Source organism: Chiloscyllium punctatum, chromosome 7, assembly GCF_047496795.1.
Source record: "Chiloscyllium punctatum isolate Juve2018m chromosome 7, sChiPun1.3, whole genome shotgun sequence".
In the NCBI taxonomy this organism is placed as follows: Eukaryota; Metazoa; Chordata; class Chondrichthyes; order Orectolobiformes; family Hemiscylliidae; genus Chiloscyllium; species Chiloscyllium punctatum.
Window position 1 is genome coordinate 90347783 of NC_092745.1, and position 117731 is coordinate 90465513.

Sequence of the window (117731 nt, forward strand, 5' to 3'; positions counted from 1 at the left end):
TAAATGAATACTTTGCTACGGTATTCAACCAGAAGAAGGATATGGAGGATAGTGAGATTAGTGTGGTGCATGCTAATATGCTAGGGCATTTTGGAATCAAGAAAGAAGTGGTGTTGGGTCTCTTGAAGAGCATTAAGGTGGATAAGTCCCCAGTGCCTGATGGTGTCTATCCCTGATTGTTGAGAGAGTCAAGAGAGATTACTGGGGCCTTGACCAAGATCTTTGTATTCTCACTAGCCACTGGAGAGGTGTTGGAGGACTGGCATGTAGCTAATATTGTTCCTTTGCCCATGAAGGGAAATAGGGATAATCCTGTAAACTACAGACTGGTGATTGGGAAACTATTGGAAAGAATTCTTGGGGATAGGAATCGCACACATTTGGAAATGCCTGGCCTATCTTGGGACAGTCAGCATTACTTTGTGTGGGGAGGGTCATGCTTTATTAACTTGACTGAATTTTTTGAGAAGTTGATCGATGAGGATAGTGCAGTAGACATTGTCTACGTGGATTTTAGTAAAGCTTTTGACAAGGTCCCTCATGGTAGGCTTATCCAGAAGATTCAAATGCATGGTGACTTGGCTGCTTGGATTCCAAATTGGTATGCCCATTGAAGGCAGAGGGTAAGCAGTGGGAGGGTTTTTTTTCTGGCTGGAGATCCATGATTAGTGATGTTCCACAGAGATCTGTATTGGGATCTGTTGTTTGTGTTATATGTAAATGATTTGGATGAAAATGTAGATGTGTGGGTTAGTAAATTTGCAGACAATACAATCATTGGAGTTGTGGAGAGTTTAGAAGGTTGTTAAAGGATACAGCAGGATATTGATCAGTTGCAGAAATGGCAGAGTTTAATTTGGACAAGTGAGGTGCTGCACTTTAGGAGATCAAATATTAAGGAAAAGTATACAGTTAATGGCAGTACTTTGAACAGCATGGATGTACAGAAGAATCTTGGGGTTCAAGACCACAGCTTACTGAAAGCGGCCACACAAGTAGATAGTGTGGTAAAGAAGTTGTATGGCATGCTTGCATGGAATTGGTCAGGGAATTGAGTACATGAGTAGGATGTCTTGTAACTTTCATAAGGTTTTGGTTAGGCCACATGTAAAGTATTTTGTTCCATCCTGATCGTCACGTTACAAGAAGGATGCAGAGGCTTTGGAGAGGGTGCAGAAGATATTTGCCAGGATGCTGCCTGGATTAAAGGCTATGGAGAGGCTAGAAGAACTCTGGTTGTTTTGTCTGGAGCAGCGGAGGACGAGGGGAGACTTAATGGAAATCTGTAAAATTTGAAATGCGTAGATAGGTTTGACAGAATCTTTTTCCCCCAGAGTTGCAATGTCTAATAATAGGGGGCATGCATTTAAGGTTAGAGGGGGAAAGTTCAAAGGCGACGGTGAGAGGCAAGTATTTTTAACAGTGGTAAGAGTCTGGAATGCAATGCCAGGTGTGCTAGTGGAGGTAGATCATTTTTAAGGGATTTTTATATAAGCACATGAATATGCAAGGAATGGAGAGATATGGACTGAGGGCAGGCAGAAGTTTAATTTGGTGTCCTGCTCAGCACAACATCATGGGCTGTACTGTTTTAAATATGTAAAAAGGAAATGTTTTTAGTGACAATAAATATTAGTCTGAAAAAGTAATAAAGGAGAACAGTGAAATGCAAGAGCAATTGACCAACTGTTTTAGTTTAATCTTCTCAGAAGACTGGAAGCTTTCCACAGTCAGGAAGGCAAGATCCTATCCAGAGTGTGACACAGTTCAAGTGAGTATATAGTTTGTGGAATTTGGTGCAAAGGGGTACTTTTTACTGGCTTAGTTTGTAGGGTATTTTTAACAACATAAATTGAAACCCAGAACCAGGATCCTAGCTCAAGAGTCACGTCACATGTCAACTGTGAGCTCATTGGTGATAGCTATTAATTTAACTATCTCTGTAGATTACTTTCAGATTGCAGGGTAAATATTTACAGGTTACCAAAAAAAGCCAGAATGAAACTTTTAAAAATCAAATTAACAACTAAGTTATTTAAATAGAGGTGCCAGTCCAAGTGATGTGTTGTATCTGCATGATGTGGGAGTTGGTGGACCCAATGTGAGCTTAGTGACCACATCTGTACTTGGTTGCTTGAGGAGCTCTGGTTCAGTTGCTGAGCTGGAATCTGAGCTTTGTACACTGAGATACATCAGAGATACCTCATGCGCCTCAAAGTCACGACCTCAAACTCATTCGTAGACGGGAGGGTGAGACTACAAATGAGCAGGTAAAGGGATCCAAAAGGTAGTGCTGAAGGAACATCAGGCCTTTAGTTTGTGTAACAGATTTGAGATTCTTGCTACCTGTGTGGATTACAGCAGGGGCTGTAGGGATGAGCAAACTGGGCATTGCACCTTGGAACAGAGATCTGTTCAAGAAAGGGAGTGAAGAGAAATGTAGTTGTAATCATGGGTGTTACAATCCGGTGTTCGCTGTGGCCAGGATCCAGAGTCCTGAAGGGTGTGTTGCCTGCCCGGATCTGGGTTCAGAATACATATGAGCTACAGAGGAACTTGAATGTGAGAGGAGAAAGATCCTATTGTCATGGTGCAAGTTGGTACCGATGATATATGTGGGAAGAGGAAAGCTGTTCTACTGAGGGTTTAAGAGCAGTTAGGGCTCAATTAAAAAGCAGAACCAAAAAGGTGATGGTCTGTGATCACAAGCTAATTGGCACAGGGTCAACAAGATTAAAGAGATAAACATGTATGGGAGACACTGGTTTGAATTTATAGGGAATTGGTACCAGTACTGAGGAAGAAGAAAGCTGTTCAGTGGGATGGGCTCCATCTGAACCCGGCGGGGACCAGAGACCTGGCAAACCGCATAACCAGGACTGTGAACAGGGTTTGAAACTAAGTGGGAGTGGTGTTCAGTTGCATGTAAAATGATAGGTAAAATTAAAGAGGGAATGTTCTGGAAACTTTTTAATAACCTCTCCTGAGCAAGTAATAGGACAGAGTATGGAAAGAGGTCAGGAATCTAACTTCAGACACCAGCAGATGATGACTATGAGAAGGAGGGTAGACCATTTTAGACTGAAGGTGTTTCAATTGAATGAATGCGGTACACGAAACAAGGTAAATGTGTTTGTAGTGCAGATTTAAATTGGCAGATATGATATTGTGGGTATCACAGAGACATGGTTGCAAGGGGGTCAGGGCTGGAAACTAAATATCCAAGGATGTGTATCCCATCAAAGGACAGACAGGTGGGCAGAGGGGTAGGTTTGCCTTTATAGTAAAAAATGAAATGAAATCAACAGCACAAAATGATAGCTGGAAGGCATAGCATGTGTGTGTGTAGAGTTGAGGAACTGCAAAAGAAAAAGAACTCTGATGGGAGCTGTATACAGGCCTCCAAGAAGTAATCAGGATGTGAGGAAGAAAATAGAAAAGGCATGTAAAGCAGAACCAGAAAGGTGGTGGTCTCAGATCATGACCTGAGCCACAACCCACTTGGCACAGGGTCAGCAAGATTAAATAGGTAAACGTGTATGGGCGAAACTGGTTTTAATTCATGGGGCATTGGCGCAGTAGTGAGGAAGGAGGGACCTGTTCCAGTGGAATGGGCTCCATCTAAATCATCTTCTACAATAATCATGGGAACTTCAATATGCCAGTGGACTGGGATGATGACGTTGGTAGCTGATCTCAAGCCAAGGAGTTTGCGGAATGTCTTCAAGATGGTTTGTTTGCAGCAGCTTGTCATAGACCCTGCTAGGGAACCGGGAATTCTCGATTTAGTAATGTGTAATGGAGTAGACTTAATTAGGGAGTTTAAGGTGAAGGAACCTCTTGGGGACAGTGACCCTATGATGGAATGCATCCTGCAGTTTGGGAGGGATAAGCTGGTATCAGATGTAAAAATAATACAGTTGAATAAAGGTAACTACAAAACATGAGGCAGGAGCTGGCCACAGTTGATTGGGGGGATCAGGGGGTGGATGGAAGCAAGGAAGTCAGTGGAGCAGCAAAGACAGGGGTTTCTGGGGGGATTATTTGGGAGGCCCAGCAGAAATTCATCCCAAGGAAGAAATATACAAAGAGAAGGAAGGATGAGGCAACCATAGCAAAATGAGAATCGGAGACAGCACAAAATCAAAAGCAAAAACATACAATGTGGTGAAGGTTAGTGAGAAGACAGAGGATTGGGAAGCCTCTTAAAAGCTAGCAGAGGATTTTTTTTTTTTTAGAAGTTATGGGGAGAAATGAAATATAGGAGTAAGCTATCTAGTAATATAAAACAACATTGCAAGATGTTTTTAGATATCTAAAAGTAAGAGAGGCAGCGTGGATGTTGGACCGCTGGGAAGAGAGGCTTGAGTAGTAGTACTGGGGAACAAAGTAATGGTGGAGGAACTGAAGAGCTACTTTGCATCAGTGTTGACAGTAAAGACACTAGAACTTCAAGGGGTCAGAGGTGAGTGCAGTGGCCATCTTTAAGAAGAAAGTGCTGGGAAGCTGAAAAGGTGGATTAAAAAAAAACAGAGCAGATACTCCTCAGGGTTCAGAAGGAGATAAGTAGGCAAATTGTGGAGGTGCTGGTGGTGATCTTTCAGATATCACTGGAGTCAGCGTGGGTTTCACAGAACTGGGAAATGGCTAATGTAATATCTCTTTTTAAGAAGGGAGGGAGGCAGAAGACTGGAAGCTGTAGGTCAGTTAGCCTGACTAGAGTCACTGGTAAGATTTTTAGAGTCTATTATTGAGAATGAGATTGTGGAAGACTTGGAAGTGCATGGTAAAATAGGGCTGAAAAATGTGTTGCTGGAAAAGCGCAGCAAGTCAGGCAGCATCCAAGGAGCAGGAGAATCGACATTTCTGGCATAAGCCCTTCTTCCTGAAGAAGGGCTTATGCCTGAAACGTCGATTCTCCTGCTCCTTGGATGCTGCCTGACCTGCTGCACTTTTCCAGCAACACATTTTTCAGCTCTGATCTCCAGCATCTGCAGTCCTCACTTTCTGCATGGTAAAATAGGGCTGAGTGAGCACAACTTCATCAAAGGGAGATGAAACCTGACAAGTCTATTAGTATTGTTTGAGGAGGTAACAAGCAAGTTAGACAAAGAAGAACCAGTGGATGTAATCTGTTTGGATTTCCAGAAAGCCTTTGACAAGGTGCTGCACAGGGACCTGCTAAATAAGCTAAGAGCCTGTGGTACTGGCATGATAGAGGATTGTCTGATTAGCAGAAAGAGAATAGAGATACAGAGGCCTTTTCAGGATGGCAGCTGCTGACTAGTGTAATTCTACAAAGGTTCTCTTGGCTCCATGACTATTTACATTATATTGATGATCTGGATGAAGGAACTGAGAGAATTGTTGCTAAGTTTGCAGCTGACGTGTGGATCGGTTGAGGGATAGGCAATGTTGAGGCAGTGTGGCTGCAGAAGCACTTGGAGAGGCTAGGAGGTTGGCTTGAGAAGTAGCAGATGGAGTACAATGCAGTAAAGTGTGGGGATATGCACTTTGAGAGGCAGAATAGAGGCATTGACTATTTTCGAAGTGGGGAAAGGCTTTGAAAATCTGAAGTGCAAAAGGACTTGGGAGTCCTAGTTCAGAATACTCTTAAGGTTAGCATGCTTGAAAGTTAGGAAGATAAATGCAATGTTGGCATTCATTTCATGAGGGCTATAATACAAGAGCAGAGATGTACTGCAAAGTCCGCATAAGGCTCTGGTCAGACAGCGTTTGGAATATTGTGAGCAGTTTTGGGCCCCTCACCTGAGGAAGGACGTGCTGGCATTGGAGTGAGTCAAGAGGAGATTTACAAGCCTGATCCCGGGATGAAAGGCCTGTCAAACGAAGAGAGGTTGTGGACTCTGGGTTTGTACTTGGAGATTAGAAGGATGAGAGCAGGGATCTGATTGAAACTTACAGACTTCTAAGAGGCCTGAATAGAGCGGATGTAGAGAATATGCTCTCACTAATTGGCGAGAGTAGGACCCGAGGACATACTTTCGGAGTGAAAGGATGGTCCTTTAGAACTGAGATGAGAAGTCATTTCTTCAATAAGAGTGTTCAGTAGAATTCATTGTCACAGAAAGCTGTGGAGGCCAAGTCCTTGAGTGTGTTTTAAAACAGAGAGAGATGGATTCTTGATTGGTAAGAGGATCAAAGGTTATGGGGAGAAGGCAGAAGAATTGGGTTAAGAAACATCAGCCAAGATTGAATGGTGGAGCAGACTCAACGAGCCAAATGGCCTAATTCTGCTCCTATGTGCTGTGGTCTTATCATCTTAAGGCACAAATAACTTCGTAGAAATGATAGGGCAGCAGGGTCTTTTGCAAAGGAGGAATTGAAATTCATACTTTTTCTAAAAAAAATGTCAGCATGGACCTGTCAAAAATAAAATCATATTTGACAAATGTACTAGAGCTTTTGCGAGCATAACTATTAGAATTGATAAAGAAGACCATATGGATGTGGTGTATTTGCATTTTCGGAAGTTTTTTGATGTCTCATATTTGCATTTATTATGTATTTATGGTATTATAATGGCATGAACTGAAAATTAGGAAATGGAGAATACGAATAAATGGTTATGTTGTTTTCAGTGGAAGGTGGTGACTGAACTGCTACAGGGATCAGTGCTTTGATAATGTTGCAAATAGTTGTGTTCCATGATTTAGATGAGAATTAAACAATATTTTCAAAGTGGCTGCCTATACAAAGCAATGAGAAATTGAATGGCAAGGAGGTAAGTATATGGCAGAATGTGAATATGTCTGAAGTTATCCACTTCAGTAGGAAATACAAAAAGAAAGAGTATTTAAATGGTAGTTAATTAGGGACTGTTAATGTATGAAAGGTTCAGTGCTCTTGTACACAAATAAGTTCTGAAGAAAAGTTGTAAATTGGCTGTCTTTGCAAGGACATTTGAGTACATAGGCAAAAACATGTGAAACCATACTTGGGTGGTGGAACCAAAAGTGCACATAATATCCAAGAGAAGACCTGTTTCATCAGAGATGTTACCAAATGTTCAGCAGGCTGATTCCTGGTTTGGTAGATTTATCATATGGAGATTGGGTCAACTGAAATTTAGAAGAATGAGAGGGATCTAATTGAGAAGTCTAAAATTCCAAAAGGGCTGAACAGACTGTTGGATGATGCTACTTTCTGGTGAACCACTATGCACCTCCTCGCTAAAATTCCATTTTCCATGTAATAGCGGTTGCAATTAACTGATGCTTTGCATTGTTTTGAGATAATTGTGATACTTCAGTCAGGAGTGCTTTGCTTTGCCGAATTTCAATCAGATCTATTAAGTATTTCCTTTCAATAATCCAAATATCCCAAGCAGGTATCCAGCATGGCTGTCAATTTGATCACCTGCAAGAGTACTCATTTAGTTTTTGCTCAGGTCACTATAAAAGAAAAAAATCTTCAGTCACTATTGTGTCACTTTGACCTAACTTAGCCCTTCCATGACTACTGGAGAATCTACAAATACTGTTTGTGCCAAAACATTCCCTAGAAATACCTCAATGCTGTCTACAGATAAACTATGGGTAGCCCTTACAGTTACCATTCCAGACATTCGATCACACTTCAGGTACAGCCAGTATAAAGGTACAGGTGTATGCTTCCTGCCAGTACCATTTACTAAAATCTTGGAATCCAGTGTGTGCTCTTATGGAGTCATTATGCAATTCCCAGCAAAACACTTTGGTGATTTATAAGTTTATGTATTATTTGAGGAATGAAGATTAACTTTTCCTTTTGAAAAGAATTTGTTATAACTGTATCAAATTTGTGGGTAGCATGATGGCTCAGTAGTTAGCACTGCTGGCTCAGTGCCAGGAACTTGGGTTCGATTCCAGCCTCAGGCAACTGTATAGAGTTTGCATATTCTCCCTGTGTCTGCGTAGGTTTCCTCCCACAGTCTAAAGGTGTACAGGTTAGGTAGATTGGCCATGCTAAATTGCACATAATGTCGAGGGATGTGTAGGTTAGGTAGAGTATCTTGGGAAATGCAGGGTTACAGGGATATGATGGGTCTGGGTGGGATGCTCTTTGGAGGGTCGATGTGGACTCAATGGGCCAAATGGTCTGCTTCTGCACTGTATGGATTCTACAATATGAAGTCTTGTTTACCACCTCGTACACTCAGCAGTTATTGTACTTGACTTCTCAGCTGTAGTTAAATGCTACAGCTTGGTATGTTGTATGGTGTCAGGGCTTAATTTCTTTGCAACAATTTTGTATATCCTGATCCAGTCCCATGAATTTATCCTGTAGCTTTCAGAAACCTGCGTAAACATGTCCCATTTTGTGACAACTGAAACACTTAGGCCTTTTAATATTATTTCCACCTTCAAATATTATTTTCTCAACTGCCTGTTCTTCAGGTGCAGCTTTCTGGTTTTTTATGGGAGTCCTTACTCCTGAAGGAGTGAACTTTTAAATTCTTTCTTTCACTAATGGTTTCACATGTGATCTCCACCTTTTTTTGAATCTCAAATCCAGTGGACAAATTATTTTTTCGATAAAAGTCTGCTTCTGGATATTCCAATATTTTTGCCTGTTAAGCTTTGAGGACAATTCACTTGGGCGAGTGAGGAAAAAAAACATTCAATAGGGTGGTTGTGGAAAAGCTGTATTCAGTTGTCAACAAGATGTGTGTTTATGATGACCTATTCCCGATAGGTGCACAGTATTCAGAATCACCCATTCTCAACATGGTGGGTAGAAGAAAACTGCTCCCTGCCACATTTCCAAGGTCAGTTAGGGGTGGGCTACAAATGTTGTCTTAACCACATCCCACTAAAAGAACTTCGAAAACTTTTTCATTCTCTTCACACTTCTTGTCATCTTTTAGTGTAATTTACTTCAGTGGAAACGTTTATCCAAAATCATTGCATTTGACAGAGTACTGAGGTCCAAATATGAATATTTGTTATACACAATTTGTCACAACTTACCAAACAGTGTTTTTAATCTGCACTCTCTCTCATGGACTACTAAATCGGTTAGAATACAAAGTCATAGGGAGCAGGATTTGAGTACAAGAAATAATTTGCAATGCTATATAGCATTGGGCTGTGCAAGGGAAGTTAGGTGATGAGTAGGTTAGTAGGAGTAGAAATACCGGAGTGGTTGACATTAACCAGTCTGTTCATGTAAATCATTCTTACTGTAATTGTATTCATATCCATTTTCTTTGGCTGAGGGGACAAAAAGAGGTCATAACAGTACAAAAGACTACTAATCCAAGATGGTGACAGAATAGGAGGGGCTGTGTCCTGGCTCATGCCTGGGCGTCACCCGTTCCTGTCTGTTTTCTTTGTTTTTACTTTTACTTTTGGTGGGCTGGTCAGCACGGCAGCAAGCGCAGGCTGTGTGGGGAATGGCAGCAGCTTCCTGGTGGTTGGAGGAGGCCCCTCCTGACAATTGGAGGCAGCAGCAAGGATGTCTTGAGTTTGGGACCAGCGACCACCAGCATTCAGAGGCAGTGATGGAAACTCAACATATTGGAGGAGAGTAGCTGGAGCGAGACTATTAGTATGATGGCCTGGCAGCAGAGCCAGGGACTCTTGATTTTGGTGAGGCTGTTGCAGCGTGGTATGCCCAGGGCAGGGACTCCTGGTGGAGGGGTGAGTGCGCGTTCAGCCTTGGACATTGGACTTAGTGTTCTCGAGGTGGGCCAATGGCAAAGTGTTGCTGGTGAGTCAACTCAGGACTCATGTAGGCAGTGGAAAGAAGCTTGACTCTTTTTCAAGTTTTTTTTAAACGCTTAATTTGGTGCCAATTTGATTGGTTTATGGTGACAATTAAAGCTATTCACTATAAAGTGCAAGTGACAAATCAATCATTCAAATTCAGAAGACAATAAAATGTATGTGAGGCAGTGGGGGATGAAAAGAGCATCCATGATGGAGGTTGAACAGTGAAGAAGCTGCATCTCAGGGATTGGAGGGCCAAAGGCTATGCAGTTTGAAAATGTGTTAAAATAACAAGGTTGAGAAAGTTTATTTTCAGACTTTTTAAGGTGAAATTAAAGGGGTCATGTAACCTGTCTGAAGTCTGCCTAATGATTGGCCTGAGTGGCATGGCTACTAAAGATTAAAAGGAAGCCTTAGCAGCAATCTGTTTACGGTGGTTTTAGACTGCAAGTCTCCATCCCAGAAGATGTTGAGGATGTTTTATAAACAGTTTATGCTTTAAACAATGTTACTTCCAAGAAAAAAAACTTTGTCCAAAACCACAAATTCGACTGGGACAACACATCTATCCTGGGATAGGCTAAGCAAAGACATGCCAGAGAATTCCTAGAGGCCTGGCACTCCAACCACAACGCCATAAACAAATACACAGATCTAGATACCATCTATCAACCCCTCAGAAAATGAACAGGAAATGACATCACCACAAACCCCAGGAACCCCATCCAGGACAAACATATAAATAGAAAGCAGGAGACAACAGCTTCGCTTCACCTGGCGAGCAAAGCTACACCCCGGAAACAGCATTTTTACCTGGTGCCAGGTTCTTGCAATTAATGTTGCCATGCAGGTGAGCTTTGAGAAGGAAAAGGTTTTGAAGGTATTCATGCAATTCTGATATAGGAAGGATATTAGAATCTGAGAGACGGAGAGCAGCATTAACTAGTCTCCATGTAGAAATGTTTGTCAACTGTGCTTTGCACACTCTAGAGCTTAAAGCAATCAATCTTGTCTCTATGAATTTGATAATGAATGTGAATTTAAGTGGACTGAAAAAAGCAATTTCTTTTTTCTGCTCAGGAGGGCAGAATGCAATGGAATTTGAAGATCGTGAGGTTAATTGGAATTTATAGACCAGAAACTTGCCTTTTGACCTAACTGTTTGATGTTGGTGCTTCTGTTCCACCCAAATCCCCTCCCACCCGATTTCATCTAGCCCTATTAGCACCTTTCTCAGCACATTTTAAAATAATGATAAAGAGAGAGTGTTCTTATTTATATTCAAGACTATGCTATTCACATGGCTTCTTTATTTTCAAAGTTGATGGTGACCATGACACGCAGTTGTACGAACAACGGATAAGCTGCTTGCACACACGAGTGCATATTTTTATATTTTGAGGATGAGAAGTTGCAGTATGCAAAGAGAAAGGTATGATTTAGAATAGAAGTAGATTATTCAATCCCATTGAGCCATTTCTTTTGCCAGTGAGACTGTCAGTTGCTACCTTAAGTCGATTCAACTTCCATGGCACCTTCTGCTTGGCAGGCAAACACTGAACAATTTCAGATTCAAAATGAATGGAGATAATATCTAATGCTTTCATCTAACTTGATATGAAATTTTGACAAAGAACCCTAAATATTGTATTTTTTGCCTCATCCCCGATGTCTGTTTGTATCTTGTCCTTTTTTTCTGAATTCACCCTTGCTAGTTAAAAGGATGGATCAAAAATGGCTTCTTTCCAGTAACAGAGTGATTGTCATAGAGCCATAAATCCAACTCCGATCTTATACATTCTCAGCAAATCATTTTCTTCATCCTACCTGTGCCCTTTGTACCTGTGTGATAACTGAGTCATCTCCTAGGCAAAGTTCTCTTCGGTCCCAGATGTCCTTAACCCTGACACTAGACAGTCAACACAGCTTTCGGGGTGTATGATCTTCTGGCAGCAAACAATATCCATTTCTGTAACTTCTTTGCTCCCCACAACTTGAATAGCCACATTGTTGTCCACCAGCTCCCACATGCTGCAACTCAAACATGTGGCTTACCCTAACACCGCTATTATAATGTGTTTAAATAACTTTGCAAGAGGACACTTTGGGATTTGAGGTCGCGTACTATTCATGATAGCATGTGACTGGCTGTAGAATCACCATTCCATAAAAAGCAAAGTTACCCATGTCCAGTTTTGGGATCGTGAGACCAGTATTGCATTTATGCTGTTCAGTGATAAACAGTGTAGATGCAGAAGGGCTTGTCGATTTTAAGTTCATATAAAAGGAGCTCCATAATGCCTACTTGCAGGGAGTGATCTCCCTCGGGCAAGATATGATGACAACTTTGCGCAAAGTCAACTTGTGGAAATATTCATGTCTTCATGGCTTCCAGACTCCCTTAATCTAGTGCTCTCTGGTCTAGAGAGATGATGCAAATTTGCTGCCTGTTTTCTTTACCAATGCCTATTCACCCATCATCATTGTTATTGCTAAGTTACATTGGATGCTGGTCCACCACCTGAGTTTTAAAAATGTGCCTTTCCTTTGGATAATTTTGCTCTAATTAAAGGTGTTATAATAATATAAATATTTCTAACAAAAACTGACAAATAATGACTTAAAAGAAAAATCAGGAAAAACATAGCTATACATCTAATTCTTAAACATTTTATCATTAAACAATATGGAAAGAGTCTTCATTTACTTAGTTCTGAATCCAGCAGAACATCAGCGTCAGAATTCAAATAAACATGTTACAGCAAAATACAATGATCATTTCTGAGATGAACTCAAATTTCAGACTAAAATGCTTTTGTGTTCTAAATTAGCTGTACAAATTGGAGGATAAGATTTAAAAAAATAAATATAATGAACTGCAAAAATATTACACAAGAACAGGAAAATGTGACCAATTGAAAATTGAGACAATAAATGGAATATTTCAATTGATATTGTTAACTGTTTTCTCATTGCAGCAATGTGTAGCTATTGTTACCTTTGACCAGATTACAAAAGCAAGCATTTATTTCATAAAATCTTAACGTAAATCTTTGTAAATGATTTTCATTTACATTTTTGTAAATTAAAGGCCTCTTGAGGCTATGTATCATGCAGTTAATAGCAGTCATCAGTTAACAGCGTAAAGCCAACTAGCCTTGTCTTTGAAATCAGGGCTATTACCAATAATGCAACTAAAAATTTAAACAGTTGCCAATCCCGTCCCACAAAGGTCCTACAGTTCTTAGGGACACTTCTGTAAGGAATGCAGAAGAAAACTTTTTAATTAGGCTTTCTTTGAAAGAAAGGTTCTTAAATTTGTAAACATTCTTGTACAAATATTGGTAATGGGGCAACTGGAATTGTGTGTTATATGATGTTTTCTTTTTTTTTTGTGTGGGATGTGGCCATTGCTGGTAAGGTCAGTATTTCCTGCCCATGCCTAATTGCCTTTGAACGGAGTGACTTGCTAGACCATTTCAGAGGACAATTTAAGAGTTACATCTGTCACATAAGCCAGACCAAATAGCAGTGTCAGATTTCCTTCCTTAATGAAAGTCATTTCTTCTTATAATAATTGGTGATTGTTGTCATTGTCATCATTTTAAGTGAATTGACCGTGGTGGGATTTAAACCGCTTCCCCAGAGTTTTGGCCCGGTCCTCTAAAATACTAGACCCCACTGGCTGAGATCACCATTAAGGTGCTACTTTCTCAATCTCACCCTTTGCTTCAGGTATAGTGACCCTCGGGTGAAACTCGCCATCAGTTGTTTCGCTTGGAGAGCAATGTTGAACTATGGTGATTACTACTACGGCTAGTCCAGTAATATTGCCACAATGCAACAAGTTTTCCTTCACTTATTATGTAATCGTTAAGAATATAACTCAACCAGTCTTTTCCACATCAGGGTTTTGCGGGATCAACAAACTCTCAATAAAGTGACAGTCTCATTCAGAGAACATTGAATATGGTGTACAAGAATTGAGGGAAGAAAAAATTAGCTGTTGTGACAGACATTTCTCACTTTGATAAATGCAAAATTGCATACTCCCAATTGTATTAATTATCAACTGTTCCCTATAGATATGTTCCCATTTTGAAATTAGAATGAGCCTTAGAACGTTCGGTATGCACACCCAATTCTTCAGGATCACTTACATTCGATTAGCATAGGCTTATGAGAATTAGATATTGAAATGACAAGGCTGGATTGTGTGATGCTTCATAGATTATTTAAGTCTGAGAGCTTGGAGAAAAGGAGTAGCATGCATTTAAGTTGCGCAGAAGTAGGATTAGGCTGGATATTAAACATCAGTTCTTTTCCCATAGACTGTTGAATCTTTGGACAATTATGTCAACTGGTACAGTGTGCACTGATGCTCATGTAACTAATGAGAGATAACTGTCCAGTTCATGACTGGGGTAGAGTTCAATCATATAAAAATAGATTCACAATTTATGTAAGAATAGTGGAATTTTCTAAAATTTTGTAATTTTCTACGTCTCATGGCATATTGTAGATTTTGAAAATGAGAAAACGTAACTTATTCCTTGGATAATTGGTAACATAAATATTTACTTAACTGCAAAACTTCATATAAGTATTTTAAGCCATGGAGAAAAGTAACATTTTACTGCAATGCCACCACTCATTCATAGTACTGCAATGAAAGCATTTGATGTAGGAATTTTGAGTGCTTTACTTGTTAATATCCCCTATTTTAAGAGCATGTAATTCTGAGTATGAAAATGATTGATATGGACTTTGATAATCACTGCTGAACATCTTAGTCCTGCTTCCACCAAATGAACAGGAGCATGACCTTTCTGAATCCAATTTCCACCAGTTAGTGGCCACATTGATACTAACTTGATTTACCTGCTGTAAGTGTTGGATGGTTTAATATATTTACATTGATCATGCAGAATAGAAGTAATTTGTGAATTCATTATAAATTGTGATAAAGTGAACTTTTGACAAAAATATGAAAGACTAAATGCAAAACAGTGCAGACGCTGGAAATCTGAACAGCACAATGTTGGAGAAACTCAACAGGTCTGGCATTTAAAAGTATCCTTTTAGCAAATTATTATTTTAAGGAAAACTGAACCTATGTATGTATTTATGTTCACAACTTCAAATGCCTTAAGTACAATTTAAAGAGGATTAAGTTATAATAGGTAATTGTATTATAAACTAGACATGAACTGCTTTTAACACTTGCTTTTGTGGTGAAACAGGCTTCCTGTGTTGCAACCAATATCTTTGTGATTGATAATAATGGAACTGTTTTGCACTGTTTTCCCAATTTAAGTACTGAATTAGTTTTAAATAAACTAAAGAAAAAAATGGATGCTGGAAATTTGAAAGGAAAACGAAGTGCTGAAGAAATTATTTCCCTACAGATCAAACAGTTAACATTTCAAGTGCAAACTTACTCTAGTACAGAATCTTTTTCCTCTTTGGATTGTATTAATGAGTAGCTTTGTTAAGAACTTTTGTAGACTTTGGTGTTGATTGATACACAAATTTGGAGAGATGGGGTATTAAAATGTATCTGTGGTTGTGGCTTCCATGGATCCATGTTTTGTGGAAATGTAGTTCCAAACAGAATTCTACATATAAATACTTACCTGTATAAAAATGTAAATGATTGTGATGTAGATCACCAAAACAATAATTACATGTCCTTCAGAGAAAGTGAGTGTGCACGTAACCCATGTGAACCTGATTATTGTGACTCTGTACTATAGTAAGTTGCAACAGATTACCATTAGAAATACATAGCAGGTCTGGCAGCAACTGTGGAGAGAGGAGAAGAGTAAATGCTTCAAGTCAAATATGACTCTTCAGAACTGGAGTTTTTCCAGTACTTTGTTTTATTTCAGATTTCTAGAATCTGTTGTGTTTTGCTCCTATTTTAGATTTATCAGTGGATGTAGCTTTTATGTACAAAGAGGGAAACATTTGCTTGTCTTTTGTAGTTCTCCTGTATCAATAATTTAAGCAGTTTTAAGGTGTAGAAGGTAATGATTGCTTTCCATTGTGTGTACGAGATTTTGCTTTGAGAAGAGCAGCCTGAATTCGAAAATGCGTTCTTGACTCCATTGAATAATTCTTGTAGTTTTGCCTGGAAAAGAAAATTTCAGAACAATTCACTACAGGTTGTTCTGCTATAATGCAAATTCACTGTAACATTATAATTACATCACCAACATTTTAAGCACTGTTTCTAAAGTGTGATTTTTTTCTATGAATGTGAGGTTGCACAAGAACGCAACCATTGCATTATAGAAGGACTATTTGTATTTGAAAATATTTATCCAGAGGTTAACAATTTAAAACAATGTGGCAAATATGCAGAAATCATATTATGACTTAATACACTTTGGAAAGATAAAATGTTTCTTTACACTGCCTCCACTTTACTTACTTCTTTGGAACATCACTTCTCATTGCTCTATATTATGCTTTTAAACCACTAAAATAACCAAACTTCTGAGATTGGCAGTGCTAGCTGAATAGATCTGACTGCACTAACAACCAATTGGTGGTAACTGATCAAACTTATAACATTTCTGTTGCTTTCTCTACGGCAACTTCTCAACAAATCGAGGCAACTTGCAAACCAATCACCCTATTTTTCCTGTTTTAAAATGATTTTAGAAATTTGACATTCTTACAGTTATCTTGATGAGTACAAGATTAAAAGCTTTGGCAGTACGTCTCTTTTTAGCAATAAATTGGATTACCTTTGTATGGTTCTACTATTCACCAGTAGGGTATAACACTATGAAAATCAACTCCTTACAACAAACTGAGATCTTTTTAAATTGAAATGGTGGCAGATGAGTTAATTCCAACTTCAGAAAATTTCAACTGACTATAACCTGTAGACGATCTTTTTTTCTTCTGCAGATATCTAAACGTGTTTACTAATCACACCAAGTCCTTTGTAATATATATTACATAAGGTTATGCCTATAGAGTGAGAAGAGACTTGCATAAATTTTTATTCATTTCATGGAGAAATGTCTATCCTAAATTTATATTAACTTGAATACCCCTGTCATTTTCCATTGAATTTAAAGAACTTTGCATTGAAGACATTTTTAATACTCTCATGAGACATAGACTATGCTACCTCTCCAACATTTATTGCCCATTGCTACTTCACCTTAAGAAAGAGGCTGCTGAGCTGCTTTCTTGAACCACTACAGTCCGTATGCTGTAGGTAGATGGACAATATTGTTAGTGAGGGAGTTCTTGGAATTTGACCCAGTGACAGTGAAGGAATGGGGATATATTTTTAAATCAGAATTGAGAGTGGCGTAGAGGGTAACTTCCAGGTGGTATTGTTCCTAAATATCTACTGCCCTTGCCCTTTTAGATGGAAGTGGTATAGGTTTGGAAGGTGCTGACTACCTTCTCCCCAGCAACCCCCCCGCGCCCCCCCCCCCCCCCCCCATTTATCTCTCCACCCTGGAGGTTCCCTGCCTCCATTCTTGATGAAGCGCTTTTGCCCGAAATGTAGATTTTCCTGCTCCTCGGATGCTGCCTGACCTGCTGTGCTTTTCCAGCACCACTCTGATCTAAACTCTGGTTTCCAGCATCTGCAGTCCTCACTTTTGCCCACATGGGACTATGATGTTATTTATGGTCATTGCAGAGACTTAGTTGAGAGAGGGACGAGATTGGCTGCTCAACGTTGCAGGGTTTTGTTGTTTTAGATGAGATAGAGAGGAGGATAAGAAGTGGAGGAGTTGCATTATTAATCAGGGAGAATGTTACATCTACACTTAGAGAGGATTTGCTGAAGGGCTCATCCACTGAGTCAATATAAGTGGAGCTCAAAAATAAGTTGGGTGCAGAAACTCTGATAGGATTATACTATAGACCCCCCCGTCAGCTACCAAGACATTTATAAACAAATATCTAGGTGATGATGGGAAGGTGCAATAAAAACAGCGTTACCTTCCTCAGTATTGACCCTTAGAGCAAGAAATCTTAGGGCGGAATTTAAGTGCATCCAAGAGGGTTTCTTGAAATAGTATGCCAATAGTCCAACTAGAGGAGGAGCCATACTGGATGTTGTAATAGCTAATGAACTTTGGCCAGGTAACTGACCTTTCGGTGGGAGAGCAGTTTGGAAACAGTGATCATAACCCCTTAAGTTTTAAGATGGCTATGAACAAGGATAAGTCAGGACCTTGTGGGAGGTTCTAAACTGGGGAAAACAAACTAAGTCAGTATTTGGGAGGAGCTGTTATCAGGCAAGTCCACATTTGACATTTAGGAACTGTTTAAAATTAGCATGTTCCCATAAGGGTGAAAGACAAGGACGGCAAGTTATGGGACCTTGGATAATGAGGGAAGTTTTGAATTTGGTCAAAACTTAAAAAAAATAAGCATATGTAAAGTTTGGAAAGCTAAAATCAGATAGGGCTCGTGAAGAATATAAGGAAAACGGGAAAGTACTCAAGCAGAGAATTAAAAGAGCAAGAAGGGGTCCTGAAATGACCTTGGCAAGTAGAGTTCAAGAGAATCCCAAGGCGTTCTATAAATTCTTGTTTTTAAAATGTATGATAAATAGGAAGAAGGTAGGACCACTCAAGGATAAAGGAGAGAACTTGAGCTTGGAGGCAGAGAATGTGGGTGAGATCCTAAAGGAGTACTTTGCATTGGTATTCACCCAGGAAAAGGATAGGGAGGATTGAGAAATTAGTGTGGAGCATGCTAATGTGCTAAGACATTTTGAGATCAAGAAAGAAGTGGTGTTGCATCTCTTCAAGATCATTTAAGGTGGATAAGACCCCAGGGTTGATGGTATCTACCTCAGGTTACTGAGAGACGCAAGAGGGGAGATTGCTTGTGCCTTGACCAAGATCAATGTGTCCTCTCAAGCCATTGGAGAGATTCTGGAGAACTGGCGAGTAGCTAATGTTGCTCCCCTGTTCAAGAGGGGAAACAGAGAGAATCCAGGAAACGACAGACTGGTGAGTCTCACATTAGTTGGGAAGCTATTGGAGAGAATTCTTAGAGATAGGATTCTCATACCCATTTGGCGAAGCATGGCCTAATTAGGGACAGTCAGCATGTCTTTGCGCAGGGCCGGTTATTTCTTACTAACTTGATTTAAGTTTTTGAGATAACAACAAAGGTGATTGAGGGTAGAGTAGTGGACATTGTCTACATGGATTTTAGTAAGGCTTTTGACAAGGTCCCTCATGATAGGCTCATCCAGAAGATTCAGAGGTATGGTGACTTGGCCATGTATATTCCGAATTGGCATCCCATAGAAGGCAGAAGAGTGGTGGAAGGGTACGTTGCAGACTGGAGTTCCATGACCAGCTGTGTTCTGCAGAGATCTGTATTGGGACCTCATAAATGACTGAGATGAAAATGTAGATGGGTGTGTTGGTAAGTAAGTTTGCAGACAATACAAAGATCAGTGAAGTTGTGGATAGTGTAGATGGTTGTCAAAGGATACAGCGGGATATAGATCAGTTGCAGATATGAGTGGAGCACTAACAAATAGAATTAATCCAGAAAAGTGAGAGGTGCTGCACTTTGGGAGATCAAACGATAAAGAAAAGTACATAGTTCATGGCAGGATTTTGAATAACATTGATGAAAGAAGGATCTTGAAAGTGGCCATGTAAGTAAACAGAATGGTAAAGGAGGTGTATGGCATGCTTTCCTTTATTGGTTGAGGAATTGAGTACATGAGTCAGGATGTCATGTTACAGCTTTGTAGGACTTTAGTTAGGCCACACGTGGAGTATTGTGTTAAATTCAATTTTGAGGTATTTTAGGTATTGTAGGTGATTTCCTCAAATTCCAGGAACAGCAATTACTGTTTTATATGCTGTTGCATTGTTTTGGAACTTTGGGGAAAAAAAAGTCAAAACAGCAGCAGTTTTAAAAGGGAGAAGAGCAGACAAAGGAAGCACATGGTGAGGACAGTGCAGGAGAGAGAGAGAGAGAGAGAGAACGAACGAACAAATGAGAACCTGCACAGTTGCTACCTTTGCTGTTTGAATTAGTGTATCGCTGGACATCGGAGTGCATCTGGGAATATTAACAAAGTGAAATTCACAACTAATATTGAAGGAACTGTTGGGTGAAGTTCACAGCACAGAAGTTAATTGTTTTAAGTCTGTCCAAGAGAGAGGCTGCAGTAGTGATTATAGTGGATTCTTTCTTGATTATGTTTTTTGGAGATAAGTCTCTTGATTAAACTTAAAATATCAGCCATAGCTATTAATTTAAGCTAAAGCAATGTTTGTAGAGAAATAAGAAGGTGTTATTTTCTGGGTCTGTAGATTGTGAAGGAGAAAAAGTGGCCTTTGCAGTGATATGTACTACTTGTCAGATTTGGGAGTTTAAAGAGAGTTTAAGGGTTACTGCGGATTATATCTGCCATAAATGCTGTTGGATGCGAACCTTATCAGATCGAGTGGATCGGTTGGAGAGACAGATAGAAGCGATGAGGAATTTGCAACAGCAACAGTATGTGATGGATGGCAGTTATAGGAAGGGGGGAAAGTCTCAGATACAGTCACATAGATGGGTTAACTCCAGGAAGGGTGAAAGAAGTCAGCACCTAGGGCAGGAGTCTTTTGTGGATATACCCATTTCAAACGGGTATGCTGTTTTGGAAAATGTAGGGGTTAATGGGATTCTCAGGGGAGCGTAGCACGAACAGCCAAATTTCTGGTATTGAGACTGGCTCTAATACAACGAGGGGTACGTCGGCTTCCAAGAGATCAATTGAGTTCGGGGATTCTGCAGTCAGAGGTACAGACAGACATTTCTGTGGCCAGCAGCAAAAAAGCAGAATGGTGTGTTGTTTCCCTGGTGCCAGGATCAAGGATGTCTCAGAGAGGGTGCAGAAGCAGGAGGTCATTGTCCACATTGGAACCAACAATATTGGAAGGGAAAAGGTTGAGACTCTGAAGGGAGATTACAGAGAGTTAGGCAGAAATTTAAAAAGGAGGTCCTCAAGGGTAGTAATATCTGGATTACTCCCAGTGCTACGAGCTAGTGAGGGCAGGAATAGGAGGATAGAGCAGATGAATGAATGGCTGAAGAACTGGTGTATGGGAGAAGGATTCACATTTTTGGATCATTGGAATCTCTTTTGGGGTAAAAGTGACCTGTACAAGGACGGATTGCACCTAAATTGTAAGGGGACTAATATACTCGCAGGGAAATTTGCTAGAACTGCTTGGGAGGATTTAAACTAGTAAGGCGGGGGGGTTGGGACAAAGGGAGATAGTGAGGAAAGAGATCAAACTGAGATGGGTACAGCTGAGAACAGAAGTGAGTCAGTCAGGGCAGGCAGGGACAAGGTAGGACTAATAAATTAAACTGCATTTATTTCAATGCAAGGGGCCTAACAGGGAAAGCAGATGAACTCAGGTCATGGTTAGGAACATGGGACTGAGATATCATAGCAATTACGGAAACATGACTCAGGGATGGGTGGGACTGGCAGCTTAATGTTCCAGGATACAAATGCTACAGGAAGGATAGAAAGGGAGGCAAGAGAGGAGGGGGAGTGGCCTTTTTTAAAAGGGATAGCATTACAGCTGTGCTGAGGGAGGATATTCCCGGAAATACATCCAGAGAAGTTATTTGGGTGGAACTGAGAAATAAGAAAGGGATGATCACCTTATTGGGATTGTATTATAGACACCCCCCCCCCCCCCAATAGTCAGAGGGAAATTAAGAAACAAACTTGTAAGGAGATCTCAGCTATCTGTAAGAATAATAGGATAGTTATGGTAGGGGATTTTAACTTTCCAAACATCGACTGGCACTGCCATAGTGTTAAAGGTTTAGATGGAGAGGAATTTCTTAACTGTGTACAAGACAATTTTCTGATTCAATATGTGGATGTACATACAATAGAAGGTGTAAAACTTGACCTACTCTTGGGAAATAAGGCAGGGCAGGTGACTGAGGTGTCAGTGGGGGAGCACTTTGGGGCCAGCGACCATAATTCTATTCGTTTTAAAATAGTGATGGAAAAGGATAGACCAGATCTAAAAGTTGAAGTTCTAAATTGGAGAAAGGCCAATTTTGACGGTATTAGGCAAGAATGTTCAAAAGCTGATTGGAGGCAGATGTTCACAGGTAAAGGAAAATGGGAAGCCTTCAGAAATGAGATAACAAGAATCCAGAGAAAGTATATTCCTGTCAGGGTGAAAGGGAAGGCTGGTAGGTATAGGGAATGCTGGATGACTAAAGAAATTGAGGGTTTGGTTAAGAAAAAGAAGGGAGCATATGTCAGGTATAGACAGGATAGATCAAGTGAATCCTTAGAATATAAAGAAAGTAGGAATATACTTAAGAAGGAAATCAGGAGGGCAAAACGGGGCCATGAGATAGCTTTGGCAAATAGAATTAAGGAGAATTGAAAGGGTTTTTACAAATATATTAAGGACAAAGGGTAACTAGGGAGAGAATAGGGCCCCTCAAAGATCAGCAAGGCGGCCTTCGTGTGGAGCCACAGAAAATGGAGGAGATACTAAATGAATATTTTGCATCAGTATTTACTGTGGAAAAGGATTTGGAAGATATAGACTGTAGGGAAATAGATGGTGACAACTTGCAAAATGTCCAGATTACAAAGGAGGAAGTGCTGGATGTCTTGAAGCGGTTAAAAGTGGATAAATCCCCAGGATCTGATCGGGTCTACCCGAGAACTCTGTGGGAAGCGAGAGAAGTGATTGCTGGGCCTCTTGCTGAGATATTTGTATCATCAATATTCACAGGTGAGGTGCCGGAAGATTGGAGGTTGGCAAACATGGTGCCACTGTTTAAGAAGGGTGGTAAAGACAAGCCAGGGAACTGTAGACTGGTGAGCCTGACCTCGGTGGTGGGCAAGTTGTTGGAGGGAATCCTGAGGGACAGGATGTACATGTATTTGGAAAGGTAAGGACTGATTAGGGATAGTCAACATGGCTTTGTGTGTGGGAAATCATGTCTCACAAACTTGATTTGAGTTTTTTGAAGAAGTAACAAAGAAGATTGATAAGGGCAGAGCGGTAGATGTGATCTATATGGACTTCAGTAAGGAGTTCGACAAGGTTCCCCATGGGAGACTGATAAGCAAGGTTAGATCTCATGGAATACAGGGAGAACTAGCCATTTGGATACAGCACTGGCTCAAAGGTAAAAGATAAAGGGTGGTGGTGGAGGGTTGTTTTCAGTGGAGTGCCACAAGGATTGGTACTGGGCCCTCCATTTTTTGTCATTTACATAAATGATTTGGATGTGAGCATAAGGGGTACAGTTAGAAAGTTTGCAGATAACACCAAAATTGGAGGTGTAGTGGACAGCGAAGAAGGTTACCTCAGATTACAACCGGATCTGGATCAGATGGGTGAATGGGCTGAGAAGTGGCAGATGGAGTTTAATTCTGATAAATGCGAGGTGCTGCATTTTGGGAAAGCAAATCTTAGCAGGACTTATCCACTTAATGGTAAGGTCCTAGGGAGTGTTGCTGAACAAACAGACCTTGGAGTGCAGGTTCATAGCTCTTTGAAAGTGGAGTTGCAGGTAGATAGGATAGTGAAGACGACATTTGGATTGCTTTCCTTTATTGGTCAGAGTATTGAGTACAGGAGTTGGGAGGTCATGTTGTGGCTGTACAGGACATTGGTTAGGCCAAAGTTGGAATATTGCGTGCAATTCCGGTCTCCTTCCTATCGGAAATATGTTGTGAAACCTGAAAGGGTTCGGAAAAGATTTACAACGATGTTGCCAGGGTTGGAAGATCTGAGCTACAGGGAGAGGCTGAACAGGCTGGTGCTGTTTTCCCTGGAGTGTCAGAGACTGAGGGCTGTCCTTTATAGAGGCTTACAAAATTGAGGGGCATGGATAGGGTAATTAGGCAGTCTTTTCCCTGGGGTCGGGAGTCCAGAACTAAACGGCATAGGTTTAGGGTGAGAGGGGAAAGATATATAAGAGACACAAGAGGCAAATTTTTCACGTAGAGGGTGGTACATGTATGGAATGAGCTGCCAGAGGAAGTGGTGGAGGCTGGTACAATTGCAACATTTAAGAGGCATTTGGATGGGTATATGAATAGGAAGGGTTTGGAGGGATATGGGCCGGGTGCTGGCAGGTGGGACTAGATTGGATTGGGCTATCTGGTCTGCGTGGATGGGTTGGACCAAGAATCATAGAAACATCGATGATTCTACATTACAGGAATGATTTAGAAGCTTTTGAGAGGTTTACCAAGATGCTGGCTGGATTAGAGGGAATGAGATCGAAGGACAGGCTAGAAAAGCTTGAGTTATTTTCTCTTGAGTGGCAGAGGCTGAGGGGAGACTTGATAGAAGTGTATAAAATTAAGAGATATGTAGATAGGGTTGACATTTTTAATATTTTTACCCAGAGTTCAAATGTCTGATACTCAGGAGGAAAAGGAAGCACTTTTAAGGTTAGAGGGGAAGTTGAAAGGACATGTGAGGGGCAGGTTTTGTTTTCTAACACAGCAGTAGGAGTCTAAATGCTCTGCTGGTTGGGGGGGTGCGGTGGTGATGGAGGATACAATAAAGCCATTTAAGGGACTTTTAACTAAACACTGTGGTATGCTAATGAAGGTGGGATCAATTAACTAGGCTGCTGTATGGTGGGCAGGCATTTGGGGTTGAAGAAGGTCAGTGATTTGCCATTCAAGCTTCTGATCTGCTGCCATTAGCTCAGTATTGGACTCTGGCTGGTCTAGTTCAAGTTCCACACCACTCATGCTTTGGTCACGGGCTAAGGATACAGGGTAGGCAATTTAGGACCAAAATGAGGAGAGATTTCTTTGGCCAGAATGGCAAGTCTGTGAAGTTCTCTGCCACGGAGTTGTTGGGGCCAAAAATATTGAATGCATTCAAGAAGGAGTTACATACAGTTCTTGGGGTTAAAGGAATCAAAGGATATGGGGAAAGACCAGGAACAGGGTACAGAGTTGGATGCTCAGCCATGATCATACTGGATGGCAGAGCAAGCTCAAAGGGCTGAATGGCGGGTAAGAAATTTAACGGCTTTCCAATCGAGCTTCTGATTTTTTTCTCCTTACTCCAACTCAAGACACAAAACTAAACTTTCATAATGATGATTTCAAATGCAGCCAGCCTTTATTTGACTCATTCAATTTATAGCAATCCAGATGCTGTAGGTAGATCCACAATATTGTTGGGAGGGAGTTCCAGGCTTCTGACCCATTGACAGCCCTTTCATATACCCAAGCCAGAAGGGGGAGTGGTGTTCAAGGGGTTTTGCTGATAGTCATGTTCCCATATTATCTGCTGCCCTTGTCTTTCGAGATAGCTGCAATGTATCTTGTAGATAGCAGCACTACTGTCTACTGAGCGTTGGTCATTGAGGGAGAGAGTGAATGCTTGTGGATCTGGTGCCACTCAAACAGGTTGCTTTGTCCTGGATGGCGTCAAGCTTCTTGAGTGTTTTTGGAGCTGCAAGTAGAGAGTATTCCAACACACTCCCAACTTGGGCCATTTAGATGGTCAACAGGCTTTGGGAAGTCAGGAGATACAGTATTCCTAGCCTAACCTGCTCTTGTAGCCACTGTATTTATTTGGTGAGCCCAGTTCAGTTTCTGGTTAATGGTGGTCAAAAATCCTACAGCTCCCTTCCTCTCAGCATTAGGCTGTAGTTATTCAAGAAGGTATCTAAAATTACCTTCAAGGCCATTTGAGATGGCAAATGGTGGACAGAGATGCCCAAACGCTATGAATGAGTAGATACGACAATGGTAGAAGGGTCCTTAAGTGTGAGGCCTTGGGATTAGGGATGTATATATTACCAAATTGTTTCTTTTTTTTTGAAGTGAGTGAATATTTTTTTGTTCAGGGCACGTGAACATCACTAGGCCAGCATATATTGCAGGGTCTAGATTAGAATGGTGCTGGAAAAGCACAACAGGTCAGGCAGCATCCGAGGAGTAGGAAAATCAACATTTCGGGCAAAAGCCCTTCATCAGGGATAGGCTTTGCTTTTCTAACACCACTCTAATCTAGGCTCTGGTTTCCAGAATCTGCAGTCCTTGTTTTTACCCAGCATATATTGCACCAGAGAAGGTGATGGCAATAATCCATTTGCAATGATTTTGGTGCCAGGCAAAGTTTTGGGGATATCTGTAAAGTCTAAGCAGGTAGGGATGTGAAAGAGTCTTCACTGCTGGTACCGAGTGTTCCCTTTACAGCAATATATATCAACATTTGCTTACTGCCTCCAGACTAGACATCGCTGAATTCTTACGCTTACTATGCTTATCTGTTCCGTTAAAACTATACAGTAGCTTTTTACCAGTGAGTTTGTGAACACAAGTTCAGTTTAGTACATTATAGTATCTTCTCTCTGTGGTCACAAAAGTCAGCAGTGTTATTGTTCACACTGTTTACCCAAACTTGATATTTCTGGAGTCAAAACAGATCAAGTTCCTTGAACTTACTTTTGACATTTGAGGTTCACTGCTTATATGCTGTATTATAACAATTTGTGGTCCCCTCTACTGGGTGTAAGATTTAAACAACAACCACTAAGACCATAAGACATGTGAGCAAAAGTCAGGCCATTTATCCCATCCAGTCTGCTCCACCATTTAATCATGGCTGATCAGTTTCTCTAGGAGAAAGTGAGGACTGCAGATGCTGGCGATCAGAGCTGAAAATGTGTTGCTGGAAAAGCACAGCAGGTCAGGCAGCATCCAAGGAACAGGAGAATTGATGTTTCGGGCATGAGCCCTTCCTGCTTACTGAAGAAGGGCTCATGCCCGAAATGTCGACTCTCCTGTTCCTTGGATGCTGCCTGACCTGCTGTGCTTTTCCAGCAACATATTTTCAGCTCTGATAAGTTTCTCTACCCCATCCTCTCACTCTCTTCCCGTAATTCTTGATCCCATTGACAATCAAGAACCTATCTATTTCTTGCTTAAATATGCTCAATGACCTGGCCTCCATTGATGGTGAATTCCATAGATTCACCACTCTCTGGCTGAAGGAAGGTTCTCCTTATCTCTGTTCTAAAAAGGTCTTCCTTTTACTCTAAGGCTGTGCCCTTGAATTCAAGTCTCTCCTGCCAATGGAAATATCTTCCCAACATCCACTCTGTCCAGGCCATTTAGTATTCTGTAAGTTTCAATTAGATCTGCCCTCATCCTTCTAAACTCCATCAAGCATAGACCCAGAATCCTCAAAACATTCCTCATAAAGCTTTTCATTCCTGGGACCATTCTTGTGAATCTCCTCTGAACACACTCCAGGGCTAGTACATCTTTCCTGAAATATGGGGCTCAAAACTGCACACAATACTCAGAAATACATCCCTGCTTTTATATTCCAGTCCTGTCAAAATAAATACCATCAATGCATTTACCACCTTAACTACTATTACAACCTGGAAGGTTATGTGAGAGAATCCTGGACTAGACCTCCCAAGTCTCTTTGCACTTCAGACTTCTGAATTTTCTCCCCATTTAGAAAATGGTCCATGCCTCTACTCTTACCACCAAAATACATGACCTCATACTTTCCCACATTGTATTCTATCTGTCACTTCTTTGCCCACTCTCCTAACCTGTCCAAAACCTTCTGCAGCCTCCCTGCTGCCTGTTCCTCTACCTATCTTTGTATAATCTGCAAACTTAGCCAGAATGCGCTCAGTTCTTTCATCTGGATTGTTAATGTATAAAGTGAAAAGTTGTGGTCCGAACACAGACTTGTGGAACACCACTTCTCACTGCCTACGACCCTGAGAAGGACCCTTTTTATCCCCACTCTCTGCTTTCTGCCAGACAGCCAAGCTTCTATCCATTCTCACACCATAGGCCCTTATCTTACTCAGTAGCCTCCTGTGTGGCACCTTGTCAAAGGCCTTCTTGAAGTGCAGGTAGATGACATCCATTGGCTCTCCTTGATCTAACTTGCTTGTTATTCCCTCGAAGAATTCTAGCAGATTTGTCAGGCATGACCGACCCTTGATGTGACCATGCTGACTCTGCCCTATTTTATCATACACTTCCAAGTATTCAGAAATGTCATCCTTCACGCTGGATTAGAGGATCCAACCCACGACCGAGGTTAGCTTTATGGGTCTGTAATTTTCCACCTTCTGCCTTTTTAAAAATGGTTGTTACATTAGTGATTTTCTAGTCCTCTGGGACCCTCCTGGATTCTAGTGATTCCTAAAAGATCACTAACACCTCCACTATCTCTTCCGCTATCTCCCTTAGAACTCTGAGGTGTAGTCCATCTGGTCCAGGTGATTTATCCACCTTAAGGCCATTCAGTTTTTATAGCACCTTCTTCTTGTTGGTGGCCACCTTACTCAGCTCTGCCCCCTCTTGAATTTTTGGGAAATTTCTCATGTCTTCCACTGTGAAGACTGACGTGAAGTAATTTAGCCATTGCTTTGTTCCCCAAATTTTCCAGCAGCCCAATATCCATTTTTGCCTCTTTTGCCCTGTAGATCTCGAAAGAAACTTGTACAATCTTCCTTTATATTACTGGCTAGCTCACCCTCATGTTTAATCTTTGGGTTCATTCCTCAAAGCAATATCATGACCAATTTCAGTCAATCTGCTTCAACAAAGCTGGTCAGTTAACTGCCAGTCATAATCTAACTGCTGCATTCTCTGTAGCTACTTTTCCACTCTGTCCACTTTCAAAACCATCAGTGCCCTGATCAGTATAAAATGTTAGTATTTTTTCCTAAACGTCTCACCTTTATGACACTATTTTCAACAATACTCAAAAACAAATTGTTCTTAATTTAAGTAAGTTGGCTGACTTGTTTTCAATACTCAACTGTATGCAATCTGACATAGATTGAACCTGTCCATGTTGACCAGACATCCCAACCCAATCTAGACCCACCTGCCAGCACCTGACCCCTATCCCTCCAAACCCTTCCTATTCATATACCCATCCAAATGCCTCTTAAATGTTGCATTTGTATCAGCCTCCACCACTTCCTCTGGCAGCTCATTCCATACACGTACCACCCTCTGTGTGAAAAGGTTGCCCTTTAGGTCTCTCTTACATCTTTCCTCTCTCACCCTAAACCTATTCCCTCTAGTTCTGGACTCCCCAACCACAGGGAAGAGACTTTGTCTATTTATCCTATCCATGCCCCTCATAATTTTGTAAAATTCTAAGGTCACCCCTCAGCCTCCGAAACTCCAGGGAAAACAGCCACAGCCTGTTAAGCCTTTCTCTATAGCTCAAATCCTCCAACCCTGGCAACATCGTTGTAAATCTTTTCTGAACCCTTTCAAGTTTTACAACATCTTTCCGATAGGAAGGAGACCAGAATTGCATGCAATATTCCAACAATGGCCTAACCAATGTCCTGTACAGCCACAACATGACCTCCCAACTCCTGTACTCAATACTCTGACCAATAAAGGAAAGCATACCAAACGCCACCTTCACAATCCTAAATACCTACGACTCCACTTTCAAGGAGCTATGAACCTGCACTCCAAGGTCTCTTTGTTCAGCAACACTCCCTAGGACCTTACCATTAAGTGGATAAGTCCTGCTAAGATTTGCTTTCCCAAAATGCAGCACCTCGCATTTATCTGAATTAAACTCCATCTGCCACTTCTCAGCCCATTGGCCCCTTTAGTCCAGATCCTGTTGTAATCTGAGGTAACTTTCTTCGCTGTCCACTACATCTCCAATTTTGGTATCATCTGCAAACTTACTAACTGTACCTCTTATGCTCACATCCAAATCATTTATGTAAATGACAAAAAGTAGAGAACCCAGCACCAATCCTTGTGGCACTCCACTGGTCACAGGCCTCCAGTCTGAAAAACAACCCTCCACCAACATCCTCTATCTTCTACCTTTGAGCCAGTTCTGTATCCAAATGGTGAGTTCTCTCTGTATTCCATGAGATCTAACCTTGCTTATCAGTCTCCCATGGGGAACCTTGTCGACTGCTTTACTGAAGTCCATATAGATCACATCTACTGTTCTGCCCTCATCAATCCTTTTTGTTACTTCCTCAAAAAAACTCAATCAAGTTTGTGAGACATGATTTCTCATGTACAAAGCCATGTTGACTATCCCTAATCAGTCCTTGCCTTTCCAAATACATGTACATCCCGTCCCTCAGGATTCCCTCCAACAATTTGCCCATCACCGATGTCAGGGTCACTAGTCTGTAGTTCCCTGGCTTGTCCTTACCACCAATCTTAAACAGTGGCACCATGTTAGCCAACCTCCAGTCTTCCAGCACCTCATCTGTGAGTATCGATGATACAAATATCTCAATAAGAGGCCAAGCAATCACTTCTCTAGCTTCCCACAAAGTTCTCGGTTACACCTGATCAGGTCCTGGGGATTTATCCAGCTTTACCCGTTTCAAGACATCGAGCATTTCCTCCACTGTAATCTGGACATTTTGCAAGATGTCACCATCTATTTCCCTACAATCTGTATCTTCCATATCCTTTTCCACAGTAAATACTGATGCAAAATACTTACTTGTAGCTCCCCCCATTTTCTGCGGCTCCATACAAAGGCTGCCTTGCTCAGCTTCCTTTTAAATCCAAACTCTGTTGTCACCAGTAGAAGAGTGACATAGTGAAAGGTATCAACCCTTTCTAATTTGTTTGTAACAAATATTCATTTACTTTCCCTAAAACATATTGAATTAGGCTGTACTACTTCATCCACTCAACATATTTTAGAAGTATGGCTGGCCTTTCGGCAATATTGTCTCAACAAAGGTCGAGATTTTTAATTCTTAAATTTTCTTACTTTGCACTTTCCAGAATTTTTATTGCCTCATCATTTCTTCCTGTCTGCATGCAAATGAGACCATGTTCAAGTAATGCATTTGGAATCAAGTAATGATCATATTTGATCATCTGCTCTCTGAAACAAAGGGACAACAAATATCAGTTAATTTTAAATCAGCAAACATATTTAAGATCCACTATAACTATAATCAACTACCTAAACTCCATACAAATTCATCACCCTCAACAATCCTCTTTGTTGCCTCATCAAAACATTCATTCATGTTAATCAGATATAATCTTCTCTTAACAAATATGTTAAATATGGCTTTGATTAGCCCATTTTAAGGGTTCAAGTATTTTTCCTTTTTGTGACTTTCAGCTGTAATGGAAATTGGACTTCTATACCAACACTTTACTGACAAAACTCTATCATCATTGTTGAAATCAAAAGGAATTTTTAGAGATAATTTAACTCACCCTTGAGTTTATGGATTGCTTGGAATTTTGTTTCTCCATCTACACTATTTTGTCTGTCTTAATAGTGAATGAGTGTATATATTTTGGGGTTGCAAAAGGGGTATTTAAGTTGCATAGCAGTGGATTTTAATTCCTTTTTTTCTGCCATTTGTTCAAGTTAATTGATAAAATAAATAGCATTTTGGGATAAGTACATTTTGCGTTGGCTTGTTGAATTCTTGGGCCAACCTTCTCAGTTAAGTTGTGATACCATGCTTTCTGAATGAAAATTTATCGTGTCCCTCAGAATTTCTTCCAACAGTTTTCCTGTGGCTAATGTTAGGCTCACTAGGCTAAAATTACTGTCTACTCTTTTCTAGAAAATGGCACAATGATAACTTTCCTCCCGTACGCTATTTGAGGCCAGAGAGGATTAGAAAACTACTTTCTCTGCTGCTATTTCTTTTCCTTTAATGTAAGATACATTTCATTCAGGACTTTCAGTCAAATATGTCAAATGTGACTTTTAATTTCAGCTAATATTTCACATTCTTCCTCCGTTGAAATGTCTGTATGGTCATTTTCTTCTATTAAAACAAATACAAAAAATATCCATTAAGAATTTTCCCTCATTTGCTGAAGATACCTTCTTGCTCATTGAAAGGCCCAACTCGTTCATTTATCTATTTATAAAATATCTTAAGATTTTTCTTGTCAATACATTTCATACCTTCTCTTTGCTTCCTAATTTTGTCTTATATTTCACCTCTCCACTTAGTATATAAAGTTTTTCTTTCAACTGTATTGTGTCTTAGGTTTCCCCATTGAATTTGGAGAAAATACGCAGACTCTAAATTAGACTGTCAGTTTTACTTACTTTGTGTGAATCCAATGGAAGTATTGCTCTGCTTCTGAAAGTTTATCCAAGTGCTTCAGACAAAGACCTTTGAGTAGCTTCACCAAACACTGGTCATCTATGAGAAACTCCGTTACTGCAAATGAAAAGTTTTTTTTAAAACCTTTTGTGAAATAGATGCAAATTGTTTCATTTTTATTCTGATAATTTATTAATATTAAATAAAGAGAATGTTACGTTGCACAGAAAGTAGTACTTCACCCTTGTATCCTAAAGACACTGTTTATTTACATAGGACATTTAGCATCCTTACAATGCCCTTTAGTGCTTCATAGCTATTGAAGTGCAGTTGCTGTTGAAGTGAGGAAAAATTTGGGATCCAGTTTGTGCATGAAAAGGCCTGCGAGTCGTTCTGTAGTGTATTTCTGACGGTATGTTGCTTCAACTACCCCTGTATCTTCCAATTAGAAGATCTGGGCCAACATTCCTTAAGTCAGATCAGATGAGGGAAAGATTTTTTGTTTGAGAGTTTATAACCATATGATAATTTTCTAGTCACCTTTGTTGTTGTGATCTGGTTTATTTAAGAATTTGAATCTAGCTTTTAAAAATTCTTAAACTACCATGTGGGATTTGAACTTGCATTATTAGTCTAACCCTCTGGTTAGTCCAGTAGTATAACTATTATAATAGTGGAAAATGAAATTCCACAACATGAGTAGATTTCATATCACTCCCAAAGTTGAAAGCAGTGTGCCAGTCTCTGAAGAACAAAATTTTCTTTCACCATTGTGTATTATTAAAACCAATAGAAGCTCAAGATGTAAATATATATTTGCTCAAGGAATATCTGAAATCTTCAGATTTAAGTCATATGGCAGTTCCCTACTACTTTTCCATAATTATACAGGATTCTTACTGCTTTAATATAAGTTTAATTGGAGTTTCAGATTCTTCAGTTTGAACTTACCTGGGCCATTTTCAAGTGTTCTCTCGGCTTCATCAAGTGTCTCAAGCATACCTTCAGTCAGATCTTGATGTTTCCCAATCACTGTATAACCGTTCCAAATATACATCATTTCCTGAAATTATATTAACCAAATTACCTTTTGTATATTTTTACACACTAAATGCAGGTGATTCTTATAAAGTATTTTAACCAGAAATAAATTTCTAGTGGTTATCAAACTAGTTGCTGATCATTTGCATCTGTCATAGGGGGAATGATAAAACCTATTACTAAATAAGTTACAGCAAGGCACTTAACCTTGAATTTATCTATCAGGTAGCGTCAAGCTTGGTTTGTGAAAAAAAGTTTGACCGATCCATTGGAGTTCTTTGAGGAGGTAATATGCTTTGAATAAAGGGGAAACCAATGGATATATTGTACTTGGATTCCCAGAAGGCATTTGATAAAGAGCCACAAAGATTATTGTGGAAAGTAAAAGCTGATGGTGATGAGGTTTATATATTATCATTGATCAAAGATCGACTGGTTAACTGAAAGCAGTGTGTAGACCGAAATGGATCTTTGCAGGTTGGCAAAAATGTAACAAATGGTCCAACAAGTAACGATCCCAGCTGATGAAACTACTGGACAAGTCAGATCACAATTAAATCTATCTTTGCAGGTTTTATTTTTATTTAACTTTTGTTGATTTGTGGCCAGTTACTGAAACAAGGCTGCAGAATAAAAACAAACATTTTGAAACCTTTTAAAGCACATAGCACAACAAAATAATCCTATTACCAAAAGAGAAAATGCTGGAAAATCTCAGCTTTGACAAAGGGTCAGTTAGTCTTGAAACGCCAGCTCTTTTCTCTCCTTACAGATGCTGCCAGACCTGCTGAGATTTTCCAGCATTTTCTCTTTTGGTTTCAGATTCCAGCATCCGCAGTAATTTGCTTTTAAATAATCCTATTTCTTGTCACTGTTACAGAGACTCATCCAGAGAAATTACCTGTGTATCAGATTGTTCATTTAAACCAATTTTCCCCAGTTCTTCTTGTGAACTATGAATTCTGCTGGCGTGAATACTTTAAAAAACTGACAGCTTAGATTTTCTCAGCTTTTAACAACCTGCGGATTTCCAACCAAACTGCATTTTCCCTGAACTATCCCATATGCCTTTCTCGGACGTTATTTGTTTTCAACCCAAGTGAGGACCCCTCTGAACTACCCAAAGCTTTCCAATCCCTAGATTTCCTAAGTAACTGCTATATGACAAGCCTTATAAGGTCCTTAGAAAGACTACCCAACTATGTTTTTTTTTGATAAACTCTTCACAAAAGTAATCCAACCCTGTATGCCACAATTTTAAAATCCAAACTCTAAAAATGATCATTTTTATTTATAAATCAACCTATCTTATTGCAATAAGATAAAGGTATGGTTGCCAAATGTGCTGATGACACACATACGATATCAAATTGTGAAGTGGGCACAAGGTTGCTGCAGAAGGATACCAATAGGTTAACTGAACATCATTCATCAGATCTTTGCCCCCTCAATGCTGGAAAATGTGATATTTTGGCAAGGAAAAAATGTAGAATTTTGATTTATAGAGCGACCTGGCTTTTTTATATCATGAATCACAAAAGGTTAATGTGCAGGTATATCAAGAAATTAGGAAAGCTATTAAAAATGTTATCAGTTACTGCGATGGGGATCGAATATAAAAGTAGGGACACTGATGGGATCACATTATTGGCCACATTATTTATGTAAATGTGTTGAAGTGGTTAAAAGAACGTTTATCAGACTAATACCTGGAATGAGTGGGATGCCTTATACCTGCTGGAGTAGTAGGAGATGAATTTGATGGAGATATATTTGATCCTGAGGGGGTCTTGAGCCAAGGTGGACGTGGAGAGGATGTTTCCTCTTATGGAACTAAGCATTCTTGTTTAAAAATCAGGGCTTTCCCATTTGAAAAAGGAGATGATTTTTTTTCTGTGCACATAACTTTATACTTTATTATATTGATCACTGTAGAGTACAAGCAACATGAACTGAATTGGAGAAAATAAAGTGAGGAAAAGAACAGGAAAGAAAGAGAACAATGGACCTCAGTGCAGCAACTCCAAGGCAATAAAGGATGTGCGACAAATGTTCTCCTTGTCCATGACACCAACACCCGATTAAATATTACAGAAACAAAAGGAGGGGAGGAAGGGAGAGAATCAATTACAACAGATTTACACAATAATGAGAGTAGTTTTGTTCACAAAATTAATAAGAGGTGAAGCAAACAATAAATAGGCAAATTTCCTGAAGCCAAGCTATATTGTTGTATAATGTACTCACCAAAGCAGGTACTGGGAGTTTTATGGGATTCTGTGAAAGGTACCGTCGGGCCTTTCTGATTGCAAACTTTTCTGTTGGCAGAGACTTGCCAGCAATTTTCTGTTTCATGCTTGGCACTTTTCTGATGACAAAAATCATGTCAGGTATTGATGTATTACAATATTCTTCAATATTTTCCAAAATAGAGTTTATGCATTTGTTGTGTGAATACTCTTAAGTTCGAAAAGCAGAATAGCACATGATACCACTCTAGTATTCCATCACAGTAGTTCAATACAAGGATAAAAAGTATTCATTTATCATAGTAACCAAACCAGGATACGGTTTCAGGGATTTCAATCTCCTATAAGCAAACCTAGTTTTACCGCTGCTGTATGCTTTACTTTTCACCTTCCAAATCTAACTTGGCTGACCAGAAGAATAGTAAACCCATTGGGTCATGTCACAAACACACATTCCATGGCCAGATCCTCTAAGCTTACAGAACTATTTTCTCTCTTTAACAAAGAGGTTTAGAATCTTTAAAGCACAGAATATGCAGCTACTGCTGGAAACGTGTAGCATGGTTTGGTACCTATATGCTATACTGTACTGGAAGCGGCTACCTATTCAGGTAACCTGTGATTCTGAAGAGTAACTCATATAGTATCCTTATAAAGTAAAAGACAATACATGATTGAATTGAAATGAATTGCTGTGATAATGGTGTATTTCATTTGATAGTGATTGACACTACTTCAGAACGGAATATATTATGGAGTCATAGAGATATACAGCATGGAACCAGACCCTTCGGTCCAACTTATCCATGCCGATCAGATATCCCAACCCAATCTAATTCCACCTGTCAGCACCCAGCCCATATCCCTCCAAACCCTTCCTATTCATATGCCTATCCAGATGCCTTTTAAATGTTGCAATTGTATAAGCCTCCACCACTTCCTCCGGCAGCTCATTCTATACACGTATCACCGTCTGCGTGAAAACGTTGCCCCTTAGGTCTCTTTTATAACCTTACCCCTCTCAGAAACCCCAAGCTCTGGAGATGGGCAAGTCAAAAGGAATGAGTGGTAATCTGTGATTTTCACTACTCTGAAAAGTTGGCTCTTTGTTTTTCTAACATTATTAGGGAAATTCCTAATAACAGGTGTCTTCCAGGTTGGCTGCTCCCCCATTTCATTTAAATGATACACACACTGAAAAATATACCAAGGCTCAGCAGTAATACATGGGATGTGAATGCCATTGATATAGTCAACCTTAAACACAAATCCTAGCTGCCCAAGGACACTTTAAGAGTCAAGGCCAAATGAGATAAGGACGGTAGATTTTCTTCCCTAAAGGACATCCATGAACCAGATGTGTTTGTACCATAATCAACCAAGTGTTTGTTTGCCATTTGGCTAGATTTTAATTCCAGATTTTACTGAACTCAAGTTTCACCATTTCCTATGATTGAATTTAAATCCATGTTTAGGGTGTAGGTTTGCTCACTGAGCTGTAGGTTTGATATCCAGATGTTTCATTACCTGGCTAGGTAACATCATCAGTGACGACCTCCAAGTGAAGCGAAGCTGTTATGTCCTGCTTTCTATTTATATGTTTGTCCTGAATGGAGTTCCTGGGGTATGTGGTGATGTCATTTCCTGTTCACTTTCTGAGGGGTTGATAGATGGTATTTAGATCTGTGTATTTGTTTATGGCGTTGTGATTGGAGTGCCAGGCCTCTAGGAATTCTCTGGCATGTCTTTGCTTCGCCTGTCCCAGGATAGATGTGTTGTCCCAGTTGAAATGGTGTTTTTTTTCATCGATGTCTAGGGCTACGAGGGTCGTGTCTTTTTGTGGCTAGCTGGTGTTTGTGTATCCTGGTGGCTAACTTTCTTCGTTTGTGTGTGTTGGGATGGTTGCTGGTGTAGTTAAGTATTTGTACTTAAGTACAAAGACGTGCCAGAGAATTCCTAAGTACAAACACTTAACTACACCAGCAACCATCCCAACCCACACAAACGAAGCTGTATCAGAACACTATTCCAACGAGCCACCACACACTGCAGCACAGACAAACTACACAAAACAGAGGAGAACCACCTATACAACGTATTCAAGAAGAATGGATGCTCAAAAAAATACAGTCCGCAGATTCCTCAGGAACAAACCAAGACAAGCAGACCAAACACAGCCAGAAACCCTAACCACCTTACCATACATCAAAGAAGTCTCAGAAATGACAGCCAGACTACTAAGACCCCTCGGAATCCTAGTAACACATGAACCCACCAAACACTCTCAGACAAAAACTAACAAACTTAAAAGACCCAGTACAACCCATGGACAAAACCAACGTCATCTACAAAATTCCATGCAAGGACTGCCACAAACACTACGTAGGACAAACAGGAAGAAAGTTAGCCACCAGGATACACAAACACCAGCTAGCCACAAAAAGACATGACCCTCTCTCCCTTGTAGCCCTACACATTGATGAAAAAAAACACCATTTCAACTGGGACAACACATCTATCCTGGGACAGGCTAAGCAAAGACATGCCAGAGAATTCCTAGAGGCCTGGCACTCCAACCACAACGCCATAAACAAACACACAGATCTAAATACCATCTATCAACCCCTCAGAAAGTGAACAGGAAATGACATTACCGCAAACCCCAGGAACCCCATCCAGGACAAACATATAAATAGAAAGCAGGAGACAACAGCTTCGCTTCACTTGGAGGTCGCCACTGATGATGTTACCTAGCCAGGTAATGAAACATCTGCAGACCAAACCTACAGCTCAGCGAGCAAACCTACACCCTAAACCTCAACCTGAGCTACAATCCTTCACAAATCTTGCTTAAATCCATGTGTCTTGAACATTAAACTGGCATCCTGGATTACTACTACACAACTGCCTCCCAGTCTGGGAAAAATATGGGCTTAAATTTATAAATTAGCTGAAATATTAGTTGATTAAAACAAGACTCTTTTAAGTTGAAGATTGGATAATTTATTTAACTTTTTGTTGGGTTCTTCTTGATATTCCTTTAACTTTGTCCTATTATTGAAGGAATTATCCAAGCTTCTTTGATGTGCTAAAGTCCAAAGGGCTGCCACTAGGGGGAAGCACTCTACTGGAGGACTGTTACTCCTCAGTTTATAGCATAATTCTATTGAAACATGCAGAACTGATTCTGTTATCTGTCTAATTCAACACACCACCATGTACACCTTCCAGTGTTTCTGTTGCAGGCCTGCTACAGTGTTCCAGCAAGTTTCAGAACATGCTAGAAGAACATCTCATTTTCTCCCTCAGTCCCTGCAGTCTCTAAGACTCAAATCGATTTCAATAACATTAGAGCCTGATTCAATCCTTCCTTTTTTTTTAATCCATCTCACACCCAGTGCTGTTACAATATGAATTGCTTTTAGCACAGTTACCCTTTGTAACATACTTCTAGGCACATTATCATATTATATGGATTACAGCTCACCCAACCTCTCCCTTTCCCATCTTCCCTCTCACAAATTCACCTTCAGCATAAATACTTTTTTCCTAGCTGCTAACAAGTGCTTAAGAGGAGTCACTGGACTCAAAGTGTTAACTCTTTCTTCTCACAGATGTTACCAGAGCTGCTGAGTTTCCCATAATCTTTATGGATTTGCTTGCTAGAACCTGACTTTTGTTTGAAATCAACAGCATTTAAAACTGAAAGTTGGCTGGAAGTTTTAAAATAAGACACAGCTACAGAAGAATAGGAAAAACTGAGGTAAGTATCTTTGTAACACAATGGATCACATCTCGCATGGTGGTTTAATATTGGCAGTGGGCATACTGAAAGACTAAACCTGGACTAACCCTCTTAGGACATGCATCCTCACCACACAAAACAGGCTGAAGCCTCAAGGACAGATTCTTTACAACTGTTGAATGATTTGAACCTTGCTGAGTCAGTTGAGAAAATACGGTGCGATCAACAGAAATTAGATTCTCAATGTTCAGATGAAAAATTGTGATTCTCTAACCAAGTGGTGAACAGAGATGAGAATCTTGCTAGTGATCAATGAGCAGCCTAATTGCATCAATTTGAATGCACTGTACGCCATTATTACATAATCTTGACTCATTGATATTAGCTTCCTATTCTCCCATACACCGGATAGAAACTAATTGGCAAAAATTTCCAAAATGAAAGTCAGAACAGTTACTGGCAACTCCAGCTCACTCTTGTTCCCCTGTGTCTCCTTCTTGGATAGCAGTCCCAGTATCTGAGGCCACACTCTATGGGCCATGTCTGCTCATAATTCCTGTCCCTAGATATTGGCATCATCATACCCTCATGGCACATCATTGATCCGTTTATAATACAGCCTGACACTTCAATGCTGCACTTTGGAGCAAACTGACACCTTTCATTGAAATATCGCACTAGGACATAGGGACAGGCAAGCAACTCATCCATTGGATGAAGGAATATCTCAGCAATTGTCAGTTGTGCTCTTGATACTCACTTTGTGCCTACTTTGATGCTCAGAGGGTCTAAACCTTGCTGTGCCTATTTGCACTTTGCTTCTCTCTTGCCTTGCACAGAACAAAAGCTAAGTAGCTTGTTATAGTCATCAACAGTCATTAGTCAAAGGCTTTCTGGAAGGCACAGTGCTCTGTCAATTTCATACCACTGTCATGTGCCAGAAGCTTACACAGCAAGCACATTACATATGACTCAACTAAATGGCCATTTCTCAAAGACTAGTCTTCAGTCAAAGGAGACACCCTTCAGCCAGGGCTTCCTGGGAATGTAAGTCAAGGGCAGCCACTTGTTTAAGGATTTGAACACGGTCATGGGTTCAGCATCATTAAATCCAAAGAGTTGCAGCAAGTCAGTCAGGGAGCTGCACAGAAATCAGACAAGGGCCAAAACACTCACCAGTTGGTACTGCCCTTCCAAATTAGTTAAGGGGGTGGCCATTATCCGTTTTGGGGTTCTGTCCAATGGGGATTATAAGGGGTCACTGCTGTGGCAAGCTAGAATCTCAATTTAGGGATTGAAGGCTGCATGCTGGAATGCAAAGGATGTAATAGTTGTGAAGGGGGACAACTTAACATAGTTGTTACTTAACTCAACAAGGGGCAGTGGAGATAATAGAGCATGGAGGGAAATGGGATAACATGGAAAGTTGGTGGGAGGCATGTAATCAGCAGTTAGTATTGCCCAGGATTCAATGGGGAAGGTTGGGGGGGCAGATGAACAGTTAAAATAAATGGATTAATTGGGGATGCAGAGTAGATTTGGGAGTGACCTAGCCTGCAACTCATTCCAGCACGACTGCTGTTTCAGTCCATCATGATATAAATAACAAGTGCACAATGGGTAAGGGAGAGCTCTTTACTATTGCTACCACAGGTACATTTTCCTACTGTATGTGCACCAACTGGCTTGAGCAACAGACACCTGAATCAGGGCAATGATATGTAAAGTCACTCCAGATGCATCCCACTGACCTCCTTGTTCGGTACCTCCATGTTACAATACATGGAGGATACTGTTTTAATGCAATATGTGTTTGCTGCGATTGCTGAATGATCCCATTACCATCCTGTTTATTGCTTAGTTTCTGATGTCGCTCATTGAAACTAACCCCAATATGGATCTAGGCACAGCAGCTGTTGTGGTCCCCGTGGCCACTGCAATAAAAGCTGCAACACAAATGGATGAGGAACACCTGCATCCACAAGGACCTACAGCTGATGTGAAGCCACTGCTACTAAGGAGCTTGTAGTCATAGATGCCATCATGACATGGCAAAGATGCAAGCAAACCACAGTCACTCATCTTCCATACAATGCCACACAGTTGAAAGAGGGGCAATGGCACTGTACCCTGTCCAGGGTGCAGGTCAAAAGCCCAGGTCATGCTATCTCGCATTTCTGCAATGAACCATCTCCTTCTACTGGTCCATCAAGGGACATGGGATGGCTCCTCAACTTCACGTTTCCATGCAGATCACGTTATGTGGCTTAATAGTGGCACTGTCCAGGCTAAGGACATGACATGAACCTCTGTTCCAAAAACTAGGGGGCATATCAACACTGAGATGAACAACTGGGATCTGAGAGAGCTGGACCACTACAACAAGAACATTCTTTAAATGACATAACGTCTTCAGCATCCTAGAGTGTCAGCCAGAGGAACACAGACAGGACTCCACTGAACAACATTTACAATGTATCAGAATTGCGGAAGTCATTTTTATACTGACTGCAAATGTTGCGCTGTTACTGAGGTCTGCATCCCCTACGTAATCCAAACTGCAAGCGTAGTTTAAAGCTGCTTCCCTTGGGATTTGGACAGGCAACCCCAAGTGTGTTTGTGATTTAAGGGTCAAGACTTGCTAAGGGGGTTCTACCCAGAAGCAGATTCGCCCACCCACCTTGAACTCCCTCCCGCTCAAAAGTGGCAGGTATAGTGGTGGTGGACTGCCTGGTCACTTCTGGAGTATCCTGAAGAGAGACTTCTTGGGGGCCTACATGTGGTTTGTCCTCTGAGTGGGTGCATACTGACTGGCCTGTCTCCTTGCGGAGAAGGGGAATCCTCTGAGGCCAAGGTCCCCTCATCCTACTGTTGCCTCACCATTTATTGTTGAGCAATGAGACTCAGACTTCTGGACTCAACTCTCCACAGCAGCCACCTACCTGTCCACGTAAGCAGTCAGATACTTGTAGCAAGATGCAAATACAAAGTTGGTGGAGTTATTGAACTTTTGAGTCATTTTGTTTAGTACCTCTAACAAACCTAACATTGCTCCTGTATTTACTTGTGCATTTGCATGAAGTTGTTAATTGCTGACACCATGAGGTCCTCTCTTGCCTGAAGCCAGGTAGATTCCTGGTCTCTGGCAGTCGCCTGAGTGCCAGTGGCCTGGTACACTTCTTCCTCAACCATCTGTAGAGATGTGGCAATAATGTGCTCAATGGCAGGTACTCCCACCAAGGAGTCGTCAGTATCTGAGCTAGTGGAGGGGTGCAGGAGGTAGGCTTGCCAGTGCATCCTCTGAGCGATCTGCATCTTTTTCCTCAGAGGTACAGGAGCAGTGTCTTGTAGGGTCATTTCTCTTGTGGGACAGAGACTATGCACATTCTGTGGGAATGGCAAAAGTTCATTATAAAAAGAAAATAGCCTTCTGGAACTGACATTTTCAAATAAATATTAATGGATTTCAATTCCCCTGAACAGACACTGGTGTTGTCTATTTCCCAAATTTATTTGTTAATTGGGAACACTATAACAATTCAGAAAGTTCCTAAAGATGTACAGACATGTTGAATATGATTACCTACAATTACATCTAGAAATCATTTGAATCAGTGTATATATGCTGCAGGTAGTTTGCAGAAAGCCTAGGCTGGGCAAGTCCAAAACTAGAGGGTATAGTTTTATGGTGAGAGGGATAGATTTAAAAAGAACCTGAGGGGGTAACATTTTCATGCAGATGGTAGTACACGTATGGAATGAACTTCCAGAGGAAGTGAAAACATTTAAAAGGCATCTGGATAGGTACATGAATTGGAAGAGTTTAGAGGGATATGGGCCAAATGCTGGCAAATGGGACTGATTGGTCAAATTGGGATGTCTGGTCGGCATGGATGAGTTGGATTGAAGGGTCTGTTTCTGTGCTGTATGACTCTATAAACCATTCAGCAGATGGAGCAGCTCATTGTAACATGCAAGACCATAGTATTTCTGTTCTGCTCTAGGTTCCCTTTCCTTTCCAACATGGTTGCTTTTTTAAAACACGAAATTCAATCCGAAGCTTGATTGATCTAACATCTGGTAATACAGATCAAGAAACTAAAAGCATAAAATGTCAATATTTTGATTCTTGAAAAATATACTTTTATTAAATTTCAAATAAATGAAGACAAGAATATTAACTCATTAAACAACTGACCTGAATAGTTCAATTTCATCATCCCCAAAAGGTTTGTAGTCCTCATCCCCAAGCATACTGAGATAAGCTGCTTTCATGTACATATATGTTGACTGTTAAAGGGGGAAGGAAAATATTACAGTAACTTACCATTTCCTCAATTTTTCCTTCACATAACTATGACATATTATTTCTAGTAAGAGGAATTACCAACTTTATCAGAATTATCAGAGAACATAAACAAGTAGATAATTCATAACATTAATAATACAGATGGAAAGTAGTTTCCAACACAAAAGACATTTTCCAGTCAAAGCAGGGAGAATTTCATCCCATCTGTCCAAAAATTACGTTCAAATCTAACTATAGGAAGCAAAAAACATATTTTCACTGTAATCTCACCTTGTCTTTGAAATTATTAAATGCCAAATAAGGACATACAGATTGAACTGATGTTGCAGGTTCTGATCATCCTTAGATCAAGGCATTGACCATCCTGGTGGGTTTTTTTAAAAAGTTTGTAATTACTGGGTTCTCTTTTGATAGATTCTATTTACCATGTTGGTAACTTGGAAGCTACAATTTTTTAAAAATCTTCCCTGTCTCTTTCTTCTGTTGTTCAGTTACTAAACGCGAGAATTACATTTGCTTCTGGTTCATTTTCAAAGGGAAGGCAGCTTGTTTAAAACTATTCTTCCCACCCCTAACACCAACCAAACTACGAGTGCATCATTTTTAGCTGAAGATCAGAGACTTCTGGCTAGCCGTTGGGGGCGATATTAATCTGAAGAATGCTGCAGACATACTCAATACTCCAAGAAACAGGTGACCCAGTTTGCATGAAGTACTCAGACCAATTTTCAGGAATCTAGACCTAAACATCTTTTATCTCTACTTCAGTCTTGTTGTCAGGATTATAATGCTCCACAATTGGGCATATTACCAATAAATTTCACTCAGAATACAAACAAATGATAGAAGACAAAACGGCGATCTGCTGATTAATATAGAACAAACATTTTTTCAAGTGTGAGTAAAAGATCTTAAAATGAACTAGCTGCACAGTTACATTGAGTTAATTCATTAAGTGCTTATCTACAAGGTTGATTTAAGATCGGCAGATGCACTGGGGTTAACAGTATCTTTACTCCTCCCCCTTTTCCACTTCACATCAGGAGTCACTAAAAAGATTACATCAATAAATCCTTAGTTCAATGACAAAGAAACAAAATGTGCTCAGTACAAACCACAGAAAATATGGCTGGAGGCCATCTGACTTTGGTTTTTATTTCTAGCAGATATTTTTGTTACTTCCCAATAGATGCCAACACAGCGGGTTCAATTCCTGCACTAGCTGAGGTCACCATCAAGAGTTTTCCTTCTCAACCTTCCCCCTTGCTTGAGGCACAATAAGCCTCAGGTTAAACGACGATCACTCATCACTCTTGAGCAGAGCAGTCCTACGATGTGGGAGTAGGTAAAAATAATGACTGCAGATGCTGGAAACCATATTTTGGATTAGTGGTACTGGAAGAGCACAGAAGTTCAGGCAGCATCCGAGGAGCAGCAAAATCGACGTTTCGGGCAAAAGCCCTTCATCAGGAATGAAGGTAGAGAGCCTGAAGTGTGGAGTCAGACTCTACCTTTATTCCTGATGAAGGGCTTTTGCCCGAAACGTCGATTTTGCTGCTCCTACGACGTGGGAGGACTATGGAGACTTTACCTTTTTTTGTATTTACATAATTCATTGTAATTAGGTATTTAGTTTTTATTATCATTGTGTATGTAGAATACATACAAACAATTGCAATAACTAAGGACATCTTTATTCTATGAAGCATACATGCAATTACCAGAATCGCACAATTTTTAAAAATACACAATTCAGGAAATGTGACCTTTTCTGGAAAAGTACTTCTACATTTATCTCATGGTTCAGTAAATATCAGCAAACTGCATTAAAGAGTACTACCATATATCTCTAGCATCACACCTCAACTCCATTGCAATTCTTAATGATGCCAAAGTGGCTAATCCAGCATCACTACTGCCAGTTTTGCACATATTTTGAGAGCTCAAGGACATTGGGATTTCCACTGACTGCCTGAGTGGATTAAATTGAAAATAATATTCTTAGAATTGCTTTATTGAAAGGTTTCTTATATGCAATATGCTATTCAACTAGGGAATGCTTTAAAAAAAGGTTTTTGTTATTGAACAATCGTAGGAGTCAAAGAATCTTTACTTTAGTTGAACAATGTTTGAAGCCATATCGCAGACATGAGAAAAATATGCTGCAAACCTTATTCCAGCATTTCTTTAGAAATGTTTTTCTCAGACCAAGTGTCACAAGCAGAATTACTCTCACCTTGGACCACGAGTTCTCTTTACACAATAGATCTGCATAGAAATATGCCATTTTCCACTGACGTTTGAAAGTAAAACACCACATTAGCTCCCAGTAGCACATATGATGAAACTGTTTCCAGTGTTGCTGGGCCTCACAGCACTCCTCAAAGCGTAAAATAGCCTAGAGTATTGTTGAACAGAAGTGTATATAAAATGATCAAAATAAAGGTTCACTTGAAGGTAAGCATGTAATTCTTAAATTTTTTGATCAAAAATTCCTAGTTGCTCTTTCAAGAATATAGATATTAAGTACTTGTATTTTTTAAAAATTATTAAGCAAATTCAAATCCTTGAAACCAAGCTATAAGCTCTTCATTTGTTGAGTTTAAAGTGATTAGTCCACACTTGGTCTGTAGAGGGGACCTCCTCAGCAATGTAGAGCATCGTGTCTCTCTGCAATTGCATAAAGGGGTTGTACAGAGGCACCAATAGTGGAGCTCATTAGCAAAAGTCGAAAAAAATATTTTTCTTACAGTCATTGAATCTGGAATGCACAATCCAAGAATGTGGTCAAGGCAAATTTGAGTAGGTCTCTAAAATGAAATTGAGTAATTACCCAAAGTGGAAAGATTTGCAGGGATATGGAGTAGTGGGGGGGTCAGTGAGTTGATCTTGTAAATAATTAGCAGAAATATGATGAGCTGAATAGCCTGCTTGTATGTTGTAACCATTCTACAATTCTATTTAAAGATACTATTTTAACATCCCTCTCTTACTCACTAGACATAATGGGATAAGGCAGTTAAACTGGCTGGGGTGGGGTGAGAATAGAATGCAAGATGCCCATCACACATGTTTGTTTCCTTGTTATTTTAATTTATTTATTTTCATTAGGTCCCACAGCCAGAGGAACCTGGGCCTAATAAATGAAAATCACCCCCCAAAATTATGCTTTCAAAAAAAAAGATATTTCCTGAAATAATTCCAGACGCCCTTATCCTGCCACCAAGTCATCGTTTCTTTACATGTGGAGAGCCCTTGACACTGATGCAGCTCCTTAGAGCCAATTCTCAGAGCAATCTGACACTCCTATTTTGTCAGCCAGGGATCTCTGATTAACAGCCCCAGTTAGGGAAGTCAGAAAATTCTATTAAGTCCACCAGGCTGACCTTATTACAATTACGACAATTCCCTTTATTCTTTCATGTGTACATCACTTGGTGGGCCAGTATTTATTACCCACCCCTAGTTGACATTGAGATGATGATGGGATGTTGGCTTCTTGAACCACGGCAGACAACATGCTGTAGGTTTACCCACAATTCCATTAGGGAGGGAGTTCCAGGATTTTGACCCAACGACACTAAAAAAAAGTTCAATTTCTGGTCATGGGCAAGCCCAGGTAAGCGATGGATTCAGCAATGGTAACGTCATCACTGATGGTAATGTCAACAATGATGGTTAAATTCTCTCTTGTTGTAAACAGTCATGCCTGGCACACGTGTGTGTGTATATATGGGATGGGGGCGCAGGGGGTAAGTAACATTTGTCACTTTTCAGCTCAAGCCTTTATATTGTTCAGGTCTTGCTGCAGTTGGACATCGACTGCTTCAGTATTTGAGTCATGAATAGTGCTGAACATCTTGTAATCATCAGTGAACATCCCCACCTTACAACAGAGGAAAGGTCTTTGATGAAGCAGTTGAAGAAGGTTGAGCTTAGGATACTACTCTGAGGAAAAGTGCTCTTGTGGCACAGTGGTCATGTCTGAGCCAGGAGACCCACATTCATTTTCCACCTGCTCCAGAGATGTGTAATAACATTTCTGAACAGTGAATAGGTTGATTAAATAATATCTACCTAACAACATCTGCAAATATGTCCTGGTGCCGAAATGATTGATCCCCAACAATCATAACCACATCCCTTTGAGGAAGGTATGACTCCAATTAGCAGTGATTTCCACCCTCCACCCCCACGTACTCTAGTTTTGTCAGGGGTTCTCAATGCCACACACAAACAAATGCAACCTTGGTATCAAGAGCAGTCATTCTGGGTGGCACGGTGGCACAGTGGTTAGCACTGCTGCCTCACAGCGCCAGAGACCCGGGTTCAATTCCCGCCTCAGGCGACTCTCTGTGTGGAGTTTGCACGTTCTCCCCGTGTCTGCGTGGGTTTCCTCCGGGTGCTCCGGTTTCCTCCCACAGTCCAAAGATGTGCAGGTCAGGTGAATTGGCCATGCTAAATTGCCCATAGTGTTAGGTAAGGGGTAGATGTAGGGGTATGGGTGGGTTGCGCTTCGGCGGGGCGGTGTGGACTTGTTGGGCCGAAGGGCCTGTTTCCACACTGTAAGTAATCTAATCTAATCTAATCTAATTCTCACCTCACCTCTGGAATTTAATTGTTTTAGCCATATTTGAACCAAGGCTGTAACGAGGCCAGGAGCTGAGTGGCTCTGGTGGAACTCAAACTGAGCAAAGGTGAGCAAGTCATTGCTGATCAAGTTCTGCTCAATAGCACTATCAATGACACCTTCCATCACTTTACTGATGAATTCACGTCTTCAACTTTTTTTGCAATAGTAAAGACAAGAGAGGGCAAAACATCTTAATCTACTAAGCTTCATTTATCATGAGCTCTAACAGGGCATACATATTCAAAAGAAAAAGTAACATGAAGCCAAGTAGATGCTGCTTTAGGTCATTGTTGTCCCACTGCAGAGGAAGTTAAAGTATCCAATTAAAAATGCCAGAATTACACTTGTGGTGCTTTGGACAGAATGCTAATGAAAAGGTTGCAAACTTGAAACTCATCCCAGTTTTAATGATAACACAGTTGAATTTTACAAATTGGTCAGATAAAGATTGTTGCACTAAAATTGTATTGTTGAGACCATTACAATTCAATTTATCAAAAAGTAGTATTCTCTATGATCAAAGACAGACTGATGACAGTTACGCTTCTCTGAAGCGATTAGGAGTAAAATCTGTTGATTGTTTCAGTGTTATGGAAATGAAACAGTTCTGTAGCACACAGACAAACTATGTGTTCTGCCAGATTATCATCCATGTAATCAAAATGAAATACTGCTCATTTCATGCCCAAACTCTACTTACTGCATCTATGTTTCCTCTGATTTCTTCAATTCTTCCTGCAAAAAACAAGAAGATGGCACCCTGCAGGAACAGGGAGATATAACTTTAAATAGTAACAAATAGATTTTGATAGGATTGCAATGTTTTAAAATGAAACATTTATATCTCCCACAGAATACCTTTGGATACCGTTTGAGAAAGGGTAGTAGTAGTCGCTCTGCATCATCAACATCACCTTCGCCTGTCCCTGTTCAGAATTGCAAATTCAAGTCAGGATTTTAATATTGCAGAAGCTGTAACAATGGCAATATTTGTTAAAATGCATCAATTTTTAAAATTTGATATCTCAGCAGCACTAAAACACCACAGGTTAAACATGTCATTGTTTCAGTTGTTTTTTTTTTATTTTAAGAGCTCCCATTCTCTCCTACTATCTATCCACAATTCTTTAACTTTATTTTAACCATTAAGGGCTCCTGTGGAGGTCTAACTACTAAAATTGAAAATGCAACAAATTTGTCCTCAGAAAATATTATGCATAAAATAAAACATTTTTGCACAACTTACTAATTAATATTTTGTAAAAACAGTAGAATTCTATCCACAATGTGAAAACTAGGCTATATAGCTGCATAGATTTCACTCCCTTAGGTGTCTACAGCCAGTGCTATAGAAGTAGAAGCTGAAATAGCATGTAGGCTAAGCCCTGACTGCTAGAGTGCGAGGCATGGGCAATGCTGTGTGTGCACTAGAAGCATGCATTTTGGGTAAACTGTAATGCTAATCAAAATTTTAAAAAGTGTGGTGCTGGAAAAGCAAAGTGATCAGGCAGCATCTGAGGAGCAGGAGAATCAATGTTTTTGGCATAAGCCCTATATCAGGAAGGGCTTATACCTGAAATGTTGACTCTCCTGTTCCTTGGACCTGCTGTGCTTTTCCAGCGTCACACCTTTTGACTCTGACTCTCCAACATCTGCAGTCCTCACTTTCTCCTGTAATGCTAATCAGTCTTACTGGCTAATTTGATGCATATTCTGCCAATGTGGACCACATAGGTTGTTAACCCATTCTTAACTGCTCTGTTTGGCTGCATTATGGATGCATCTTCCTTGGCTTTCAAGTGTTGGAGTGAGACTTGACCCAGAACTGCTTTCTGAGGCAGAGATTCTACCACTGTATCAAAAGACCTTTTGATACTTAAACATGCATACTTAAACATGCCAAACTTAAAATTTACCCAAGATAAAAGATGAACTTATTTCTTAACATTTATTTAACCCACTGCCTTCACTTAGGGAAATTAAGACAATGATCATAAGCACCAACCAGTTACCCGTTATCCTATAATTTCAATTTGTGGTCGCTTCTGCATTGGAGAAACACTGACTTGGTGATCACTTTGCAACACCTACATTCTTTCTGCAAAAATGAACCTAAGCTTCCAAGTGCCTGCCACGTCAACACACCGTGCTCCCATGTCAACATGTCTGTTGCAGGTCTGCTGATTCCTGATGCAGGGCTTATGCCCGAAACGTCGATTCTCCTGCTCCTCAGATGCTGCCTGACCTGCTGTGATTTTCCAGCACCACACATTCGACGCTGTTGCAGGACTGCTTCAGTGCTCCAGCAAGAACATCTTATTTTCTACTTGGGGACCCTGTAACCTCTATGACTCAACACCAAGTTCAATAATTTTAGAGCCAGATTCCCTCCTTCCATGTTGTTTTATTTTACCCATTCCACGCCCAGTGCTGTTATGACATGGGTTGCGTTTTGCACAGACACCCATTCCCACATACTCCTAGGCCCATTATCATATTATATGGGTTGCTTTCAGTACAGCTTACCCATTTTCTCTCCTACTCTTCACTCTTATCATCACTTATTCAGCTTTCCTTCTGTCCTGGCCTGCTAACCACAATCTCCTTTATCCACCCCATACATCTCATCTGGGCTCCATCTCCATCTATTCAACTCTCTCATCCACCTCCATCCTCATCTTCAGCACAAATACCACATTTTCCTGGCTGCTAACAATTCTGAAGAAGAGTCACTGGATGTAAAATGTTTGCTCTGCTTTCTTCCCACAGATGCTGCCAGACTTGCTCAATTTCACCAGCAATAGCTGTTTTTGCTCCATATTGTAGTTTTCACTAGGTCCCCACCTCCTGCCCTATTTATTGCAGCTGCCACACAGGCCAATATTCCACCCATTTTCTAATCATCAGTTCTGTGAAACAGTCACTCGACCCAAAACATTAACTTGGATTTCTCTCCACAGATGTTGCCAGACATGCTGAGCTTTTCTAACAATTTCTGGGGTTTTTTTCTGATTTCCAGTATCTGCAGTTCTTTCGATTTTTATTTTCTAATCAGCCTGTACAATGATGCTATTTTATATTTCTGGAGCAGGTGGTACTTGAAGTCGAGCATCCTCGCTTAGAGGTGGGACTCTACCTCTACACCACAAGTGGCCTCGCGTCCATATTTCATAAAACCCTTTTTCACATATCTTGTAGGTGCCTTTCATTATCTCTACCACTTCATAGACTGCCACCTCAGTGGCTGCAGCTATCCGACACTTCAGACACCGAATAAGGTACCCCAAGTTACTCTAGTGTGAGAGGTGTTGGATGTTTGTCAGATAGTGCTTCCCCAGAGTGCTCCATGAAGCTCTCAACCTGTCATGGCTGCACAGTCCTTTAGAATCTAAAAGCATAAGGGAAAGTTGGTGGGGGAAAGGGGATATGAACGGAAAGCAAGATTTCCATGGTCACAGGATCTACATTTTAAGACCATAAGACATAGGAGTGGAAGTAAGGCCATTCGGCCCATCGAGTCCATTCAATCATGGCTGATGCGCATTTCAGCTCCACTTACCAGCGTTCTCCCCGTAGCCCTTAATTCCTCTAGACAACAAGAATCTATCAATCTCGGCCTTGAAGACATTTAGCGTCCCGGCTTCCACTGCACTCCATGGCAATGAATTCCACAGGCCCACCACTCTCTGGCTGAAGAAATGTCTCCGCATTTCTGTTCTGAAATGACCCCCTCTAATTCTAAGGCTGTGTCCACGGGTCCTAGTCTCCTCGTCTAACGGAAACAATTTCCTAGCATCCACCTTTCACCTCATGATGTGTGCAGATTCCAATAAAGAAGCAGCTGCCTCAAGACTTGTTAGCTAGCTGAAATGGATATTAGTTACTCACACTGCTTGGCTGCCTTTTGAACATGTATTCAGCCCAAGTGCTTTGTGCTGGGTTACACATTAATTGAAAAATATTACTCAGAGTCAGAGTCATATGGCATGAACCAGTCCCATTTGTCTGTGTTTGACCCAAATCCTTCTAAACCTTTCCAATTTCTGTACCTGTTCGAAGATCTTTTAAATGTTGTAACTGTACCTGCCTCTACCAGTTCATCTGGCAACTCATTCCATACAAGTGAGGAGGGATCATGAAGTTTGCCTGTTACCTGTCTAAATGGGGCCAGACATTGTCTAATTGCATCTAGTACCATCAAGTCCAGAAGCAGGAGATATCATGCGTTGTTTTTCCCTAATCTATTTATATAAGCATCTTTAACTGAAAAAAAAATCCAGGGGCTTCACATCATTTTTTTCCAAAGTGGACATTAAGCCAATCAGGACAAATTAGGAAAATTTGGTCAATGAGATGAGCTTTAAGAACACTTGCAAAGGAGGGAAAGTTCAGACAATGGGATTCAAAATAGTAAAGGATCTGCTGAATGAAATGCTCAGGTTAGAAGTTTGAAGGAGAAATAGGACTGAAGAGGAGTCCAAGGATATGGTTGAAATAGGCCATGAAAAAGAATTAAAGACAAAGACAATGACTTAAAATTTACAGGAGAATGGATACCATTCTCAAATAGTCATCATCAACATTAACTTCATTAGACAATGAGAATAAGATGGGCCAAGCCATACACTTCAAAGCTCTGGGAAGGTCAGAACCAAAGAAGGACAGGATATTAGACCATCAAGGAGATGAAAGTAGCTAGGTTTCGAGGAAGTTAAACTTTGTCTAAGTTTCAGTGACTAAGGGGCTAAGATATTGTCAAAGATGGACAACACTGCACAGGTGGAAATAAGTTTCCTTTGTACACTGTGAACTAATTCACAACCAAATAAAAAAAAGCCTCCAAAAATTATGGATCCTACTGATATTTTGCAATTTCTATTCTCTAATAGTTCTAGCGTACAGTCAGAAAATATATTTGAAGCAAAAGCATTATGAAAGAGACCACTGTGTTTGTGTTCATTTAATTATTTTGTTAGGATCATTGGAAACTCAGTCCTCTGAGACTGGAGTTACATTTGATATAATTTCAAGATAACTCCAATCTTTCCTTTGTAAGCACAAGGATCAGATTATGAATGACCAAATGTAGTATCTCAGCTGTCAATATCCCCATTGTATGATTCATAGTAACTTTATACCACAGTATTTTCAAGTTGGAGTATCAGAATTTTGTATGAAACATTTGGGAAAGCAGTCTAATTTTCTTTCTCCATAAACTGCTGCACTTCAGTCTGAAAAAGTCCAAATGAATTGAGAAAAATTGCAGCCAGGTAGTTGCAGCTCAGTGGTAGATTGCTTGCGTGAAGGTTGTTTAACTCCTGCTTCAGGACATTGCAACACTAAAGGCTGACATTACAATCCTAAAGAAGTACTTCACTGTCAAAAGGTATTGTGTCTCAGAGAAGATATAAAACTGATATTTTGTAGGTCTTCTCAGATGGATGTAAAAGATCCATTTTAAAAGATGTGAAATGAAACAAACAAAAGAGTAGAGGGAACAGCAGCACATTTGTTCATCAATAATTACAGAAACAGCTCAGTGGTGATTATCCTATTACTATTTGAAGGCTGTGTGCAATTTGGTTGTATCCAACACTTCAAACATACCCAACTATCTATGAAGTACTTCGTAACCTGCAATGGCCATGAAAATATTACACAAATGCAAATTTTTTAAGTCTCTTATTTGCAGGAGTGGAGAAGTTAACCGATTTTGCATCAACATTGTACTTTATCAATTCCTTTGGACACTTAATCAAGTGGTGATCACTGCCCACCATCACCCATCCTAGAAGTATAACAGTTGTAAGGCCACCCCTCTGCCAACCGAAGCCCTTAAATGGGCAATTAATGCCTAGCTAATGGCCTCATGCTCCCACCACTGATACTGAATGGTGGAATAGGCAATGGTGACTTGCATTTGTGTCCAGGCTCCTGAGTTTGAATGCGTGCACATGTGGTGGTGGTGGTGGTGGTGGTGGTGGTGGGGGAGGGGGCACCCTGGTTATAGGCAAAAGTGAGGACTGCAGATGCTGGAGATCAGAGTCTAGATTAGAGTGGTGCTGGAAAAGCACAGCAGGTTAGGCAGCATCCGAGGAGCAGGAAAATCGACGTTTCGGTCAAAAGTCTTTCATCAGGAAAATCGACGTTTCAGGCAAAAGCCCTTCATCAGGAATCTAATCTAGCACCCTGGTTATAAGCCACTTAGTCCCTGATGAGAGTCTTTGTATCAAGAAGTGACAGAACAGCTGTCAAAAGCAATACTCCTCCCCCCTCTACCAATATTGTCCTTCCTTGGAGACCTCCCCAACCACCACTACTATTCATTTGTGCTCAAATCCTTCCTGGATCTAAGGCGTAGTAAGGTGTAGTAGGAAGCAGCCTCCCCAGTTGCCGTGCTGATTACATAAGAGCTGCCAGCATTGAATTAAATGGCAGCTCTCAACAGGTATGACTTCAGCCCCATGGGAGGATTTTGATCCTAGGACAGGGCTTGCTTGCCCAGGCAACACAGGAATTTCATCAGCTTTCCAGATAACAGCCAACAACTCCATCACCTCCACAAGGTTCCATTCCATCATTAATAAAATTGAAAACTTGTATTAATTTTTGGAAACCAGCCCAAGACTGAGGAATGTATGCAGGTTTCAACAGTACTCACCTAATACAAAACTCATAAATGTGTGATAACAAAGCAGCAGCATGGTACACAGGAGAGCACGGAAGTTTTCTGTGGATGCTCCTTCCTGTAATTGTTCTAGACCATATTCCTAAAGACAAAGATTCATATCAAAAGAAGAGATTGCATTTTCAGCACATGATCATGTTTTTAGAATGTCAAAAAAATTCTTAATGGTTTTTCCTGATAAAAATATTTCTTATCCATTTTGCAGAATTTAATACTTATCATGCAACAGGTATGAACAGGTATGCAACAACAACTATACTTGAAATGCAATTCATTGATTGCAAACCATTTTGAGATGTCCTGGTGTCATTATAGGTAGCATTAAAATGTTACGCCTTTCTTGCTTGTTCAACAAATAAACAAACAAACAAACAAACATTAATTGTCAAATACAAATATCAAATACAGATAATCTGAAAATTGAGTAGCCTTAAAATTGACTTTTGAAAGGAATTTGACTGATACAAGGAGATGTCCTCTATTTGCAGCTTAAATCTCATGGTCTCTTTTACTCAAAAAGCATCTTTAGCAAGTTTAACAATCAAATATTACAAGGATAACCCTCCAATGAACACTGGTTGAAGTTAATTTGCAAACTGATACCCTTTCAATTTTCCCATAATACATGTTACAATGAATCTTTAGAATTAACAAGATAGAACTGTAGAACAATAGTGAGAAGATTAGATCAGAAGACATCAGAAAAAAATCAATGAAGCAGCTGACTACAAATAAACTGAAGGGACTCCATTTATGTGGCTTCTATTGAAGTTATTTTGAGCTAAGCAAAGCCTAGGGTTGAATCTTACATTTGTTTGGCAATGTCCAAGTCACGTTGAGTTTTTTGGAGGGATTTTTGCTGCAAGGCCTATGACTTCTCTCACCATTTCTTCCCAAACACAGCTCATCAATTATTTATCACATCCCAAAGCAAGTGCCACATCTAATTTCCATCCAAGCTTAACACACTATTCCTGAAACAATTCACCATTTGGAGGATATCATGGAAGCCTTGCACCATCTTTAAAAACCCATTTTATACCCAGCCAATCACTGTCACTCTGGAGCTGCATTACATGGTTGTTGATATTTACCCTGGACATGAAAATTGGGAATATTGATACCTTGCTTTGTGTGCAGAGCCCTGGAATCCCTGCTGGATGAGTGGTGCTGACACAAGATACCCTTCTGCCTCAGGGATCAGCCGTGGAGGACACAACCAGACGATGCCATCACTAGGTCAATGTCCTTTTCCAATTCTCCAGGGTAAGTTTCACCATCTTCTCTTCAATGCCAACCAAGGGTCAAGCTCTACTACTCTCACTATGTCCTGTAACATATTTTCTACATGCTCTAATCCATTGCAACCCTCAACACCTCTAACCTGTGCTACCAACTCAATTGCTTGGACACTTGAATCTCTTACGTAATGTAACACACCTATCTGAATTCTATATATTGGTATGAAAACACTTAATTTTAAAACTCATCCTTGTTTAATCAACACACAACAATTGTTATCTAGGGGTGTCCAAGATTACTTGCACGAGTTGCTTTATGTTTCAGGGTAGTTAGGAGTTGTTTTGAGATTGTCTAAACGATTATTCACTCTCAGATCATCTTTCTATCCAACTAATCTGAACTATTAAACAAAAGTTGACCAAGTATTTTCATGCTAATGATAGCTTACAGATTCCCGTTGTAAGTTATAAACAAACATTTCATTTTCTGGCACAAAGTATCAGAATTGGAAGACCAAATGGTGAGAATCAGCAAGTGAAAGGACACTAATGTGGTATTTTGAAATATGTGATCAAAAGGTTAATAAGTGAGATTCTAAAATAACAGACAAGTAGGGTTGGTCACAAATAAAAAGTATTTGGTTCTTGAACTGAGCTGCTTATACCTGTCTCTAAAAATTTGTATCTTCTTAACTTTATATTTGAACTTCCATATAAAGGGTCCAAATATTTCAGCGGTAGCTGGAAAAGGAACTCCAGTGGCAAGTGAAGTATTTTGTTATGCTTCACTGCCGGTATTGTGTCATTACTCCTGCAATTCATAGCAACATATTAAAACTTGAATTAAGCATCAAAAATTTTGACGATGATTGCCTAATCATAAACTCACAGTGGAATAGCAGCTTGACATCTATGAACATGGATTTTGAGTGCCAGTCTTATTAAATCTACAGATATATGTGCCATTGGCTTAGCCCAAAAACAAGTAGTGGATTTTGTTTTAAGCACTCTGCCTAATGAGCTACAATATTCAATCACTAGATCAGTTATGAGAAATCAATCAAGAAAAACAAGATTAACCTACAAGGTGAAAACAAAATTCTTCCCTGAGATTAACTTTTGAGTATTTATTCTTACCTTGTTTCCAGAAAATCCAACAAATTCTAAAAGTCGGAGAATCCTTGTTGGCAACAGGGATATAGTCTAAGAAAATGAAGGAAAGAAAAAGAAAAAAAAATTTAAAATATTCAACCTTCACCAATGCCCACATTCCATGAACGAACAGAAAAAATGACGTGTTCTGATTGCTTTTAGTCAAATAATTTCATGATTCAGATTTTGACACAGAGTGACCATTGTTATCAGCTTAAAACATAGAAAAATCTATTCTCAGCCAGATCTGATTAGGATTTAAGTACATCTATACAGGGTATTAGGAAAAAAAACTCTGCCAATTTGTGGAATTGGTATTTTCACCACTATCACAAAATAATCACAAAAAGAAATTTAGGTTTTGTGGTAGACTGCCCATTCAATGCTAGTCCATTTTACACTTTTGAAGTAGACCAGTTTTGGCCATGGCCACCTCCAGCTGGTCTTTAATTTTACACAGTTGTTCCTCACAATCACATGATTAACAAAGACTTGGATGCAGGTTGTCTTTGCTTTAATGGAGAATAACTCATGACATGGAATAATGGAGAAGAGAGCTAAAATGACTATGACTTGTTTGAAGCAAAGAGATGGTAAAGTTTAAAAGTAAATCATAAAACATATATTTTTACTCACCAGATTAAAAGCCCCAATTCCAAGTTGAACACCTCCTTCGAGATGGCTGTAATTCTCTCCTTTTGTGTAACTGGATGACTGCACAACGTTAAGAAGTTCCCTTTCAGTAATAAATAAAAAAGGATTAGAGCACAATAATTAACTACTTTCCACACTTTAAATACTTAAAAATTTATATCTGACTTTTTTTCAGATTTAATGTTGTAATTATATGCATTTAGGGTTTATCATTCGAGTCTCATCACCATTTATTTCATGGATCTGTTTTTGAGTTGTGTATTTTGAGATGATGTCAGCCTTCAGATTCTCTTCAAATCCCTCTCAACAGATGATGTTTTCTTGTTGAATAGAGACTGTTGCACCTAGTCCTAAAAGTGTAAACTTTTAAAATCTCTCAAGCTATCTGATAATGTTTATTAAATCTATAACTGCAGTAATCAATGAAGAAATAAATAGAACTGCATATAATGGACAGCAATCAATTTCCCAAAAATGGAGGGGGATTAAGCATATTTTATAGTGGCTTGAACTAATCAATTGAGCAATTTTATACTTTTTTCAGAAAATTGTTGCGAATGTCACCTGCAAAGTTGAGATGCCCAAGTACCCTGTTTCCTAAACTGGTAAGATGATTAATAGAAAGTTATGTGTAGGTTTGATTCTCCACAGAACTTTTTCCTTCCTGGACCATTGTGAGTTGCACTAGTTGAAGACTAAATAATTCCCCACAAGAAAAAGGAGAAAGGATACATCAGCATGAGGACACTGAACATGATCACTCAATTGAATCATTTATTATCATATGCATTCAACATAAATACAGAGAAGTGTGTACCATCATCATGAACAGGCACCACTCACATCAACTAAAAAAATAAAGAAAGAGAACTTACAGCAATATTATTAGAAGCAGCAAATCAGAATATTCAGTACACCCATCACACTTAAAGGGATGCCTGGGCTTACTGGGCTGTCATCATCTCCAATACAAGCTGCTTAAAATTTTAAGTCTGCAGGACTCTACTAAAGGACTCTAACTATGGCTAATGACATAGGAACTGGAATAGTTCATTCAGGTGATCAAGCATACTCCAATGTTTAATGTCATTGCTGATCTGTACCTCAACTGCATTTTCTGCTATAGCTCTGTGTCCCTTATTCCCTAACGAAAATCCATTGACAGTCTTGAACTGAATGAAAGTAAGTACTGCAGATGCTGGAGATTAGAGCCAGGAGTGTGGTGCTGGAAAAGCACAGCAGGTCAGGCAGCATCTGAGGAGCAGGAAAATCGACGTTTCGAGCCAAAGCTTTGGGGTTTTTGCCGGAAACATCAATTTTCCTGCTCCTTGGATGCTGCCTGATGTGCTGTGCTTTTCCAGCACCACACTCTTGGCCACAGTCTTGAACTGACCCCACCTTCACAGCCTCGAAGGAAAAACAATTCAGATTTTCACTACTCAGTCATAAAGTCTTTCCGACTGCAATCCTAAATAGCTTGGATGCAAACTTTGAGATCTTAAAGAACAACAATAGAAAATGCTAAAGAAACACAATTTGGCTGGCTGCATCCATGGAGAGAGAGAAACAAAGTCCAATATAATGCTTCTTTGGAACTGAGAAGGACAGAAAGCAATGTTATGCTGTAGTTAAAGGGAAGAGGGGGAGGAGTTGACAGTGAAACAGGTGGTGAGAGTGCCCAAAGCAAGGAGGAAAGTGCAAAATTGCTACTAAGGATAGATTTACATGAAAAATAGGTGAGAATGGCAGTTATGAATAGTTGAAAATAGGTCAGCTTTGCTGAGAGCAAACCCATGCAAACAAGAGGCAGGGACAAGGAAGGGGTGAGGAAGATATTTTGAGGAAGGTTCACTGAACCCGAAACATCAGCTACGAATTCTTTCCACAGGTGCTGCCATACATGCTGAGCTTTTCCAGCATTTTGTTTTTGTTTGTGAGCAAGTTGTAGTGGCTGATGGCATACTGCTGGAGGTGGTGGAAATGGAAGCAGGATAATCCCATGATTGTGGAGGTTGATAGAATGAAACGTGAGGACAAGGGGAACCCTATTGTTATCCTGGGAGGAAGGGAGGGGCAGTGGTGATGACAGTAGTGCAGGGAATGGGTTGGATCTGGCCGAAGACCCTGTTAAGGTCAGGAGGGGGAATACTTGGTTAAGAATAAGGAGGACAGAGATGATGTTGGAGGCACCCGTTAGGAAAATGGCTTTGACTGGCGAGTTTATCCCTTATTCTTAATGCCTGTGCTCTTATATTTGATTCAAAATAACTATGCAAGTCAAAAGATGTGGAGTAATGTACAAAACATAATTTTATAGGTAGCTTCTTTTTTAAACCGTTCTATTAGTTACCTTACAAAGTGACAAAGCCTAAAGACCAGATGCAGTATAGCCACTATATCAACTTACATCCCAACTTACTTGTAAGTCTGGTAACTATTTCTTATTTTGATGCTGCCTTTGATAAAACTAATCATGTTCTCATCCTGTAATAAAAATGTTAAAGTGAATTTGAAGTAATGTACATGAACTGGACAATATAAAAAAATGCCAAAAAGGTAATTCAATGTGCCAGAATTTATTCTTCAAATATACACAGCATCCAACTGCATTTGAACTTTCCTAAATATCTATTACACCAGCAGGAAACTTATTCTAGATAGTTAGTGCATGACAATTGTTTGATATCTATTCAAAGTACCCTGCAGTAATGTTTTGAAACTGGTTTATACTTACAGCCACAAACTAGATTGTCTAGCTTTATTTTGAAATAATACTGAACTTATCTTATCCAAGCCATTGATACTTAATAGAAATGATCAAGGTTTGTCAGCTATATTTTACCTAAGTTGTGGAGATAGCTTTTTCACTTTTTCTTGTAGTTGGTCTAATTTACAATTGTGCTTTGCTGTACTCTCTCTCCAATGTCCATACACCTCCTTTGAGATGTTAATTTTTTTTTAAAAAGGGTGAGACAGGATGCAGACAGAAAACAGTTACAGGCACTTCTATAATAATTTATTTGGTTGCAATAACAATAACAGAAATTGGGCTAACCAATACAGTTTAATTTGGCCAAAATGATCTATTCCTTAAACCAAGTACATAAAAAGACACTTGCCCAAAATGAGATGTACTAATAAATTAGACAAAATTCAAAATATTTTCTGAATGCAATTAATTCAGTCAATTTCAAGCAGTCCAATTTTTTTTTGGTTCAGCCCCATTGATAGGAAATCTTCACACTGCAATGCACAAATGTTTGCATAGCTAACACAAGTTGACTTCTCTTTTTCACAATGTTTTACTGTTCATGGTGCTAGGCAATTTCGTCAGAGTAATTATCACCAATGATCTATTCTGGTCCAACCAGGTTGACACTACAGCCAAGAAAGCCTCAAAAGGCTAAAAGTTTGCAAGTCTGTGACAACTCTTTACCATGTTTTATAGATGTACCATAGAAAACATTCTATCCAAATGCATCATAGCTTGGTTTGGCCATTGCTGTGCCCAAAAAACTACAGAAAGCTGCGAATGCAGTCCAGTCCATCACGAAAACCAGCCTTCCTTCCCTTGAGTCTGTATAACTTACTGCTACCTCAGGAGAGCAGCCAACATAATCAAGACCCCTTCCACTCCTGTTATACTCTCTTCCCCACCCTCTTCCATCAGGAAATGATACAAATGTTTAAAAACCCATACCAACAGATTTAAGAACAGCTTCTTTCCCACAATTATCAAACTTATGAATAGACCACTCAATATGTTAGAGTTGATCGTTCTCTGCACGTTCTTCGTAGCTGCAACACTCTACATTCTGTCCTGTTACCCTGATGTACTTAGGTAAGTTATGATTTGTCTGGTTAGCATGCAAAATAATACTTTTCATTGTATCACCATACATATGACAATAATAAATCAAATTAATAAGCTCATGGTTAATTTTATTTTTAACCTCAACTCCACATTCCTGTCTACCCCAATTATCTTTCAGTCTTTTATATATATCAAGAATCTATCTATCTATCCCTGCCTTAAGACTGTTCAGATTTTACTTGTACCACTTTGAGGAAGAGTTCCAAATAGACTGAATTATCTCTCTTTTAAACAAAACTCTCTCCGTCTTAAGTGTACAACCTTTTATTTTTGAACACTTACCCAGAGTTATAGATTTTTCAGAGAAAACATCCTTTTCACATCCGTACTGACAACCCTCTCAAGATCTTGTATGCATCAATCAAGTAGTCACTTTGAAATAGATCTGTTATTACAGACATCTAATGGCTAGACATGATTAGTTGTTTCTACCTTCAAATTGCACCATCCACATGCAAGAAAGATCAATCTAAGTTCACGTTATGGAGAAACTAAATTATGTAGTGTACTCTCATAGTGATTTTCATTTCAGCATTCGATGCGAGTTAAGATTAGATTAGATTAGATTCCCTATAGTGTGGAAACAGGCCCTTCGGCACAACAAGTCCATACCGACCCTCCAAAGCGTAACCCACCGAGACCCATTTCCCTCTGACTAACGCACCTAACACTGTGGACTGTGGGAGGAAACCGGAGCACCTGGGGGAAACCCATGCAGACACAGGGAGAATGTACAGACTCCAAACAGTCCCCCAAGGCTGCAATCGAACCTGGGTCCCTGGCACTGTGAGGCAGCAGTGCTAACCACTGAGCCACCGTGCCACCCTAAATAGTTACAATAGATATGTGTTTATTATTGAATGTCAAGTACATCTCAGTCTGCAGTTCATTTATCGCCAAATGAGAAGAGTATTTTCCTATTTATGGTGTTTCAATGCGGTTTTATTTTAAAAATGTTACTCTGCTCTTGAGGTTTTCAACCTTAGAAAAGACCATGGCATTGGAAATAATCAACCTTTGTAATGGAGGGTATAAATTCCAAATTCCCTAATTTGAATAATAGCACTTTGAAATCAGGTTAAATCCAAAAATGAATTCATGGAAGGAACGTGACACTTTTCCTATACTGATCAGTATGGCGTGTTACACAAAATCATTTCTGTGCTTGTAGCTGGCATATCCCACATGGATTTAGGACCATTCAGCACAGCCATTTGGCGCGGCCTGTTTGGCACAGCCTATTTTGCCGCAGACCCATTTGGAAGCAGAACTTTGATAACTAGTCATCAAAGAAAAACAACTGTAGAGGGAACTTTACAAGTGATTAAGGAGTGCCTAGAAAATTTATCGGAAGCTTGCCAAGGAACAATGCCTAACAACAGAGCGCTGAAGAAAATGGTTCGTAGGACAAGGAAAGAAATTGGTGCTTATCCAGTAAATCCAAGAAATTTAGAAGAACTTGTAATTCCAGACAGCTTTAAAACATATTCTGTTAATGTATATAATGAAGAACAATTTTTACTAGCCGGCGGTAGCACCACCTGCAGAATTCTTATATTTGGAAGAAAAAGGAATGCCAAGTTTCTGAAACAATCAAAAAAGTTGTATGTCGATGGAACATTCAAAATTTCCACACCTCTATTTTCACAAGTTTATGTTATTTTAGGGGAAATACATAAAGGTGTGTTCCCACTGTTGTATGATTTACTCCCAAATAAGTTACAAACACATATGATAAATTATTTGAAATGGTTCTGGAAATACAGCCTGAATGCCTCCCTGATATTATCAACTGTGACTTTGAACTTGTACAGTTTGTAGCAGGGCACGATATTCCGTTGAAGTTAAAGAAATTCAGAGAATTTAATGGGTTATATTTTCTTTTTTTAAAGAAATTTTGAGGAACCACAGTTAGGAGTGGACTAATCACAGACTAAATGCAGTGATACACAAATAACTATAAACTACCCCTTAAATAATTCTACTATTATGTTGATTTTCTTTGATGACTACTATATATCTGCGCCAAAATAGTTCTGTGGCAAAATAGGCTGCGCCAAATCGCTCGCACCAAATGGTCCCACTCCGATCCCACATTGGCTGTACATCTAATAACGGGTCAGTGGAGGTAATAATAAGAGTTAGGGCTGAATATTTAAGTATTCAGTCCCCACATTTAATGGGAGTGGTAAACTCCTGGTACACCGACCCAAGTCTGTTTTGTAAAATGACTAAAGGAGAAAATGTGTGGCTATTGAGTTTGTTGAAAGCTACACTGGAAACGTTGGTGCAAGCATACAGAAGGGACAGCTATTCTACTTTTGGACATATTTGCACAGGAGTCATTGAAAAGAGGTTCATAAATACTTCCATGACATCAGTACTATTGCCCCAATAACAAATAAAAGTAATTGTTGGACTAAGCAAAGGAAGTGAATTGCAATTAAATTGCACTAAAGATTTAGTATATAAAACCAAATAAAATGTTCAGTTTGCATTTTGAACTTAAGCAATTAGATACTGAAATAACTGCACAAAGGCTGATATCCTCACACCAAGCCACTCTATGTGCACTGTTTACAGGCTGTGATCAGCCAACTCCAAGCCGGTTGCTACACTGATGAGCCCTTCTAAATCTCCTGCTTATATCTATCAGCTGAGGTTCCCTGAATGGCCCAGGTTAACAACCTCAATGAAGAATGTCACAGTAAATGAGATCCACCTGGCCCTGGTTCCAATCACGACAGATATTTTTTGTGTTCAGGTAGGTTGGAGCATGTTCATAGTATGTCTTCTAGAACTGTACTGGAAATAAAAATCAGTTTTAAAAAAGTATAATTATTTTAGAGTTTCATTCTTCTAAGTTTGTTTTTTTATTTGAAGAGAATGCTTGAGCTCTGGGAAATGTAAATAAGCAGCATGTTTAATACAAGATTGTCACTGCTGCTGGGACTAATGTTAAGTGTCACAGAGATACACAGCACAGAAACAGACCCTTTGGTCCAACACGTCCATGTCAAATCAGATATCCTATATAAATCTAGTCCCATCTTCCAGCATTTGGCCCATATCCCTCTAACCCTCCTCGTTTATACACCCACCCAAATGCCCATTCAATGTTGTCATCATACCAGCCTCCACCACTTCCTCTGGTAGCTTGTTCCATACATGCACCACCCTCTGCAGGAAACCAGTGTCCCTTAGTCCCTTTTATATCTTTTCCCTCTCACCTTAAACCTATGCCCTCTAGTTCTGGACTCCCCCACCCCGGAGAAAAGACCTGCCCTATTTACTCTACTCATGCTCATAATTTTATAAACCTCTATAGGGGTTACCCCTCAGCCTCTGATGAACCAGGGAAAACAGCCCCAGCCTATACAGCCTCTCCCCATAGTTCAAACTGTCCAATCCTGGCAACATCCTCGTAAATCTTTTCTGAACCTTTTCTAGTTTCACAACGTCCTTCCTATAGAAGGAAGACCACAACTGCACGCAGTATTCCAAAGTACCTGAACCAATGTCCTGTCCAGCCACAACATACCTCCCAACTCCTATATCAATGGTCTGACCTATAAAAGCAAGCTTACCAAATGCCTTCTTCATTATCCTATCTGCCTGCAACTCCACTTTCAAGGAACTATGAACCTGCATTCCAAGGTCTCTTTGTTCAGCAACACTCACGAGAACCTTACCATTCAATGTATAAGTCCTGCCCTGATCTGCTTTTCCAAAATGCAGCATCTCACATTTATCTAAATTAAACTGCGCTTGCCATTCCTTGGCCAATTGGCCCATTGGATTAAGACCATGTTGTACTCTGAGGTAACCTTCTTCACTGTCCACTACACCTCCAATTTTGGTGTTATCTGCAAACTTACTCACCGTACCACCTATGTTCACATCCAAATAATTTATATAAATTACAAAAAGCAATGGAACCAGCCCCGATCCTTGTGGCACACCACTGGTCACAGGCCTCCAGAAAAAAAAAACAACTCTCCACCACCACTCTCTGTCTTCTACCTTTGATCCAATACTGTATCCAAATAGTTTGTTCTCCCCATATTCCATGTGATCTAACCTTGATGATGAATTGAATTTTTTGTCTTGTATGAGCATAAATAACCTTGATCGAGGTTTATAAGATGATCAGAGGAATAGATAGAGTAGACAGTCAGAAACTTTTTCCCCGGATACAACAGAGTGTTACAAGGGGACATAAATTTAAGGTGAAGGGTGGAAGGTATAGGGGAGATGTCAGGGGTGGGTTCTTTACCCAGAGAGTGGTGGGGGCATGGAATGCACTGCCCGAGGGAGTGGTAGAGTCAGATTCATTGGCGACCTTTAAGCGGCATTTGGATAGGTACATGGATGGGTGCTTAATCTAGGATAGAAGTTCGGCACAACATCGTGGGCCGAAGGGCCTGTTCTGTGCTGTATTGTTCTATGTTCTATGTTCTAACTGTTCAGTTCTTTGAATCTGTTTGTTAACCATTCAAGAATGATTTCCAACTTTTCCTACCATACTGCAGAGTCTGCTGTTATTGACCTAAAGAAAAGCTTAATATCATCATTATGCCTAATTTCTCTTTGTCAACAACTTATTGAAGCAAATTTAAAACAAAGCCACATCGAGAAATTAGGATAGGTGACAAAATCTTTGTTCAGAGAGGGGTTTTAAGGAATGGCATAATGGAGGGAGGGAGGGGAAATGAAGCTTGGAGTAAGTTCCAGAAGTAATCATGTCTCTGACAAAAAAAACCTTAACAATATGTTTGTTTAAATCTATATTTTCTTTTCTAAAAATGTCATAACTGGGAAAGACTTCAGGATGTATTAGAAAGGTGGTGATGCTGGACGTCTTAGAGTCATAGAGATGTACAGCATGGAAACAGACCCTTCGGTCCAACACATCCATGTCGACCAGTTATCCCAACGCAATCTAGTCCCACCTGCCAGCACCCAGCCCATTTCCTCCAAACCCTTCCTATTCATATACCCATCCAAATGCCTCTTAAATGTTGCAATTGTACCAGCCTCCACTGTTTCTTCTGGCAGCTCATTCCATACACATACCACCCTCTGCGTGAAAAGGTTGCCCCGCGGATTTCTTTTATATCTTTGCCCTCTCACCCTAAACCTATGCCCACTAGTTCTGGACTCCCTGACTCCAGGGAAAAAGACTATTTATCCTATCCATGCCCCTCATAATTTTGTAAACATCTATAAGGTCACCCCTCAGCGTCCGACGCTCCAGGGAAAACAGCCCCAGCCTGTTCAGCCTCTCCCTATAGCTCAAATCCTCCAACCCTGGCAACATCCTTGTAAATCTTTTCTGAACCCTTTCAAGTTTCATAACATCTTTCCGATAGGAAGGAGACCAGAATTGCCCGCAATATTCCAACAATGGCCTAACCAATGTCCTGTACAACAGCAACATGACCTCCCAACTCCTGCACTCAATACTCTGACCAATAAAGGAAAGCATACCAAACACCTTCTTCACTATCCTATCTACCTGCGACTCCACTTTCAAGGAACTATGAACCTGCCCTCCAAGGTCTCTTTGTTCAGCAACACTCCCTAGGACCTTACCATTAAGTGTATAAGTCCTGCTAAGATTTGCTTTCCCAAAATGCAGCACCTCGCATTTATCTGAATTAAACTCCATCTGCCACTTCTCAGCCCATTGGCCCATCTGGTCAAGACCCTGTTGTAATCGGAGGTAACCCTCTTTGCTGTCCACTACACCTCCAATTTTGGCGTTATCTGCAAACTTACTAACTATACCTCTTATGCTCGCATCCAAATCATTTATGTAAATGACAAAACGTAAACGACCCAGCAACGATCCTTGTGGCACTCCACTGGTCACAGGCCTCCAGTCTGAAAAACAACCCTCCACCACTACCCTCTGTCTTCTACCTTTGAGCCAGTTCTGTATCCAAATGGCTAGTTCTCCCTGTATTCCATGAGATCTAACTTTGCTAATCAGTCTCCCATAGGGAACCTTGTCGAAAGCCTTACTGAAGTCCATACAGATCACATCTACTGCTCTGCCCTCATCAATCCTCTTTGTTACTTCTTCAAAAAACTCAATCAAGTTTGTGAGACATGATTTCCCACGCACAAAGCCATGTTGAATATCCCTAATCAGTCCAAGCCTTTCCAAATACATGTACATCCTGTCCCTCAGGATTCCCTCCAAGTCTTAAAACGCATAAAGGTGGATTATTAATGGGTATGCTAGAACTTTGTTGGAAGCTAGGGAAGTGATTGCTGGGCCCTTTGCTGAGATATTTGTATCATCAGTAGCCACAGATGAGGTTTCGAAGACTGGAGGGTGACTAATGTGGTGCCACTATTTAAGGAAGGTTGCAAGGAAAAGCCAGGGAATTATAGACCAGCGAGCCTGTCATTGGTAGTGGGCAAATTGTTCGAGGGGGTCCTGAGGCAAGGACTGATTAGGGATAGTCAACATGGCTATGTGTGTGAGGAATAGTGTCTCATGAACTTGATTGAACTTTTTGAAAAAGTAACAAAGAGGATTAATGAGAGCAGGGAGGTGGATAGGATTTGTACGGACTTCAATACAGCACTTGACGAGCTTCCTCATGGTAGACTGGTTAGCAAGGTTAGATCACATGGAACATAGGGAGAACTAGCCACTTAGATACAGAACTGGCTCAAAAGGTAGGAGAAAAACGGTGGTTGTGGATGGTTACTTTTCAGAGACCAAGAGGTGACATTATTACCAGCAGTGTGCCACAAGAATTGGTGCTGAGTCCACTGCCTTTTGGCATTAACATAAATGATTTGGATGTGAATATGCAGGTATAGTTAATAAGTTTGTGGATGACACTAAAATTAGTGGTGTAGTGGACAGCAAAGAAGGTTACCTCAGAGTACAAGATCTTGATCAGATGGGCCAGTGTGCGGAGGAGTGGCAGTTGGAGTTTAACTTAGATAAATGTGAGGTGCTGCATTTTGGAAAAGCAAATCAGGGCAGTACTTATACACTTAATGGTAAGGTCCTAGGGAGTGTTGCTGAATAAAGAGACCTTGCAATGCAGGTTCATATTCCTTTAAAGTAGAGCCGCAGGTAGAAAGGATAACAAAGAAGGTGAAATGATTTCCTTTATTGGTCAGAGCACTGAGTACAGGTGTTGGGAGGTCATGTTGTGGCTGTACAGGACAGTGGTTAAGCCACTTATGGAATACTGTGTGCAATTCTGGTCTCCCTCCTACAAGGGGGATGTTGTGAAACTTGACAGGGTTCAGAAAAGGTTTACAAGGATGCTGTCAGGTTTGGAGAATTTGAGCTATAGGGAGAGGCTGAACAGGATGGGGCTATTTTCCCTGGTGTGTTGGAGACCAAGAGGTGACATTATAGAAGTTCATAAAATCATGAGGGGCATAAATAGAGTAAATAGCCAAGATCTTTTCTCCAGAGTAGCTGAAGGGCAGAGGTTTAAGGTGAGAGAGGAAAGATTTAAAAGGAATCTAAGGGACAATTTTTTCACATACAAGTTGTTGCATATATGGCATGAGCTGCCAGAGAAAAGGTGTAAGCTGGTACAATTACAACATTTCGAAGGCATCTGGATGGGTCTATGAATAGGAAGGATTTAGAGGGATATGGGCCAAGTGCAGGCCAATGGGACTAGATTGGGTTAGGATATCTGGTCGGCATAGACGGGTTGGACCAAAAGATCTGTTTCCGTGCTGTACAATTCTATGACTGGGTTATTCTTAAGGATTTTAAAAATGGAACCTTAAGAGGAGAGGATTGATGATTCTCCAAGTTTAAATGTTTAGTTATCTCATTCTGTGCTAATACCTCCACTTGTAGCACATTTGATAATCACTGGGGGCAGAAAAGGAATTTCAATTTTTCTGGAAATGTTGCAGCTTCTGCCTCTTCTTTTTGCATCACTACTGAATAGTTGTTCAGCACGCAAGCTTACACAGCATTCTGAAGCACACAAACCTGCTAGCCCAAATTATGTTTCCTTACCCTTCATTTTGTATAATCAGTTGTGTTCTAAATTGAGAAATACTTTAAATGTCAGTTTAATTGTCGAGAATGGCTCAGTAAAGAAAACAAAATTGCTTTCAACTGAAAGTCATAACTTCAAAGTTAACCTGAGATGATTTGCTTGTCGCAGTTGCAATTTTTCATTCCCCTTTCCCAGACCAAATACTGTTACCTGTAAGAAAGTGAGAGCAGCCCTCTGTAACAAACACTCAGCGTAGCAGACTTCAGCATGCATCTCCTCTGTGTGCAGATCAAACATTGCAAATAAGCTATTGTTATCAAAATACTGCAATAAAACACCATCCTTAGCATATCTTAAAGAGTGCTCAATCCTTAATAACAGGCATATTAATATATTCAGACATTAGTCAAGGCTCATTTAATAAATTCTGATCAAACAAACCCAAATATTTAAGAATTGGCGCTCACTGGCTTGAAATTCTTTTAAAAGAGTTCAAAGCAAAAAAAAACTGACAGTAATGACTTCATGGGTAAGTTGTTAAAGTTGAGTTTAGTTGATCTGAAACTTCACACTTCCCAGTGTGGATCAGTATAACAAAAGATGTAATTCATTAAGAAATTCTGTGTGTATACGTGAAAGGGAAATCATAGACACACCATTTGTTCCAGAGGAAAACACCTGCAAGAAGTTGTGTCACAGGCTGCACAAGTTTGAGCTCTAGGTTTCAGAACTTGTGCACCAGCTAAAATCACTATTTTGCATTTTTAGGGAAGTGGTCACTAAGCAGACTAGAGGCATACAAACAGTGAGAGAATGAGGGACTGCCAGGCAGTCTAACAGAACCAAGTGCAAAAGCTCCCCCCCTCACCACCTGAGTCTTACCAATTAGTAACCCAGTTTGGATACTGGCGAGAGTGACGGTTCCTCAGGAAAGCACACTCATAAGTACACCCTTGTTGCTGGCACCATGGACAGCTCACATACATACTTTATGTTTGGTGGTGGTTGGGGTAGTTGTGGGGTGTTAGTAGTAGAGGATGCCATAATCAGATTATCAGACAGGCATTGATGCAGCAGTCAACTTCACAACAGGATGATGTGTTACTTAGGTAAAAACAATGATTGCAGATGCTGGAAACCAGAGTCTAGATTAGAGTGGTGCTGGAAAAGCACAGCAGATCAGGCAGCATCCAAGGAGCTGGAAAATCAACATTTCGGGCAAAAGCCCTTCATCAGGAATGTGTTACTTTCCTGGTGCCAAGTGAAGGATATTAGAGTGGCTCCAAGGCATTCTTGAGGAGTATAGTAATCCGCCAAGGATTGTGATACAAGGATTATCAATAGAAATGACGACAAGGTCCTGAAATAAGATGTCTGAGAGTTAGGTAGGTGATTGAAAGGCAGAATGTCTAAAGCAGTAGTTTCATGATTCTTCCTCGTTGGATGAACTAGGGAGCACAGGATTTGGAAAATGGAGTATTGATCATGTGGCTAGAAAGCTGGTGTAGATGGAAAGCATTAATGTTCTGTGCAACAGAAGCAGTTCTGGGGTGTACAAAGTTAAAAATCACACAACAGCAGGTTATAATCCAACAGGTTTATCTGGAAGCACTAGCTTTCAGAGCGCTGCTCCTTCATCAGGCTTTTTCGGAATAGCGCTGTAAAAGCTAGTGCTTCCAAATAAACCTGTTGGACTATAAACTGGTGTTGTCTGATTTTTATCATCATAATCCCTGTTCATCACCAGCACCTCCAAATCAGTTCTGGGGAAGGTGAGACTTGCATAGGCAGGTCTACAACTAAACAAGACCAGGGCAAATATCCTTGGTGGAGATTTGCTAGTGCTGTGGAGGAGGGTTGGACATCAAGATGTAGGAACAGATCATAACTGATCTGATACTCCTCAACGTGATGGCCTAGTGGCATTATCACTAGACTATTAATCCAGAGACTCAGCTAATGTTCTACTGATAACTATGAAACTATTGTTGATTGTTGGAAAAAACCTATCTGGCTCACTAATGATCTTCAGGGAAGAAAATCTGCCATCCTCACTTGGTCCAACCTACATGTGACTCCAGATCTACAGTAATGTGCCTGATTCTCAAATGCCCTCTAAAATGGCCTAACAAGCCATTTGGTTCAAGGGCAGCTAGAGATGGGTAATAAATGCTGGCCAGCCAGCAACATCCACATTCCACTAGCAATTTTTTTAACAACAATTTTTCTCCCTTATCCCTATAACCTATATCTATTAAAAATCTGTTGATCTCAGCTTGAATATACTTAACAACTGAGTTTTTACTGCAGAGGGCTGTCAAAAATTCCAGAGATACACTGTACTCGGAGAAGAAATACTGCCTTATCACTATTTTACATGAGCAACCCCATTCTCCGATAAAGTACTTCCTCTGGTCTTGACTCTCCCACATATGGAACAACCTCTCCACAACTACCATGTCAGACTCTCTAGAACCTTGTAAGTTTGAGTAAAGTTTCTTCTCATTTTCTAAACTCTAATGAATACAAGCTCAACTTGCTCAACCTTCTTGATCAAGAAATCCCCGAACTTTCTCTGGTCTGCCCTTCTCCTGCTCCTTGGATGCTGCCTGACCTTCTGCGCTTTTCCAGCAACATTTTTCAGCTCTGATCTCCAGCATCTGCAGTCCTCACTTTCTCCAAGTAAAATGAGACAAGTCAAAAGAAAAGGTTCAATAGAACACTGCAATAATTTAGACGTGAGTTACTTGCTGTTTAACAAGAGGAAACTTTACTTTCAAAAGCCTTACAAAACCAAAATATTTAAATTCCTTGATAGCTTAGGAAGTTGAGTGGATATTGCACCATTTTACTAATAATTATACTTGGAATAAGGGAAATTTGGTGACCTGGAAGGATTTGGGTGCTCAAAGTTCAAGTCAGTAAAAGCAGCACCTTGAGTTGCTATAGCCATACAAAAACTGACAGCCTGCAGTATTCACCATTCAGACTCACTCATTAATAATGGGTGGGTTTTATGTCAGACAATATCAGCAGATATGGGCAAGGGAAGATTTACAAAAATCTATCATGTATCATCAGTTATAAGTTTTTAAAAGTGGCAATAAAGGCATGTTTTCAGAACTAGTGGAGGGAAATTATAATACATTATACTAACCTTCAGTAAATTTTTCTGCAGCATGCCTATTCATTAAACTGTTGATCGAGTCTGTAACAGTAGTCTTTTTCCGAAACCTAAAAAAGAAAAACAAAAGCCAGGTTACTACCCTATGGATATGACAAGGAAGGTGACAATGTACTTTTCATACTCTGTTTATGCTGAAAATACAAGTTTGTGCTATGATAACATTTTCACCAAGCCCATAGAACGAAGCATCAAAAGCAAGCAAAAAAGTATATGTTCAAGAGGGCAAAGCTTTAAACAGCAGCAGCTTTATTATAGAGCTGTTTGCTCTAAAAGAAGCAAGATTTGACAGCAAAGGTTCCTGCCCAAAATGGACAAGGATGCCACCATTACAGCAGGTAACAGGCCCTTAAAGTGACAGAGTCCACTATACTTTTACAATTACACAACAGTATATCTATACTCAATGTGACATATTGCAATTATTTGTTTGCTTAATTCATTGACCGTAGTTATTTCTGCCATACCACCTGATGGTCGAGCGATGTGCTTGTTGAAGAACTTAACATTGCATCTTGATCCTGATACATTTTTTTTTGAGTTATACTCTTGCAATTTAATAGGTGAACACGAAGAGTTTGAACGGTTATTTATGATATGCTGATAATAGATCTTTTAAAAATTAAAAATTAATTTCAGTGTGGACTATGGCTCAGACTGGAAAAAAAAGATACAACCGATGAATATGTTTAACAATCAAAGAACACACTGAATGAAAAGATTTCATTCATTATTCTGGTACAACAGCTGTGCTGTCTGACATTTGAAAGGGTTAAAACAAATCTTCTTTCAGTGAAGTATTTTTAAATCAGATTGTGGACATAGCAGGTTTATGGGCTAAAAATTGAATTGCACCATTATTTGAGAACAGAGGTCACCATTCATAACCAGCCGACACCGTTTCTGAGTTAACTAGAAAGGAAATCTGATGCTGCTACCCTTTCTTCATGATTATTGGCCAAAACATTAGTCATGCTGACTAACTTCGCACTTGGCAGAGAGCCAAGTAGTGCTTGCTGATGGCATCAGGTGCTTTTAAAGGCAGTACATTCCTCTCAAAGAGAAGTTGCAATGAATTACTGGAAGTTTAGATTAGATTAGATTAGATTCCCGACAGTGTGGAAACAGGCCATTCGGCCCAAAAATCCACACCAAACCTCCAAAGAGTAACCCATCCAGACCCATTCCCCTACATTTATCCCCAAGTAGTGCAACCAACACTATGGGCAATTTAGCATGGCCAATTCACCTGACCAGCTTTGGACTGTGGGAGGAAATGGGAGCACCTGAAGGAAACCCACACAGACACGGGGACAGCGTGCAAACTCCACACAGTCGCCGAGGCTGGAATTGAACCCGGGGTCCCTAGTGCTAAGGCAGCAGTGCTAACCACTGAGCCAATACTATAGAAAGAAAATGGAAAAGCAAAGCAGAGATTTGGATCAGCTAAGTTATAAATTAACTAGCAGGAAAAATGGTGTTATATGGCTCCACAGGGCCAGGAGGCCCTCCAAAGATAACCCACAGAGGAGACTAGGAGCAGGTGGACAGGGAGGTCAATTTCTGTTCAGAACAGTGCCACAGGGCAACTAATCTCACTTGGGAAGTTGAGATTAAGAAATGCATTTTCATATGCTATTTCATATCCATCATTCCTTAAACCTCTTATGCAGATTGATGCACTGTACCCTTAGCACAAATCCTGCATCATATCTGGTAGTCAGGCCTAATATCTTCGGTGGAATTTTAATCATGGTCTTGATGGCAAGCAGGATGTGGGCACCACTTCCACTCTTTTTGCCAGTTCCCACATGATTCATCACAAACACAACTTTCTTCTCCATCTCTATTACCAATAATATAAAACTCGGTGAGCAGTGTAAAGCCCGTCTTAATAGTTTGAAATTTAAATTTCACTTGTAAATATTTCAACTTACAATGATTTCACCTTATTCATGTGGTATATCATTTTCTGTTGAGATTAGTTTAGTCGAAAGCTAAACCCTTGATGTTTAGCATATATTGGCAAATACTAATGCTTATGGCTCAACTATTCCAACCTTCTATGTACTGCAAAGGACATTCCCCCACATCTCACACTCAACAGGAATGGCTGAAATGGAGGTCAACACAAAGCCCTGTTAAGAACTCTGTCAACCAACACCGTGAGATTGACCCATATGTGGGGCATTTTAAGCTCCTCAATTTCTTACACTGACTGACTGTTCTCACTGCCCGGACCATACTCAATGCCAGATCCTTCCCTCTTCAATCATTCAATTATCATGTCCTGAACCCCACCCTCTCCTTTCAGCTGGAAGCCCGTTCCATGCATCTATGTCCCTGATCCCACTGCACAACAGGCTCTCTTGCTCATCTTGAGCTACTCAAACTGTTATGAGGTTCTCATGCACCAATTTTATTATGAAGATAATATGAAATTGTAGGGTGTTTTAATGAGTATTCATACCATGCAAGTCTACTACAAATGGAAACCCACCATGGGAGGGTGTTAGCCCTGATTTGCCACAAACAGAACACTAAGTTAATCTCTAAATAGGAAGCCAGAAACAGAAACCTCAGCTCTCACCTTAATTATCTGCCAGCCACATGTTTGGTCTTGTAGGCTCCAAAAACCAGCCCAATCTCCCAATATTGCAATGACGCCTAGTATCATGGACAATATTAAGGATACTTTGGGAATAGTCAAACAACAGAAACAGGCCCTTTGGTCCAATTCTTCCGCGTCAACTGGACATCCCAATCTGACCTAGTCCCATTTACCAGCATTAGGCCTATATCCCTCGAAATCATCCTGTTCATATACTTACCTAGAGGCCTTTTAAATGTTGTAATTTTACCCATCGTTACCACTTCCTCTGGCAGCTCATTTTACATATGCACCACCCTCAGAATGAAAACATTAGCCCTCCGGTCTATCTCTTATCTTAAACATATGCTCTGTAGTTTTGGACCATCCTAGGGAAAACATGTTGGCTATGCACCCTATTCATGCCACTCATCATTTTTTAAAGATCATTCTCAGCCTCAGATGATCCAAGGAAAAACGCCCCAGCCTATTCTGCCTCTCCTTGTTACTCAAACCCACCAGGCCTGCAACATGTTTGTAAATCTTTTTTGCACCTTCTCAAATTTAACAACATCCTTCCTTTAGAAGGGACAATGGCTATAAACCTGCCATAAGCCCTTTCCCAACTTCTAGTTCACCCTCACCCTGTTATCTGCCATTGATTTGCAAGCTACTAATAGGGAGACTATGAACATCTTGTTTTCCCTGTTTTCTCTCATCTCAACCTTTCCCTTATTGAATTCCTACTCTTAGTTAACGAAGAAATGTTGCCTTCCCAGCCACAGCACATTATGGAAGAGGAACAGCAAAGATTGCACCTTTGCAATCAAAGTGGCCTTCTCATTTGACCAGATAGCCACCAGCTCAGTTACTGCCAATGCAATAGCTTTGAAGGATACATTTGCAGCCAGGCCAGGGGAAAGAGGATAAACTTTGCACTAGCTCGGTGTAGGATGAGGTCCAAGATGAATTCTGCAATAAGATACTTCAATTATGATATAAATTGGGTGGAAGTACAGGAGAATGCTGATAATGATGCTGAATGCATCACCTGGCCTGTCAGGCAGCCTCCAGTCCCACTAAGAAGCACAGAGCAGTCCAGCTCCAAGTTGCCATAGGATACCATGCACAGCATTGCTCTTCCATAGTCTCTGCTCTATCTCCTGTCCACCCAAATGCACTGCTATTGTAGTCCTCATATCAGTTGTGTAAGCAGGACACTTTCACCTCTACTGTTCCTACAAGGATGTCACAGCAGTCAGTCAAATACAGGAACTCACTGTTACAACTCCAAACTATTTTATTGACTCTCATGCAAGTTGAGTGCTTGGTCCATTAAACAATATTAGTGTTAGGACTCTCTTATTGCTTAACATGATAATCTTTGTTCAGTGATATGCAAATTTACTGAATGGATATATATGGTCCAGATCTGGTAAATAGCATCATTCCAGTGGAACATTGGAATGTGGAGTTAAAGTTGCTTGTTGTGGTCACAGTGTATGCTAGAGGGAGTGACCTTCTCAGGTTAGTTTATTCCAAGGCCTATGCTGGAAGTGGACAGTGGTGCAATGCATCCCTAGGAGAAAACTAGATTTCACTAGGCTGAAATGATTAGAAAATACAATGGAGGTTGGAAGATGCAATTATGTACACAATGTTATTATAACATGGATGGTTCATCACAAATTGTTGTTGAGGCACAGGTAATAAAATATAATTTAAAAGGAAACCTGTCATATTTGACATAGGATGGATAAAATGTGGCACTGGAAAACACTCAACTCTGACTCTCCAGTATCGCCAATCCTCACTTTCCCATATTTGACATAGAAGCACTATTAACACGATGCATCAAAGGCAAGGAATTAGGATTTGAGAGAATGGCTCCAGCTGAAGAGCAAATTCACCATGTAAACCTCATGTCAACTTCACCCAAAGATAATGTAACTTCCCTCTGCTCCTGAGACTGACTATTGTTTCCACAGCTGGAGCCTTAGTCGGCACTGCTCTGTAATACACGAGCAACTAGATTTATTTTACTGTAATGCCATTTTACAACTTCTACAAAACACATTTTATCCACAAAGACTTATAAATATATATATTTATGATTTTCATTTAAATGATTTAAAAGTTCTCCTTTGCTATATCTATCTTGACTATGAAGCAAAGTAATAAATGTGAATCCTCTATTTTGGTATTTGGAGTCAAAATAATAACAAGCATTCAATTAAATCAATTTTATTTTCTCCTACATTTTCATAAATAACAACTAAATTTCCTAAATTTAAAAAGAAAGACAACTTGCTTTTGGCAGATTATCTGGGCATCTTTCATTGTGTTCCCTGCAACAGTAATATCTTCAGGTTCAAAGGTCATCATAGCTTGCATTTCCAATATTGTGGCATAAGTCAGAGAATGGTACATGCTGTCTTTGGCTCTGTAAAATATTAAAAAATGGTACAAGTAAATAGATACAGTCTACTCCAATTAGGCCAAAGTCATTTTTGCTACAAGACTAGAGAAAAACAAATGCAAAAGTTTGCATTAAGTAATGTACCTCTGATAAAACATTTTGTCACATAAAAATAATAGTTTGGCATAATTGAGAAATTCAATTTACAGAAGACTTTTTATTACTGAAAATAATTACATGATAAAAACACTCAATATGGGATTCAAAAAGTTTCAATGCCTAAACACATCAATTTAGATATTTTCTTGCAGTATTGACAGCAACCCATAATTATAAAATTGATGGCATCCGATGTCTAATTCTCCAAAAACCTTGAATTAATTTCCTGTTTACTGGTTTCTGCATAAATGATGTACAAAAAAACTACGTAATGACATCACTCACAGTATAAGTCATCTTGCTTTTGAAGAAATGTCCACACATGGATAAAGTGCCTTGTGAAGATTTCTGCTTTGTCATGCACTTGCCCATAAATGTCACCAGGTTATATTTTATCCTCATACTTGGATTATGGGAGGAAACCGGAGCATCCAGAAGAAACCCACACAGACACGGGGAGAATGTGCAAACTCCACACAGACAGTCCCCCAAAGTTGGAATTGAACCTGGGTCCCTGGAGCTGTGAGGAAGCAGTGCTAACCACTGAGCCACTGTGCCACCCCATATCTAATGACCATGAGTCCATTGCAGATTGTTGGAAAACCCCATCTGGTTCACTAATGCCCTTTAAGGAGAGAAACCGCCATCCCAACCCAGTCTGGCCTACAAGTGACTCCAGACTCACAGCAATGTGGTTGACTCATAACTGTGCTATGGGCAATTAGCGATGGGCAATAAATACTGGCCTAGCCAGTGATGCCCTCATCCTGTGAATGAATAAAGAAAAAGTGCTTCCATTGATGGAAGGATCAAAAACAAAAATAGATATATTTAAAGATAATTGCCAAAACAAAAGACACTGGTGATATAAAAGAACAACTTTTTCACACAGTAAGTTATTAGGAACTGGAATGCTCTGCCAGTGAGTGTGGTGGAGGCAGGCACAGGCAGGCAGGCAGGCTCAGGAGGCCAAACAGCTACTCCCACTCCTTTTTCCTGTATTTCTATTAAAGCCATCTTCTACGCTGAGATTCTATGAAAAGGAAGTACAATATTCAAAGCACAACACTGTACTCATGGACAGTTGTCAATGTTTAATTCAAAATTTGTTGAAGTTTCTATTTATTTTTAACAATTATGAAGTCAGAAAAATGTTCATGACAGAATTTTAAGCAAGCTGGGAAACAATTAGCTGCAAGGTCTAATTCACAAATCACCCACTGAAAGTACTTCTGACATGTCTGATTTCATACCTGGTAAAGAAACAGGCTTTAACCTGTGAATTATAAAGAACACACGTTTGTACATCACCATTCATAAGCATGAGACATCACAAACATTTCAGACTGTGAACAATGTGATGAACAACCAGCAAATGTCTCTTGTCTGAAGGGAGAATATTGATCATGACATGAGAATTCCTCACTCTCCTTTTACATTGTTACGACCATGATAGGAGCAATCAAGTTCCACCATAAGTGTAAAGAGTGGATTCAATTACCAAAAATGGTTAATGGCTTCTTTTGAGTACTATTAAACGCTAGTCTTCTTTAGTGAACACAAAATAATTAGTTTATGAATAAATATATTTTTAAAGCAAGCACCAACTGCTGATTAACATCTAAACGATAATCCAGAATTAAAACTATAATTCACCTAATCCTTCTCACAGATGCAATCACACAACAAAAGCAAGTCACTGCAGAGGTAGTGGCTGAAAAGAAAACATGGATCAAGCATTTGGCAACAAAGGAGAATAATGTGGTAACTTTTATATGGCTACAGGAAATTGCTATTAACAAAGAATTGGCAACAGCTAGAGATTGATTACAAATGTCCAGTTCTGATTCCAATCAAGTTGTTGAAAAATGGTCATAGTGAACTGCTTCAGCTTGACCAGGTGACATAAATGTTAACATTCGGAAATACAATTCCCAGAGACATCTAAGGGTGCAAAAGATTCCTCAGGAAACATTGCAACTTCTTCAATGACTTCTCGAGGCACAGAATTCTATTTTGAAGAAATTAAAGATTAGGCAGTATTTCAAAGCAACCATTAGTTAGCATAATCCCCCAGTCAGAGAGTCATACAGCATGGAAACAGACCCCCTCGATGCAACATGTTCATACTGACCTAGTTTCTTAAACTAAACTAGTCCCACTTGCCTGCATTTGGCCCATATCCCTCTAAACCTTTCCTAATCATGTACCCGTTCAAATGCCTTTTAAGTGTAACTGTACTTGCATTTACCACTTCCTCTGGCAGCTCATTCTGCATATGAACCACACTCTTTGTGAAAGGTTGTTCCTCAGGCCCCTCTTAAACCTTTGTCTTCTCACCTTAAAAGTACGTCCCCTACTTTTGAACTCCCCTACCCTTGGGGAAAGACTTTTGTTATTCACCTTATCTATACCCCTCATGAGTTTATAAACTCCATAAGGTCACCCCTCAACATCCAACACTCCAGTGAAAAATATCCCAGCCTATTTAGCCTCTCCTTAAAAGTCAAACCTTCCAGTTTTGGCAACATCCAGGTAAATCTTTTCTGAACCCTCTCCAATTCAATAATATTCTTCCTACTGCAGGATGACCAGAACTGTACACAGTACTCCAAAAGGTGGCCTCACCAATGTCCTTATTCCTGTACTCAATGGTGAGAGCAATAGAGTCCTATAATTAAACAGCATCGAAACGGACTCTTCAGTCCAACTCGTCTGCATCAACCAGATACCCGAATCCATGGATCTAATCCCATGTGTCAGCATTTTGCCTGTATCCTGCTAAACCTTCCTATACAACAGAAAAGATTGAGAGTGTTACAGAAATAGGGCAGAGGAGTCCTCTAGAAGCTGAGGTTTGTATTCCCCCTGTACTTACAGGAACAAGTCCCCCCTCATCTTGAAAACCATACTTATCTGCTTCTCTAAAGTCATTTGATTTCCAGAAAAAACAGATGGTTTCCAGCACACATTAACCTTTTGACTTCAGTAATTAACAGGTAGGTCACAATTTGAGCTGAACACAATTCCTTTTCAACCCAGAAGTTCAAATAACTATAATTTTTAAATACAAGCCTGTATTCCCAAAAATATTCACTTACTCAAGGTCTCAAACTCCAAAAGTTAAGCTTCCATGAATGTTTTCACATATTTCTATAAAGGAGGGATACATGTTTTTCAGAAGAGCAGTCATATTCTTATTCTCTACTGGTGTCAGCCATTCTCAGGATTACGTAGACGTTCTCCTATAACACCATCTCATTGCTATATCTCTTGCAGCTAGTTGAAAACTGCAACAAACACATTCATCTTCAATCTCTGTGCAATGTAAACATATTCCTCAAATAATAGAGGACAAGGCCTACAACACAGTAAGAAATACAACGATCTTGCTCATATTTAAAAGTAATATCTCTTAGATTGATACTGGCTAGATTAGATCTGATTATTAATCTGACGATGCACTGAACTGTACATAACATACAGTAAAAACAGGCCATTCAGCTTGATGCTTGCTAGAATTTATATTCTAGGTAAAGTCTCATTCCACTCCTCTATCTAATCCTATTAGCAATAGCATTATGCCCCTTTCTCCTTCATATACTTATCCATTTTGTTTATTAAATGCACGTCAATAATTTCTAGTATTTGGTGGCTGTTCAAATTTATTTGCCAGATTATTTTCCAGACTTTTACCAGGCATAATTCAGGTTTCAGTCTTCCAGTCCAGAAGCTAAATGAATGGAAGTCATTTCTTCCAGTTATACAGTTACTGAAGCATTTTATATGAATTCATTCATGAGATTTATGATGAGGCCAGCATTTGTTGCACCTCTATAATGCTCAAAAGGTTGCTGTGCAGCCATCTTCAGTTCTTGCAGTCTGTGCAAGGGTACATCAGAGAACTATTAATGAGGGAGCACCAGGATTGGGATCCAATAACAACAAAACAACAATGATACAGTTCCACAACAAGATAGTGCAATTTGAAAGGGAACCTACAGGTGCAGCTGTTTGCCATGCTTGGCTGTGTTTATCATTCTAAATCATTGTTAAAGATCACACAACACCAGGCTATAGTCCAACACGTTTATGTGGAAGCACTAGCTTTCATCAGGTGGTTGTGGAGAATAAGATTGTAAAACACAGAATTTATAGCAAAAGTTTACAATGTGATGTAACTGAAATTATATATTGAAAAGGACATGGATTGTTTGTTAAGTCGCTCATCTTTTAGAATGACCATGTTGGTTTCAGTTCTTTCATATGTAAATTGCAAGTTACATTACTTTTTTTAGAAGTTACATTGTCAAGTGAACTTTAACAATTGGTGTCATGTCGGCCCAGATAATGTATTGGAGGTGTGAGCTTCCCTGTGCGAGGGTCAGACTGATTCTAATCTAAAAAAAAGGATTTACAGAATCTTACATGGATTCATGCAGTTTTTGAGCAAAGTAAAATGTAATTCTGCAAGTACAAATTCACCCCAGAAACGTATGTGTATGTGTGCATGCACTCCCACACACACACACACACTCATAACCCTCCCCCAACACCACCCCACCCCACCTCACCCACCCCGCACATGCACACGTACACATACAAGTCTTTTGTAAGATTAGAATCAGTCTGACCATTGTGGCACAGACAGCCTCACACAGGGAAGCTCACACCTTCAATACATTATCTGCGCCGACATGACACCAATTGTTAAAGTTCACTTGACAATGTAACTTATTTAAAAAGTTTTGCGGTTTACGTATGAAAGAACTAAAACCAACATGGTCATTCTAAAAGATGAGCGACTTAACAAACAATCCAGGTCCTTTTCAATATATAATTTCAGTTACATCACATTGGAAACTTTTGCTATAAATTCTGTGTCTTACAATCTTATTCTCCACAACCACCTGATGAAGGAGCAGCATTCTGAAAGCTAGTGCTTCCAAATAAACCTGCAGAATTATAACTTGGTGTTGTGTGATTTTTAACTTTGTACACCCCAGTCCAACACCAGCATCTCCAAATCATTCTAAATCATAGGTGTCATGGATTTGGAAATAGCACAAATGAAGGTTTATGGTAATTAAGGATGGGAAGCATGCCATGATTCTAGATATAAAATATCTATGAACTACTGATTAAATAAAAAACTTACATTTTGTTGCAAAAGTCCAACTATAATCTCAAGATTTTAAAAATAAACTGATGGGGCGAAATTTTAATGAAAATGTTTAAAATTGCTGAGTCATAGAGATGTGCAGCATGGAGATAGACCCTTCAGTCCAACTTGTCCATGCCAACCAGATACCCTAACCTAATCTAGTCCCATTTGCTCGCACTTGGCCCATACTCCTTTGAACAGGTCCTGTTCATTAACCCATCCAGGTGCCTTTGAAATGCTGTAATTGTACCAGTCTCCATAACTTCCTCTGGTAAATCATTCCATATATGCCACCCTTTATGTGAAAAAGTTGGCCTCTGATCCCTTTATAGTCTTTCCCCCTCACCCTAAACCTATGCCCTCTTGTTCTGAACTTCCAAATCCAGGGAAAAGACTTTGTCTATTTATCCTATCTACGTCCCTCATGATTTTATAAACATCTATCAGGTCACCCCTCAGCCTCCGATATTCCAAACCATCATCTCCCAGACCATACAAAACCTCATCACCTCAGGAGATCTCCCACCCACAGCTTCCAACCTCATAGTCCAGGAACCCCACACTGCCCGGTTCTACCTCCTTCCCAAGATCCACAAGCCTGACCACACTGGCCGACCCATTGTCTCAGCATGCTCCTGCCCCACTGAACTCATCTCTACCTACCTCGACACTGTCCTATCCCCCATAGTCCAGGAACTCCCCACATACATTCGAGACACCACCCACGCCCTCCACCTCCTCCAAGACTTCCGTTTCCCCGGCCCCCAACGCCTCACCTTCACCATGGATATCCAATCCCTCTACACCTCCATCCGTCATGACCAGGGCCTCCAAGCCCTCCGTTTTTTCCTCTCCCAATGTCCCCAACAGTACCCTTCCACCGACACACTCATTCGTTTGGCTGAACTGGTCCTCTCCCTTAACAATTTCTCCTTCAAATCCTCCCACTTCCTCCAGACCAAAGGGGTAGCCATGGGCACACGTATGGGCCCCAGCTGTGCCTGTCTCTTTGTTGGCTATGTAGAACAGTCGATCTTCCGTAATTACACTGGCACCACTCCCCACCTCTTCCTCCGCTACATTGATGACTGCATTGGTGCCACCTCGTGCTCCTGCGAGGAGGTTGAGCAATTCATCAACTTCACCAACACATTCCACCCTAACCTTAAATTTACCTGGACCATCTCTGACACCTCCCTCCCCTTCCTGAACCTCTCCATCTCCATTAATGACGACCGACTTGACACTGACATTTTTTACAAACCCACCGACTCCCACACCTACCTGGATTACACCTCTTCCCACCCTACCTCTTGCAAAGATGCCAACCCGTATTCCCAATTCCTCCGCCTCCGCCGTATCTGCTCCCAGGAGGACCAGTTCCACCACAGAACACACCAGATGGCCTCCTTTTTTAGAGACCACAATTTCCCTCCCCACGTGGTTAAAGATGCCCTCCAATGCATCTCGTCCACATCCCACACCTCCATCCTCAGACCCCACCCTCCAACCGTAACAAGGACAGATCGCCCCTGGTGCTCACCTTCCACCCGACCAACCTTCGCATAAACCAAATCATCCGCCGACATTTCCGCTACCTCCAACAGGCCCCACCACCAGGGATATATTTCGCTCCCCACCCCTTTCCGCCTTCCGCAAAGACCGTTCCCTCAGTGACTACCTGGTCAGGTCCACGCCCCCCTACAACCCACCCTCCCGTCCTGGCATCTTCCCCTGCCACCGCAGGAATTGCAAAACCTGCGCCCACACCTCCTCCCTCACCTCTATCCAAGGCCCTAAAGGAGCCTTCCACATCCAAAGTTTTACCTGCACATCAACTAATATCATTTATTGTATCCGTTGGTCCTGATGCGGTCTCCTCTACATTGGGGAGACTGGATGCCTCCTAGCAGAGCGCTTTAGGGAACATCTCCGGGACACCCGCACTGTGGCCCAACCGCACCACCCTGTGGCCCAACATTTCAACTCCCCCTCCCACTCTGCCAAGGACATGGAGGTCCTAGGCCTCCTTCACCACCGCTCCCTCACCACCGCTCCCTCACCACCAGACGCCTGGAGGAAGAATGCCTCATCTTCTGCCTCGGAACACTTGAACGCCAGGGCATCAATGTGGACTTCAACAGTTTCCTCATTTCCCCTTCCCCCACCTCACCCCAGTTCTAAACTTCCAGTTCAGCACTGTCCCCATGACTTGTCCTACCTGCCTATCTTCTTTTCCACCTATCCACTCCACCCACCTCCCTGACCTATCACTTTCATCCCCTCCCCCACTCACCTATTGTACTCTATGCTACTTTCTCCCCACCCCCACCCTCCTCTAGCTTATCTGTCCACCCTTCAGGCTCTCTGCCTGTATTCCTGATGAAGGGCTTTTGCCCGAAACGTCAATTTTACTGCTCCTCAGATGCTGCCTGAACTGTTGTTCTCTTCCAGCACCACTAATCCAGAATCTGGTTTCCAGCATCTGCAGTCATTGTTTTTATCTATCCAAGAAAAACAGCCTATTCAGCATTTCCCTATAGCTCAAATCCTCCAATCCTGGCAACATCCTTGTAAACCTTTTCTGAACCCTTTCAAGTTTCAAAATTTCTTTCCAATATGAAGGAGATCAGAACTGCACACAATATTCCATTTGTGGTCTAACCAATGTCCTGTACAGTCACAACATGACCTCCCAAATCCCATACTTAATGCTCTGACCAATAAAGGAAAGCATACCAAATACCTTCATCACTATCCTATCTACCTGAGACTCCACTTTCAAGGAGCTATGAACCTATACTCCAAGGTCTCTTTGTTCAACACTCCCCAGGACCTTGCCATTAAATGTATAAGTCCTACCCTGATTTTTTCTTTCCAAAATGCAGCACCTCACATTTATTCAAATTGAACTCCATCTCTCACTCCTCGATCCATTGGACCATCTGATCAAAATCTCGTTGTACTCTGAAATAATCTCCTTCATTGTCCACGACACCACCAATTTTGGTGTAATCTGCAAACTTATCTCCTATGTTCACATCCAAATCCCCTTTCCAAATCCCAAATACTCCTTTCTTTTTATTTCATATTTTAATGTACTTGCAATTATTTAGTTTGAGAAGAAATGGAACAATCCATAGCAGGTGTTCAACAAGGTACCTGACCAAAGGTTATTAGAGGTTGTATATTGACATGGACAGAGAATTAGCTGATGGGTAGGAAACAGCAAGTGGGGATAAGGGGTTCTTTTTCAGGTTGGCAACCCGTGACCAGTGGGCTTCCACAGGATCAGTGATGAGACCATAACCGTTTAATATATATTGTAAAGACTGGAAGGAAGTAAGTGAGTGTACTGTCGTCAAAACTGACCATATTAAAATAGGTGGAAAGGCAAGTTGTGAGGGGGATACAAACAGTTCACAGAGAGGTATCATTTGGCTAAAGTAAGTGGGCAAAAAGTTGGCAAATAGAGTAAAATGTGGGAAAATGTAAAGTTGCTCATTTTGTAAGGAAGAACAAAAGAACAAAGAATTACTTAAATGGACAGAAACTCCCAAAAATCTGCAACACAAAAAGGGACTTGACTTGGGAATACTTGTGCACAAAACTCAAAGCTAGCACACAGGGTGCAGTAGGTAATCAGGAAGGCTAACGGAATGCTGGTCCTTAATTCAAGGGGGTTGGAGTACAAGAATAGGGAAGCCTTACTGCAACTGTATAAGGTACTGGTGAGAACACCAGCTGCACTACTGTGAGCAGTTATTTAAAGGAAATCGATCATTTAATTTGAGGTAGTTCAGAGAAGGTTCACTAGGAGGATCCCTGGTGTGGAAAGATTATTTTATTAGCACAGATTAAACAGGTTGGGACTGTACTCATTGGAGTTCAGAAAAACGAGAGGTGATCTCATCAAAACATATAGGATTCTTAAGGGGCTTGACAGGATAAATGTGGAGAGGGTGCTTCCCATCATGGGACAGTCTGGAGGGCATTGTCTCATAATAAAGAGAAGCCAATTTCAGACTGAGATAAGGAGGAATTTCTTCGGAGGGCTGAATGCCTTGGGAACTCCTTGCCACCGGCCGCTGAGAGGAAAGATATTTAGGGCTGAGCTATAAATTCTTGATCCGTTGGTGAATCAGCGTTACAGGGAAAGGGCACAAAACTGGACACATCAGCCATAGTCCTATTGTATGGCTGAGCAGACTTGAGGTGCCAAATGGCCTACTCCTGTTCCTATTTCTTATGATCTATGTGGCACATCTCTGATCCACCGGATGCTTCTGCAGTTTCAATATACCTCAGCTACATTGGCAACTATCAATATAATGCTGCAGCAAGGACACATTGAGCTCAGGGTAATACACCCAGCTCATCAGCTGCGTGAGGCTGCATCTCCCAGCTGTTTGCTTGCTGTGATAACTGTCATTCACTCAAAGCCTACTGAATGCCACTGCAACCCCTGCTTTCCATTGCCTTGCATTTTTGTGCTTTGCCCTCTCAGACAGATACAGTCTTAAATAACTGTTGCCCTGCCATGCTGTTTAACACCAAGCACAAAGCCAGGAAGCTTGTAATAGTTATGAGCAAGCCTCATTCGAGACAAGGGAATAGCCTTCACTCAAAGTTCCTGGCACAGCAAATAAAGGCAACCGCCAAAACCAGTCTAGGGCCTGCTCAGGCTAGTCAAAACCAGGATTCCCTCCTCAAAAGGCTGAGCAGCTGATAGACAGATAGCATCCCACTCTACCCTACTATAGGCTGTTTTCTTCCAGGAATGAACGACAGGCAAGTATTACAGGAGATAAAAATAGGTGACATTATTGTTACTTTTTGTGCAGGTTAGGTGGTGTCCCGAGTGAGTAGGCATCGCTGACAGCATGCAGGGTTAGTGATGTCAAGGGCTGGTATCTGAGAGAGCAAGCAAGGGAATATGTTGTTTGCAAATTGTAAAATTGCTAGAGGATGAGCCTTGGTTGGAGAGGAGTACAAAAGCAGGGATAGAGTGGGCAGGAGGTATTAGATGATGGTTTTAGATGTAGGTTTGCTTGCTGAGCTGGAAGGTTCATTTCCAGACGTTTCATTACCCTACTAGGTAACAGCTTCAGTGGGCCTCAGGCGAAGCAATGCTGAAAATTCCTGCTTTCTATTTATATGTTCGGGCTTCTTTGGGTTGGTGATGTCATTTCCTGTAGTGGAGTCACTTCGTGTTCCTTTTCTCGGGATGGCAGATGGGGTCTAACTCGATGTATGTGTTGATGGCATTCCAACGGAACTCTTTGCTTCTAGGAATTCTCGTTCGCGTCTTTGTTTGGCTTCTCCTAGAGTAGACGTGTTGTCCCAGTCAAACTGGTCTTCTTCCTCATCCGTATGTGAGGATACTAGTGAGAGATGGTCATATCTTTTTGTGGCTAGTTGGTGTTCATGTATCCTGGTGGCTAGTTTTCTGCCTGTTTGTCACAATCCTTGCACGGTATTTTGTAAATGACATTAGTTTTGCTTGTTGTCTGTATAGGGTGTTTCAAGTTCATTAGCTGCTGTTTTAGTGTGTTGGTGGGTTTGTGGGTTCCTTGCAACACCCTATACAGACAACAAGCAAAACTAATGTCATTTACAAAAAAAGATGCATCCTCCACTGCTAGTCCTGAGGTAGGAGAAGTCCACACTGGCATCAGCTCATCCAGCAGGAGCTTCAGAACACTGCCTGAAAAGTGGTGTGCCAATTTTCCCTTTATCTACTATGTCCAAGGCAAGTATTAGGAACTATGTAGCGCAGCTCATATCTGACAGGGTGTGTCCAGTTATGTAGTGGCCTTTTGAAGATGGCAGCACTAGGAATCCAGGATCTCTCAGGATATCCAGGCAGACACAGGCAGTTCCAACTACAGCAGCCAGAGGTAGTGGCCCATATTGGTACTGACAATATATGCAGGAAGAGAGATTAGGTAGGAAGTTGAAAAGCAGGACCACCAGTAATCTTGGGATTACTTCCTGTTCAGAGTTCAGGACCAGCATGTTCTTGAGAAAACGAGGGATAAGGATGGCAAAATTCAGGACTTTGGATGACAAGAGAAATTGAGAGCTTAAATCAAAAAGAAAGGCAGGCAAGATTTAGGAAACTGAAGACAGACAGAGTCCTTGAAGGATACAAAGACAGCAGGAGAGAATTCAAACAAGGAATTAGGACTGCTAAAAATGGCCAGGAAAGATCTTTGGCAAACAGGATTAAGGATTAAGGGGAAGGCGGCACAATGGTTCAGTAATTAGTGTGGCTGCTTCTCAGCGCCAGGGACCTGAATTTGATTCCAGCCTTGGCTGACTGTCTTTGCAGGGTTTACAAGCTCTCGTGTCTGAGAGAGCTTCCACCAGGTGCTCCAGTTTCCTCCCACAGTCCAAAAATATGCTGGTTAGATGGACTAGCCCTGCTAAATCATCTATAGTGTCCACACATGTGCAGGCTAGGTGGACTCGCTGTGGTATATGCAGCACTATAGGGCTAGTGTAGGGAGCTGGGTTTAGGGCAGATGCTCTTCGGAGGGTCAATGCAGACTCAATAGGCTGCATGGCCTCTTCTTGCACACTAAGGATTCTGTGATACTATGAAAATCCCAAAGCATTATATACATACATATTCAAGGAACAAGAGGGGAGCTAGGGAAAGGATAGGTTCGCTCAAGGCCAAAAGAGGGAAAATATGCATGGAGTCATAGAAAGTGAGTGAGGTCCTTGACAAATACTTTGCATTAGCATTGCTTTGCCTGAGGCCCACTGAAGCTGTTACCTAGTAGGGTAATGAAACATCTGGAAATGAACCTTACAGCTCAGCAAGCAAACCTACATCTCCAACCATCATCTGATACCTCCTGCCCACTCTATCCCTGCTTTTGTACTCATCTCCAACCAAGGCTCATCCTCTAGCAGTTTTACAATTTGCCAACAACATATTCCCTGCATGCTGTCAGCGATGCCTACTCACTTGGGACACCACCTAACCTGCACAAAAAGTAACAACAATGTCACCTATTTAGAAAGGAGGCCATTGTGGATTGAGAGTTTTGTTAATATTCTAGGGCATGTCAATATTAGAAAAAAGGCATTGGGTGTTTTGAAGAGCACTAAAAAGTAGCTAAGTCCCCAGGTCCTGTTGAGAGTTATCCCAGAATGCTGAGAGAGGCAGGTGAGGAAATTGCTGAAGGCTCTATGATCCTGCATAGAAGGCTGAGACAAAAAGGTGAATGGGAACTGTGGTGAGCTCATAAGATGAATACAGAACTGGCTTGGTCAAAGTAGACAGAGTAATGGTGGAACAGTGTTTATCTGACTGGGAATCTTCGACCATTGATGTTCCACAGGGATAAGTGCTGGGATCCCTGTTGTTTGTAATTATATATATATACACACGTGAATTAGAGGAGAATAGATAGACAGGAGGATTGTGGAGGTCATGGTATGATATAGATAGGCTGAAGCCTTGGGCGCAGAAATGGTAAATGGAGTTTAATCCAGACAAATGTGAGGTAATGCATTTTGGAAGGTCTAACTTGGCAGTAAATGGCAGAACCCTTACCAGTATTAACTACAGACAGACTTAGGCATACAGTCCACAGTTCTCTGAAAGTGGCAACACAAGTGGATCAGGTGGTCAAGGCGGCACATGCCTGATTGTTCCAATCAAATAAATAAGAAAATTGGCAAGTCATGTTGCAGCTGCACAGAACTGGAGTTAGGTCACATTTGGAATATTGTGTGCAGTGCGGGTGGCCATACTATCAGAAGGATATGGAGGCTTTGGAGCAGGTGCAGAAACAGTTGTTTGGTTTAGAGGGGGCTAGCTATGAGGAGAGAGCGGGCAAACTTGGCTTGTTTTCACTTCAATGTCAAAGAATCAGGGTAGACCTGATAGAAGTTTTCAAAATTATGAGAGGCATGGATAGAACAGATAGATGGACCCTTTTTGCAGGGTAGTAAAAGTCAATTACTACTGGGTATTGATTGCTTGATTTATTTGTTTATTTATTTATTGTTTTCACATGCACGGAGACACCGTGAAAAGTGTTTTACATGCCATAACAGGTTCGTTGTACATATAAACTGTATCAGGGTAGCAGACAGAGTGTAGAATATGGTGTTGCAGCCACAGAAAAGGTGCCGAGAGAAAGAAAACAAAACAGAATTAATATTGGAGAGGTCGGTTCAAAAGTTTGATTAAAAAAAAACACATCACATTATTGTCCAACAGATTTATTTGGAAGTACTAGGTTTCGGAGCACTGCTGCTTCATCACGGAGCTGTGGAGCAGGATCATAAGACACAGAATTTATAGCAAAAGATTAGTGTCATACAATTGAAATAATGTATTGAACAAATCTAAACTGCTGTTAAGTCTTTCATCTTTTAGAATGGGTTGCAGATTTCAGTTCCTTAATTGTAAATCCCAGAACTTCTTTCAAGGTGTATTCTCGAAATAACTTTAAAGGTTTTAGAAAACAAAAAGTGACATCTCAGCTCAGACAATGTATTAAAGGTGTGTGTTAGAGTCTGTCTGTATCCCAATCTTAAATCATGCTGGTTCTATTTCCAAAGTAGGAATTAATAAAATGTTACATAGATTGTCTGCTTGCAGGATGTGTGCTTTTTGAACAAAATAGAATGTACCTGCAATTTTACAATTCTGCAAATGCAAATTTGCCCCATGGACCTGTGTGTGCATGTGCATGTGAGGGAGGGAGGGTGTGTGCGCGTGTGCGCGTTAGTGTGAATGAGAGAGAACTTGGTAGAGAGTGTGTGCATGAGTGTGAAAGAGTAGAAGCCTGTGAGAGGGTGTGTGCGTGGGTGAGAGTATGAGCGGGGTGTATGTGTGTATGAGAGAGGGTCTGCGTGAGTGTGACAGTATGTAGAGTGTATGTATGTGTGCTCGTGTGAGTGTGTGAGAGAGAAAGAAAGAAAGAATGTAGTGCAGTGAGGTCGCCTGTCATGTGACATGAACCCAAGATCCCGGTTGAGGCCATCTTCATGGGTACTGAACTTGGCTATCAGCCTCTGCTTGGCCACTCTGCATTGTTGCATATCCCAAAGTCCTCTCCTTGGAGGATGGTTACCCAAAGATCCAAGGCAGAGTGCGTCACACTCACGCACATACCACATCCCCCCCCAAATGTATGCACACACAAGTCTATGGGGTGAATTTGAATTTGCAGAATTATAAATTTGCAGGTACATTCTATTTTGTTCAAAACGCACACCATCTGCAGGCAGTCAATCCATGTAACATTTTACAAATTCCTCTATTGGAAATGGAACCAGTCTGACTCAAGATTGATATATAGACAGACTCTAACCTCACCCCTTTAATTTATTGTGAGCTGAGATGTCACTTTTTTTTAATATAAAACTATACGTTATCCTAAGAATGTCAGAGGTGTACAGCTTCGGTCCAACTCGTTCATGCCGACCAGATATCCCAACCCAATCTAGTCCCACCTGCCAGCACCCGGCCCATATCCCTCCAAACCCTTCCTATTCATATACCCATCCAGATACCTGTTAAATGTTGCAATTGTACTAGCCTCCACCACTTCCTCTGGCAGCAACTTAAAAGTAGGGATTTACATTTTAATGAACCGAAACCCATTCTAAAAAGATGAAAGATTTAACAGCGATCTAGATTTGTTCAATATATTGCTTCAGGTGCATGACAGTGTAATCTTTTGCTATAAATTCTGTGTCTTACAAACCTGCCCCACAGCTACGTGATGAAGAAGCAGTGCTCCATATGCTAGTATTTCCAAATAAACCCGTTGGACTATAAACCTGGTGTTGTGATTTTTAACTTTGTCCGCCCCAGTCCAACATTGGCACCGCCACATAAAAAATCTGATAACAAGTTGTTCTTGAATTTTTTTATACGTTTATTCAAAACTTTTATATCTTCTGCCCAACGGAAACAGGTGGAAGAGAGTATAACTAGGGTGGGAGGGGTCTTTGATTATGCTGGTTGTTTTTCGGAGGCAATGGCAAGTATAGATTGAGTCAATGGATAGTCTAGGTTGTGCTCAGGACAGTAGTTTCTTGCAGGCAAAAGTGGGTATTGCATATGCTGGAGATTAGAGTCAAGATTAGAATGGTGCTGGAAAAGCACAGCAGGTCAGGCAGCATCCGTAGAGCAGGAAAATCAATGTTTCGGGCAAAAGCCCTTCTTACAGTCTTGGAAAGAGCAGTTGGCTATACCACACTATGATGCTCTCTATGTTGAATCTATATAGATTGGGTTTACGTTTAAAAGGAGTTGTGATGGAAGTTTTTTTTTAAATTACACAAAAGGGTGTTAAGTGCCTGAGATGTGCTGCCAGAAGTTGTCATGGATGCAGTACAATTGCAACATTTAAGAGGCATCCTGATAGATAGATGATTAGGCAGGGAATAGAGGGACATAGACCGCGTAGAGGCAAAAGGCTTTTCACTTAGAAAGATGTCATGTGTTGTGTAGGCATGGTGGCCAAAGGACCCATTCCTGTCCTGTACTGTTCTTTGTTCAGGATTTGACACATGCATTAATACAAATTTGGTGAAGACTTTCAGAAAGAACCGATAAGAATCCAACACTCTCAAATTCACATGTTTATTCAAATGTTGAGTTAAGCTCTGATGCAAGGTCACTAACCGGAAAAACTATCCATCAATTTCTCTCCACTGAATGCTGACCTGTTGAGCATTTTCAGTATTTTGTTATATTTCTGATTTCCAGCACTCTGCCTTTAACATTTACTCTGTTATAGATACAAATTAGATTTGTTGATTACCAAGAATCTGAAAGAAGGAATAGCTTGTGGTTGTGAGGTACTGTGCTATAGGCTATCATTCACCAGCTATATTCATTAATGCTGGGTTCCCATTCATTCGTTCATTTTTAACCCTTTAAGAACCTGCTATTTACTATAACACTGTTTCACTCTTGCACAAAACTTCATTTTGTAGTATATTTTACTATTACAATATAGGTTACAGTTAAAACATCCCTTTCAACCCATTCACCTTTAACCCCTATCCGGTCTATTTCTACATCAATATCACAAACAATACCATTCCTATCAAGTCTCCACAAAATGTTAATATTAAATTGGCCCTTAACAACTGTGTATCATACTTGAACAGATTACAGAACACCAAACTACTTCCCCAATACCTTTTTAACAGGGCTACTATTCCCTTAACTCATAAAACAGCACTTCCATGAAATTGTATGAGTGAAATGAAACTCACACTGGCAAATAGTAAACAAATTTCACAACCTACCTGCATTAAAATCTGTTTAATATTCTTTATTCTTTTATGAAGAACAGGTATACATTTCTAACTTATTTAGAACATATAGGCCTAGTATTTTTTACTAGCTAACTTAAAAGACAAAAGGACTAACCCCTCTTAATTATGTGACAGGACCTCTTAATGAATCCTATTAGGAGTTTAGTATTCCCTTCGCAAATGTTTAGGCCATGTCTTGTTTTAGCAAGTTTTGAGACGATTTGTAGCTCAGGTTGAAGTTCTGGATGTAGGTTTGCTCACTGAGCTGAAAGGTTTCTTGTTTCCTCAAACCTTGTGTATTATAGATAAAACAATGTAACACCTTAGTGATGGAATTTTAATATATGTAAGAACTGTATTTTGGGATTCTATTACCGCGGTCCTACAGTGGTTGCTGAATAAAAAGAGGTTGTTTTTGCCACTTAGCGATTTCGGTCGTTATTTGCAGCTTTCTGCCTTTAACATTTACTCTACTATAGATAAAAGTTAGATTCCTTTATTGCCCAAGAATCTGAAAGAAGAAACAGCTTGCAGCAGACTTGTTTAAACATATCACCAGTGGTAATTTGGATGCAGCACATGCCAAATGCTCACAAGAATATTAAACAGAACCAAACAGATACCCACTAAGCCAAGCATTTACACACTGGACCTTTTTGTTAAAGAATCTCTTTGAAAATGGTATTTGGCAAAAGGCAAAAATATTAATTGCCCACATGCGTGCAAGTTGAAGGCCTTGGATTCTCAACTGCTCTCTGAGTCTGGAGGAGATATAGGACAGTCTTAATATATTTTAGATTGCCAGCCAATAAAACATAATTCAAAACTTACACTGCATGACAGGATACGTAAATTGACACTGCCTTTACTGACTTATTAAGAAACCTCACTAATTATTGCAATTCAGGATAATATATGTTGGTTCATCAAATAGGAACAGCCAAATATTGCATAAGCTAATACTTTCCTTACCAAGGGCAGTCTTTATTTTAAAAATTAAAATGAACAAACAACCATAAAACTTGGTAACAACACATCATACGGAACTGAGCAAATGAACATCTCTACTTTAAGATTACTATTTAAAACTATATAAAACAAAAAAAGTTTTCACAATACCATTATTAAAAGTGTTCCTTTTCATTTTGTTCAAGTAAGAATCTTCCTTACAAAACACCAACTATCTTAAGAAAGTTATTGCTCAAGCTATATGTTCTGCAATCATAAAACTCACATCATACAAGGCAATCATTTCAGGTATTGCTCTTATTTTTAATCAGAGTTCTCAAGCTAAACTTACAGCATAGCATCATTCCAATGAACTCCTATCATGTACAAGTTTCTTTTTTACAATGGAATGCCAATTCTGTATTCTATGTGCCAACTTCAGCTTAACCAAAATGTTTATACCAAATCACCACTTTATTTTATTCATCTCCTTTCATGTAAAATCCAGAAAATCACTAATGCTGTTACACGCTCTCTTCTTCATTCCAATCTTTAAAGGATATATAATTACGGATTTAGTCCCGGAGAAAAAAAAATTGTCAAACTGCCTCATTAAGAAAGGTCTTTTGTGCCTTCATTCCTATTTACCTAATCATAGTCGGAGAATAACCTTCAATATTCCCTGTTTGTTTCCATACCATTTCCCTTTAAGCAACATTTGGATTTGGAAACCCCAATTTTGAAATGCCTCCATTACCATAGTTTTCTCTGCTCACTATTCTTCTTTATAAATTGTACTATTTCAAATTTCTCTACATCGCCTGCTGCCATTCTCCCAGGAGTCACTTGTATAATTCCTCAAAAGTCACTTTTTACAAAGTATTTTTTAAAATTCAAATCCTTAGGATATATGTAGCACTGTCAAGTCCAGCATTTATTGTATATCCCAAATGATTCTCAAGAGGATAGTTCAGAGCTACTATGTTGAACATATATTTACATAGAAACTCAAATGTAATAAAGCCATCCCAAGGAGCATTATATATTGTGTCTATAATATATATATAAAAATAATTGCACCAAGTCAAATTCGGAGGAGATATTAAATCAGATGACCAAAACTTGATAAAATGGATTTTAAAAGGAAAGAAAAAGTGTTACAACCTAGACAATTGATCATTTACATTAAAATTGGGAATGTGTAAAAGCCTAAATAAAGAAACACAGATTTCATACATGGCTATATGGTGGAAGAGATCACAGAGATAAAAAGGGGTGAGGACAATGACATTTGAAAACTATGAGAATTTTAAAATCAAGATGTTGCATGACAGGGTGCCAAATCAAAAGTCAGCAAACATAGGGATGACCAAGGACAAAGACTTGATGGGAGGTTCACAGGCAGGTGAGTCTTAAGTTAAGTTAACTCAAAGTTTACAGAGATGACAACATGGGAAACCAGCCAGAAGCATTTTGGAATAGTCAAATCTATAGGTATGAAAGACACAACTGAGGTTTTTGACAGAAAAGCTGAGACTGGTGAAATTGACTTATATCAGAGAGGTGGAAATAGACAGAATTGGCACTGAATGAGTTCAGAAACTCATTTGAGGGTCAAATGTGACACCAAAATGACATACAGAGCATGTTAATCTCAGACTGCTGCCAGGAAGTAGAACAGAATTAGAAGTTAAGAAATGGGGCATGGAAACTGAATTTATTTGCTTCAATTTTCCTAGTCCTTAACTTGAGGAAATTTCTGCTTATCCAGGTCTGATGTCAGATAAATAATCTTGTAATTTAACATCAATTAAGTCAAGAGAGGCAATGGTGCTACAGAGTTGGGTGTCCTCGATGGACACATGAAAATCTCATGCTGTGTTTACAGATCAATGAAGAAGAGCATGTGGATGAGAAATAAGAGATGCTTAAAGGGAAATGGTATGGAAACAAACAGGGAATATTGAAGGTTATTCTCTGACCATGATTAGGTAAATAGGAATGAAGGCACAAAAGACCTTTCTTAACTAGCTGAAAATAACATACAGACAAACAGAGGAGGATAGTGTAGTCAACTGTGTCAAAAGCTTAGTTTCTGCTCAATGAGAGCATGCATTCGTTAATGGTACTGCTATTGTCAATGGGAGATGATTAGTTTGTTAGGAGTCAGTCAGCATGGATGATGCAGAACCCAGTTGTCTTTCCCTCCTATCGGTGCTCTTTTATTTATCACTATTGAAATGGCAAACACTGAATTTCTCATTGGGACCCCCTTCCCGATACAGTACTCAGAACTGCCTACTGTGAATGAGACAAAAATAATCCAAGTGGTTTCAAAGGTTAGTAGTGTGTATGCAAACTGATAATGCATAAAACAAAAAAATCTGTTTCTTGAACTGCATCTGCAACCAACCTAACTCAAAGAAGTTATGGTTCCCTATAAGTTACTGCACTCTTATTTGTAGCTTATCATACTCTCCAAATGTCATTTTGACAGCAAATGTTAGTATTTTTTTGTGCCCAAGCCCAAATCTTTTCCATAAATAGACAACAAAAAGTTTTGAACAGGTTTCCCATATAATCTCAGCTACTGATCTGTCAAACTAAAATGATTCATGTCTCCTCACTCTCTGCTGTCTGTCCATGAGCCAAGCTATGCACTTCCTTGATTACCATGCATGTTATTTTTGGTTGCTTGAGCCCCTTCTGAAAATTGAATATAATGCTTCAACTTCTTTTCATCCCTGCTCTATTTTTTTTCCCCCAAGACATTCAATTAGTCCAGCTGTTTACAAACCAGAATTAAGCTGGAAAATAAAAGGAAGAGTTAAATTTTGGTGCGAGTAATTGAAATGGTCCAGGATTGATTTTTGTAATTCTCTTGCAGTTTGCCTAAAAACTATAATTTTAACACAGTTTAGCCTGAGTCAGAGATCTTGTGGCAGAATCATATCATTCTTGCCTCTGAGCAAGGAATACGAGGTTAATGCCTCACTCCAAACATTGATGGAAAATGAAAGTGTCTTAATAGTTGGTAACATCGGTGAGGAGCAGCATATATAATGAGAAATAAAAGGTCAAAAGGAACATTGTGAAATCAGGAAGTAAACTTATTGAAACAAACATCTTGGGTGATCGAATCGACACGGTTCTAGACCTTTCCATTTCCATCTTGGGTGACTGAATCGACACATTTCGACTGATCCCTTATTGAAACAAACAGGCTGGCTATCAACTTGTAAATCCTTTCAACAAGTGCCAATGGCATGCAAAAACACAAGATGGTCCTGAATGTGAATAAAGAAATTGCAGTTTTACCATCACTATCCGTGGTTATAGCACGCATGTAAAAATATATACATGGTATTGCTACAGCAATTCAGACTTCTTGTGGGACCAGCTGACTCAGTTACATGCATGGCTGATGAGAATCCAATTGGTGTTAACAGCATGGGATTCTACACCCATTCCAGCAGAGGTTAATTCAGGACCGACTTAATAATAACAATTGCTACTGTCTCAAAGACAAGTCTCATCTTTGACTTTTTTACTCCCATATTCCCAAGATAAAGGAACTATTACAGTCTTATGCTTTCCTGTTAGACTCCACATGCAACATCGCCATGCTTTCCACAACTGAAGTGTTGCCTTTACTTAATAAGACTACATTCCTTTCTCAATCTCTCCTCAATATTTTCTTTGCTGGTCTCTTTTCTGTGAAGGCTACATTATTAGATTTCCCTGTTCTGATAAATGCTCCTGATTGCAAAAACAAGACTTTATATTTGCATGTAATTTCTGATACTCTGGACACTCATACTCCTCAGTCTTCTTTATTTGCATCAGTATGTTTCACCATAACTTCTCTTCTGTCTACTTTAAAAAGGTACATTCCATAGTTCCTTCCTTTTAAGGATTTTTTCCACTATTATATTCATTCTCAACTATTATCCTATGTGGTTTAAAATCCACCTCTTCCATATTTGATGCAATGGCAATTTTAGCCCACAATATGGTTGTGTGGTCAGTGGGAGTGAAGGTAAAAGTTTTGAAATTCTCAATGGCAAACACAATCCACCCACTTTTGCTTTTAAGAGGTGGGTGACCAAACCACTCTCTGGAGGCGGATCAATCAGGAAAATTGTTTAAGGAGACTGTGTGCTTGCACCTCAACTCAATTTTTGTTTATAATTCACAGGTACCAGAGTCATGTAGAAGGAGGTGTGAATGGCCAGATCCACAAAGCAAGTGCCTTCATTATATATGCCGATAAGCCAAGAAGTGCAGGACAATGATCCAAGGCCCAAAAAGCTTACAAATAATCAGACTTTCAGAATCAGCAAAGTACTCAACTGAAGTCAGACTTTCCAAAATTTCCCCAACCCAGCAATATCTGATTCATTCCATCACCAGGCCCACATCCCCTCTGAACAATGTCGGTAACCACTTGGAATATCAGAGTGATCCATGCAGTCAGTCTGCTTGCATGTCCCAGTATTCCCTGGATGCTTTCATGTGACAGACAAAGCCTGTCAAGCTGGTTGTCTATCAAGCAGTAAAACTATTCAAAGAAACTTTGAAAGATATCCTGGTAGTAACTTCTTCCCATCACCCAAACTCTTTTACTGGAATGGAAAACGAGGCATGGTGCAATTCATGTTACAACACTAACAGCATATTTTAAGACAAAGCTTAAACGGATTCTGAATTCCCATGATATCAAGAATCACAATGCAGCTTGAATATCAGGAATCATCTCCTGAAGGAGTTACAATGACAACTTTAAACTTCACTTCTCAAAAAAAATCAATATTTTTACCATTATTCGGGTATACCTTATGTTTCAATATAAATTCTCCAGGGTTTGTGAAGTTACCATAAAAATAACAGCTAAAGTAAAAGATAAATTATAATAAGAAATACATTTAAGGCAGACCATGTCAAAAATAATTCATCTTATTTATTCAGATACTAAATTACTGTTTTAGGAATAAATTCTCAAATCAGAGCTCAAACTTGTTTGCTTCATCATGTACCAAGGGCACTGTCATCAACTGTAACTCAACAGACTGGAAGTCAAAGCTCTTGTCTAATTGTCTGAGTGGAGTTGTGCTAGTGTTTGATGGTTTGAAGTCCTAGCAGCCTCTTTATTGCTATTGACCAAAGATAGGTGATCAAAATATAACATTGCTCTATAATGGAGTAAACAAGGATAGAAATAGCTGTAGGACAATATATTTGAGATTAGGTCATGTGACTGCAACAGTAGTCCCTGTGCTGTATTGTTCTATATTCTATGTAAAGGCAGAAGTAGGCCATTCATCCTATTGAGTCCATTCCACTATTCAATGAGATGTGGCTAATCTGACTGATTATCGTAGCTGCCCCTTTTTTTTCTCATTCTCTTATCGTTAACAAAAAAATCCAGATCTCTCCTCCTCAAATGTTATCGTTTACATTGTAACTCTTTGTACGAGAGCAACCTCAGTTAATATAAATAACAAAATGACAGATTTACATCTTGACAAATACACTGATCATAAATTTATTTCACCAATAACCTCAATTGTTCTTAGTACCTCAATTATGATTTCTGTCAGATGTATGCTTTTTCTTTAACAGTTACTTCTTGAGAGGCAAGGATAACTCTTAATAGGCAGACAAGTCATGAAGTAAATTTATGGTCAGATATAGTCTAACAATGATGATCATTTTGGCCACAACCACCTGATGAAGGAGCAGCACTCCGAAGCTAGTATTTCCAAATAAACCTGTTGGACTATAACCTGATGTTGTGAGATTTTTAAACTTTGTACACCCAGTCCAACACTGGCACATCCAAATATTGACTAGCATACTTCAGCAAAACAATCAATAGTAATTTAAGGTGCTTTCTTCAACATGATGCTGACTCAATATTACACTTTCTACTTTGAAATACTTACAAACGTATTTAAGTCCAAGTTCCCAGAACATACCAGTGAGAGGCTGGCACAACCTTCAGTACACATCATTAATAATTACACAACTGCGTATTATTGTTAATAATATCATAATATCATAGATGCACCTTCATATATTCTTTTTCTTTAAAATGCCCAAATGTTCCTCTCTAGTTTGTTTCAGAAATTCTAACTAATTTTAAATTAAGTGGATAAATTGAAAGAACAGATAGAGATTTCAAGCAGGCTCCTGTAATTGTCACTGGAGTAAAAATTCAAATGCTTTTCGATTCACACAGCAATCTCACACCACAACAAATTCCAGCTATCGTATACACATTCAAGGTCTCCATTTTTCTGGGAGTTGGACAGAAACTTGAGAAATATCTTCTCAAATACTAAGTAAGTCTGACAAATGTTACAGAATATACTGTAAAGTACAATGATAGAAATCCAAGTTTTCTGAAAAAGATGGAGATTTTTGTCTCATCCTGGATATGACAGTACATCTATTTTCTTTTATTTTGTACACGCAATGCAAGTCTCTTTAGTATGACCATCATTTGTTGCCATCACTACCTATCCTGGAGAAGTGAATCTTGGTTATTATAGGTAACGTTCTGTTTATGCAGCCAGGCAAAATGACTCAATGAGACTGGAATTAGAATCGGTAAATCATTTACTCGCCCAGCCTCGTGGCAATTTCTTTATGGAAAAATAGAACACAATAACAATTACCTCCACCCTTAAGTGAGCCAAAGCAGCCTACAGAACAAATGCGATGAATGCAGTGAAACCTCAATCTCTAACAACTACTTTAATGTAACATGCATTCCAGGGTGCAGCAATAAGCACGTTGGTTTACATGATTTCTAGCATGGAAACAGGCCATTCAGCCTTTTATGTCTATGCCAGCTCATAAAGAGCTATTTTCAAGCTCTTAGATCATAGCCCTGTAAATTACAACACTTCACTTGCATATTCAGTATTTTTTAAATTAGATAAGGGTTTCGGCCTCACTCTTTCTAGCAGTGAGCACAGATCATCCTCGATGAAAAATATTGCTCAACTTCTTTACGATAGTTACAAACAGGAAAATAGATTATTTTCTGAATGACTATAAACTGAGAGACGGGAATGTGCAAGACACAGGTGACCCTTTACAACAGTCACTGAATGTAAGCATGCAGGTGCAACACGCAGTAAAGATGACTAATGGAATGTTAACCTTTATAGTGAGGATTCGAGCACAGGAACAGGAACGTCTTGCTGCAATTATACAGGGAGTGCAGTGAAGATTTGCCAGACTGAAGAAGAGGTTACATCAGTTAGGATTGTATTCCCTGGAGTTCAGAAGAACGCAGAGCGATTTCACAAAAACCTGCAAAATTCTAACAGGATAGATGCAGCAAGGATGTTCCCAATGACAGGGGTGTCCACAGCCAGGGGTCAAAGTCTGAGGATATGGGGCAAAGTCTGTGGAATGAGATGATGGGAAACTTCTTTACTGAGAAGGTGGTGTGCCTATGAAAGTCACTACCACAGCAAACAATTGAGGCCAAAATGTTGTATGATCGGGCGGCTCGGTGGCTCAGAGGTTAGCAGTGCTGCCTCGATCCCAGCTTTGGGCAACTGTGTGTGGAGTTTGCACATTCTCCCTGTGTCTGTGTAGGTTTCCTCTGGGTGTTCTGGTTTCCTCACACATTCCAAAGATGTGCAGGTCAGGTAAATTGGCCATGCTAAATTGTCCATAGCTGTTAGGTGCATCAGTCGGGGGGGGGGGGGGGTTACTCTTCGGACGGTCAGTGTGGACTTGTTGGGCCGAAAGGCATGTTTCCGCACTATAGGGAATCTAATCCGATTTCAGGAAGGAGTTGGATATAGCACTTGGGGCTGGAGAGATCAAATATAAGTTGGGGGGGGGGGGGGGGGGGGGCGGGGCGGAGAAAAGGGGGGTGGTCAGGGGGTGGGAAGAAGCAGGAACACAGGTTGACTTGGATGATCAGGTATGATCATAATGAATGGCAAAGCAGGCTTAAAGGACCATATTCCTGCTACTCCTGCTTCTATTTTCCATGTTTTTATGAGGTTGGTGTAGTCTTAATATTGAGCCAAAATTAGTTCTCAAGAGGTTAAGATCATAACTAGATATCATGTGAAACTTGGGAAATGCCATTTTGTTCTGTGGCAAGGGCTCGTATCCCATTTATCCTAACTTGGTCCATAGCCTACTGTGCCCTGGAATTTTAAGTGCTCGTCCAGATGCTTCTTAAATGTTGCAAGAATACTCACCTCCACCACTCTCTCTCAGGCAACATGTTCCATACTTCTATTTCTGTTTTGTTCAATTTTTTTTCTTCGATCTCCTCTAAACTACATATTCCTCATCTTAAACTTACACCCTCTGGTCTTAGACATGTCTACCATGGGAAAGATATTCTCCTGATTACTCTGGCTATGCTTCTCATAATTTTGTATACCTTAATTAGATTCCACCCCCACCGCCTCCCTCCTCCGCCTCTACCTAGTTTAACCTCATCATGGAGACTTTTCATCTCGGGTCATATCCTGTTAAGTGCACTCTCTCCAGGGCAATCAGGTCCTTCTGAGAATGTGCCCACCAGGTCTACACAGCATTCCATCTGTGGCTTAACCAATGTTTTAGGAAGCTGTAAAAAATTTCCTTGCTCCTATATTCTACACTGCCTAACGAAGGCAAGCATCCTGCATGCCGCCTTCACCACCCTGTCCGTCTATGTGTGCTGACACTTTCAGGGATCTATGGGCCTATATATCCCCTTAGTTCCTCATTACTCCCCAGGGATCAGCCATTCATTGTCTAAACCTTTTCCTATTAGACCTCCCAAAATACATCACCTCAAACTTATCACTGTCCAATTTACCAAATGTTTGATGTCAGACTATAGTCTGAGACCATTTTCCTCACCACCAATTTTCATGTCATCTGCAAACTTACTAATGATACCTTTTAGACAGTTATGTACGTTAACGATTTGGATGTCAAATAGCAATGGTGCCAGCATTGATCCTCGTGCCACAGCGCTGTCACAGGCTTCCAAATTACAAAAACAACCCTCCACAGACACTCTTTGCCTTCTATTTCCAAGCAAATCTTGAAGGCCATAGGTACTTACCTTTTGAACCAGCCTTCTATTTGAAAACGGTGTCAAAGGCATTACTGAAATCCATGTACACCACATGAACACAATACCCTCAATATATTTCATCACTTTTATAAAAACTCAATTAAATTTGTCGGTCAGGAATTCCTTCTAACAAATGCATGTGGAGTATCACTGGTCAATCCCTGCCTTTCCAAATGTTGATTAGCCCTGTCTTTCAGAATTTCTTTCAATGATTTCTCTACCACTGACATCCAAACTAACCAGTCCAAAATTACTTGGCCTATTCCCGCTGCTCTTCTTGAGCAAAAGGAACCATGTTAGCTATCCTCCAGTCATCTGGCACGTTACACGTGGCTAGCAAAGAATTAAATATCTCTGCCAGGACCCTTTATTGGCTGTTTCCCTATATTGGTATCTGATCCAGTAATCTCTCAATTTTAAAATGGTCATACTTGTTTCTAAATTATTCCATGGCCTCATTGCTGCTGCTATCAACCTCTCTAGTCTTACAACCCTTTAAACATCCTCCAGTTCTGGACTGAGAGATAGCCCTCAATTTAAATCATTACATCATCCACAACTGTGTCTTCAGTTGCCAGGATCCCCCTCCCCATATCATCTCCTCAAGCTTCTCTCTTTTCCCCTATAAGACTCTCATTAATAACTACCTCCGTCAAGCGATTAGTCACATCCCAATGTGTATTTATGGCTGGGTACCTAATCCTGTTTGATGGTACTTGTGAAATGCCTTTCAATATTATGTTATGCTATATAAACTTGCATTGCTGTTGCTGTTGTGTTGACCGAATTACAGACTGGTCAATGCACTTCTCAACTGATGCATGAGATATTGGGGAAATTGACTATTCAGGGGCTTTTTAATAAAGCAAATCAGGTAAATAATTTGAGCAAAGCTATAAATGCTCCTCACTTGGACTGAAGTTTGGTCAGAGCATCTTCAAATCTGTTGCTAAGGAATAGGTCCAGGGCTGCCACACATTCATCCAACGCCACCTTCAAGTCTGCTTTGGGTGACCTGCTCAAAAATAATTTCAAGAAATAATTAAAACCTGAACAAGACAATCTATATACAATAACATCTTTCATTTCTAGAGTTCTCAAATAGAAGAGCTGTCAGAATAACAGATAATGCTGAAGCAGGTCAGAAGGTTTGAGACTATCTGTAGAGACAGAGTAACAAGACTTAGCATCTGGAATCCATTTACACTTCTGCAGAACCGCCCAACTACCCATCACATTTGACACTTGATCAAAGCTTGGGATTGCATTATGACTTACAAAAACATCTGATTTCTGCTGCTACTTCATTAATGAGTTAATGAACGTTTACTCAATCCATTACATTGGAGTTATTCTAAAGAAAGGTAAGTCAGCTTTCTATTGTGTTGTCGAAAATTTCCCTAACAGCATCACTGAAGTAGGAATTAGATTCAAATTTTCCTGATATACATGCAGCCTGCACTCAACTATTTGCAAAGATGATGCGGAATTCATTGGCTGCATGGGAGCCAACATAGAAAAACCTCTCAAGTGACAAGAGGGTGTTCAGATTCTTTTGTTTGATACAGGAAGTCCTTGTGGAGAAGGAGCTCCACCCACAGGATGTAAAGAGATCATGGAGGTAGAAAAGAAAAGATACCCAATCGAGGGGATAGTGTCAATGTGACAGTCAGAAGCCCTTCACCCTGGAGCATCATTTCAACAATCATAAGAAATGTAACGACTTTGACACAAATGTTCAAGGTAAGATCCATCTCAATCACATTTCTCAATAACTGCACCATCACAGGCTCAAGACAGTACACATCTAATTAAAGACTGCCACTCATGCACTTCACATCATTGCATTTCTCATAGGCATAATTTCTGATGGATCATACAGCTTTTAAAATATGCAAGGCATCACATACAAACACCCGGTCACCAATTTCTCTCTTCCAGGTAAAGATAAACTTAACAAATAGGAAATGCTGTGGTTAAAGGCAAAACAGGAAAAGTGGTGGAAGTGGGTAAAATTACAATATATTAAAGGCACCTGGATGGATATATGAATAGGAAGGGTTTAGAGAGATACAGGTCTTACGCTGGTAAATAGACCTAGGTTAGATTGGAATGTCTGGTTGGCATGGATGAGTTGGACCAAAGGGTCTGTACAACTGAAAGGTGGTAATGGTGGCTCAGTAGTTAGTACTACTGCCTTACTGAGGCAGGGACCCAGATTTGATTCCACCCTCAGGCGCTGTGTGGAGTTTGCACATTCGCTCCATCTGCACAGGTTTCCTCCAAGTGCTCTGGCCATACTAAATTGCTCAGTGTCCAGAGATGTGTAGGTTAGCTGTGTCAGCTATGATACATGCAGGGTTACAAGGATAGCTGGGGGTGGGGTTTGGGTGGGATGGTCTTCGAAATGTCTGTAGGGATTCTATAAACCTTCTTCACTAAATTGTTTTAAATCCTATTTACAAAACTAGTTACTTACATGATTTGCCATGTCACTGATCCCATTATGTTTCAAATGAAGCCTGTCCAACAGAATAGTTCAGTCTTTCCTCAATACAGATATCAGTGCCCATGACTTCTCTTACACCAATCTCTGAGCAAGGCAGGAGAGGATCCAGGACTTCAGAAGGTCCTGGGCAGGATGGCATAATTGGCATCAGAAGGAACAGAGGGCACTACTGAAAGACACAGTCAGGGCTGCTAAGTTGTCGTAGGAGCATGTAGCACACTATCGGTTCAAGTTTAAAGGCCTCTACTACAAGGTGAGTATGGTGGGAGTATTGTACTTTAAATAAACTTTAAAGCAGTCACTACTACCTATCCCCACACGACTGTTTAAACATGGATCACTAAAAATTGAACTATTTCATTTATATGGATTACAGAAATTCCCTTTCTCTCTCCATAACCAATTTATTTTCTCAGGTTTCCTTGGGACCCTGGATGTTGAAATGTCATTTAAAACAGTCGTGGATTAAATTTGTTATTTGCCTCACAATATTAGACCTGACAACAAATAGCAGTGTGAAAAATCAATTAATTTGGCAAATTAAATTAACTTGATTAAATATTTGTTTCTCATCATATTTAACATTGTTAAAAATCACAATTGAGAGTGTGGTGCTGGAAAAGCACAGCAGGTCAGCCAGCATCCGAGGAGCAGGGGAAAAAAAATAATAAAAATCAACATTTCAAGCATAAGCCGAATGTCCGAAACGTCGATTCTCCTGCTCCTCGGATGCTGGCTGACCTGCTGTGCTTTTCCAGCGTCACACTCTCGACTGATCTCTAGCGTCTGCAGTCCTCACTTACTCCTTAAAAATCACAATACCAGGTTATAGTCCAACAGGTTTATTTGGAAGCACTAGCTTTCAGAGAGCTGCTTCTTCATTAGGTAGCTGCCCGATGAAGGAACAACGCTCCAAAAGCTAGTGCTTCTAAATAAACCTGTTGGACTATAACCTGTTCTGTGTAATTTTTAACTGTCTACCCCAGTCGACCAGCTCCTCCACATCATTTTTAAACACAGTATTTTAAATCTTAAAATCCAATGATTTTCAGGAATGCAATGAATGCATTCAATCTATCACTACTGTCTTGCGAGGATTTTGGTTATGAAAGTTCCCAAACCTTATTCAGTTTGAGTCAAGGCATATATTTTAGGCTTGAAATTAAGTGGCAAATACTTTGCAGCACAGAATACATGTCTGCCATAGGCCAATCCATGGTAATGTGGTTGACAGTACACAGTACAAAGTTGGGGAACAGAGAGTAAAGCATAGTGTAATAATGCAGATACCTACTGATTAAAAGTACATCCAGATTGAGAAAATTGGGTAGGTGTGTCTGATTTTCAACACAAACCACAGACGAGATTATTTCGTTTCACTGGGGAGCTTATTGTAAACATTGGTCATCAATCACCAGGTTCAGATCAATTAAAACAAACAGATCAATGTGAAAAATAGCACATTCTGGCATGTCCTGAGATCCTGAAAACAGCTTTATATTCATAGAACATAGAACAATACAGCACAGAACAGGCCCTTCGGCCCACGATGTTGTGCCGAACTTCTATCCTAGATTAAGCACCCATCCATGTACCTATCCAAATGCCGCTTAAAGGTCGCCAATGAATCTGACTCTACCACTCCCACGGGCAGCGCATTCCATGCCCCCACCACTCTCTGGGTGAAGAACCCACCCCTGACATCTCCCCTATACCTTCCACCCTTCACCTTAAATTTATGTCCCCTTGTAACACTCTGTTGTACCCGGGGAAAAAGTTTCTGACTGTCTACTCTATCTATTCCTCTGATCATCTTATAAACCTCTATCAAGTCACCCCTCATCCTTCGCCGTTCCAACGAGAAAAGGCCGAGAACTCTCAACCTATCCTCGTACGACCTACTCTCCATTCCAGGCAACATCCTGGTAAATCTTCTCTGCACCCTCTCCAAAGCTTCCACATCTTTCCTAAAGTGAGGTGACCAGAACTGCACACAGTACTCCAAATGTGGCCTAACCAAAGTCCTGTACAGCTGCAACATCACCTCACGACTCTTGAATTCAATCCCTCTGCTAATGAACGATAATACTCCATAGGCCTTCTTACAAACTCTATCCACCTGAGTGGCAACCTTCAAAGATCTATGTACATAGACCCCAAGATCCCTCTGTTCCTCCACCTGACCAAGAACCCTACCATTAACCCTGTATTCCACATTCTTATTTGTTCTTCCAAAATGGACAACTTCACACTTGGCAGGGTTGAACTCCATCTGCCACTCCTCAGCCCAGCTCTGCATCATATCTAAGTCCCTCTGCAGCCGACAACAGCCCTCCTCACTGTCCACAACTCCACCTATCTTTGTATCATCTGCAAATTTACTGACCCACCCTTCGACTCCCTCATCTAAGTCATTAATAAAAATTACAAACAGCAGAGGACCCAGAACTGATCCCTGCGGAACTCCACTTGTAACTGGACTCCATGCTGAATATTTACCATCTACTACCACTCTCTGACTTCGACCGGTTAGCCAGTTTTCTATCCAATTGGCCAAATTTCCCTCTATCCCATGCCTCCTGACTTTCCGCATAAGCCTACCATGGGGAACCTTATCAAATGCCTTACTAAAATCCATGTACACTACATCCACTGCTCTACCCTCATCCACATGCTTGGTCACCTCCTCGAAGAATTCAATAAGACTTGTAAGGCAAGACCTACCCTTCACAAATCCGTGCTGGCTGTCCCTAATCAAGCAGTGCCGTTCCAGATACTCGTAAATCCTATCCCTCAGTACCCTTTCCATTACTTTGCCTACCACAGAAGTAAGACTAACTGGCCTGTAATTCCCGGGGTTATCCCTATTCCCTTTTTTGAACAGGGGCACAACATTCGCTACTCTCCAGTCCCCTGGTACCACCCCCGTTGCCAGTGAAGACGAGAAGATCATTGCCAACGGTACTGCAATTTCCTCTCTTGCTTCCCACATAATCCTTTTGAAATGCAGGCCCTGTTGTAATGTAGGAAATGTGGCAGTTTTAGAGGAAAACAGAGAAAGTCTTTTTCACCCAGAGGGTGAAACTCGTATCTGATATCCTCTCCCACTTAGTATTCTTTCACATCATACCTTCAATTTACACACCTGTACACATTCTAATACCCCCTTCACCAAGAACCTGCTGTTTAGGATTCTTTGTACATATCAGCAGTGATCTAATCAAGTGGCTGAAGAGGATTGAGGCAATATCATACTGCTATTCCTATGGAGAAAGGTTCAACGTGGGCCCTTTCACAGGGTGGCTTTCATCCAGCTGCAGACCATTATAGTTTAATGGTTTAATTGTGATGTTCCCTATGGCAATTTGATATTAACACACTTAAGACTGGTGATAAGAATGCAGCCAACCTAATATTTTGACTGTAAACTAATTGGCACCTCAGCCCACACCATTCAAGTTGAACCTTTGTTGAAAATGCCAATCTCAGCCCAGCCCAGCAATGAATGATTTGCAATTTACAGTGTGTCCAAATGCAGTTGGAAACTGCCAACATGTGAACCTTCATCAAGCAAACGGTAATTATGGAACAGGGCTCCTAGAGGGTCAGAAGTACTTAAGTGGATGAGTGACATTGGTGAGACCACTTTTGGAGTGCTGTGTACAGTTCTGGTCACTCTGCTAAATGAAGATTATTATTAAATTAGAGAGGGTGCAAGATTTACAAGGATGTTAACGAGACTAGATGTTTGAAGTAGAAGAAGGTGGATATGCTGGGACAAATTGCCTTGGAGAGTCGGAGGCTGAGGGGGTGACCTTACAGACAATTATAAATCCATGAGGGACACAAATATGATGAACAACAAAGGCCTTTTCCCTGGCGTGGGGAAGTCCAGAACTAAAGGGCAGAGGTTTAAGGCGAGAGGGGAAAAGGGATCCAAGCAGCAGCTTGTTCATGCAGAGGTTGGTGCATATGTGGAATGAACTGGTACAATTACAGCATTTAAAAGACATTTGGACAGGTACATGAACAGGCATGGTTAGAGGGATATGAGCCAAATACTTGCAAATGAGACTAGCTTAGTTTGGGAAAACCTAGGTTGGCATGAACGAGTTGAAACTAAAGTTGTATGACACCATTAATACGCCATGGCAAAAAAGCTATGGACAAAATACAGATAAGTAGGATGAGCATAGTTTGATGTATATTGGTCGGCATCGACTTAGAGATGTACCTTAAACCTATGCCCTCTAGTTCTGGACTCATCCACTCCAGGAAAAAGACCTTTACCCTATCCATGCACCTCATGGTTTTTAAACCTCTATAAGGTCTCGGTGGGTCAAAGGGCCTGTTTCTACACTGTGCGACTCTATGATAATGAGAAGTAAACAATATCAGTTTAATAAAATGTAAAGATAATAATTTCTTTCAACAGTGTCTATTTTAGTATGGAATATATTTGTACTAAAAGTATATAAATAGTAATATAGTGTGGTATTCTTAGAAGGAAAAGCTGTCTTGGGGAATCAGTGGGGAGGTCAAGCAGCATCAGAGGAGCAGGGTAATCGACATTTCTGGTTGGAACCTTATATCAGGACTGGTATACCCACTCAGTCCCTCAGTTTGAACTGTCCTCCAGCCCAAAGCAGACTCAATGTAGTTTTGTAAAAGGAAAGTCACACTAACCAAGTTATTGGTGCTGGTTGAAATAGGAGCATTTCCTGTGAATAAGAGAGAACCATTGGATGTAGTATATTTAGATTTCCAGAATGCATTTAACATCCAGAAAGGTTACTGCAGAAATTAAAACCTCATGGTGTAGTTAAGTAACATATTAGCATGGATGGAAAATTGGCTAGCTAACAGTACAAAGTAGGCATAAATGGATCTTTTACTGGTTGGCAAGCTGTAACAAGGGGTGTTCTGTTCGAACCCGGATTGATTTTCTTTGATTTAACCAATTTTGGTTTGGAGCTAGGAGTTGAGGCGACCTTTGAGCAGCAATTTGTTTTATAAAAAAAAAGGAAAAACAAACAAGTGATACTTGTCCGTGAAGCCAGGCCTGGAAGCTAGTTGCAGGTTGATTCTTGTTCAAAGAAATCTGTTGACATTTCTCCCACCGATGTATTATGCTCAAATAAATGGAAGACGTTTTGATAGGAGCTAGGACATCACAGGGAGTTACGGTTCCAATCAGCCTAACAAAGAAAATGCTGGGGGAAAAAAAAAGAGAAACCAAACCTTGCACTAGCTTTGAACTATATTTTTGTCAGAAGGATTGTGGCTGCCAAAGCCACAGAAGAGATTTGATTGCTCCCTGGTTATCCACCATTTATCAACTTATTGAAAGTTTGGGGAATAGAATCTTAATTACAAGAATTCAGAACTACTGGAAGATGTTTGCATTGACCAAAATTTTCAGAAATTAAGCAAGATAGAATCCCATTTGCTGTGATATTATGGATCATGGAGACTGAAGTCAAGTGGCCAGTTACATCACTCATTTTTATTTGGACTTACCCCTTAACAGTTTTTGTTGGGTCTGTCTTTGAGAGAGTGGGGACTAGAACCAAAAGAAGAATTGGATCTAAATCATAAACATTAATTAGATTATCTTGTTTTATTTTACTCTGTTCAAGCTACTGTGTTAATAATAAATTATTAACTCCTTTGTTTAAGCAAATAAACTTGGAGTCTGTTATCAATTATTCACAGAATCTAGTTAGAAATTGTTGGGGTCAATTTTGAGGATCTTTCAATTTTGTATTGTGGCAAATACAGACAGAGGCCAATTTGCTTGGATCTGTCTTTATTTTGTAATGTGCCACAAAACTATTGCTAATGCCTGAACTTTTAATAACTTATATAAATAATTTGAATGAATGCAACACAGTAAAGTTGTTATACTTTTTGGTGTCATAAAGATAGGTAGAAAAATAAGTTGTGAAGAGGTCATACAAAAGCGTACATAGTTAGGTTAAGTGAGTGGGCAAGATCCAACATGGAAAAATGTGAAATTGTTAATTTTGACAGAGAACGATAAAGGAAGCATATTATTTAAATGGTGAAAAATTGCTGTACTCTGGGATGCAGAGGAACCTGGGTGTCCAAGTGCACAGATTGCAAAAGGAGAGCGTGTAGGTACATCAATTAGGAACGTTAACAATGTTGTCAATTGTGAGGAGAATTGGTTATAAAACAAGTGAGGTTATGCTTCAGTTATCCAAGGCACTGGTGAGACCAAATGTGGAGTTTTGTGCATAATACAGGTCTCCTTATTTAAGGAATATTGAAAATGCATTGATAGCAATTTACTAGACCACTACCTGGAATAGGTGGGTTGTCTTAAGAAAAAAGTTGATCAGGTTAGGCTTGATTAAGAGATGATTTGACTGAAACATTAAAGATCCTAGTGGAATCATCAGGGTTGAAGTGAAAAGAATTTTTCTCTCAGAGAACCTAGAACCAGGCATCACTGTATAAAAATAAGCGATCATCCATTTAAAACAAAAATGAGAAAAATAAATTCTAAGAGTCAAGACTCTTTAGAATTCTTCCTCAAACCACAGTGGAAGCAAAGACTTTGAATATTTTTTAAAAGATATAAGCGAATAGATTCTTGATAAGCAAGGCTGTGCAAGGTTATGGGTCATAGGCAGGAATGTGGATTTCAATGTTTAAGGCAGATCAGCCACTGTTATATTAAGTGGTGGAGCAAGTTCAAGTATCCAAATGGCACAACCCAGCTCCAAACTGTCAGGTTTCATGTAACCATCTAAAATATTTGCATTCCATTATTCTGGCCTCTTGACCATCTGATTTTAATTGTGTCATGCCTTCAGCTGAGGAGGCCCTAAATTCTGGAATTTTCTCCCTAAACCTCTCCATACCCCTTCCCTCCATTAAGACACTCCTTAACCCTAGTCTTTTAGACGATACTTTTGGTCAGCTGCCCAAAGATGTCTTACATGATGTCGTGCCTCTGAAGTGCCTTGCGAGACTACAATACTTTTAAAATGCTATACATAATCAAGTTTGCAAGTTGAGAAGACTTGTAGCTCAAGTTGAGGTTCTGGATGTAGGTTTGCTCACTGAGCTGGAAGGTTCATTTTCAAATGTTTTGTCGCCATACTAGGTAACATCTTCAGCGAGCCTCCCAACAAAGCACTGCTGATGATTCCTACTTTCTATTTATATAGATGGGTTTCTTGCGTTGGTGATGCTATTTCCTGTGGTGATGTCATTTCCTTTTCTTTTTCTCAGGGGGTAGTAAATTGAGTCCAAGTCAATGTGTTTGTTGACAGAGTTCCAGTTGGAATGTCATGCTTCTAGGAATTTTCCTGCATGTTTCTGTTTGGATTGTGCTAGGATGGATGTGTTGTCCCAGTTGAAGTGATGTCCTTCCTCATAATACAGATGAGGAAGGACATCACTTCGACTGGGACAACACATCCATCCTAGGACAAGCCAAACACAGACATGCACGAGAATTCCTAGAAGCATGACGTTCCAACTGGAAGTCTATCAACAAACACATTGACTTGGACTTGATTTACTACCCCCTGAGAAAAAGAACAGGAAGTGACATCACCAACCCACAGAAACCCAAACATAAAAATAGAAAGCAGGAATCATCAGAAGTGCTTTGTCTGAAGGCTGACTGAAGATGTTACCTAGTACGGTGACGAAACATCTGAAAATGAACCTTCCAGCTCAGCAAGCAAACCTACATCCATAATCAAGTTCAGCATGATAACACAGACATCTAAATTAAACAAAGGAAACAAAAACTCATTTTTCAATTGGATTCTAACAATAGGCTGATATCATATACCCCAAAGGGTGTGTTTTGAGTGGCATGTAATACCGGCCAGGTGCCCAGCCCACCTTCACACCCTGTCCCAAGCCCACCTTCCCACTGTCAGCTGTAATCAGTTACACATTTAACATGTAACTAAGTGGTTATGGACCAACTCAATCTGTTTAAAGCTCAGTTGACCCCAATAGTACCATGTCCACATCATAAAACAGTTGCTGTGTCTTTTGTTGTTTAGTTTTATTCCCACACCCGTCAGTTTGGGTTAGACCAGTCAAAAAGAAGGATAGATCAAGAATGGTCTTTAGACTTGGGTTTCTTTATAATACTTTTTATTAAGACTGAACTCCACATATTAAGTTTAAGGATACACCAGCTCAAATCTTTATTGTTACATTATTGAAAAGTTATTCCCGGAACTCTTCTACATCATGCTCGTTAGTCTTCTCTACATGATTTTCCACATATATGTTTCTCACATTCACAGGGCCAGACTGCAGGCTTTTCCATCATCATGTGTTTTCCTTTTCTTAAACTCCACCTACACCGTGTTGTTTATCCCCCACAAGCAGAAGCTTGTGATATAATGACAACATTATTTCAGGGTCTAGCATAGGTAGTCTGGGTTTTTGTTTAAAAAATAAAATCAACAGGAATGAAGAAGTGCTTTTTTCTCTGGAAAGTGCTCAGTGCCCACCCCTAAAAAGATTGCTTATCGCTTCCTTCCAACCCACACAACCTTTAAAACCCACTCTTCCATTTCATTTATTCCCATCCCTTAGAGGCAAAACACCTCCTGTCCTATGCCTCGGAGTTCAGTGGATCTGGTAATCATTGGACCTTTTCTGTGGGCTCGAGTACAGTTCCGGCAGTGCCAACCACAAAGCTCTGGTCCTGCCAAACTGTTGGACCTCAAAGGAGTGGGACTCCCTCAAATCCCATTCAGTACTGATTTGACCCACTCGTATACTCCTCCCCTGTAAATTTTTGTGTCAGCTAAAACTAAGAGATAACAAGATTTTGGCACCTACTTGCACAATACTGTAATGGACCACTGGATCCAGCTTTAGGAACTACAAGTACATATGAAGGCAATGTAAGAATAGGGAAATTTCCTTTGAATAGTAATATTTGATTAAGTATTGAAAATGAAAAGGAGTCAAAAAGGCATTTTGTTTTTCTACACATTTCTAACATGAAAAAGGCACCAAACATAAATTATGAACAGAAACTGGCAGTGAAGACAGCGGACAAACATTGGGAAACTGTTAAATGAAAGATGTTTAAGCCATAAACTTGACATTATCCCAAAAGAATGAGTGCAGAGCTGGGATTTCAGGAGTTAAAACATCCCAGTAAGACAGACATTTAACAAATCTAGAGAATATATACGAGGGTAGAAAAAGGTAGTTAGACCAAGGGAAGTATGTTTGACAGGTACGATAAAAAGAAATTGTAAGGGGGGTTATAAAACATATGGCGGGGGTGGAAGAGAAGAGTTTAAGAAGAAAACGGGCCAATGAGAAATGGGATGGGAACTCTCATGGCGGACAAAGGAATGTTATGACTTTGCCCATTTTGTTTTTACAGAATTGTTTAAAAGTGGAAGCGGAGAGTAACTAATTTTAAAATTTAAACTGGAAAAGCATCATGCGCCGATGATGGGTTACATTACGGAATGTCTACCAAAGTTCGAGGGAAAATAGGAAAATTGGTTCTTTAGTGTGCACTATTTTGCTGTGATGTGCAAATACACACGAATTATTTAATGAACGACGTTAAACAGATGGACCTGAACACCGAGCGACAGGAGTTGAGGCGCCACTGTTAGAACACTCCGAGAGTTTAATGAGCACTGACCTCACGTCGGCCTTAACCTTCTGTTTCCAACGCGATGTGAAGTTCATGAGTGCAGACATCAGTTCAAAAGACGAATCCAATTTCTGCTAAGTTCACTTGAGTTCCTTTAAATCCTTGAATCGTTTACCTCTGTATTCTGATTTCGTTGCCTGAAGTGAATGACGTGCGAAACGTTGTCTTCATTCCACAGATGCGCCACTCCCAGGCGACGCCTCGTCAATAATCAATCTCCGCCTGATGACCGAGTTCATTCATGTGCTGAAAACTTCCCAGTATGAACTTCTCAAAGTCTTGTTAAATGTAGAACGAGAAATTAAAAACAAAACGATACAGGTGAACGTTTCTAAAGTTGTTACAAAATTGCTCTAATTCATAATTTCTACCAACTGATACTTTTATTTAAAGTAAAAACAGAAATTGCTGGAAAAAACATCAGGTCTGGCAACATCTGTAGAGAGAAAAAGTATTAACATTTTCAGATCCAGTGACTCTTCTTTAGAACTGACTAAGGAGGAAAAGATAGGTAAACATGAAGATGGTTGGGTGAGGGGGAGGAGTAAATGAGATACCCATACCCCTCAGCAATTTCCCTCCCCTCTGAGTCCATTGCCCCTCTCAAAACCATCTCCTGTCATGTATTTACTGTCCCTTCTTCTGACCCTCTCTCTGCTGAATGTCTGTATTATCCTTCTGAGCCCCCACGTCAATGAATTTTGGACATTTGACATTGAACTCTTCTTCCATTGCCTTTGCCTTTGTGCCAAAGAGTCCTCATCCTGTCCCACAGATCCCTTCACTTGCCTCAACACTGTCCCTCCACCTGGACTCCTCCCTCTGTCCTTTTCCCTTCATTCAACCTGTTCATAAGGAACTATCAATATGGTACTGGTCATCTTAATTTTTCTTCGCCCACCCATTCCAACCTATCTCCCTCTGAAGAGCCTAATTCCGTACTCTTAGATCCAAACCTGACTCTATAATTAAGCCTGCTGGCAAGGATCATGATAATATTGTCTGGTGGACTGACCTCTACATGGCAGAGGCCAAACACCAGCTCTCAGAAACCTCATTTAATCTCCCTCTGGACCATAATCCCACCATGGAACATCAGACTAAGGTGTCCACAATGTTTAACTAATCTAATTTCATCTTGTCATCTCCCCTACCCCCCATCACTGCCTCTAAGTCCATAGTCCTCCAACCTATGTAGCCTCCTTCTGCCTCCTCCCCAAATTCACAAAAAGGATGGGTGGG

General features: G+C 40.2%; 1 protein-coding gene across 1 annotated transcript; it reads right to left on the reverse strand.

Moving 5' to 3' along the window:
- Positions 1-12408: 12408 nt before the first annotated feature.
- On the reverse strand, positions 12409-116707 carry ttc39a (tetratricopeptide repeat domain 39A). Its single transcript, XM_072574274.1, has 18 exons — positions 116478-116707; positions 105203-105307; positions 77501-77632; positions 72573-72649; positions 69626-69693; positions 59961-60025; positions 57524-57623; positions 56873-56938; positions 54468-54576; positions 48665-48732; positions 48507-48566; positions 45410-45571; positions 43063-43154; positions 35118-35238; positions 32781-32892; positions 31832-31946; positions 30515-30631; positions 12409-15846 (listed from the first exon to the last, which is right to left on the reverse strand). The coding sequence occupies exons 1-18, from the start codon at positions 116534-116536 to the stop codon at positions 15729-15731; spliced, it is 1746 nt and encodes a 581-aa protein (XP_072430375.1). The 5' UTR covers positions 116537-116707; the 3' UTR covers positions 12409-15728.
- Positions 116708-117731: the final 1024 nt, after the last annotated feature.

What these genes read in the sequence shown, in the direction of transcription:
- ttc39a (XM_072574274.1), bottom strand. Translation starts at nt 116,536, where the DNA reads ATGTCTGCACTCATGAACTTCACATCGCGTTGGAAACAGAAGGTTAAG. An exon ending in GCCCAGATAATCTGCCAAAA is followed by an intron (nt 72,650 to 77,500) that starts GCAAGTTGTCTT and finishes TTTCTTTTTTAG; the next exon opens with GTTTCGGAAAAAGACTACTG. An exon ending in CTGCTCTCACTTTCTTACAG is followed by an intron (nt 60,026 to 69,625) that starts GTAACAGTATTT and finishes TTTTTATTACAG; the next exon opens with GATGAGAACATGATTAGTTT.